General features: G+C 41.5%; 1 protein-coding gene across 1 annotated transcript; it reads left to right on the plus strand.

The window, feature by feature from the left end:
- The first annotated feature begins 45,032 nt into the window (after positions 1–45,032).
- On the plus strand, positions 45,033–115,085 carry ANXA10 (annexin A10). The gene is made up of 12 exons (XM_075258093.1): positions 45,033–45,147; positions 61,834–61,918; positions 70,824–70,918; positions 75,387–75,500; positions 79,593–79,683; positions 82,261–82,340; positions 84,022–84,075; positions 86,038–86,131; positions 95,661–95,756; positions 98,198–98,256; positions 110,456–110,578; positions 114,844–115,085. The coding sequence occupies exons 1-12, from the start codon at positions 45,130–45,132 to the stop codon at positions 114,910–114,912; spliced, it is 978 nt and encodes a 325-aa protein (XP_075114194.1). The 5' UTR covers positions 45,033–45,129; the 3' UTR covers positions 114,913–115,085.
- The last annotated feature ends 6,811 nt before the right edge of the window (positions 115,086–121,896 follow it).

The raw sequence follows: 121,896 nt of genomic DNA on the forward strand, positions 1-121,896 counted from the left end.
TGCCCACATGCTACCTCTACTTTCTTTCGTATCAGCCTTGGTGTGTGCCATGACTTCTGACTATACCTATGAGCAGCTGCAGGGTCTCCATCACACAAAAGTCCTTGCCCTCCAGATCGGACCATAATTCTACTATATCCAACACCTACCCTCAGACATTGTACCATGTTCAAGCGATGGCTTCAAGTCCAGCTGAGACCCGTGGAGTCCCATAATAGGTCTCCTTACGCTTGGTTTATCTCATATACGGTGACTGTGGCATATCTGATGCAGGATTCACCATCTTTCCCAAATATAAGACCATCTATAATAGAGCTCAATAAAAAAGTTATCAACAGATTCATATCAGCAAAGTTTTCTTAAGTTATCTTATGCTTCTTCACCCCCCCCCCCCCTTTGAAGATATTGATAACATCACGGTTCGGTTGTGTCAATGCCCAAACAACCATATACTGAATGCTGCATGCACCTCTATGGGAATGGGGTAGGAAAACTCTCCCTGGCGCTACTGGCTGACTAGGCCCTGCCTGCGGGTGTTGGTCAGCTGTTCCCAAGCTAAGCTTGGCCCCGACAACTTCTGGCTCTCTAAACACGAAGACCTAACAGACAGGTGGGGTGAGAGCTGAAAGAGGCTAGGGACTGGGATACTAAAGATGGTCACCCCTAATGAAAGAATAGGTGCAGCTGCCAACGGTAACAAATAGGATGGGGCGTGCTGGAAAACAAACAACAATTTCCCAAACAACTCAGATCCTGACAGTTAACCAGTTAAAAAGAACTTTTAGTGCAGAGTGGAAAGGCTACATTAGGAGACATAAACACGACACACTTCAACAAGACTCTTTCCCATCTTTACTTCCAATGTGAGATTTAATCAGTGTCTTCTTGTGCAAGCAGCTACACATCCCACACATGACTGTGCTGTCTTTCCCCCCTGGAAAAAAAACAAAAAACAAAAAACAAACAAAAACAAAACAAAAACCTTCTAATGCAGCAAGCAAATGTGACTTGTCAGAAAAATGAACTTTAACACAATCTTAATGTTACGTGGACTGGACCCTTTTTTTTTTTTTTTTTTTCCAAAAGTACTTCATGTTCTGTGAGAGAGATACATGTCTGACGGGGCGCAGGAGTCTCTACAAGGTCAAAGCTAGACAATACAAGAAGAGCCAGTACTATCTTATCATGCTGCAGCTCACATAGCTGCTCATCCCACTCATAGCTGCGGCTGGGTATCCCCCCCTGTATCTCATAGCTGTGTCTTGTGTAGGACTACAGACTTCAGCAATCTCTCTTAAAGAAACAGAAACACATTTGTACAATCTCATAATATCAATACAATAAGGTTAGGCACATATTCAGAACATATATAGAACATATATATATATATATATATATATATATATATATATATATATATATATCAGCAGAGAAAGCAGAAACATTAACTGAGGGATCAAATCAATCTCCTGGTCACACAACAAAATCATACACACAGAATACTATACAACAGGTATGAGAGTGACTTCTAATTCTTTTTTTTTTTTTTAGACACAAAGGAATTTTTCTCTCTCTTTCCTTTTTCCTAAAACCAAAACATCATTACAAAGATAATCTGTTCTACGTCTTTTTTTTATCAACATACACACACACGTTTTCAAATTCGGACACCTTACTGAGTTTCTAAGTTTCAATAACAGTTTTCCTACAATGGGGGACGATCCTGGTTTCAATCAGCTTACATCAACCTACGTTCACTTTCTTGCGCAATCTTTCCACTTGCTTCACCCTAAAATCTGATACCCATCCTATTATGTGCATATTGTCACATCACTTTATGGTTCAACATTCCAAGTTCCATCTCTTTGACATCCTAAACTTAGGCAACATACTTAAACCTCCTGTTTCATGCCACTTTCTGGCACCTCTGCATTACATCAACATTTTTCAACCATTCATTTCATGATTCACATAATCTAACACATTGTGACCGCTCATTGACTAAAATACATGTTTAACACAATTTCACACTATATTCCGGATTATTGGATGGACGTCTCAAAATTCCAGATTATCAGAATTTACCTAGAATTTTACTTTTAAGATCAAAATGTTGCTAACAACACAGTCCTAACAAGAAAAACCTTCTACCGTACCCCTCTTATAGCACTATATGTTTTTCCAACTATCTTAACTATCTTAAGGGGTCGGGTACGGCTTTAAAGAAGGCAACACCAAATGCTTTACTAAGACAATTCTGTATTGGATCAGTGACTACATAAAAAGAGAACGGAAGCTAGTGTGATATTGTGCACACTTCTGTATGATACAAATTATAAAGATTAATATACAAAGATTAAAATACGGCACAGACCAGATGAGTTACCTTCCCTCATAACCGTGATCTGAGTCAGCTCAGGAAAAGGATTCTGGTCTCTTATGGTAAATTTTTAGACAAGAAGAAGACACGTTAGAATAATTAGCATAACGGGATATAAAATTCCAACATAGGTTTCAACACAAAACTATGGGATAAGACACAAAGAAGAAGTTTCATCTCATTATTTCCCACTCCCATAAATAAAACATAAACACATAGATATATAACCAAACAAGTAAAAATCAGAATATTCTCTGTAATACATAGATGATACCACAAATTCAATCTCTGTATGCTGTGAACTTTTGCACAAAGATTTTAACTTGGGGTAAAACCCCAACTTGTAGGTTGGCGAGGCGACAGAGGGTGAGTGGCCGTCTCCCCCTCCGTGACCTCCCATACCCACGCTGTGAAGATTCAAAACTTTTCACTATCACCTTTTTGCTCTTTTGTGGATACAACAGTTTGAAAGACAATACCAGACAAACAATAATTCAAAACATAACCATTACATCATATGCTTGAATATCCCTATATACACATTGTCATTATACGTTACTCAGGTTAACCCTTTTTTTTTTTTTTTTGTACTAAATCACTCCTTTGGATATAATACATAGACTGTGGACTGTGGTGCTGGCACAAAGCCAAGTTTCATCTTCTCTGCGCGTCCTCCAGCATCTGGCAGTCTATGAGATAAAACGACCTTGAAGCTCTTGGCAGTCAATTGAAATGCTTTGATTGCCCTTTACAGAAATAAAATAGGAATAAAACTCAAACAGCAGTTAATATACTGACACCAAAATTACACATCAATATTTTTGCGCAATTTTTTTATTTTCATACCAAACCTCACTCTAGTAATTACCACAAGTGTTCAGAATCTCTTAAAGTATACTTGATGTTAAGGGAAATTTCCTTCCTTCCCAATTTTCCTTTTCTTTACTAGATCCCAACCAAAGTTTTGAACGTATAATCCTCTAAACATCATAATAGTGGTATACAGTGAGGTCTTTTATAGCTGAACTGGGCATAGACACTCGGAAAGGGGCTACCGGGGGTTTGACCTTCCGGGCTTGAGGGTTTGTGATAGGAACTGGATGTGGCTATCACTGGAATCACCGGATAAAGGGGGCGTGATCTGAGGGACGGTGGGGGCCGGAGATGTTGGTCTGGGTGTACTAACATGGCTGCCATTGGGAACAGCCATAACCTCACTTCCGCCATCCCTGGGCGTTGGTCCGGAAGATGAGACAACAGGGGCATGGGCGGGGAGATCCACAGGCTACACAGACATCTTGCAAATCAGGATTCAGCTGCCTACAGACGTCACAGATCCACCCATCTCCACTACTCTCGGCGCCATTTTAGGGCAGTGGCGCGCAAGCAATTATACTCGGCATATTCTTTTTATCATTAAGTTTCAGATAACCAAACAAAGAAACAAAGGTTCAGCATTTTCATATCCCTCACGTTCTAGAGTCCTTGCGACCCTGTAATGAGCTTGGGCAGCTTCCAGCAAACCTTTATCTTCTAACACTCCCCGTGACTCTTCTAACATTTTTCTCCACATACTAGGTTGCAATCGGTCCGTAGGAGGCACCTCAGCCAGTTTATACATTCTCAAAGCTTCTTTCACGTATTTCTTGCCCTCCCTGATTCGAACTAAATCAACAGCAGTCTGTGCCCCCTCAGGCAGAACATGTTCCCTCTTGAACAACCGCAACATTCTTACGGTCCCAATATTGCTTATCTGCGTGCGCACGGCAGATATGTGACCCCACAACCACCAACAAAAGTCACCTTTACCGGTCTCAGACTCTTGCTGACAGGTCCTCCGCTGACCAAAGGTTGCGGTCACTGGGCAATATCAGATAGGAAAGAATAAGCAGAAGCAATCCACCAGCTGACAGCCTTATGCTAGGGATCAATAAATAAGTAAATTACAGCACCCGTCCTCTTTACTGACGGCCCGTGCCCAGACCAAATGCTGCAATCGTCCAAAAGGTCACATGCACTACTCTACATCAAAGAGGGCAAGAAATTCACTTCCTGGAATCTGCAGCACCACAGGTGACTGAACACTCGGTGATATATATATATACCAGTGAGGAAAAACAAGTTCAGACTACGGCTCTAGGACCCACCTATCTGTATCACTCAGACCGGACAATCGATCCAACTGGATCACCTGTCAGCCAGACAACGACACACCGACAGTCACAGGCAAATGACACATATTCATATGAATATGCATACACTTACCGTGACTCTAATGAGGGTGATCAGGCCTCGGGTCGGTGAGACGTCATCCGGCATCCAGGGTCCTGCGCGGGTCGGTCATCCGCGGTGGTCCCATGGCCGTGATCCCGGGTTTCGGCACCACTTGTTGAGGGAGAACCCCCGTCAGAATACGGGTCACTTACAGTGGTCAGTCACCTGCTCCAAATTAATCATGCATGTGTGCGCTGACAAAGATAAACACTGACATTGATGCAGTTTCAATCTCAGTCCATGCAATGAGCGTGATGCCTGTTCACACAGAACTGAGGTTTATTGAGGAAGTTACAGTTTTTATACAGGAATGCAAGAAAGATAAGAAAAAGGCAGGCTGTAAGCATATACGTCTTGTATCCGAATACACTGGCGATCAGTCATTGGCTGTTAAATTTCAACATCTCTTAGCTTTCGAGTTCCCAGGAAATGATACTGTCTTTCTTGTAAACCACATGACGATCATGTGCGTCAGCATCTGGGTGCGGTACTGGATACAGGCGCCATCTTAATGTATAAACGTTGCACAAAGAAAAATATAATTTCTTAAGCAGTATAACGCATGTATAAAAATAAGAATAGACATGGTCTACCTTCACACTGCTATACAGTGCCATTGTCTGACTGGGAATTCAAAGATTATATTGGGGTTATGTGCACCCACAATTTTTGCTACTGCTATATAGTGCCAGTTTCTGACTGGTAATTCAAAGAATAAATTGGGGTTACGTGCACCCACAATTTTTGCTACTGCTATACAGTGCCATTGTCTCACTGGGAATTCAAAGAATATATTGGGGTTATGTGCACCCACAATTTTTACTACTGGTATATAGTGCCATTGTCTGACTGGGAATTCAAAGAATATATTGGGGTTATGTGCACCCACAATTTTTACTACTGCTATACAGTGCCATTGTCTCACTGGGAATTCAAAGAATATATGGGGGTTATGTGCACCCACAATTTTTGCTACTGCTATACAGTGCCATTGTCTCACTGGGAATTCAAAGAATATATTGGGGTTATGTGCACCCACAATTTTTACTACTGGTATACAGTGCCATTGTCTGACTGGGAATTCAAAGAATATATGGGGGTTACGTGCACCCACAATTTTTGCTACTGCTATACAGTGCCATTGTCTCACTGGGAATTCAAAGATTATATTGGGGTTATGTGCACCCACAATTTTTGCTACTGCTATATAGTGCCAGTTTCTGACTGGTAATTCAAAGATTATATTGGAGTTACGTGCACCCACAATTTTTGCTACTGGTATATAGTGCCATTGTCTGACTGGGAATTCAAAGAATATATGGGGGTTACGTGCACCCAAAATTTTTGCTACTGGTATATAGTGCCATTGTCTGACTGGGAATTCAAAGAATATATGGGGGTTACGTGCACCCACAATTTTTGCTACTGCTATACAGTGCCATTGTCTGACTGGAAATTCAAAGAATATATTGGGGTTATGTGCACCCACAATTTTTACTACTGGTATATAGTGCCATTGTCTGACTGGTAATTCAAAGAATATATGGGGGTTACGTGCACCCACAATTTTTGCTACTGCTATACAGTGCCATTGTCTCACTGGGAATTCAAAGAATATATGGGGGTTACGTGCACCCACAATTTTTACTACTGCTATACAGTGCCATTGTCTCACTGGGAATTCAAAGATTATATTGGGGTTATGTGCACCCACAATTTTTGCTACTGCTATATAGTGCCAGTTTCTGACTGGTAATTCAAAGAATATATTGGGGTTACGTGCACCCACAATTTTTGCTACTGGTATATAGTGCCATTGTCTGACTGGTAATTCAAAGAATATATGGGGGTTACGTGCACCCACAATTTTTACTACTGGTATACAGTGCCATTGTCTCACTGGGAATTCAAAGAATATATGGGGGTTATGTGCACCCACAATTTTTACTACTGGTATACAGTGCTATTGTCTGACTGGGAATTCAAACAATATATGGGGGTTACGTGCACCCACAATTTTTGTTACTGCTATACAGTGCCATTGTCTCACTGGGAATTCAAAGAATATATTGGGGTTATGTGCACCCACAATTTTTACTACTGGTATATAGTGCCATTGTCTGACTGGGAATTCAAAGAATATATGGGGGTTACGTGCACCCACAATTTTTACTACTGCTATACAGTGCCATTGTCTCACTGGGAATTCAAAGAATATATGGGGGTTATGTGCACCCACAATTTTTGCTACTGCTATACAGTGCCATTGTCTCACTGGGAATTCAAAGAATATATGGGGGTTATGTGCACCCACAATTTTTGCTACTGCTATACAGTGCCATTGTCTCACTGGGAATTCAAAGAATATATTGGGGTTATGTGCACCCACAATTTTTACTACTGGTATACAGTGCCATTGTCTCACTGGGAATTCAAAGAATATATGGGGGTTACGTGCACCCACAATTTTTGCTACTGCTATACAGTGCCATTGTCTCACTGGGAATTCAAAGAATATATGGGGGTTACGTGCACCCACAATTTTTGCTACTGCTATACAGTGCCATTGTCTGACTAGGAATTCAAAGAATATATTAGGGTTATGTGCACCCACAATTTTTGCTACTGCTATATAGTGCCAGTTTCTGACTGGGAATTCAAAGAATATATTGGGGTTACGTGCACCCACAATTTTTGCTACTGCTATATAGTGCCAGTTTCTGACTGGTAATTCAAAGAATATATTGGGGTTACGTGCACCCACAATTTTTGCTACTGGTATATAGTGCCATTGTCTGACTGGTAATTCAAAGAATATATGGGGGTTACGTGCACCCACAATTTTTACTACTGGTATACAGTGCTATTGTCTGACTGGGAATTCAAAGAATATATGGGGGTTACGTGCACCCACAATTTTTGTTACTGCTATACAGTGCCATTGTCTCACTGGGAATTCAAAGAATATATTGGGGTTATGTGCACCCACAATTTTTACTACTGGTATATAGTGCCATTGTCTGACTGGGAATTCAAAGAATATATGGGGGTTACGTGCACCCACAATTTTTACTACTGCTATACAGTGCCATTGTCTCACTGGGAATTCAAAGAATATATGGGGGTTATGTGCACCCACAATTTTTACTACTGGTATATAGTGCCATTGTCTGACTGGGAATTCAAAAAATATATTGGGGTTATGTGCACCCACAATTTTTGCTACTGCTATATAGTGCCAGTTTCTGACTGGTAATTCAAAGAATATATTGGGGTTACGTGCACCCACAATTTTTGCTACTGGTATATAGTGCCATTGTCTGACTGGTAATTCAAAGAATATATGGGGGTTACGTGCACCCACAATTTTTACTACTGGTATACAGTGCCATTGTCTCACTGGGAATTCAAAGAATATATGGGGGTTATGTGCACCCACAATTTTTACTACTGGTATACAGTGCTATTGTCTGACTGGGAATTCAAAGAATATATGGGGGTTACGTGCACCCACAATTTTTGTTACTGCTATACAGTGCCATTGTCTCACTGGGAATTCAAAGAATATATTGGGGTTATGTGCACCCACAATTTTTACTACTGGTATATAGTGCCATTGTCTGACTGGGAATTCAAAGAATATATGGGGGTTACGTGCACCCACAATTTTTACTACTGCTATACAGTGCCATTGTCTCACTGGGAATTCAAAGAATATATGGGGGTTATGTGCACCCACAATTTTTGCTACTGCTATACAGTGCCATTGTCTCACTGGGAATTCAAAGAATATATGGGGGTTATGTGCACCCACAATTTTTGCTACTGCTATACAGTGCCATTGTCTCACTGGGAATTCAAAGAATATATTGGGGTTATGTGCACCCACAATTTTTACTACTGGTATACAGTGCCATTGTCTCACTGGGAATTCAAAGAATATATGGGGGTTACGTGCACCCACAATTTTTGCTACTGCTATACAGTGCCATTGTCTCACTGGGAATTCAAAGAATATATGGGGGTTACGTGCACCCACAATTTTTGCTACTGCTATACAGTGCCATTGTCTGACTAGGAATTCAAAGAATATATTGGGGTTATGTGCACCCACAATTTTTGCTACTGCTATATAGTGCCAGTTTCTGACTGGGAATTCAAAGAATATATTGGGGTTACGTGCACCCACAATTTTTGCTACTGCTATATAGTGCCAGTTTCTGACTGGTATTTCAAAGAATATATTGGGGTTACGTGCACCCACAATTTTTGCTACTGGTATATAGTGCCATTGTCTGACTGGTAATTCAAAGAATATATGGGGGTTACGTGCACCCACAATTTTTACTACTGGTATACAGTGCTATTGTCTGACTGGGAATTCAAAGAATATATGGGGGTTACGTGCACCCACAATTTTTGTTACTGCTATACAGTGCCATGGTCTCACTGGGAATTCAAAGAATATATTGGGGTTATGTGCACCCACAATTTTTACTACTGGTATATAGTGCCATTGTCTGACTGGGAATTCAAAGAATATATGGGGGTTACGTGCACCCACAATTTTTACTACTGCTATACAGTGCCATTGTCTCACTGGGAATTCAAAGAATATATGGGGGTTATGTGCACCCACAATTTTTACTACTGGTATATAGTGCCATTGTCTGACTGGGAATTCAAAGAATATATTGGGGTTACGTGCACCCACAATTTTTGCTACTGCTATATAGTGCCAGTTTCTGACTGGTAATTCAAAGAATATATTGGGGTTACGTGCACCCACAATTTTTGCTACTGGTATACAGTGCCATTGTCTGACTGGTAATTCAAAGAATATATGGGGGTTACGTGCACCCACAATTTTTACTACTGGTATACAGTGCTATTGTCTGACTGGGAATTCAAAGAATATATGGGGGTTACGTGCACCCACAATTTTTGTTACTGCTATACAGTGCCATTGTCTCACTGGGAATTCAAAGAATATATGGGGGTTACGTGCACCCACAATTTTTGTTACTGCTATACAGTGCCATTGTCTTACTGGGAATTCAAAGAATATATTGGGGTTATGTGCACCCACAATTTTTACTACTGGTATATAGTGCCATTGTCTGACTGGGAATTCAAAGAATATATGGGGGTTACGTGCACCCACAATTTTTACTACTGCTATACAGTGCCATTGTCTCACTGGGAATTCAAAGAATATATGGGGGTTATGTGCACCCACAATTTTTGCTACTGCTATACAGTGCCATTGTCTCACTGGGAATTCAAAGAATATATGGGGGTTACGTGCACCCACAATTTTTGCTACTGCTATACAGTGCCATTGTCTCACTGGGAATTCAAAGAATATATTGGGGTTATGTGCACCCACAATTTTTACTACTGGTATACAGTGCCATTGTCTCACTGGGAATTCAAAGAATATATGGGGGTTACGTGCACCCACAATTTTTGCTACTGCTATACAGTGCCATTGTCTCACTGGGAATTCAAAGAATATATGGGGGTTACGTGCACCCACAATTTTTACTACTGGTATACAGTGCCATTGTCTGACTAGGAATTCAAAGAATATATTGGGGTTATGTGCACCCACAATTTTTGCTACTGCTATATAGTGCCAGTTTCTGACTGGGAATTCAAAGAATATATTGGGGTTACGTGCACCCACAATTTTTGCTACTGGTATATAGTGCCATTGTCTCACTGGGAATTCAAAGAATATATGGGGGTTACGTGCACCCACAATTTTTACTACTGCTATACAGTGCCATTGTCTCACTGGGAATTCAAAGATTATATTGGGGTTATGTGCACCCACAATTTTTGTTACTGCTATATAGTGCCAGTTTCTGACTGGTAATTCAAAGATTATATTGGGGTTACGTGCACCCACAATTTTTGCTACTGGTATATAGTGCCATTGTCTGACTGGGAATTCAAAGAATATATGGGGGTTACGTGCACCCACAATTTTTGCTACTGGTATATAGTGCCATTGTCTGACTGGGAATTCAGAGAATATATGGGGGTTACGTGCACCCACAATTTTTGCTACTGCTATACAGTGCCATTGTCTGACTGGAAATTCAAAGAATATATTGGGGTTATGTGCACCCACAATTTTTACTACTGGTATATAGTGCCATTGTCTGACTGGTAATTCAAAGAATATATGGGGGTTACGTGCACCCACAATTTTTGCTACTGCTACACAGTGCCATTGTCTCACTGGGAATTCAAAGAATATATGGGGGTTACGTGCACCCACAATTTTTACTACTGCTATACAGTGCCATTGTCTCACTGGGAATTCAAAGATTATATTGGGGTTATGTGCACCCACAATTTTTGCTACTGCTATATAGTGCCAGTTTCTGGCTGGTAATTCAAAGAATATATTGGGGTTACGTGCACCCACAATTTTTGCTACTGGTATATAGTGCCATTGTCTGACTGGTAATTCAAAGAATATATGGGGGTTACGTGCACCCACAATTTTTACTACTGGTATACAGTGCCATTGTCTCACTGGGAATTCAAAGAATATATGGGGGTTATGTGCACCCACAATTTTTACTACTGGTATACAGTGCTATTGTCTGACTGGGAATTCAAAGAATATATGGGGGTTACGTGCACCCACAATTTTTGTTACTGCTATACAGTGCCATTGTCTCACTGGGAATTCAAAGAATATATTGGGGTTATGTGCACCCACAATTCTTACTACTGGTATATAGTGCCATTGTCTGACTGGGAATTCAAAGAATATATGGGGGTTACGTGCACCCACAATTTTTACTACTGCTATACAGTGCCATTGTCTCACTGGGAATTCAAAGAATATATGGGGGTTATGTGCACCCACAATTTTTGCTACTGCTATACAGTGCCATTGTCTCACTGGGAATTCAAAGAATATATGGGGGTTACGTGCACCCACAATTTTTGCTACTGCTATACAGTGCCATTGTCTCACTGGGAATTCAAAGAATATATGGGGGTTACGTGCACCCACAATTTTTGCTACTGGTATACAGTGCCATTGTCTGACTGGGAATTCAAAAAATATATTGGGGTTATGTGCACCCACAATTTTTGCTACTGCTATATAGTGCCAGTTTCTGACTGGTAATTCAAAGAATATATTGGGGTTACGTGCACCCACAATTTTTGCTACTGGTATATAGTGCCATTGTCTGACTGGTAATTCAAAGAATATATGGGGGTTACGTGCACCCACAATTTTTACTACTGGTATACAGTGCCATTGTCTCACTGGGAATTCAAAGAATATATGGGGGTTATGTGCACCCACAATTTTTACTACTGGTATACAGTGCTATTGTCTGACTGGGAATTCAAAGAATATATGGGGGTTACGTGCACCCACAATTTTTGTTACTGCTATACAGTGCCATTGTCTCACTGGGAATTCAAAGAATATATTGGGGTTATGTGCACCCACAATTTTTACTACTGGTATATAGTGCCATTGTCTGACTGGGAATTCAAAGAATATATGGGGGTTACGTGCACCCACAATTTTTACTACTGCTATACAGTGCCATTGTCTCACTGGGAATTCAAAGAATATATGGGGGTTATGTGCACCCACAATTTTTGCTACTGCTATACAGTGCCATTGTCTCACTGGGAATTCAAAGAATATATGGGGGTTATGTGCACCCACAATTTTTGCTACTGCTATACAGTGCCATTGTCTCACTGGGAATTCAAAGAATATATTGGGGTTATGTGCACCCACAATTTTTACTACTGGTATACAGTGCCATTGTCTCACTGGGAATTCAAAGAATATATGGGGGTTACGTGCACCCACAATTTTTGCTACTGCTATACAGTGCCATTGTCTCACTGGGAATTCAAAGAATATATGGGGGTTACGTGCACCCACAATTTTTGCTACTGCTATACAGTGCCATTGTCTGACTAGGAATTCAAAGAATATATTGGGGTTATGTGCACCCACAATTTTTGCTACTGCTATATAGTGCCAGTTTCTGACTGGGAATTCAAAGAATATATTGGGGTTACGTGCACCCACAATTTTTGCTACTGCTATATAGTGCCAGTTTCTGACTGGTATTTCAAAGAATATATTGGGGTTACGTGCACCCACAATTTTTGCTACTGGTATATAGTGCCATTGTCTGACTGGTAATTCAAAGAATATATGGGGGTTACGTGCACCCACAATTTTTACTACTGGTATACAGTGCTATTGTCTGACTGGGAATTCAAAGAATATATGGGGGTTACGTGCACCCACAATTTTTGTTACTGCTATACAGTGCCATGGTCTCACTGGGAATTCAAAGAATATATTGGGGTTATGTGCACCCACAATTTTTACTACTGGTATATAGTGCCATTGTCTGACTGGGAATTCAAAGAATATATGGGGGTTACGTGCACCCACAATTTTTACTACTGCTATACAGTGCCATTGTCTCACTGGGAATTCAAAGAATATATGGGGGTTATGTGCACCCACAATTTTTACTACTGGTATATAGTGCCATTGTCTGACTGGGAATTCAAAGAATATATTGGGGTTACGTGCACCCACAATTTTTGCTACTGCTATATAGTGCCAGTTTCTGACTGGTAATTCAAAGAATATATTGGGGTTACGTGCACCCACAATTTTTGCTACTGGTATACAGTGCCATTGTCTGACTGGTAATTCAAAGAATATATGGGGGTTACGTGCACCCACAATTTTTACTACTGGTATACAGTGCTATTGTATGACTGGGAATTCAAAGAATATATGGGGGTTACGTGCACCCACAATTTTTGTTACTGCTATACAGTGCCATTGTCTCACTGGGAATTCAAAGAATATATGGGGGTTACGTGCACCCACAATTTTTGTTACTGCTATACAGTGCCATTGTCTCACTGGGAATTCAAAGAATATATTGGGGTTATGTGCACCCACAATTTTTACTACTGGTATATAGTGCCATTGTCTGACTGGGAATTCAAAGAATATATGGGGGTTACGTGCACCCACAATTTTTACTACTGCTATACAGTGCCATTGTCTCACTGGGAATTCAAAGAATATATGGGGGTTATGTGCACCCACAATTTTTGCTACTGCTATACAGTGCCATTGTCTCACTGGGAATTCAAAGAATATATGGGGGTTACGTGCACCCACAATTTTTGCTACTGCTATACAGTGCCATTGTCTCACTGGGAATTCAAAGAATATATGGGGGTTACGTGCACCCACAATTTTTGCTACTGCTATACAGTGCCATTGTCTGACTAGGAATTCAAAGAATATATTGGGGTTATGTGCACCCACAATTTTTGCTACTGCTATATAGTGCCAGTTTCTGAATGGGAATTCAAAGAATATATTGGGGTTACGTGCACCCACAATTTTTGCTACTGGTATATAGTGCCATTTTCTCACTGGGAATTCAAAGAATATATGGGGGTTACGTGCACCCACAATTTTTACTACTGCTATACAGTGCCATTGTCTCACTGGGAATTCAAAGAATATATGGGGGTTATGTGCACCCACAATTTTTGCTACTGCTATACAGTGCCATTGTCTCACTGGGAATTCAAAGAATATATTGGGGTTATGTGCACCCACAATTTTTACTACTGGTATACAGTGCCATTGTCTGACTGGGAATTCAAAGAATATATGGGGGTTACGTGCACCCACAATTTTTGCTACTGCTATACAGTGCCATTGTCTCACTGGGAATTCAAAGATTATATTGGGGTTATGTGCACCCACAATTTTTGCTACTGCTATATAGTGCCAGTTTCTGACTGGTAATTCAAAGATTATATTGGGGTTACGTGCACCCACAATTTTTGCTACTGGTATATAGTGCCATTGTCTGACTGGGAATTCAAAGAATATATGGGGGTTACGTGCACCCACAATTTTTGCTACTGGTATATAGTGCCATTGTCTGACTGGGAATTCAGAGAATATATGGGGGTTACGTGCACCCACAATTTTTGCTACTGCTATACAGTGCCATTGTCTGACTGGAAATTCAAAGAATATATTGGGGTTATGTGCACCCACAATTTTTACTACTGGTATATAGTGCCATTGTCTGACTGGTAATTCAAAGAATATATGGGGGTTACGTGCACCCACAATTTTTGCTACTGCTACACAGTGCCATTGTCTCACTGGGAATTCAAAGAATATATGGGGGTTACGTGCACCCACAATTTTTACTACTGCTATACAGTGCCATTGTCTCACTGGGAATTCAAAGATTATATTGGGGTTATGTGCACCCACAATTTTTGCTACTGATATATAGTGCCAGTTTCTGGCTGGTAATTCAAAGAATATATTGGGGTTACGTGCACCCACAATTTTTGCTACTGGTATATAGTGCCATTGTCTGACTGGTAATTCAAAGAATATATGGGGGTTACGTGCACCCACAATTTTTACTACTGGTATACAGTGCCATTGTCTCACTGGGAATTCAAAGAATATATGGGGGTTATGTGCACCCACAATTTTTACTACTGGTATACAGTGCTATTGTCTGACTGGGAATTCAAAGAATATATGGGGGTTACGTGCACCCACAATTTTTGTTACTGCTATACAGTGCCATTGTCTCACTGGGAATTCAAAGAATATATTGGGGTTATGTGCACCCACAATTCTTACTACTGGTATATAGTGCCATTGTCTGACTGGGAATTCAAAGAATATATGGGGGTTACGTGCACCCACAATTTTTACTACTGCTATACAGTGCCATTGTCTCACTGGGAATTCAAAGAATATATGGGGGTTATGTGCACCCACAATTTTTGCTACTGCTATACAGTGCCATTGTCTCACTGGGAATTCAAAGAATATATGGGGGTTACGTGCACCCACAATTTTTGCTACTGCTATACAGTGCCATTGTCTCACTGGGAATTCAAAGAATATATGGGGGTTACGTGCACCCACAATTTTTGCTACTGGTATATAGTGCCATTGTCTGACTGGGAATTCAAAGAATATATGGGGGTTACGTGCACCCACAATTTTTGCTACTGCTATACAGTGCCATTGTCTGACTGGAAATTCAAAGAATATATTGGGGTTATGTGCACCCACAATTTTTACTACTGGTATATAGTGCCATTGTCTGACTGGTAATTCAAAGAATATATGGGGGTTACGTGCACCCACAATTTTTGCTACTGCTATACAGTGCCATTGTCTCACTGGGAATTCAAAGAATATATGGGGGTTACGTGCACCCACAATTTTTACTACTGCTATACAGTGCCATTGTCTCACTGGGAATTCAAAGATTATATTGGGGTTATGTGCACCCACAATTTTTGCTACTACTATATAGTGCCAGTTTCTGGCTGGTAATTCAAAGAATATATTGGGGTTACGTGCACCCACAATTTTTGCTACTGGTATATAGTGCCATTGTCTGACTGGTAATTCAAAGAATATATGGGGGTTACGTGCACCCACAATTTTTACTACTGGTATACAGTGCCATTGTCTCACTGGGAATTCAAAGAATATATGGGGGTTATGTGCACCCACAATTTTTACTACTGGTATACAGTGCTATTGTCTGACTGGGAATTCAAAGAATATATGGGGGTTACGTGCACCCACAATTTTTGTTACTGCTATACAGTGCCATTGTCTCACTGGGAATTCAAAGAATATATTGGGGTTATGTGCACCCACAATTTTTACTACTGGTATATAGTGCCATTGTCTGACTGGGAATTCAAAGAATATATGGGGGTTACGTGCACCCACAATTTTTACTACTGCTATACAGTGCCATTGTCTCACTGGGAATTCAAAGAATATATGGGGGTTATGTGCACCCACAATTTTTGCTACTGCTATACAGTGCCATTGTCTCACTGGGAATTCAAAGAATATATGGGGGTTACGTGCACCCACAATTTTTGCTACTGCTATACAGTGCCATTGTCTCACTGGGAATTCAAAGAATATATGGGGGTTATGTGCACCCACAATTTTTACTACTGGTATACAGTGCCATTGTCTCACTGGGAATTCAAAGAATATATGGGGGTTACGTGCACCCACAATTTTTGCTACTGCTATACAGTGCCATTGTCTGACTAGGAATTCAAAGAATATATTGGGGTTATGTGCACCCACAATTTTTGCTACTGCTATATAGTGCCAGTTTCTGACTGGGAATTCAAAAAATATATTGGGGTTACGTGCACCCACAATTTTTGCTACTGATATATAGTGCCAGTTTCTGACTGGTAATTCAAAGAATATATTGGGGTTACGTGCACCCACAATTTTTGCTACTGGTATATAGTGCCATTGTCTGACTGGTAATTCAAAGAATATATGGGGGTTACGTGCACCCACAATTTTTACTACTGGTATACAGTGCTATTGTCTGACTGGGAATTCAAAGAATATATGGGGGTTACGTGCACCCACAATTTTTGTTACTGCTATACAGTGCCATTGTCTCACTGGGAATTCAAAGAATATATTGGGGTTATGTGCACCCACAATTTTTACTACTGGTATATAGTGCCATTGTCTGACTGGGAATTCAAAGAATATATGGGGGTTACGTGCACCCACAATTTTTACTACTGCTATACAGTGCCATTGTCTCACTGGGAATTCAAAGAATATATGGGGGTTATGTGCACCCACAATTTTTGCTACTGCTATACAGTGCCATTGTCTCACTGGAAATTCAAAGAATATATGGGGGTTACGTGCACCCACAATTTTTGCTACTGCTATACAGTGCCATTGTCTCACTGGGAATTCAAAGAATATATTGGGGTTATGTGCACCCACAATTTTTACTACTGGTATACAGTGCCATTGTCTCACTGGGAATTCAAAGAATATATGGGGGTTACGTGCACCCACAATTTTTGCTACTGCTATACAGTGCCATTGTCTCACTGGGAATTCAAAGAATATATGGGGGTTAGGTGCACCCACAATTTTTGCTACTGCTATATAGTGCCAGTTTCTGACTGGGAATTCAAAGAATATATTGGGGTTACGTGCACCCACAATTTTTGCTACTGGTATATAGTGCCATTGTCTGACTGGGAATTCAAAGAATATATGGGGGTTACGTGCACCCACAATTTTTGCTACTGCTATACAGTGCCATTGTCTCACTGGGAATTCAAAGAATATATGGGGGTTACGTGCACCCACAATTTTTGCTACTGCTATACAGTGCCATTGTCTGACTAGGAATTCAAAGAATATATTGGGGTTATGTGCACCCACAATTTTTGCTACTGCTATATAGTGCCAGTTTCTGACTGGGAATTCAAAGAATATATTGGGGTTACGTGCACCCACAATTTTTGCTACTGCTATATAGTGCCAGTTTCTGACTGGGAATTCAAAGAATATATTGGGGTTATGTGCACCCACAATTTTTACTACTGGTATACAGTGCTATTGTCTGACTGGGAATTCAAAGAATATATGGGGGTTACGTGCACCCACAATTTTTGTTACTGCTATACAGTGCCATTGTCTCACTGGGAATTCAAAGAATATATTGGGGTTATGTGCACCCACAATTTTTACTACTGGTATATAGTGCCATTGTCTGACTGGGAATTCAAAGAATATATGGGGGTTACGTGCACCCACAATTTTTACTACTGCTATACAGTGCCATTGTCTCACTGGGAATTCAAAGAATATATGGGGGTTATGTGCACCCACAATTTTTACTACTGGTATATAGTGCCATTGTCTGACTGGGAATTCAAAAAATATATTGGGGTTATGTGCACCCACAATTTTTGCTACTGCTATATAGTGCCAGTTTCTGACTGGTAATTCAAAGAATATATTGGGGTTACGTGCACCCACAATTTTTGCTACTGGTATATAGTGCCATTGTCTGACTGGTAATTCAAAGAATATATGGGGGTTACGTGCACCCACAATTTTTACTACTGGTATACAGTGCCATTGTCTCACTGGGAATTCAAAGAATATATGGGGGTTATGTGCACCCACAATTTTTACTACTGGTATACAGTGCTATTGTCTGACTGGGAATTCAAAGAATATATGGGGGTTACGTGCACCCACAATTTTTGTTACTGCTATACAGTGCCATTGTCTCACTGGGAATTCAAAGAATATATTGGGGTTATGTGCACCCACAATTTTTACTACTGGTATATAGTGCCATTGTCTGACTGGGAATTCAAAGAATATATGGGGGTTACGTGCACCCACAATTTTTACTACTGCTATACAGTGCCATTGTCTCACTGGGAATTCAAAGAATATATGGGGGTTATGTGCACCCACAATTTTTGCTACTGCTATACAGTGCCATTGTCTCACTGGGAATTCAAAGAATATATGGGGGTTATGTGCACCCACAATTTTTGCTACTGCTATACAGTGCCATTGTCTCACTGGGAATTCAAAGAATATATTGGGGTTATGTGCACCCACAATTTTTACTACTGGTATACAGTGCCATTGTCTCACTGGGAATTCAAAGAATATATGGGGGTTACGTGCACCCACAATTTTTGCTACTGCTATACAGTGCCATTGTCTCACTGGGAATTCAAAGAATATATGGGGGTTACGTGCACCCACAATTTTTGCTACTGCTATACAGTGCCATTGTCTGACTAGGAATTCAAAGAATATATTGGGGTTATGTGCACCCACAATTTTTGCTACTGCTATATAGTGCCAGTTTCTGACTGGGAATTCAAAGAATATATTGGGGTTACGTGCACCCACAATTTTTGCTACTGCTATATAGTGCCAGTTTCTGACTGGTATTTCAAAGAATATATTGGGGTTACGTGCACCCACAATTTTTGCTACTGGTATATAGTGCCATTGTCTGACTGGTAATTCAAAGAATATATGGGGGTTACGTGCACCCACAATTTTTACTACTGGTATACAGTGCTATTGTCTGACTGGGAATTCAAAGAATATATGGGGGTTACGTGCACCCACAATTTTTGTTACTGCTATACAGTGCCATGGTCTCACTGGGAATTCAAAGAATATATTGGGGTTATGTGCACCCACAATTTTTACTACTGGTATATAGTGCCATTGTCTGACTGGGAATTCAAAGAATATATGGGGGTTACGTGCACCCACAATTTTTACTACTGCTATACAGTGCCATTGTCTCACTGGGAATTCAAAGAATATATGGGGGTTATGTGCACCCACAATTTTTACTACTGGTATATAGTGCCATTGTCTGACTGGGAATTCAAAGAATATATTGGGGTTACGTGCACCCACAATTTTTGCTACTGCTATATAGTGCCAGTTTCTGACTGGTAATTCAAAGAATATATTGGGGTTACGTGCACCCACAATTTTTGCTACTGGTATACAGTGCCATTGTCTGACTGGTAATTCAAAGAATATATGGGGGTTACGTGCACCCACAATTTTTACTACTGGTATACAGTGCTATTGTCTGACTGGGAATTCAAAGAATATATGGGGGTTACGTGCACCCACAATTTTTGTTACTGCTATACAGTGCCATTGTCTCACTGGGAATTCAAAGAATATATGGGGGTTACGTGCACCCACAATTTTTGTTACTGCTATACAGTGCCATTGTCTTACTGGGAATTCAAAGAATATATTGGGGTTATGTGCACCCACAATTTTTACTACTGGTATATAGTGCCATTGTCTGACTGGGAATTCAAAGAATATATGGGGGTTACGTGCACCCACAATTTTTACTACTGCTATACAGTGCCATTGTCTCACTGGGAATTCAAAGAATATATGGGGGTTATGTGCACCCACAATTTTTGCTACTGCTATACAGTGCCATTGTCTCACTGGGAATTCAAAGAATATATGGGGGTTACGTGCACCCACAATTTTTGCTACTGCTATACAGTGCCATTGTCTCACTGGGAATTCAAAGAATATATTGGGGTTATGTGTACCCACAATTTTTACTACTGGTATACAGTGCCATTGTCTCACTGGGAATTCAAAGAATATATGGGGGTTACGTGCACCCACAATTTTTGCTACTGCTATACAGTGCCATTGTCTCACTGGGAATTCAAAGAATATATGGGGGTTACGTGCACCCACAATTTTTGCTACTGCTATACAGTGCCATTGTCTGACTAGGAATTCAAAGAATATATTGGGGTTATGTGCACCCACAATTTTTGCTACTGCTATATAGTGCCAGTTTCTGACTGGGAATTCAAAGAATATATTGGGGTTACGTGCACCCACAATTTTTGCTACTGGTATATAGTGCCATTGTCTCACTGGGAATTCAAAGAATATATGGGGGTTACGTGCACCCACAATTTTTACTACTGCTATACAGTGCCATTGTCTCACTGGGAATTCAAAGATTATATTGGGGTTATGTGCACCCACAATTTTTGTTACTGCTATATAGTGCCAGTTTCTGACTGGTAATTCAAAGATTATATTGGGGTTACGTGCACCCACAATTTTTGCTACTGGTATATAGTGCCATTGTCTGATTGGGAATTCAAAGAATATATGGGGGTTACGTGCACCCACAATTTTTGCTACTGGTATATAGTGCCATTGTCTGACTGGGAATTCAGAGAATATATGGGGGTTACGTGCACCCACAATTTTTGCTACTGCTATACAGTGCCATTGTCTGACTGGAAATTCAAAGAATATATTGGGGTTATGTGCACCCACAATTTTTACTACTGGTATATAGTGCCATTGTCTGACTGGTAATTCAAAGAATATATGGGGGTTACGTGCACCCACAATTTTTGCTACTGCTACACAGTGCCATTGTCTCACTGGGAATTCAAAGAATATATGGGGGTTACGTGCACCCACAATTTTTACTACTGCTATACAGTGCCATTGTCTCACTGGGAATTCAAAGATTATATTGGGGTTATGTGCACCCACAATTTTTGCTACTGCTATATAGTGCCAGTTTCTGGCTGGTAATTCAAAGAATATATTGGGGTTACGTGCACCCACAATTTTTGCTACTGGTATATAGTGCCATTGTCTGACTGGTAATTCAAAGAATATATGGGGGTTACGTGCACCCACAATTTTTACTACTGGTATACAGTGCCATTGTCTCACTGGGAATTCAAAGAATATATGGGGGTTATGTGCACCCACAATTTTTACTACTGGTATACAGTGCTATTGTCTGACTGGGAATTCAAAGAATATATGGGGGTTACGTGCACCCACAATTTTTGTTACTGCTATACAGTGCCATTGTCTCACTGGGAATTCAAAGAATATATTGGGGTTATGTGCACCCACAATTCTTACTACTGGTATATAGTGCCATTGTCTGACTGGGAATTCAAAGAATATATGGGGGTTACGTGCACCCACAATTTTTACTACTGCTATACAGTGCCATTGTCTCACTGGGAATTCAAAGAATATATGGGGGTTATGTGCACCCACAATTTTTGCTACTGCTATACAGTGCCATTGTCTCACTGGGAATTCAAAGAATATATGGGGGTTACGTGCACCCACAATTTTTGCTACTGCTATACAGTGCCATTGTCTCACTGGGAATTCAAAGAATATATGGGGGTTACGTGCACCCACAATTTTTGCTACTGGTATACAGTGCCATTGTCTGACTGGGAATTCAAAAAATATATTGGGGTTATGTGCACCCACAATTTTTGCTACTGCTATATAGTGCCAGTTTCTGACTGGTAATTCAAAGAATATATTGGGGTTACGTGCACCCACAATTTTTGCTACTGGTATATAGTGCCATTGTCTGACTGGTAATTCAAAGAATATATGGGGGTTACGTGCACCCACAATTTTTACTACTGGTATACAGTGCCATTGTCTCACTGGGAATTCAAAGAATATATGGGGGTTATGTGCACCCACAATTTTTACTACTGGTATACAGTGCTATTGTCTGACTGGGAATTCAAAGAATATATGGGGGTTACGTGCACCCACAATTTTTGTTACTGCTATACAGTGCCATTGTCTCACTGGGAATTCAAAGAATATATTGGGGTTATGTGCACCCACAATTTTTACTACTGGTATATAGTGCCATTGTCTGACTGGGAATTCAAAGAATATATGGGGGTTACGTGCACCCACAATTTTTACTACTGCTATACAGTGCCATTGTCTCACTGGGAATTCAAAGAATATATGGGGGTTATGTGCACCCACAATTTTTGCTACTGCTATACAGTGCCATTGTCTCACTGGGAATTCAAAGAATATATGGGGGTTATGTGCACCCACAATTTTTGCTACTGCTATACAGTGCCATTGTCTCACTGGGAATTCAAAGAATATATTGGGGTTATGTGCACCCACAATTTTTACTACTGGTATACAGTGCCATTGTCTCACTGGGAATTCAAAGAATATATGGGGGTTACGTGCACCCACAATTTTTGCTACTGCTATACAGTGCCATTGTCTCACTGGGAATTCAAAGAATATATGGGGGTTACGTGCACCCACAATTTTTGCTACTGCTATACAGTGCCATTGTCTGACTAGGAATTCAAAGAATATATTGGGGTTATGTGCACCCACAATTTTTGCTACTGCTATATAGTGCCAGTTTCTGACTGGGAATTCAAAGAATATATTGGGGTTACGTGCACCCACAATTTTTGCTACTGCTATATAGTGCCAGTTTCTGACTGGTATTTCAAAGAATATATTGGGGTTACGTGCACCCACAATTTTTGCTACTGGTATATAGTGCCATTGTCTGACTGGTAATTCAAAGAATATATGGGGGTTACGTGCACCCACAATTTTTACTACTGGTATACAGTGCTATTGTCTGACTGGGAATTCAAAGAATATATGGGGGTTACGTGCACCCACAATTTTTGTTACTGCTATACAGTGCCATGGTCTCACTGGGAATTCAAAGAATATATTGGGGTTATGTGCACCCACAATTTTTACTACTGGTATATAGTGCCATTGTCTGACTGGGAATTCAAAGAATATATGGGGGTTACGTGCACCCACAATTTTTACTACTGCTATACAGTGCCATTGTCTCACTGGGAATTCAAAGAATATATGGGGGTTATGTGCACCCACAATTTTTACTACTGGTATATAGTGCCATTGTCTGACTGGGAATTCAAAGAATATATTGGGGTTACGTGCACCCACAATTTTTGCTACTGCTATATAGTGCCAGTTTCTGACTGGTAATTCAAAGAATATATTGGGGTTACGTGCACCCACAATTTTTGCTACTGGTATACAGTGCCATTGTCTGACTGGTAATTCAAAGAATATATGGGGGTTACGTGCACCCACAATTTTTACTACTGGTATACAGTGCTATTGTATGACTGGGAATTCAAAGAATATATGGGGGTTACGTGCACCCACAATTTTTGTTACTGCTATACAGTGCCATTGTCTCACTGGGAATTCAAAGAATATATGGGGGTTACGTGCACCCACAATTTTTGTTACTGCTATACAGTGCCATTGTCTCACTGGGAATTCAAAGAATATATTGGGGTTATGTGCACCCACAATTTTTACTACTGGTATATAGTGCCATTGTCTGACTGGGAATTCAAAGAATATATGGGGGTTACGTGCACCCACAATTTTTACTACTGCTATACAGTGCCATTGTCTCACTGGGAATTCAAAGAATATATGGGGGTTATGTGCACCCACAATTTTTGCTACTGCTATACAGTGCCATTGTCTCACTGGGAATTCAAAGAATATATGGGGGTTACGTGCACCCACAATTTTTGCTACTGCTATACAGTGCCATTGTCTCACTGGGAATTCAAAGAATATATGGGGGTTACGTGCACCCACAATTTTTGCTACTGCTATACAGTGCCATTGTCTGACTAGGAATTCAAAGAATATATTGGGGTTATGTGCACCCACAATTTTTGCTACTGCTATATAGTGCCAGTTTCTGACTGGGAATTCAAAGAATATATTGGGGTTACGTGCACCCACAATTTTTGCTACTGGTATATAGTGCCATTGTCTCACTGGGAATTCAAAGAATATATGGGGGTTACGTGCACCCACAATTTTTACTACTGCTATACAGTGCCATTGTCTCACTGGGAATTCAAAGAATATATGGGGGTTATGTGCACCCACAATTTTTGCTACTGCTATACAGTGCCATTGTCTCACTGGGAATTCAAAGAATATATTGGGGTTATGTGCACCCACAATTTTTACTACTGGTATACAGTGCCATTGTCTGACTGGGAATTCAAAGAATATATGGGGGTTACGTGCACCCACAATTTTTGCTACTGCTATACAGTGCCATTGTCTCACTGGGAATTCAAAGATTATATTGGGGTTATGTGCACCCACAATTTTTGCTACTGCTATATAGTGCCAGTTTCTGACTGGTAATTCAAAGATTATATTGGGGTTACGTGCACCCACAATTTTTGCTACTGGTATATAGTGCCATTGTCTGACTGGGAATTCAAAGAATATATGGGGGTTACGTGCACCCACAATTTTTGCTACTGGTATATAGTGCCATTGTCTGACTGGGAATTCAGAGAATATATGGGGGTTACGTGCACCCACAATTTTTGCTACTGCTATACAGTGCCATTGTCTGACTGGAAATTCAAAGAATATATTGGGGTTATGTGCACCCACAATTTTTACTACTGGTATATAGTGCCATTGTCTGACTGGTAATTCAAAGAATATATGGGAGTTACGTGCACCCACAATTTTTGCTACTGCTACACAGTGCCATTGTCTCACTGGGAATTCAAAGAATATATGGGGGTTACGTGCACCCACAATTTTTACTACTGCTATACAGTGCCATTGTCTCACTGGGAATTCAAAGATTATATTGGGGTTATGTGCACCCACAATTTTTGCTACTGCTATATAGTGCCAGTTTCTGGCTGGTAATTCAAAGAATATATTGGGGTTACGTGCACCCACAATTTTTGCTACTGGTATATAGTGCCATTGTCTGACTGGTAATTCAAAGAATATATGGGGGTTACGTGCACCCACAATTTTTACTACTGGTATACAGTGCCATTGTCTCACTGGGAATTCAAAGAATATATGGGGGTTATGTGCACCCACAATTTTTACTACTGGTATACAGTGCTATTGTCTGACTGGGAATTCAAAGAATATATGGGGGTTACGTGCACCCACAATTTTTGTTACTGCTATACAGTGCCATTGTCTCACTGGGAATTCAAAGAATATATTGGGGTTATGTGCACCCACAATTCTTACTACTGGTATATAGTGCCATTGTCTGACTGGGAATTCAAAGAATATATGGGGGTTACGTGCACCCACAATTTTTACTACTGCTATACAGTGCCATTGTCTCACTGGGAATTCAAAGAATATATGGGGGTTATGTGCACCCACAATTTTTGCTACTGCTATACAGTGCCATTGTCTCACTGTGAATTCAAAGAATATATGGGGGTTACGTGCACCCACAATTTTTGCTACTGCTATACAGTGCCATTGTCTCACTGGGAATTCAAAGAATATATGGGGGTTACGTGCACCCACAATTTTTGCTACTGGTATATAGTGCCATTGTCTGACTGGGAATTCAAAGAATATATGGGGGTTACGTGCACCCACAATTTTTGCTACTGCTATACAGTGCCATTGTCTGACTGGAAATTCAAAGAATATATTGGGGTTATGTGCACCCACAATTTTTACTACTGGTATATAGTGCCATTGTCTGACTGGTAATTCAAAGAATATATGGGGGTTACGTGCACCCACAATTTTTGCTACTGCTATACAGTGCCATTGTCTCACTGGGAATTCAAAGAATATATGGGGGTTACGTGCACCCACAATTTTTACTACTGCTATACAGTGCCATTGTCTCACTGGGAATTCAAAGATTATATTGGGGTTATGTGCACCCACAATTTTTGCTACTACTATATAGTGCCAGTTTCTGGCTGGTAATTCAAAGAATATATTGGGGTTACGTGCACCCACAATTTTTGCTACTGGTATATAGTGCCATTGTCTGACTGGTAATTCAAAGAATATATGGGGGTTACGTGCACCCACAATTTTTACTACTGGTATACAGTGCCATTGTCTCACTGGGAATTCAAAGAATATATGGGGGTTATGTGCACCCACAATTTTTACTACTGGTATACAGTGCTATTGTCTGACTGGGAATTCAAAGAATATATGGGGGTTACGTGCACCCACAATTTTTGTTACTGCTATACAGTGCCATTGTCTCACTGGGAATTCAAAGAATATATTGGGGTTATGTGCACCCACAATTTTTACTACTGGTATATAGTGCCATTGTCTGACTGGGAATTCAAAGAATATATGGGGGTTACGTGCACCCACAATTTTTACTACTGCTATACAGTGCCATTGTCTCACTGGGAATTCAAAGAATATATGGGGGTTATGTGCACCCACAATTTTTGCTACTGCTATACAGTGCCATTGTCTCACTGGGAATTCAAAGAATATATGGGGGTTACGTGCACCCACAATTTTTGCTACTGCTATACAGTGCCATTGTCTCACTGGGAATTCAAAGAATATATGGGGGTTATGTGCACCCACAATTTTTACTACTGGTATACAGTGCCATTGTCTCACTGGGAATTCAAAGAATATATGGGGGTTACGTGCACCCACAATTTTTGCTACTGCTATACAGTGCCATTGTCTGACTAGGAATTCAAAGAATATATTGGGGTTATGTGCACCCACAATTTTTGCTACTGCTATATAGTGCCAGTTTCTGACTGGGAATTCAAAAAATATATTGGGGTTACGGGCACCCACAATTTTTGCTACTGATATATAGTGCCAGTTTCTGACTGGTAATTCAAAGAATATATTGGGGTTACGTGCACCCACAATTTTTGCTACTGGTATATAGTGCCATTGTCTGACTGGTAATTCAAAGAATATATGGGGGTTACGTGCACCCACAATTTTTACTACTGGTATACAGTGCTATTGTCTGACTGGGAATTCAAAGAATATATGGGGGTTACGTGCACCCACAATTTTTGTTACTGCTATACAGTGCCATTGTCTCACTGGGAATTCAAAGAATATATTGGGGTTATGTGCACCCACAATTTTTACTACTGGTATATAGTGCCATTGTCTGACTGGGAATTCAAAGAATATATGGGGGTTACGTGCACCCACAATTTTTACTACTGCTATACAGTGCCATTGTCTCACTGGGAATTCAAAGAATATATGGGGGTTATGTGCACCCACAATTTTTGCTACTGCTATACAGTGCCATTGTCTCACTGGAAATTCAAAGAATATATGGGGGTTACGTGCACCCACAATTTTTGCTACTGCTATACAGTGCCATTGTCTCACTGGGAATTCAAAGAATATATTGGGGTTATGTGCACCCACAATTTTTACTACTGGTATACAGTGCCATTGTCTCACTGGGAATTCAAAGAATATATGGGGGTTACGTGCACCCACAATTTTTGCTACTGCTATACAGTGCCATTGTCTCACTGGGAATTCAAAGAATATATGGGGGTTAGGTGCACCCACAATTTTTGCTACTGCTATATAGTGCCAGTTTCTGACTGGGAATTCAAAGAATATATTGGGGTTACGTGCACCCACAATTTTTGCTACTGGTATATAGTGCCATTGTCTGACTGGGAATTCAAAGAATATATGGGGGTTACGTGCACCCACAATTTTTGCTACTGCTATACAGTGCCATTGTCTCACTGGGAATTCAAAGAATATATGGGGGTTACGTGCACCCACAATTTTTGCTACTGCTATACAGTGCCATTGTCTGACTAGGAATTCAAAGAATATATTGGGGTTATGTGCACCCACAATTTTTGCTACTGCTATATAGTGCCAGTTTCTGACTGGGAATTCAAAGAATATATTGGGGTTACGTGCACCCACAATTTTTGCTACTGCTATATAGTGCCAGTTTCTGACTGGGAATTCAAAGAATATATTGGGGTTATGTGCACCCACAATTTTTACTACTGGTATACAGTGCTATTGTCTGACTGGGAATTCAAAGAATATATGGGGGTTACGTGCACCCACAATTTTTGTTACTGCTATACAGTGCCATTGTCTCACTGGGAATTCAAAGAATATATTGGGGTTATGTGCACCCACAATTTTTACTACTGGTATATAGTGCCATTGTCTGACTGGGAATTCAAAGAATATATGGGGGTTACGTGCACCCACAATTTTTACTACTGCTATACAGTGCCATTGTCTCACTGGGAATTCAAAGAATATATGGGGGTTATGTGCACCCACAATTTTTGCTACTGCTATACAGTGCCATTGTCTCACTGGAAATTCAAAGAATATATGGGGGTTACGTGCACCCACAATTTTTGCTACTGCTATACAGTGCCATTGTCTCACTGGGAATTCAAAGAATATATTGGGGTTATGTGCACCCACAATTTTTACTACTGGTATACAGTGCCATTGTCTCACTGGGAATTCAAAGAATATATGGGGGTTACGTGCACCCACAATTTTTGCTACTGCTATACAGTGCCATTGTCTCACTGGGAATTCAAAGAATATATGGGGGTTAGGTGCACCCACAATTTTTGCTACTGCTATATAGTGCCAGTTTCTGACTGGGAATTCAAAGAATATATTGGGGTTACGTGCACCCACAATTTTTGCTACTGGTATATAGTGCCATTGTCTGACTGGGAATTCAAAGAATATATGGGGGTTACGTGCACCCACAATTTTTGCTACTGCTATACAGTGCCATTGTCTCACTGGGAATTCAAAGAATATATGGGGGTTACGTGCACCCACAATTTTTGCTACTGCTATACAGTGCCATTGTCTGACTAGGAATTCAAAGAATATATTGGGGTTATGTGCACCCACAATTTTTGCTACTGCTATATAGTGCCAGTTTCTGACTGGGAATTCAAAGAATATATTGGGGTTACGTGCACCCACAATTTTTGCTACTGCTATATAGTGCCAGTTTCTGACTGGTAATTCAAAGAATATATTGGGGTTACGTGCACCCACAATTTTTGCTACTGGTATATAGTGCCATTGTCTGACTGGTAATTCAAAGAATATATGGGGGTTACGTGCACCCACAATTTTTACTACTGGTATACAGTGCTATTGTCTGACTGGGAATTCAAAGAATATATGGGGGTTACGTGCACCCACGATTTTTGTTACTGCTATACAGTGCCATTGTCTCACTGGGAATTCAAATAATATATTGGGGTTATGTGCACCCACAATTTTTACTACTGGTATATAGTGCCATTGTCTGACTGGGAATTCAAAGAATATATGGGGGTTACGTGCACCCACAATTTTTACTACTGCTATACAGTGCCATTGTCTCACTGGGAATTCAAAGAATATATGGGGGTTATGTGCACCCACAATTTTTGCTACTGCTATACAGTGCCATTGTCTCACTGGGAATTCAAAGAATATATGGGGGTTACGTGCACCCACAATTTTTGCTACTGCTATACAGTGCCATTGTCTCACTGGGAATTCAAAGAATATATTGGGGTTATGTGCACCCACAATTTTTACTACTGGTATACAGTGCCATTGTCTCACTGGGAATTCAAAGAATATATGGGGGTTACGTGCACCCACAATTTTTGCTACTGCTATACAGTGCCATTGTCTCACTGGGAATTCAAAGAATATATGGGGGTTACGTGCACCCACAATTTTTGCTACTGCTATACAGTGCCATTGTCTGACTAGGAATTCAAAGAATATATTGGGGTTATGTGCACCCACAATTTTTGCTACTGCTATATAGTGCCAGTTTCTGACTGGGAATTCAAAGAATATATTGGGGTTACGTGCACCCACAATTTTTGCTACTGGTATATAGTGCCATTGTCTGACTGGGAATTCAAAGAATATATGGGGGTTACGTGCACCCACAATTTTTGCTACTGCTATACAGTGCCATTGTCTCACTGGGAATTCAAAGAATATATTGGGGTTACGTGCACCCACAATTTTTGCTACTGGTATATAGTGCCATTGTCTGACTGGGAATTCAAAGAATATATTGGGGTTATGTGCACCCACAATTTTTACTACTGGTATACAGTGCCATTGTCTCACTGGGAATTCAAAGAATATATTGGGGTTATGTGCACCCACAATTTTTACTACTGCTATACAGTGCCATTGTCTCACTGGGAATTCAAAGAATATATTGGGGTTATGTGCACCCACAATTTTTACTACTGGTATATAGTGCCATTGTCTGACTGGGAATTCAAAGAATATATGGGGGTTACGTGCACCCACAATTTTTGCTACTGCTATACAGTGCCATTGTCTCACTGGGAATTCAAAGATTATATTGGGGTTATGTGCACCCACAATTTTTGCTACTGCTATATAGTGCCAGTTTCTGACTGGTAATTTAAAGAATATATTGGGGTTACGTGCACCCACAATTTTTGCTACTGGTATATAGTGCCATTGTCTGACTGGGAATTCAAAGAATATATGGGGGTTACGTGCACCCACAATTTTTGCTACTGCTATACAGTGCCATTGTCTCACTGGGAATTCAAAGAATATATTGGGGTTATGTGCACCCACAATTTTTACTACTGGTATATAGTGCCATTGTCTGACTGGTAATTCAAAGAATATATTGGGGTTACGTGCACCCACAATTTTTGCTACTGGTAGATAGTGCCATTGTCTCACTGGGAATTCCACAAATAATTTGGGGATTCATTCACCCTACATCTCAGGCTCTTGCCATATTCACCCAGGTTGTCAGTGCTGCACCAGCTCGTTCCCAGACAGCTCGGCCCGAAAAACACGTTACCTATATAGAGGATTCGGACAATGAAGACAACATGTTCTAAATCTAATGTCTGCACCTTCTCCAGAATTAAAATAAAGGCAGCGTTTAACTTTCAAATAGCACTGCACAAAGGAAGAGCTTATCAGCTTGTCTCATGACATGCTACTGAAAAGTGTCATTTGTGTATCTTAATGTAAATATAGTTGTATAAGCTTTTTGGGTTTTAGGCACTGCCAAGTTATTTACCACCCGCTCCCTTATAATGATGATGACGCCAAAGTCACTGCGGGTGTTCAGAGCTCAGAGCTTTGGTTGACATTTGTCTTGCTCTCTGTCGGTACCAGCTGTCTTTTTGGATACCGTAAAGTTATGTTGACTTTATTAACAGCTATAGAAGCTTTAGCCAGGTTGTGACGGTGTGTAACCCTAACAACACTAAGTGGGATACACATTAATAGTCAGTCTATGTACGCTAAACGTATCACTGAAGTAATTTTTTTTCCCTCTCCCCTAATATAAGAAAGGAACAGACATTAGACCTAGACCGGGGTTCGAGGCTTGTAAAAATCCAGTATTATTTGTTCTTCATGATGTGAAATATGTGTTGAAAAGCAACCCAAGATGAAGTCAGCCATGTGTGCCAGTGTGTTACTTGGCATGCCTTTGCTGGCCCCAACTGTAAGGGTCACTCTCCATTTCCTCCATTTTCCACTCCCCTTCACACCATTTGTGGTGAAGCAATGGGATGCACTGAAGTGCACCCTCTAGCCTCGTGTGGGACAGGGACATCAGATGCCACTCCAACCCCCTCGTCTTCCTCCGCCAGCCAACGGTGCGAAGATGAGAGGAGTGTGCTCTGAATGTTTTCTGCCTAGCAGAGGCTAGTTCTCACTTACGAAAATGGCCCCACTTTGACCTGTATATCAGGCACAATGGTGTAGGTTTCAAAGAAACATGGCACCAACAAGTTGGAAAACGTGGGCCATGCGTGGACCGTGTTTGAGTCTGGCAAGCTCCAGATCAGCTACCAGGTTCCAGCCATTATCAGAGGCACAAAAATGCCAGGCCCCAGGTGTAGCAGGGAAAAAAAAATGCCATCTCAGCCAGGATGGCATCCCTGACCTCGGAGGCACTGTGCTGTCTGTCCCCCAAGCTGATCAGTTTCAGCACGGCCTGCTGACATCTCCCCATGCCAGTGTTACAGTGTTTTCCGCTAGTAGCTGGGGTGGAGGTTGCAGCTTCGTAGGGTTTCAGTCTACTCCTGCCATGAATTTTGGCCTGGGAGAGGAGATAGGCCACCCCAGTTTGCACCCGGGGAACAGACTCCACCACATTCACCCTGCCTGTCATTAAAGATAAGCACTGCAGCATCCCTGACCACAGGCGCTTGTCCATGTGTCGGTGGTCAAGTGGACCTTGCAGCAAAGCGCAGAGCTCTGGGCCCGACTGATGTTATGGGACACATGCAGGCGCAAGGCAGGGACAGCACACCAAGAGAAGTAGTAACGGCTAGGCCCAGCATAGGGAGGTGCCCCAGCTGCCATCTGCTGACGGAAGGCCTGGGTCTCCAGAAGCATAAACAAACACCAACATCTCCAGGGCCAGCAGTTTATCGATGAGGCTGTTAAAGGCTTGGGCATGGGGGTGGGTTGTGTTGTACTTCTGCCTGCAATGAAAAGCTTGGGAAATGTGGAGTGGCTGGGAAGAGGCGCATGATGGTGCAGGCCAAAAGGGCGCATGAGGGTGAACTCCCCAATGTGTCAGAGATAGGTGTGTAGGTGTCCTTGCATCATATACTTGCACCATATTTGGCTTTGGAAGTTAATTTTGTGCCAAAAAGTGGTTAAGACAGCGATCCCTCAGCTACTCCCGTTACACTGTCTATTGAAGTTACCATCTGTGGAAGTGGACCACCATTTCTAAGATCCCAAAGGAAGCAGGCAAGAGATGTGCAGTTCAGAAAAAAAGATGAGAAAATAAGTGTAGGCTGTAGAGCACAGAGGGATCGGAGAGGACAGAGCTGGTGTCGGCCAGGTATTCCCACAACATGCGCCTATACTTGTCCCTCCTGGTGACACTAGGCCCCTGAGTGGCAGTAATTTGTCCAGGGGGGCCATTAACGTGTTCCAGACCTAGGAATAAGTCTTCCAACAGGGTAGAGTTTTGCATGCCTTTGCTTCTACCCACTGTTTTTGCTGCTTAGCTTCCCTCCACATCTACACTGCTTTCACCCCTAAACATCACCCCAGTTTATGCCTTTGTTTCTACCCTGTTTTTTTTGTTGAATTAGCTTCCCTCCACATCTACACTGCTTTAGCCCCTAAACATCACCCCAGTTTATGCCTTTGCTTCTACCCTTTTTTTTTGTTGAATTAGCTTCCCTCCACATCTACACTGCTTTAGCCCCTAAACATCACCCCAGTTTATGCCTTTGCTTCTACCCAGGTTTTTTGTTGATTTAGCTTCCCTCTACATCTACACTGCTTTAGCCCCTAGACATCACCCCTGTCCATGTGGGGTCGGTGGCCTCGTCATCCACCAACTCCTCTTCCAATTGCGCACTGCCCCCTTACTGCAAACCGCACATGACCACAGCTTGCCTTGATGGCAACTGTGTCTCATGATCCCCACTTAGGTCCAGACAAGTCGGTGGCGGGTCCAAAACCCCAAAATTGGAAGGAAATGGCAGATGCTGCAGTATTTCTAACACCTGTTCCTGGTGCTCGGGCCTGGTCTGTGTTGTACCGTGCACCCTGCTTAACGCAGCTGCCATATCCAAAGTTGTGCTGAGCGCATGCTAATGTTTCGTGTCCAGTGCAATGGATGGGATGGGATTTCACATAAGTCTGCCACCCATGGCCACTCATGGTTGAGCAACTGAGGGAGTTGACTTTGACGAACCCAAGGGTTTTGGAGTTGGAACTACATCAAAGGTCTGTGCTGCTCACACACTCTGCTCAACACATGATATGTTTAGTGCCAGCAGTGTGGAGACGTCGCACAACAGCCGTTGTTCCAGCAGGTACAGGCGTTGTAGGAGTGCATAGAGGCTAGCAGCGGCAACTATAGACTTTAAAAACTATCCGCACAAGCGCCACACTTTCACCAGTAGCTCAGGAACATTGGGGTACCTTTTTCAAAAGATTAGCAGCAATGAGTTAAAAACGTGGCCCAGGCATGGAATATGTTGCAGGCTGCCAAGCTACAGAGCCAATCCCAGGTTACGGCCATTATCACACATGACAACATGCCTGGGCCCAGGTGCAGTGGCAAAAACCACATTGCCGTCTCATCGAGGATGGCATGACTCACTTTGTAGGCAGTGTGCTGTCTGGCCCCCAAGCTGATGAGCTTCAGCACGGCCCGCTGACGTCTCCCCACACCAGTGTTGCAGCATTTTCAGCTCGTAGCTGGGGTCAATTTAACAGCGGAGGAGGGTGGTGTTTCAGCCCTCCTCCCAGGAATGTTGTGTGGGGAGACAAGTCAGGCCACCACATTTTGCGACCCGGTCCACGCCTCAACTACATTCAACCACTGTGCCCAAATTGAAAGGTAGCGTCCCTGTCCGCATGCGCTTGTCCATTCGTAACTGGTCACATGGAACTTTAGGGCTAAGCGCTGAATTTAGGGACCGCCTCATGTTTGGGGGAAAGTGCTGGTGTGGACGGCACAGTGCGGTGGCGCAGTAGACACTCTGCCCAAAAAGGGCAGAGTGTCCCCCAGCCGGGATTCCAACATCTCCTGGGCCAGATTTCTTGAGATGAGGCCGTTGAAGCCTTGGGCATGTGGGTGGGTTGCGCTGTACTTTAGCATGAAATGAAAGGCTTGGGAGATGGGGAGTTGCTGGGAAGAGGCGCATGATGGCGCGGGCAAAAGGAGAAATGGCAGGAAAAGGTGAGGATAAGGGTGAACTCCCCAAAGTGTCAGAGGCAGATGTGGAGGTGTCCTGGCTGCTGGTCTGGACTGCAGCGCCAGCCCTGTCAACAGTGGGAGAGGCAGTGGCCGCCAGGCCAAACGACAATTATCCTGCGCTTGCTCTCACCCACTGAGCCCAGGGCTTGCCTTCCAAATGATGGCACCCGCAAGAGGTGGTGAGATTCCTCTCCGCAGATCTCCAAACCATCTTGGACTTGCAAATTGCACTAAATTTGTCATGTAACTGACATGTATATGATGAGTCTATCCATTGTCTGTTCATTTTGGTGAAAGTCAGCCTGTCAGCTGACAGACAGCTGTGCTTGTCAGTGATGATGCCACCGGCTGCTTGTACCCCCAGTTTTTGCTGCTTAGCTTGCCTCCACATCCACACTGCTTTTGCCCCTACACATCACCCCTATCCATGCCTGTGCCTCTAGCCATAAGTCTGCCACCCATGGAAACTCATGGTGCAGAAAGTGAGGGAGCTGACTCTGAGGAACCTTTGGGTTTTGTAGCTGGTACTCCATCAAAGGTCTCTGCTGCTCACACACCCTGCTGAACATACGGTATCTAGGGTTAGAGCGTGTGGTGACCTCGCACAACAGTAGGTGCTTCAGGCAGATGTAGGCCTTGCTGGAGTGTATTGCGGCTAGCTCCAGGTACTGTAGACTTGGGAAAGTGGGTGTCCAAGTGCCGCACTTTCACCCTTAGCTCAGCTAATTTGGGGTATGTTTTTAAAAATCATTGCACCACTACATTGAACACGTGGGCCAGGCATGGAACGTGTTGGAGGCTGGCAAGCTCCAGAGCCCTCCAACAAGACAAAAAAGCCTGGCCCCAGGGGCAGCGGGGATAAACAAATTGCCATCTCATCCAGGATGGCATCCCTGACCTCAGAGGCAGTGTGCTGTCCGTCTCCCAAGCTGATGAGCTTCAGCCCAGCCTGCTGACGTCTCCCCACACCAGTGTTGCAGCGTTTTCAGCTCGTAGCTGGGGTCAATCTAACAGCGGAGGAGGAGGGTGGTGTTTCAGCCCTCCTCCCAGGAATGTTTTGTGGGGAGACAAGTCAGGAAAATTCTTGAAATGGGAGAGTTTTGCATCTTTGCCCTTGCTGCCTATGGACATCCCTTTGCCTCTAGCCACCATTTTCCCTGCTTTGCTTGCCTCCACATCCACACTGCTTTTGCCCCTAGACATCACCCCAGTCCATGCCTTAGCTTGTACCCCCAGTTTTTCCTGCTTAGCTTGCCTCCACATCCACACTGCTTTTGCCCCTAGACATCACCCCAGTCCATGCCTTAGCTTGTACCCCCAGTTTTTCCAGCTTAGCTTGCCTCCACATCCACACTGCTTTTGCCCCTAGACATCACCCCAGTCCATGCCTTAGCTTGTACCCCCAGTTTTTCCTGCTTAGCTTGCCTCCACATCCACACTGCTTTTGCCCCTAGACATCATCCCTATCCATGCCTCTGCCCCTAGCCATAACTCTGCCACCCCTGGAAACTCATGGTGCAGAAACTTTGGGAGCTGACTTTGAGGAACCCTTGGGTTTTGTAGATGGAACTCCATCAAAGGTCTGTGCAGCTCACACACCCTGCTCAAGATATGGTATTGTAGGGTTTCAGCGTGTGTGAATGACGGACAACAGCCTGTGTTTGGACAGATGTAGGCCTTGCTAGAGTGTTTTTAGGCTAGCAGCGACTCCTGTGCACTTGCAAAAGTGGGCGCACAAGCGCCGCATTTTCAACAGTAGCTTCGGTACATTTGGGTATGTTTTTAAAAAACTTTGCACCACTAGGTTAGACGTGGGCCAAACATGGAACGTGTTGGAGGCTGGCAAGCTCCAGAGCCGCTACCAGGTTCCAGCCATTATCACAGGCGTAAAAATGCCAGGCCCCAGGTGTAGCAGGGAAAAAAAAATGCCATCTCAGCCAGGATGGCATCCCTGACCTCGGAGGCACTGTGCTGTCTGTCCCCCAAGCTGATGAGCTTCAGCACCGCCTGCTGACGTCTCCCCACACCAGTGTTTTAGCGTTTGCCGCTAGTAGCTGTGGTGGAGGTTGCAGCGTCGTAGGGTTTCAGTCTACTCCTGCCATGAATTTTGGCCTGGGAGAGGAGATAGGCCACCCCAGTTTGCACCCGGGGAACAGACTCCACCACATTCACCCTGCCTGTTATTAAAGATGAGCACTGCAGCATCCCTGACCACAGGCGCTTGTCCAAGTGTCGGTGGTCAAGTGGACCTTGCAGCAAAGCGCGGAACTAAGGGCCCACCTGATGTTGAGTGACACGTGCTGGTGCAAGGCGGGGACGCCACACCGGGAGAAGTTGAGACGGCTAGCGACGGCATAGTGAGGTGCCACAGTTGCCATCAGGTCCGGGAAGGCGGGAGTTTCAACAAGCCGGAACGCCAACCTCTCCTGGGCCAGCAGTTTAGCGATGTTGGCGTTCTAGGCTTGCGTGGGTGGGTGGTTAGCGGTGTATTTCTGCCGGCGCTCCAATGTCTGAGAGATGGTGGGTTGTTGTAAAGAAGTGCCTGATGGTGCCTTTGATGGTGCAGGAGAAGGAGATAAGACAGAAACAGGGGAGGATGAGGGAGAAGTCAACAAAGTGGCAGAGGCAGATGAAGTGATGTCCTGGCTCGTCCTCTGGAGTGCATCGCCAGCACTGTGAGCAGAGGCAGTGGCATGAATGGCGGGCGACGTTTGTCCTGCCGTTGCTGCCTGCCACTGATTCCATTGCTTGGATTCCAAATGATGGTACATTGAAGTGGTGGACAGGTTGCTCTTCTCAGGGCCCCTACTCGATTTTGAGAAGCAAATTGTGTAGACGACACTATATCTGTCCTCGGCGCATTCCTTGAAAAAACTCTACACCTTCAAGAAACGTGCCCTCGATGGCGGAGTTTTTCTGGGCTGGGTACAAAAGGGAACATCTTCGGACATTCCGGGTCTGGCCTGGCTTCGGCAAAGCAGCTGACCTCTGCCTCTGGACATGTCTCTGCCTCTAGCTACCCTTTTTGGTGCTGCACCTGCCTCAACATCCACACTACTTTCCCAGCTTGACATCCGCCTTGTCCAGGTGGGGTCGGTGTCCTCGTCGTCCACCACCTCCTCTTCCAACTCCTGTCTCGCCTCCTCCTCCTGCACAATGCGCATGTCAACTGGCTGCCCTGACCGCAACTGCATCTCATCGTCGTCGATGAGGGTGGGTTGCTGGTCATCCGCCACCAAATCGACCGGAGATGGAATGGAGGAGACTCTAGTGTTTGAGCATCTGGACACAGATACTCGTCTGTTAGGTCCGTGGAATCGTGAAATGGAGGGGCAGGTTGCGGTACAGTCAAAGGAAGGGAGAACAGCTCTGGGGAGCAGGGACAGTTGGGGTTATTGTTCTGGGAAGATTGGGAATTTTGGGTGGAAGGAGGACAAGACTGTTGGGTAAGAGGAGGTAGAGGCTGACTGGCTGGTGGACAATGTGCTTTAAGCGTTATCCGACAGCCATTGCAAGACCTGTTCCTGGTTCTCGGGCCTACTAATCTTTGTACCATTCAGCCTAGTTAATGTGGAACTTTTGTGCAAAGCGCAGAACTTAGGGCCCGCCTGATGTTAAGGGACACACGCTGGTACAAGGCTCAACTCACCCTAAGTGCCAAAAACACTGCTGGTGCAAGGCTCTACTCATGCCAAGGGCCTCAATCTCTGCTGGTAGCTCAGCTTAAGGTCCTGTAACTTTGTTTGGAAGGGCTCATGTTAAGGGCTAGAAAAGTGAATTTTGGAAGGTCTTACCACATCACACACACACACACACACACACACACACAAAATGACAGTTAAGGGTGAGGTCTTTTGGAATTCCCATTGCCTATTTCATTTGTGGTTGTCATGGGGAACGTGATTTAAAGGGGTGGTTGTTACTGTTTGTTGAGCTTAAATTGGGGTTTGTGTCCATCCATTTGGGGAGTAAAGAAGGTTTCCAGGTATTTTCCCACTTTGATAGAGGTTTTTTTGAATGTATAAAGTGTGTAGTTGTTAGGCAGTGATGTTGGGGTAATAGAGGGTCTTTGGTGTGTTAGATGCCCCCAGACATGCTTCCCCTGCTGTCCCAGTGTCATTCCAGAGGTGTTGGCATCATTTCCTGGGGTGTCATAGTGGACTTGGTGACCCTCCAGACACGGATTTGGGTTTCCCCCTTAACGAGTATCTGTTCCCCATAGACTATAATGGGGTTCGAAGCCCGTTCGAACACACGAACATTGAGCGGCTGTTCGAATCGAATTTCGAACCTCGAACATTTTAGTGTTCGCTCATCTCTATTAATGATCCTAATACGTTTCTATTGCTGCTGAGTCTTACTGTTGGGGTTCCTCACTGCTACTATGTTTTGCAATATGAAATATTGTGTTATCATCATGGGCAGTATGTTTGATATTATTAAATTGGTATATAGGATTACTGCATGGTGTGATTTTTTTATGATATTGCTTATATTATCAGATATCGCCCATATATGTTCTATTCCTAGTAGTACATACAGGTCTATAGAATGTTGTTATTATTTATTCTACCTTATTAATTGCTATGTGCTAATATATGGTATGTGTAGCCCTTTTGTGTCCATGCAAAAAAAAAAAAAAAAAACGGTTTCCTCACGTAAAGGCTGCAAACGGACACCGGCGGTTTTCTTTAAAAACCCATTCAAATGAATGGGTTTTAAAACTGACTGCCGGGAAACCGTCCTCTATCTAGTTTCATCGGGAAATAGGAAAAAGACCTGACGAATGGACAGGGGCACAAGTGTGAATGCCCCCTAAAAGACTAGATATACTAGCAGTCACTTTCCCCGACAGACCTGAACAACAAAGAGTAAGTGCTAGTGTGAACCAAGCGTCATAAATAGAGATGAGCGAACACTGTTCGGATCGGCCGATCCGAACAGCACGCTCCCATAGAAATGAATGGAAGCACCTGGCATGCAGACTTTGCTGGCGGCTGGCTGCTTAACCCCCCCGGCGTGCCGGCCTCTTCCATTCATTTCTATGGGAGTGTGCTGTTCGGAACGGCTGTTCCGAACAGTGTTCGCTCATCTCTAGAAAGGTAAAACTTTTGAAATCAAAATGTGCATGACAGCCAAAAAAACAAGACCTTGACCAAAGGTCCACACTACAGTCATGGCCGTTAAGTGTTGGCACTCCTGACATTTTTCCAGAAAATGAAATATTTCTTCAAAAACATTATTGCATTTGCACATCTTTTCTTATATACATGTTTATTTTCTTTGTTAGAAAAAAAGACAAATTGGACATAATTTCACACAAAACTCCGAAAATTAGCTGGACTAAATTGTTGACATCTTTTCAAAACTGTCGGTAAATAACTTTTTTTCAAGAATGTGATGCTCATTCAAACTCACCTGTGGCAAGTAACAGGTGTGGGCAATATAAAAATTACACCTGAATCCAGATAAAAAAGAGAGAAGTTGACTCAATCTTTGCATCATGTGTCTGTATGTACCAGACTAAACATTGAGATCAGAAAGAGCAGAAGAGAACTGCATGAGGACTGTCTGAGAAATGTCTGAGGACTTGAGGAATCAAAATTGTGGAACTATATATATATATATAACAATATATATATATAACAATAAAAATCTTAAAGTTACAAGTCCATCTGCAGAGATCTTGATGTTTATTTGTCCACAGTGGGCAACATAATTAAGAAGTTTACAACCTATGGCACTATAGCTAATCTCCCTGGACATGGACAGAATAGAAAAATTGATGTTAGGGTGAATTCACACTGAGTAAACGCTAGCTTATTCTGAACGTAAAACACGTTCAGAATAAGCGGCGTCTAAAGCAGCTCCATTAATTTCTATGGGAGCGGGGATACGAGCGCTCCCCATAGAAATGAATGGGCTGCTTCTTTCACTCCGTGCAGTCCCATTGAAGTGAATGGGGAGTGCCGACGTATACGGCAAGCTCTGCTCATGCCGGAGCGTACACGCCGGCACTCCCCATTCACTTCAATGGGACTGCACGGAGTGAAAGAAGCAGCCCATTCATTTCTATGGGGAGCGCTCGTATTCCCGCTCCCATAGAAATGAATGGAGCTGCTTTAGACGCCGCTTATTCTGAACGTGTTTTACGTTCAGAATAAGCTAGCGTTTACTCAGTGTGAATGCACCCTAAGGTTGCAACACAGGATAGTCCGGATGGTAGACAATCAGCTCCAATCAAGTTCCAAAGAAATTCAAGCTGTTCTGCAGGCTCCGGGTGCATAAGTGTCAATGTAAACTATCTGTTGACATTTGAATGATATGAAACACTATGGCAGGAGACCCAGTAGGATCCCATAGTCACAGACATAAAAAAGCTAGACAGCTGTTTGCCAAAATGTATGTGAGTAAGCCAAAATCCTCCTGAGAAAATGTATTGTGGGCAGATGAGACCAATATAGAGCTATTCGGTAAAGCACATCATTCTACTGTTTACTGAAAACAAACTGAGACCTACAAGGAAAAGTACATACTAATAACAGTCAAATATGGTGGAGGTTCAAAGATGTTTTGGGGTAGTTTTGCTGACTCTGGCACTGGATGCGTGCAAGGCATTATGAAATCTGAAGATTGCCAAAGGAATTAGGGTCACAATGTAGGGCTCAGTGTCACAAAGCTGGGTTTGCATTCTAGGTCATGGGTCTTCCAGCAGGACAATGATCCCAAACATATTTCAAAAACCACCCAGAAATAGATGGAAAGAAAATGATGAAGAGTTCGGAAGTGGCCAGCAATGATTCCGGATCTAAATCCCATTGAGCACTTGTGGGGAGAAAACTGCTGTTGGGATAAGGCACCCTTCAAATATGAGAGACCTGGAGAAATTTGCAAAACAAGAGGGGTCCAAAATTCCAGAGAGTTATAAAAGGCTTGTTAATGGTTAAAGGAAGTGATTGATTTCAGTTATTTTTTCCAAAGGGTTTGCAACCAAATATTAATAACCTAATCCATCCCTACCTGTGGTACATATGGTACATTCTAGGGTGGGTGACAGATCTCCTTTCAATCAATCTTACAATGCCCTATAAAGATTAGAAGGAAATCAAGGAAATGCACACAAGCATGGTAAAAACAAACCTCAAACCTGAATTCAAATTTTCCTTTTCTGCCTTCCAAAATTCATAACTTTTTTTATTCTTCTGTCTACATAGTTATGTGATGGCTTATTCTTTACGCAGCGAGATGTACTTTAATTTAGCACCATTATTAGTTTTTTGAATTTTCTTTTTTTGGTGTTCCCTTCTTTAGGCAGCACGCTATTATTATTATTATTATTATTATTATTATTATTATTATTATTATTATGTTTTGTGTTTGTATGCTGCTGCTTATAGTAGGTGTGAAGCCGACCTAAGAAGTTAATTCTTTACTTGATTGTACAATATTATTTCTGCATGTATACTAGTGTGCGTTCAGCTACTATTTCCAATTTGTCCATAGCCATATTACAGATCCAGACAGTCAGCAACTGCTCTCTATATAGCTCATAATTAAAGATCAAAAGTTACAATTTAATTATCCCAGAGAATTAATAACTCATTCAATTCACCTTGTCATGTCCACATTACTCTATGAGCTGGTTATATTTATGTACTTGTGAACTTAGCTTCTGAATTACATTGGTTATACATCACCTTTCCCCAGCTATTTGTTTCTCCATTATCAAACTGATTTCTTTCGGCGTACTAATGATTGATGCCAGCGCCGCACACCGCACCTCTACATGCTATTCATTATTAGATTACTATGACTCACTTAATGGTGTATTACCCTAAGAGAACAATATTCTATGTACCTAATAGCAAAAATGGTTTGTGTTGTAAGAGCTTAGAGACGAGGTTTTAACATGTTACACTAATATTCACTAGTATTAATGGTGAAAGTTAATGTGCTGTCTCTATCAGAAAAACATGATCGGATATTGTAGTTTTCCTTCCATTAAAATTATGTAGTTTCAAATAGTTTTTTTTTTTTTTTTTGATACAGAGCAACAAATATACTGCATTGACAAAAAAAGGATGATAGAATTGTAGCTGCTGTTAGATACCAGTAAGGAAACTTAGGATTGTCCTGTATATGATTTGTAAATTGAATAATAATACTGTAAGTGGTAAGTGTTCCATTGTAGGCGCTGGTGGCAGTCAGGATATTATTCATTCTCACTAGTCTTCATGTACTTTACTAGAGAAGTCGCATGCTACATTTTGATATGACCACTGTAGTCAATCACTGGCCTCAGCAGTCTCATGTCAAACCTGGTGGTGTCAATGCTGTGACCAGTGGTCACATGAATATATAGTATGAGACCACAGCTGCAAAGTAAATAAAAAATAGCAGGAGCGGTGGAATTGGAGGAGCGGAGGGTTAACTTACATGACTGTGTCTCTATGTGATACTGTCATGCACTTATTACAGTTAACTGAAAAAACCTCAACAAAACAATTAAATAAAGGGCAGAGGAAGAAGAATATAGGAAGAATTTATTTTCCACATATGATGAGATGATGCTGTAGTAATACTACATACTGTAATACTGTATATGTGTTCTGTGTCTAAGTATATAACTATTAGGTTGGGGCCCATGGGACAGAAGCGCCTCGATTTTTCCTTGCCGGAAACACCGTGGGAAAAATTGTGGCATTTTAAAGAAAGGGTAAAGTGGATGGGATTCTAGCAAATCCCATGTCCACTTTGCAGTAAAAAACGCAATGCGGTTTTGGAAAGCGCAGCATATCAGTTATACCTATGGAACTGCCAGCGATTTTCCCGGGACGTCTTGTGGGGCCTTAGCTTTAAACTGTTTCCTGAACAACTGCCTGAATGCCATTGGCCATACGGCTTGTTTGAGGGTGACATATTGACCCTCTATTCAGTTTATCTACAGATGCATTCACAAGACTAAGAATGGACAATACTATTTCTTTCTTTAAGTACAGACTACTGCACTGATAAAATTAAGATGTGTGAACAAAATTTTACATGCGTATATATTAAAAAAGTGTATGTTATCCTGTTCTTTACACAAATAAAGTAATGAAAACTGGAAAACCACTTTAACTCATCAGTTTATAGAACTTTATTTCATACAAGTGAAACATATTTTATATTAATCAGAAATTGTCACATAAATTTTTATTACACTAACAATTTTTCGAGTCATAGTTATAGTGACAAAATAATGTGTCATACGATTAATCATTAACCTTCTCCTATTTAGTGAGCTCGAGCATGGATTGGTTGGTTTCATATCTGTCATAGGAAAAGCAAAGATTACGTTTTATTTGTATTGCACAATTAATTTGTTACTTGACTGTGATTGATAGTTGAGCACACATAGCTGGTACCAAGAAGTGCTTTCTTTTGTTTTAAGTAAACTGAAAATGATAGGTGTTGGTTACATTGTCAGATAATGAGGGTGGAGTTGGAACACTCCCTTCATAGGTTTCAGCTAAGCCTGCTTCATTGTGTAACCTATACCAGTATTCTTCTGTTCTCCGGCTGAACACGACAACCATCGCCACAATGTTTTGTGGGGGCTATGTAAGTTGCACTATGGGATTGATAATAACATGTTTGAGTCTGGATCATGTAAATTTTTAATAATCAAAGTGGGTGTCGTGTCAGAATAGGGTCACCTATAGCACACATCATTTGGAACATCTTATTAAATGTATCACCATATATCTGGTCTAACCGAGCTTAGATGGATGACAATCTTTTTGTTATTATGCTGTACCTGCCATGCTTTAATTATGTATATTCCACTAATTGTTGCTAATGAGTCACACCCCTCTATAAGCATATTACTGTAGTTCTTAGAATATGGGTTAAGAGTGCAAGTATTGCTCATGTTCTGACTGCCATTTGTTTTTAATCATTACATTATTATATATATATTTTTTTTTTTTTGGTAAATTATAATTATTTTTCTGATTTGTTACAAATGTTTTCCACTGTTTGTGTCAAAAGTAACTGTATGTTTTACTACTACTGACAATTATTTTGATACATAGTCTCTTATTTTTTTAGCAATCTTATGAACACAATTAGAGCTAAACGCAATTATTTCAATATATCAGTAAATAAACTCTAGATTCTGGTCTGGCATATCATGTTTTATGATATGACACCATTGGCTTTAGCCCATGTTGCAAAAATGCAGCTTTTTTCCGCTATGGAAACGCCACTGCAAAAAACTCTGCTCTTTACAGGACGTGCAGAATGAATGAGATTCTGTCGAATCACATCCACACATTGCAGAAAAAATTGCAGCAGAAAAGCTGTGAATTATGTCAATTATACCTATGGAAATGCTGTTATTTTCCATATAGGTATAAAAGGGGCACAGGACTGATATTGCCACATCTGAAATAATCTGCAGTAAAAAGCTAGCATGTTATTTAACCCGCACAGTGACCACTGTAATAAAAATAAATAAAAAAAACACAAAGTTGATATTTTTGTTAATCTGATCTTCCAAATACGGAAAAAAAGTGATCAAAAGAGTAGAAATGAACACTACAACATGGCCCTATACAGCTCGATCCATTGAAAAATTTAAAAGTTACAATCAATATAAAATAGTTATTTTATAAAAGTATCTTTATTGTGCAAAAGTAGTATAAAAAATACTAATTGTGCATTGTTGTAATTGTACCGACCCACAGAATAAAGCTAGCATGTTACTTATACTGTACAATGAGTGGCATAAAAACAAATCCCTAAAAATATCCCAAGAACTGAACAATTCCTCCCCCCCCCAAAAGACATTATATATATATATATATATATATATATATATATATATATATATATCTTATAAAAATAAGAGACTAATAATAAGTAATGGTTCCCAAAAGATGGTTATGACAGGGGCAACACGGTGGCTCGGTGGTTAACACTGCAGTCTTGCAGCGCTGGAGTCCTGGAATCAAATCCTGCCAGGAACAACATCTGCAAGGAGTTTGTATGTTCTCACTGTGTTTGCGTGGATTTCCTCCTGTATGCCAAAGACATACTGATAGGGAAAAATGTACATTGTGACCCCATATAGGACTCACAATCTACATTATTAAAAAAAAAAAAAAAAAAAAGACGGTTATGACAAAAAATGCAAAAGTAGGTTTTGTCCTGAAGGCCAAATTGAAGGGGTTAAGCTATATCTAATATGAACAGATGCCGGGGAGTGTTTAAGATTCTTTCAAAAAATAAAAGGTCAACAGCGCCCGTTCTTGTGTAAGGTAGTTTTCGTCCTTGAGGCCCAATTTAGTCCTGTTGCGAAGGACCAGACGCTCTCTGTAGATCCATCCTGCAATGTAAAGGAAAGTGCGTCCATCTTTTACCTCTTCTTAGCTATATGTCTTCTATCTTTATATAAAAGGCTGCAAATATTTAAAAGCCAATTCGACCTTACATATTATACGTCATAAATATTAGTAGTTAATTGTGTATACAGTATATAGGGATTTACTATAATAAGAAACAGTATTTTTTGTGTTGTGAACTTGTGTATTCTTTTGTATCGGAGAGAACATGGCTCAGTATTGCGATGAAAAGCGAAATGTAGAACAGACTACTAAATTTCAGGCTTCTGTGCACACAAATTGTATGTAGGTTTATCCAAAGACTGGGCTGTGTTGGAGGATTTTGGAGAATAAGTAAAAACTGTATTTTAAAATAATAGCAAAGTTTAAGGAAATATTTGGACATATTTGTTGTTGTCACCTTAGAAGTGCTGTATGTTCTGCAGATAGCATATTATAGAACCTGAGCAGCTTGATATATAGCTTTCCAGGAAGATATTCCGTATAATCTGCCATTGATTCATTTATTTCTTTGTTCTTTGAGTCCAGTGGGCGATCCTAACAGTGAGTAACACCTATCTCCATACGCACAATCACTGTTAGCACTGCCCACAGGACTCAATTTCTCAAAAAGAAGAGAAATAAATGTATAAACAATAAGTTATACTGGATCGTTTCCCACATATCAATCTGCTCAGCCCCCCGCTCTATGAAATGGGGCCTGCATATTAAACTTCATTTTCAGAGTCACAGGTTCCCTTTAAGTCCTTTAACAACGCACAGTCATATCAGCTATGTAGTGTTACTGATGGGTTTGGTCACTAGAAGAAGTTGACTTTGTGATAAACATCTTCTGCAAATACGAGTAAATCGTCACTTACCAGGTCACTCAGTATATAGCCATATTATACAAAGATTAGACAGAAACACTATTGAATGTCTTTCTAATGGTTATATTAATGGTTATATAATGGTAATATTGATAGGACTATATTAGTCTTCTGAAGATGAACATTGACACAGTACAGTTTCTTGCTATTCTTGCTTTAAGACTAAGCCTACATTCAGATTATTACAACAGAACATCAAAATATCGGTCATGTGAATAGCCCCTGTTCACAGACAATGAAATTATTATGGCCATGTGACCGGCTTAAAGAAAAGCATCCGTCATGTGGCGATATTCACATAATCTAATATGGAAATGTGAATACATGGACTAATAATGGAATGAGCAAGTTAGTAAAAAAACACTGCAGAAAAAAGTTCTTGTTGGCCTTTCCTCCATGTTTTTACTTGTAAGGAAGGCTAAATAACTGGTCTAGCTGTTTTATTACTGTACTAGAACCACCATGCTCTGATTATACATATATTATCTACTTCAGATACCCCATTATATATAACTATATTTTACTTTATTTTTATATTATTTATTACATTATTTTTTTTATTTATATGTATTTATATATTTTATATATATTTTAAATGTATTTATATTAGTTATTTTATTGTATTTTTCCCCTGGGATGCACCTCTGTGTCATGTGTTTCACTCCCTTTTTATTTTTAAAGCATACTAAATAAATATGTTTTAATTTTTTTGCTATCTAGTTAAAGTTGTGCTTTGTTAGGTTATTGTACTTTGAACTGAATGTCATGAATTTTAGAGTTTTAGATTTCTATGCTTTACCATTTTGGTTTTCTTCTATAAAAAGTGTAAACTGTGTTTTACTTCTGGCATCTATTTATATAGTGTTACACGAGATTATAGATGTTTGTGTGGCCCATCCTGATCATATTATGAGACAATTGTACATTTCTGAAGGAATGTGTTTGTATATGTCCAAATATAGTTGGAATCTGTCATCAACGTATTCTGACTTTTATGACTTTTCTTTAAGCTGCCACTTACAAGTCTGAGATTGTTTCTTGGGGTTTTATAGAAAGGAACTGGTTTTGTGGGTGATAATAATCAGCTCTCTGTGTTTTCCATTACACCTCCTGGCATATCCAACACTATGCCTAGGATACAAAACCATGCATATGAACATAGAAAGTTTCTACATTTATGGTTAAATCCATTGGCAATCAAGACAAGACTATCACCACTAAGATGGTTAGAGAAATTCTTTAAAACATTTTTAATTATTTATTTTTGTAAAAATGTTTAACTTTTAATTGTCTAGAAATTTAAGAATAGTTATGTTTATGAGAAAACCAGTTGAAGTGAAGGCCCCAAGTAGAAGGCCACAGCAGATAAGCGATGCGGGAAAACTGTGGAGGCAACCCATTGCGGTTTTTCCAACAGTGCATTTAACAAACTTCAGTCAAAGTGTGAGCACCGGGCGGGCGTCAGCTCACACTATTTAAAGGCTAGTCCCCGCCCAATAGGGGCAGTGGTCATTACCTCACCGCTCATGCTCAGTAGGGACAAAATGGCACTTAGCTTGCGAGCGGCTCCAATAGGTCTGAGCATGCTCAGTAGGCCGAAAGCTGGACTCACACTCCAGACACCTCACTATCCGAGGGCGAGAGTTAGATTGACCCGCAGGTGGTGCTGTGTGCTGAGCGAGAACCCTGCGGGACCCAATCCTAACAGATAGTTACTCCACCCATTACCAGACCTCCACTTCCTTTTAAAAAGGCAGTAGGGTTTGCATAGGGCATGGGGCCCACCGTGGGATTCATCAATTACAATTTGGGCCAGTCTGACCCTGCTAATTTTCCTCCTGGGCAAAAAACAGGAGTGCAACAGGAATGTACTAAGGTGTGGTGGAGATGCCAGTCCTATCCAGTGAGGTGAAAGTTGAGCACTGATAAGTCCAACTTGGTATGAACTTTTATAATTCATTGACGAAATTAATAAGCATTTATCTATTTGGCAACAATCTGTAACTTATTATTTACAGTCTTATGAACATGAATAGATCTAAATGAACTCTATTAAATATATTAATGTCCAGCATATTACAGTGGGTACGGAAAGTATTCAGACTCCTTTAAATTTTTCACACTTTGTTTCATTGCAACTATTTGCTAAAATCAAAAAAGTTAATTTTATTTCTAACTAGCTTTTACCCGCGACTTCGTCTGCGGTGATTTGAGAATTGGGCGGACACAGACGTGTGAAACTGTAAAAGTGCTTTAAAAAGTTTGGTGGGCTAGCAAATGTGATGTGATGTGTTATATTGTGTATGTCGTGATACAGACAATGTGATGTGTTGTACTGTGTATGTCGTGATACAGACAATGTGATGTGTTGTATTGTGTATGTCGTGATACAGACAATGTGATGTGTTGTATTGTGTATGTCGTGATACAGACAATTTGATGTGTTATATTGTGTATGTCGTGATACAGACAATGTGATGTGTTGTATTGTGTATGTCGTGATACAGACAATGTGATGTGTTGTATTGTGTATGTCGTGATACAGACAATGTGATGTGTTGTATTGTGCATGTCGTGATACAGACAATGTGATGTGTTGTATTGTGTATGTCGTGATACAGACAATGTGATGTGTTGTATTGTGTCAGACAATGTGATGTGTTGTATTGTGTCAGACAATGTGATGTGTTGTATTGTGTCAGACAATGTGATGTGTTGTATTGTGTCAGACAATGTGATGTGTTGTATTGTGTATGTCGTGATACAGACAATGTGATGTGTTGTATTGTGTCAGACAATGTGATGTGTTGTATTGTGTATGTCGTGATACAGACAATGTGATGTGTTGTATTGTGTATGTCGTGATACAGACAATGTGATGTGTTGTATTGTGTATGTCGTGATACAGACAATGTGATGTGTTGTATTGTGTATGTCGTGATACAGACAATGTGATGTGTTGTATTGTGTCAGACAATGTGATGTGTTGTATTGTGTCAGACAATGTGATGTGTTGTATTGTGTCAGACAATGTGATGTGTTGTATTGTGTCAGACAATGTGATGTGTTGTATTGTGTATGTCGTGATACAGACAATGTGATGTGTTGTATTGTGTCAGACAATGTGATGTGTTATATTGTGTCAGACAATGTGATGTGTTGTATTGTGTATGTCGTGATACAGACAATGTGATGTGTTGTATTGTGTCAGACAATGTGATGTGTTGTATTGTGTCAGACAATGTGATGTGTTGTATTGTGTATGTCGTGATACAAACAATGTGATGTGTTGTATTGTGTCAGACAATGTGATGTGTTGTATTGTGTCAGACAATGTGATGTGTTGTATTGTGTATGTTGTGATACAGACAATGTGATGTGTTATATAGTGGAAAGCTATATGTAAATGTGAGTGAGTAGAGTGAGGGCTACTCCTGAGGTGACAGTAAGGAGTGTGCAGGCAGGTTGAGGCAGGAAATGCCAGGTAGTGTGTGTGAGTCTATAGCTGGGGCTAGGAGTCCTGCTTTTGTGAGTCTCCTGCTAGGAAGCCATGTTGTTTAGTGGCACCAAAAGTAGCCTGTGACTCAATCCTAAGGGAAAACTATGTTTGTGGAAAATTGCACGCAAATCCGTCCAGGCGTTTTAGCGTGATTGAGGAACAAACATCCAAACTCACAAACATCCAAACATCCAAACACACAAACTTTCACACTTATAATATTAGTAGGATTAATGTACACTCAGCACGCCATCTTGACAGAGAAAAACAGAAATATAAATATTTTTGCAAATTTATAAAAAAGAAAAACAAATATCATATGGTCATAAGTATGCAGCCCCTTTGCTGTGACACTCATACTTAACACATGTTGTCCATTTCCTCCTTGAGATGGTTCCAGCTCTGTTTAAATAAACTGATTGGGCTTGATTAGGAAAGGCACACACCTGTCCTAAGACCTCACAGCTCACAGAGCATGTCAGAGCAAATGAGAATCATGAGGTCAAAGGAACTGCCCAAGGAGCTCAGAGACAGAATAGTGGCAAGGCAGAGATCTAGCCATGATTACAAAAGAATGTCTGCAGCATTCAAGGTTCCTAATAGAACAGTGGCTTTCATAATCCTTAAACGGAAGAAGTTTGGGACGACCAGAACTCTTCTTAGACCTGGCCGTCCAGCCAAACTGAGCAATGGGAGAAGAGCCTTGGTGAGAGACGTAAAGAAGAACCCAAAGATCACTGTGACTGAGCTCCAGAGATGCAGTAGGTCTCCATCAGCCCTCCATCAGTCAGGGCTTTATGGCAGAGTGGCTCAAAGGAAGCCTCTCTTCAGTGCAAGACATATGAAAGCTCGCATAGAGTTTGCCAAAATTACATGAAGAACTCCCAGACTATGAGAAATAAGATTCTCTGGTCTGATGAGATGAAGATTGAACTTTTGTAACCTGTATGTGTGGAAAAAACCAGGCACTGCTCATCACCTGCCCAATACAATCCCAACAGTGAAACAAGGTGGTAGCATCATGCTATGGGGGTGTTTTTCAGCTGCAGGGCTTTGGAACAACTCTGTGGCCATTCTTGACTGGACCAGCCAGAGCCCTGACCAATTGAGCATCTCTGGAGAGACCTGAAAATGGCTGTCCACCAATGTTCACCATCCAACCTGATGGAACTGGAAATGATCTGCAAGGAAGAATAGCAGAGGATCCCCAAATCCAGATGTGAAAAACTTGCTGCATCCTTCCCAAGACGACTCATCGCTGTACTAGCTCAAAAGGATGCAGACACTCGATACTGAGTATTTATGACAATGTGATATTTCAGTTTTTCTTTTTTAATAAATTTGCAAAAATATCTACATTTCTGTTTTTTGTCAAGATGGGGTGCTGAGTGTACATTATTGAGAAATAAAATTACCTTTTTTGATTTTAGCAAATGGCTGAATGAAACAAAGAGTGAAAAATTTAAAGGAGTCTGAATACTTTCTGTACCCACTGTAAATAATGGTATAAGCCATGTATACATATGATCACAACACTGTATCAGATAGACAACTAAATACCCCATAAGGGCTATCATCAGTACAACTATGGCTAGGTTCACCTGGGACTCGAAAAACAGAATCCCAATCCACTTTAAAAGCAGTTACCTGCATACCCCATAGACCTTAACGGAGTGCGGCCGGGATTCTGCCCAATTTCTGCCCGAAAAATGCAGAGCGAAAAGTCCTGCTTTCAGTTCTTTTCTCTCTGTATTTTTGAAGCAAAATGGGGAATAAAATCCCTGAGCGCTCACTGAGTGCAGATGTGAACTAGGGGTAAAGGAAAAAAGAGAGGGTATATCATTAGACATCGTATGACTGGTTGGATAGAACTGTATATAGAGTTCATATTCTGATATGTAATTACTGAAAAGATTACACACACCAAGGACTCAAAGTATAGGGAGAGTTGTGGAGTAGGGGAGTCGGAGGCTGCCATACAAGTGCTCATCCTTAACATCCTCTGGGGCCAATTGTTCATGGACAGCCAATTTACCCATCAGTATGTTTTTTGACATAGAGAATAGAAAATCCCGATCCAGGAGAAAAAAAATGCAGCTAATTTGTCCAAATGGGGGACCATTTGTTATAAAGATTTATCAGTTTCCGTCCATAAGAAATCTTGTTAGCACACAAATGTATGCACATTTGTGTGGTTTCTTTATTTATTACCACAAAAGTAATTTTAAATTGTCAAAATGTAGGAAATTCCAATTAACTAATGAATAATAATTATACAAATAGTGTACAACAAAACTTTAGGTAGAAAAACATATGATTGTGCATACCAGTATTATATATTGATATATGGCTAAAGGGGTTCTGGGCAAAAAAATTGTTAATAAGTGGACCCAAATACCTTTAGCAGTGCTTTGAGTGATTTCTGGCTTTCTCTGGGAGCTCCTGGTATCTCTGCATCTGTTTACATGGGTAGCTTCCTGCTCTCTTAGCCTACAACTATCATGAAGTATTGCAGTTCACTTAGATCACCATTCTCACTTTCTCCGTCACAACCCCGTTTCTCTAGCTAGCCTGCAGACTACTAGCCCTGCCTACCTAGCTACCTAACTAACTCAGTCCCCCAACACCTCTCCACTCCATCATACTTACCTGTCTTCTCGTCCTGGAGATGACTTTGAGGTGCCACTGTCCACTCTTCTGCTCACACCAGGGAACTGGAGTTGGCGGCTGCACAATAGAACGCCAGCAAAAGCGAAGAGAAGCAGTTGTTCATTAGCAATGAACACATTTCATTTGGTAATTTTCCAAGTATCTAGAGTAGTTGAATGCTTGTTGGTCTAATTCAAAGCCAAGAAAGATTAGATAATATATAGGAAGTACTTCTACTTCTACTTTCTGGCTTTGGCTCAAAAAACTGCAGAAAAATCTGCAATAAAAAAAAGATGTATTTCTGCAACCTGCAGCCTCAGCCCTGGAAGGTTTAGGATCATTCATGTGTTTTGGATAGTTGGCTGTTTGTACAATCAACATGTGTATGACCAGCTATAGGACTGAGAGCTAGTAGGTAGATCCTTTATGCCGTCTCCCAATAATTGAAAACTCCTGGGAGGAGCGCTGGTACCAAGGCAAAACATAACATTCGTAGGATAGAAATGCAGTACAACATTTTAGAAAAAAAATATAGGGACTGCATATCTCAATATTATACACTGATCTAACATGGAAAAATAGAAGAAAAAATCTAGTTGCCATAGTTTTTTATACATGGAGCCCAAGTGGGTTTTGTTGCAAAGGATCAGGCAATCTTTCTACATAGTGCCACCCATAACAAAGGAGCCTAATCGAAACTCTTTCCCTGTTTTTACCTATTGTTAGCTATCTGTCTTTTATTATTATATAAAAGATTGCAGAGATTTCAAAATCCAATTCAACCTTAAATTTTATATGTTCTAAACATTGCAAGAGAACTCAAGCTTACTAGCTAATCGTGTGCACATTCTATAGGGATTTACTATCAGGTGCGGCAGTATTTTCCGTGTTGTGAGTTTGTGTATTTTTTGTCATGGAAGAGATCATGCCTCAATATTACAATTAAAAGCTTCAGAGTAAAATGGGCGACTTAATTTCAGGCTTCTGTGCACACAAATTGTATGTAGGTTTATCCAAAGACTGGGCTGTGTTGGAGGATTTTGGAGAATAACAAGTGAAAAAAGTATTTTAGGGAAAGTCAGCAGCAAAGCTTAAGGTAGAAAGTATTTGATGTTAATAGCCATAGCCATATCAGCCGGTATTGTAAGGTAAATTCAGTTACTAATGGGTTTGGTCACCAGAAGAAGTTGACTTTGTGATAAGCATCTTCTGCAAATAAAAGTAAACTGGAACCTGGCGGAATATTCAGCATATAATAGAAATACTTGTCTATTAGAAATTCTTTCTAATGAGTATCATGATAAGACTATACTATACTATACAAGACTTGACACAATATAAGCACTAGAAACTGCTTTCTTGTAAAAATGTAACTATATAAACAATATTTTTGAATTATAAAACATGCCTGACTATAAGATACACCCACATTTGGTTAACAGAAAAAGGAAAAAAAAAATCATATTAATTAAAATGTCCTATAAGACCAAAGGAAGGGAAGGTCAAAATGTCACTAAATGGTGGTAAGGGGTAGTGCGTGTCACTTTCCTATGTTTATAGCTTTGTGTGTTATAATAGCTAATAATTTTATTTATATAGCACCAACATACTCCGCAGCACTTTACAAATGAGAGAGTCCATATCAAGGAGTGAGGACCCTATTCACAAGAGGTTACCATAACAGTAACTGTAAATATTCCAAAATTTGTACTTGAAAATTTAGAATGGAACTCTGCTGCATCAGTTGGGATGCTTAGGATTCCTGTGATTTTTATAAACTTTACCCCTTTAGTACAGGAATACTGCAGTATATTGAACGGTGATATCACTCTATAGATGCACACACCAGCTCTAAGTCACTTTCACTATGTAACCTATGTAACTCTGAGAGCCTGTATGCTCCATTCTCATAAACATACATATAAATGAGGGATACCCAGCTGTTCTGTGAACTAGAAGGTCAGTCTGCCGAGTGACTGCACTTAACAGTATACTGCAGTATGTCCTGTATTAAAGGGATCCTATCACTCAGACATGATTTTTTTCTAAGTACCACGTCAAAATAGCCTTAAGAAAGGCTATTCCTCTCCTAACTTTCATCATCTTCTCTGCGCAGTCATTCGCATACAATCCCGGTTCTTTTTGGTATGCTAATGAGCTCTCCCGCAGCACTGGGGGCGGGCCCCAGCGCTCAGACAGCACTGGGGGCGTCCCTAATGCTGCAAGTGAACTCTCTCCAGCACCACCTCCTCTTCTTCAGCAGGGTCATCTTCAGCCTCTTCCAATACTGTGCAAGTGGCCATTTTCTCGCGGCCTTTGAGCATGCACAGTCTGCTCTGCCCAAGGCCCGAGGTCTTAGAAGTTACAAGCCACCGCCGGAAGAAGAGGCTGAAGATGATGCTGCTGAAGAAGAGGAGGCGGCGCTGAAGAGAGTTCTCTCGCAGCATTGGGGATGCCCCCAGTGCTGTGTGAGCGCTGGGACCAGTCCCCAGTGCTGCGAGAGAGCTCATTAGCATACCAACAAGAACCGGGATTGTAGGTGAACGACTGCGCAGAGAAGATGATGAAAGGTTGGAGAGGAATAGCCTTTCTTAAGGCTATTCCGACATGGTACTTAGAAAAAATCATGTCTGAGTGATAGGATCCCATTAAAGGGCCGTCACGGTCCTTTTTATTTTGTATGGTGTTGGGGGTGGGGATAGAACCTGTAATAAAGGAGCTTTATTGACATGTTTTTAATGTATTCTTTTAATTATTTAATTCCATTTTAAATTTTTTGTTTACATTGTGTCCCTATAAAGTCATAATAGACCTTTGGGGACAACTGATTTTCCCTGTAACTGAGGCTGATAGATTTTGCCCCAGTTGCAGGAGGAATACAACCTCTTGCACGGTACTATAGAGCTGATCTGGGTCTGTAGGACCCAGCGGCTCTAATAGATCCCTGCAGATTACATGACCAAAGGGTCAAAGGGGAGGTACCTCATGGCAGCGCCCATAGCTGTGTATACAGTGCTCGTTGAGGAAAAGAGAATGTAAGTAATTGGCATTTTTCTCTTGTAAGATATATTACAAAGTTTCATCTATCTGCTTGTACTATTGATTTATGAAAAGTTAGTGACCATTTAACTCTCTATAGGTTTCTTTTCTTTTACAAGTAATCCTGTTTAGACAAGATTTTTGTAAAATTTTATTTCAGTTACTGCTTTGTTTTTCAGTTTCCTAAATACAGGCAGCAACAATAACATTAGAGGATTCCATCCTGGTTACCATGGTTATGTCATAGATATGTATAGCTCTCTACTATAATTGTGTTTTCTTATATAATATACAAGACAAATGTCCCTGGATGTAGCCAAAATGAAAACGTCCATTGCTTACAGTGCTGGTTACATTCAGAGAACTGGAAAATAATACACAATAGATGTAAGGTTAGCATTACATGGTGACATTTCATGACTAAACAGCTTCATTTATGTAACTACGGAGCCCCCTTAAAGAGCAATTCTGCCTGAAAATTTGTTTCAGACTGCACAATCCTCTTCATATTAATGGTCCACAGAGCTCTATTTATACAGCTGAACTAATCCCCATATAAACATGTTTTACAATAATGTTCTTATAGAAAATCTTCCTGAAAGCTGCCAAATACTATGCATAAAAAGTAGCTCACATTTAATGGGAAATTCTTATTGCAGCCTGTATTTATGTGGCCCTGCTGCAGATAAAGCATGGCCTATCTCGGGATGTTTGGAGTTGTGTTATTTTATATGCCACACAGCTAGAGTTAAGCAGGACGAAAGTTCAGTTTAAATGCAAACAGCACATGCAAAAATGGGAAACTTTTTTGGTAGATTGTGGTACTTTAAACCATTTAAAATAATCTTTAAAAAAATCTATAGATTTAGGTACAGGATTATCATGCAAAAAATGTTATATATGTTCACGTAGTTGTGTACCCGCGCTTTAGTGGTATGTGGCTGTTCCGCATTTCTTCTTTTATTTTCCAGACCTGCTTTCAATGACATGTCTGATAGCGAGTGTGCAAAACTGCCAACCATAATTATTATTAGGCCGGGGCCCCACAGACTGGAAATGCCATGATTTGCCAACGGCGGTATTTTACACTAACTGCAAAGTGGATGGGATTCTTGCGAATCCCATGGCCACTTTGCGATAAAAACCACAACGAGGACACACTGTGATTTCCAAAACCGGTGCGGTTTTGGAAATCACATGTCAATTATATCTAGGGAAATGCCAACGGCTTCCCTGTAGATATAATTATAACAGAAAGTCCATGGAGGAAAACTCTGCGAACTTTCTGTTTAAAGCACTGCGGGAAGAACCACGATTGCGTTCCTGCCACGATTTTTATCGCAGCGCTTTATAGCTGCAAGTTGTCCCATGAAAAGTTTATTTTGCTGAAGGATGCTACATGTGGCCTTAGCCTAAAAGCTGTTTATAAGGGCCCGTGCACACGGAGTTAATGCGAGCGCATTTTAGCATAATACACGTGTATAGAATACATGTGTTAAAATAAGATTCCCATTGACTTCAATAAAAAAATTTTACACGAGTAAAAAACACGTCACTTTTTTTGGCGCGTTTTTTGATACATTTTTTTACACGTGTAAAAAATTTAATTGAAGTCAATGGGAATGTTATTTTAACATGTGTATTCTATACACGTGTATTGTGATAAAATGCGCTCGCGTAAACTCCGTGTGCACGGGCCCTAACTGTGAGAGTCTCACTTGTATACTTGTATAAGTGATCACAATCATACAGAAATCCAGGATAGGTAATATTGATGCCTGAATACACATATGATTAACTTGCAGTTATTCTTTATTACAGTAACTTGTGCTCATATGATAGCTAATATGATCATCATCAAAAGTGCACAACTCTTTACATTATTTACCTAAAATTACAATCTTGTAATATAAAATTGGTGCAAAATGCTCTTGAGAATAGAAAGTATTGTCTATATGTTAACCCCATCCTATTCCTTTTATATTCCATTAGTGGTGGAATATATGTCAAACTGTATATTGCCCTCTGGGATCAGCATATTGTGTTGAATTTAATACATGGTGCAGGAGAATTCGTCATTCACACCTTGATACACTACATGTACAGTATTTATGTATTGCAACATTATTTGAGTCTATCACTAATATATATGTATAGTGGCTATATATTAAAACTTCCGGTTTTTTTTATTCATTAATTTATTTATTTCTCATTACCCATCTACTTGGGTGAATTAGTTTATACTGAGAATGGCCGTTTACCTTACTGTGAGTTCCCAGTGTAGCAAAGGTATATACATGACTGCTACTTTGTTTCACAGTCCCCTTATGTGATGTTATAGTAGTGCAGATTTAATAAATGCATTATGGATGTAGGTAAGGCCTCATTCACATCTGCGTTGGTAATCCATTCCGGCGAGTCTGCATGGAGATCCCCTGAATGGACTACCGAACGCATTTGCAAGCGGTGTGCAGTGAAAGCACACAGATCCCCATAGACTATAAAGAGATCTGTGTGCTTGCCAGGAGAACATGCGGACAGGAAAGTACTTCACAATCTACTGCTTGCGGCAAGCACACGGACCCCATTATAGTCTATGGGGTCCGTGTGCTTTCACTGCACACTGCTTCCAAATGCATTCGGTAGTCCGTTCGGGTGGTCCCCATGTGGACTTCCTAATGGATTACCAATGCAGATGTTAACCAAGAGTTAGTGAACATGTTAGTGAACAAAAAATATGAAGGATAATGCCTTTAACTCTAAGGCCCCACTTTGCAGAACGCAGCCAAAAAGCGATGTAGGATGACGTGGGTGTATATGACATTTTTATCCAAAATCTCTATATACTGTAAGCAGTGTATAGTCAGAACACGATGCAACAATATAACCTTTATATTTAATCTACCATTCATAGTAGTTACTATATGGATGACAAAATGCTAATGAGTTGACAGATTGCTTTAATTATTTCACTGTGTAGAACCAGAATCTAATAGAATAAGTGTTTCACGTTACGATGTGAGTTATTACTAATGCCGATGTAAATGTGACAATGCAGTTACCTTTCTCAGCATGTTAGGAATTAACTGGGATTGGTGTTATATAGTTAACTCAATGGAGGTAAATGTTGCATTAGTTGCGATGCTTCACTGCGCTTTTGTATTTGCACTTAGAAAATGCTTTCCATTATACTAGTAAATAGCATGCACACCTCCCCTCGGCTTTTATACTCCTGTGTGTTTTGTGTAAAGGTCAGTGATCAGTAAAATAATAGTAGTTGTTCATCTGTTATCCTACACATAATAATAAGCAGACACCATGATATAGTGCACAGCAAAGAATTTACACAGCGTATTTTATTAGGAATACAGTTCTACTAAAAAAGAAAAAATAATCATGTTGTAAAGTGGATTGATCAATGGTTTGGCCTTAATTTACTACATGTAGTGAAAGTTTTCTTAGTTAATTTTAAATATTTTATTTAAAAAATGTCCTTTTTTTTCAAAAAGCTGAACTGTACTACCCTTACTAGTATACAGAAACATTTATGAGACATGACATATTGACATGTTTCTAAGAAATTAATTAATTTCTACATGGAGACCGCCATCATATAGACTGACTTCAGTCCATGGTCAATGTATTTCCTAACCATTGTCACAGAAACAGTATCTAGTACATCATGTTATGTACTCAACTTGCTAGCCTTGTTGCATCACTCTGCACCTTTTATACATGTTCAGACAAATGCTGTTTGATCCATACTTATAGGAGTTATATTTCTCAAGTGCCGGCATAATTCACATGGGAAATAAAAGATGGTAGTGAGAAGAGTTTGATGGAAAGAACTACTACAGGTTGGATACATTGGAAACAATTCATTCAAATGCAGTGTGGTAAACAGCAATGCAATGATCGGGAAATGGACAGGGCTCTGCATGATAGCAGTGGGGGAAAACCTAGTCCCCAGACCCTGTTAATGGAAAAGGGGCCGGTGTTAAGTGATGTATATATATTTAGCTGAGCCACATTATAATAAAAGCCTGCCCAGGGAAGGTGATTGAAAATAACAAATACTTATACTCACCTCTCCTGACCTTCCAGCGTGCTCTTCGGGGCTCTTCTGGCCTGAACCTGAAACCACACATCCCAGGTGTCAATGCTGGGGCCCTGTGATTGATTGTTTGAGACCTAATCACAGGCTCTAGCAGTGACCCCTAGGGCACAAGACCTCAGTGGCAGGCAGGAGATGACCAAAGAGGATGCCAGTGAGAGCTGGATAGATTGAGGACCAAAGAGGAGAATAAAACAAACCAGAAGTCCAAACCTCACAAATATTCTTTGAAACAAATTTTGTGTGGTTTGTTTGAACCACTTAGAGGCTTCCAGAGCAAATGCTGGGCAGAGGGGGCTCTTGGTAGGATATTATACTGTGTGGGGCCAACTGTGCAACATATACTGTGTGGGGGGCCACTGTGGAGCATTATACTGTGTGGGAGCCATTATGAAGCATATTATACTGTGTAGGGCCATTGTGGAGCATATTATACTGTGTGGGGTCATTGGGGAGCATATTATAGTATGTGGGGCCACTGTGGAGCATTACACTGTATGGGGGCCATTATGAAGCATATTATATTGTGAGGAGCCATTGTGGAGCATATTATACTGTATGTGAGCCATTATGGAGCATATTATACTATACAATACATTATATTATATTTTAAAATGGCTGGTATGTGTTACCAATGTGCTAAAGAGATACAGAGCACCAAATATTGTCTAAAAATTTCCTTGATATTGTGATCCACAATGTTCACCTGTGTAATCATTCTTTATATTTCAGCAGGTCCAGGGGACAGTATTCCCAAACCCGAACTGTGATCCCATGATAGATGCACAACTAATTGGAGGGGCTCTACAAGGATTTGGTCTGTATTATATTATTATATTGTAATGTTCTAATATTGATAATCATGTGTTTGATGTACAGTATGGTAATAGTTTCTCTAACTGTCATTTATTGAAGGGGTTGACCAAGAATAGGACAAACCCCTATTGAGGCCAGGGGAGGAATAAAATTTAAAAAAAAACTTTGATGCCGGAAATTCTATGCCACATGACACATCACTGAGACCAATCAGTGGACTTTGTGGTCATTTGAGATGCACATATTGGTTCTTTACCAACAACCACTGATGAACTGATTAGTCTCAGTGGTCACTTCGGGCACAGGAGTTCCAGCATTCAGGTCCCAGCAAAACAGGGGTTGGTCCAATTCAAAGAGATTCTATTTAATACTTGACACATAACTTTTTTTTGTGCTATGTTTTTGTTTGTGTTTCATTTACAAATGGTTTTCAACCCAAAACTGTCATCAACATTTGGAAATTAAATTGGAACAATCCATCACCACAAAGATACATTCAAAATACCATTCCAATACAAATTCCAAGCTCAAATTCCTAGGGTGCTGATTACGACATGCCAAAAGGGAACCTTTGAAACTTATTTCAGCTCTACAGGCTGAGTAATTTAAGCACTATACTGGAGGATCTCAACAGGGAAGCCACTTTTAGAACTTTTTCCATTTACGCAACCATATACTGTATGTTTCAAATAAAGCTAGTCAACATTCAAATTTGCATTATGGTTGGGGCAACATGATGGCTCAGTGATTAGCACAGTAGTCTTGCAGCGCTAGAGTCCTAGGTTCGAATCCTACCAAGGACAACATCTGCAAGGAGTTTGTATGTTCTCCCCGTCTTTGCATGGATTTCCTCCCATATGCCAAAGACATACTGATAGGGAAAAAATGTACATTGTGACCCTATATAGGGCTCACAATCTACATTAAAAAAAAAAAAAAAAATTGCGTTACGCTCTACTGTCAGGGGTTCCGGTATTTGTGACAGAAAAATTAGCGCCGTCTCTAGTGTTATTCTTGCTATGAGAAATACTGAATCCCCGACAGAAACCTGACAGATCCAATTATAAGTCAAAGGGAATCGTCGGGATTATTTGGGAAACCAATCCATCATAGATGTCATGAACAGAAGCCTTGACGCCAATGTAACCTGGGCATAACAACTGCAAGATCCATCAAGAACATTTTTCACTACTGCAAAGACAGTGCTCAGATGCTTTAAGGTTAGATATTAAACTATAAATAATAGAAAAGTGTTTTTAAAGCTGTCATTTCAGCCCCACTTCATCAGCACAACTTGCCTCTCCGTAATGAGTCTGCAATGAGTCTTGATGTCATTGTTTCTCTTAGATAGTGTACTTTTTGATAACTGATCATTTTCAGCACTTTAACAACTGTTCCGCACAACGCTCCATCTACAAGGATTTAATAGAGTTTAATCACTAGGCACTGTATGCTAAAGGCAAAAATGTTGCTCATCTGAGATACATTCAGTTTATAGTTTAAATGATGCATCTACATTGAATTTTAATCGGGTATATAGGAATGCTAGGCAGAGTTATAGGCAATTATAAATTTAGACATCTCATTAGCAATTTATTCTGCGCACAGATCAAAAGTTGCAAGCTATAAATTAAGCAGCTATTCTTTTATGCAAAGATAAACGTGTACGTACTGTGTATAGTAAATTTACTGCAACACAATCTGATGTCTTTGCTACATAAACTATCCTGCATGCACAGAGTTCTCTATCATTATTGTAAATGGTACAAGAAGAGACATTTTGTTACTGACCTCCCTCCTTAAATTCTAGCAATTTAGTCAATGACTTTGCTCCGTACTATGTACCACTATATCATTTTGATCAAGTGAAAACTTTATAGGTTGCGCTATGAAAAATTAAAGTTTATGCACCTTTATGTCTCAATTATGTACTTAATCTTCCACAGGTAAGGAGATGTAAATTGTATTTTACTGTGCGGTGTAAACTAAGGTTCTATATTCTTCAACGCCTTCCTATTGCAGCCATTTTTTAATTTGTGATTTAAAGTTTTTATTCTGTTCCTTCCAAGAGCCAAAACTTTTTTTATTTCCTTATAAAGGCTTATCTTTTGCAATACACTTCACAGTAGGACCATTTCATTTGTACTGGGAAGATGTAGAAAAAGATTTAGAAAGAAACTTCATTTGTGCCATTTTCTTATGGGTTTGTTTTATGCCATTCACTATGCAGATAAAATGATATATACCTTTATTTTGTGGGTCTTTATAATTAAGGTAATCAATTTTAGATCTGCAAGAGTCTGAGACCCGGGACTCCTGTAAATCAGCGGATCCAGGACAGCATGGCTCCCACTAATATTTACATGTCGGGAGCCTCACTGCTCACTCACCTTGCTAACCATAGCACTTAAGGTTCTGCAGAATTATCCCGTAGACTTTAATGGGGTAGCACTGTAGTAACTAAAGTCACAATTTGGAGGGTGAATGAGCAGTATGGCTCCTGGCATATAAACTTTACCGGAAGCCACGCTGTCCTGGAACAACTGATCCTAAGGATAGACCGTCATTATTAAAGGGGTTGTCCAAAATAAATTAAAATTTTACCGCTAAGCTAAACTCCCTCCCCCTACCTAACTTCTAATTTACTCCCTTAAAAAAAAAAATGTATATTTACCCATATGCCTGGCGTAGTCATGCCAGGCACATTTCCAGAGATAGGAGGTCACCAGTACACCTTTCTCCCCCACCCCCCACCCCCACCTTCTCCCTCACACTCACCAACACTTAATTCCTCTTCTTCTTCTGGGCGTCGTTTCCTTCACAAGGATCTGTAGCCGGCGCCTGCATGATAGAATGCCGGCAGAAGAAAAAAGAAGCAGCGTTCTATGGCGCATACCTGGCTTCTGACGGCGTTCTATTGCACAGGCACCAGTTTTGGATCCAAGGTGCGAGCAAAAGAGGGGACAGCGGCACCTCAAAGTCATCTCCAGGACGAGAAGACAGGTAAGTATGATGGGGTGGGGAAGGGCTTGGGGGACTGAATTAGTTAGCTAGGTAGGTAGATAGGGCTAGTAGTCCGAGGGCTAGCTAGGGAAACGGGTGGGGGAAGGGGGTTGTAAGGTGGGATCTGAGTGAACTGCAATACATTATGTTAAGCTAACACAGCAGGAAGCTACCCATGTAAACAAATGCAGAGGATACCAGGAGCTCCCAGAGAAAGCCAAGAATCACTCAAAACACTGCAAGGTATTTGGGTGCACCTATTAACCCATTGATAGCACTAACAGACCTTTTTAAAAAATATTTGTTTTTGCCAGGAAAACCCCTTTAAGGAAGTGGATAACCCCTATAGAGCTATTTTCTTTATGTTCTGCTATATAAAGAACAGAGAGATTCACATTATTTTATAATGTAAATGGGGAACATAGTGGCTCACTGGTTAGCCCTGGCCTCCTTGGTTCAGATCCAAGCAGAGGCGACATCTGCAGGAAGGTTGTGTCGCTGTGTTCTTTGTGCTGGTGTGGTTTTCCTGTGCAGCTATAGGAACTCGTAACATACTTGCAGATTATAGTGTTAGCTAAATTTGTTCATCTCTGCAACCTTGAGAAAACAAACCTAATAGCATATATTGAGCACTAGGGTTATCAGTTCAGAAGCCGTTCTACAGCCTCCATATGAGCCAGAGTCGTGTCTATAAGAGGAAAGCATGCTGTAGAATAATTCTAGGAGATAAACTGCTAATATAAGAATTATATTTGTAAATCTGGATTAGAAATGAGAAAACTTCTCACAAATTGTCATAAAAAATACAGATTGAAAAAGTAAGTGAAGGGTTAATATGAAGTCTATTCTCTACGAATATGCCAGTATGTGCATACATATATTCTATTGCCTTTATGATCAATGCCTGTTGGATAGAACAGCATGTTTATTCCTCTTTGAACTAGCAGATTCAGACAAGTGAACCTCTCCCTATTATATTTCATTAACCATGCAATAAGTACTCACTCAAGGCCAAAGTCGCTATGACAATTGTATAATGTAGATGCAAACTTTAACATTCTTCATTCTAGTTAAACTTTTCTTTTCTGCTCTCCTGACATATCTTTATTAGTAAATAAAATGTATTCTCATGAAATATAATTCTATAGCTTATTTTCTAAAAACTCTGAACAGATTTACTATTGAAAATGTATCAACACTGTCATACATGCCTAATACCACATTTATTAGACGCTGACATTTTTTGTGCCTTGTAAGTAGATGGGATGTTGGGAAATAGGTGATTTCTCAAAGGTTAAATTTTTTAACTTCTGCAAAGACTCAAAATAACAAATTCTCCATACTTACTTCTCTGTTTAGCAGAAATCCAGTAGAAACTGCCCGTTTGGGTCCCTTGTCTCTATTCACATCCAACCCATATGTGAGCATGTCAATCAGTCAGTGGCTGAGCAATGCTCCATTTGAATGGAGCATCACTGCTCACCACTGCATCACTATCTCTCACATGTAGGCCAAAGGTCCTGAGTACATGGGAGCTGAATGTAGACTCTCTGCTGGATCCCTGGCCAAACAGAGAGGTATGGAGAGGTTATTTTCTGTTAGTACAATAAACCTCATTTCAATCCTGAAATATTACTGTGTCCATCAGTTATTAAATATATCAAACTGAAATAGCTGTTGCAAACACCAAAATATTTAGAACTAAAAATGATTAAGATTATCATTGTCATCTTCCTCTTATTTGGTGACAGCTGGACACGTATTGGGCAGCGATCTCCACAGTGGCCTCTTCTTCTCCCAGTAGGATGTAGAGTTTCCTCTTCTCGTCTGCAGATATGAAGTCTGGGATGACGGCAGAGAGTCTTTGGTAGTAGACGGCCCTCACAGCTGAGTATTTGGTGCAGTGTAGCAGGAAGTGGGTCTCGTCTTCTAGGGCCCCCTGGTCACAGTGCTGGCACAGTCTGTTCTCCCGTGGCTTGTACGTCTGCCTGTATCGCCCCGTCTCTATCTCTAGGTTGTGGGCGCTCAGTCTGTACCGGCTCAGGGTCTGTCTGTGTTTGGGGTGGCGTATTCTCTCCAGGTAGGTGGCCATGGTGTAGTCCCTTTGTAGGGATTGGTACACGGTGAGTTTCTTGGAGTTATTTATTTCGTTTCTCCATTCTTCAATGTACCGCTCTCTGTTTGCCTCTGTGGTCGCCTTTATTTCGGCCTTGGTTATCATCTGTTGGTGTTTTTGGTTTGGTGGTTGTCTGTTTGGTTGGTGGGTGTCTGGTTTGCTCAGGTGGCTTAGCCATGCTTGGTGGTGGTAGGAGTCAGGCTTGCTCCCCTGGATGTGTGCCTGGAAAGCTAGCGCCCTCTTCTGTATGGTGAGTCATAGGGGGAGTCTGCCTAGCTCTGCCCTGCAGGCCATGTTGGAGGTGTTGCGATGGACATGAGCAGGTATTTGCAGAACTCCAGGTGGAAGTTCTCTGTTGGGCTGGAATCCCACTTTGACTGGTCTGGGTAGGTGGCTGGGCCCCAAACCTCACTGCCATAGAGAAGGATCGGGGAGATGACTGCGTCAAATATCTTCAGCCAGACCCTCACCGGTGGTTTGAGGTGGTACAGTTGTCTTCTGATGGCGTAGAAGGTTCTGCAGGCCTTTGCTTTCAGGGTTTCTATTGCTGCTTTGAAGCTTCCTGATTGGCTGAGCTCCAGCCCCAGGTAGGTGTAGTTGTTGGTTTTCTCCAGTGTGGAGCTGTTCAGTGTGAATTGTGGGGTGGAGGCTTTATTGTGGCCCTTCTTCTGAAATACCATGACTTTGGTCTTCTTCTGGTTGATGGGTAGAGCCCATGTGGTGCTGAATTTTTCCAGCACTGACAGGCTTTCTTGGAGGTCTTTCTCAGTGGGGGCCAGGAGTAGGAGGTCATCGGCATATAGCAGGAACTTCACCTCCCGGTCGTTCAGGGTGAGGCCTGGGGTTGGTGAGGCCTCCAGGGCTGTAGCCAGTTCATTGATATAGATGTTGAAGAGCGTTGGGCTCAGGCTACAGCCTTGTCTGACCCCTCGGGCCTGTTGGAAGTATGCTGTCCTTTTCCCATTCACCTTCACACTGCACTGGTTTCCGGTGTAGGAGCTCTTGATGACGTCGTACGTTCTTCCTCCTATTCCACTCTCTAGGAGTTTTAGGAGTAGGCCTGGGTGCCATACTGAGTCGAACGCCTTCTTAAAGTCTACAAAGCAGGCGAATATCTTGCCTCTTCTGGTGTTGTGGACGTGCGTCTTGATGAGGCTGTTCAGGGTGTAGATATGGTCTGTGGTGCGGTGGTTTGGCATGAACCCTGCTTGGCTCTTGCTGAGGACCCCGTGTTTTGTGAGGAAGGTGAGGTTTCTGTTATTGATGATGCTGTTGAAGTTTCCCCAGCGTGCTGCTGACGCAGATCCCTCTGTAGTTGTTATTGGTCCCCATTCTTGTAGATGGGGGTTATGAGCCCTTTGTTCCAGTCTTCGGGGAAGTGTCCAGCATTGAGCACGAGGGTGAATAGCTTTGCCAGTGCCGCGTGTATTACCTTACTCCCCCAACAACCCCTCTACCCAACTACTCGCTGCTCCTCATCCTTGACCTGTTTCTCCACCATCACTGCCGAAAAACTCTCCTCCATAATCTCTAAATCCCACCTCACCTGCAGCGCACTTTACCCGATCCAGTCACATCTCATCCCGAAACTCACTGAAGTCATGGCAAACACACTGCAATTTACAAAACTCTTTGGGGTTTTTAGAAATGTCACTTATACCTACAGAAACACCTGCAGTTTCCCTGTAGGTATAAGGCTAAATTCACACGGGTTTTTTGGTCTGGAACCTGAGGCGGAGGCCGCCTCAGGTTCTGGACCAAAAATTGGGTAGCCACGACTGAATGCCGGTGCAGTGCACTAGCATCCAGTCACGCACTCCGCTCCAGATTAGGCCCAATGAATGGGCCTAGTCAGGAGGAGGGAATGTATTCAGGCCAAATTTCGAGGCAATACGACCTGAAAAATGAGTATCTCGCTTCTTTTTCCGGGAGCCGGAATTGCACATGGTATAGTGCACATGGTATAGTGGGTGAGCAGAATGGCTCCCGACATGTTATTACCTTTAGCTGTCATGTCTCGGTACCACTGATCTGCAGGGTCCTGACGGTGGGCCCCTAGAAACAATTCCACTGGTGGGCCCTAGACACCCCAGTCCGACCCTGTCCAGAGGGGAACCTAATGCAGTCAAATGGCATTCTCGGGAAGCTAGAACGTTTTCTCTGCTGGTCTGAGGAGTTGCTTAGAAAGAGATAAAATAGTGAGACAACATTACTGCAATTGCACTTTACTAGCAGCTTCTATAACAGACAAAGGACGCTGCAACCTCAGATCAGCTCACCACACCAGGAACTCCTCAGGATACTCAGTGGCAGAATAGCAAGCTTGAGGGGAACTTTGTCTATAACCTATTCAATGTCAGTCCTGTGTTATCTGTTGTTTCATAATACGGGTGTTAATTTTCATTTTAATTCTGTCCTCACTGATAATGAGAAGACTGCTGGGAAGTCATCTCCACAGAACAGGAAGTCAATCAGACCAAGGATAGTTGTGATAGAAGTATAGAGCAGTAACTTGTGCAGATCTTCCAGCTGCATGCTTCTATTGTCGCCAGGCTGTACTGTCCACCCACACGGGTCCCTCACAAAGTATATCAGTTTAAAGAACTATCTGATGTACTGGCATTAGGATTTCTTCCTCGCTGCGAACAAAACCTATGGATCTCCCAACTCGCCTGGAATCACTGGTCTCTGCCTCCTCCAAGAATCCCTCAGACAGCAAGTTGGCTTCCACTACCACTAATCTTTTCTTTGTTGTTCTTTACCGATACAGAGTATGGTAACTGCCCTTAAATAAGAAAACATTTCCCGCCCTGGATAGGTAGGTTAACGCCAGACGTCAAAAAGGCCGCACCACACATTTCTCCTGGGTGCAACTTTGGCTGTATTCACACTGAGTAACGCTGGCGTTTTTTGTGCTTATTTTTGCACATTGCGCCGCGTTAACGCCGCGTGTACGCCGCGTTAACACCGGGCAACGCCACCGCAAAATAGCGCGGTGTTAACGCGGCGTACACGCGGCGTTAACGCGGCGCTATGTGCAAAAATAAGCACAAAAAACGCCAGCGTTACTCAGTGTGAATACAGCCTTAGTTCTGCCTATGAAGAATCCTTGTACAATCTACTACTAGAAAGTTCCAGAACACTGACGGTGTGATGACTTGCATTTATTAGAGCAACACAAGCATATACACAGTGTATCATCCGACACAGTGCAAGTACAACGGTGCAAGTAGAGGGAAATGAACATGTTGTGTTTATTGGCTTTACCACAGTTGTTTTTTCTGCAATGTGTGGATGGCATTGACCAGAATATCATTCACTTTGCTGGTACTGTAAAACACAGCATTTTTTTTTCTGCTGCATTTTCACAATGTGGGGCCTTAGTCTAGCACTAGTCTATAGCACAGATGTCGCATTTAACTCTTTGTGGCTGTATCATATCATGATAACTTTTGTCTCATTGCAGTAAGTTTACTATACCTGTAGTCACATGAAAAACAACACATCCTAATTTCCAGAAATATTGTACCAAATGCCATGTGTAACTTATACCGTGACTAGAACAAAAAATAGAAGCCACAAAGGCTTGTGAGAAAATGAGAAATGATACCCAGTAATCATGGCCATTATCTATATGTAAAGCACAAATTTCCATGATAGCTGTTTCCATTACTCATTGTGTACCACTATGAATGAGAACAAGGACATATGGAGACATGTGCTCTGGCATAAAATTATATTTTTGACGAAACAAACAACTAATGTTAAATATGTTATTCCTCGCCAGGTTGTGACAAGGACGTCTTGATTGATATTCTTACGCAACGCAGCAGCGCACAAAGAATTATGATTGCCGAGGCCTATGGGAGTTTGTATGGCAGGGTATGGAATAGCTAAATATATCATATTTGCATAGAATTATGTGTTCCTTTATAAACGGTTGTTATTTATTGTGGATTTTTTTCTTTGTACGTTGCTTTTTTACACATGCCAAAGGGATTGTGTGCAGCTACTTGCATATAAAGGATACTATATCCTGCAAATAATTATTTAAATGTTCCCAATAAAACATGTAGGGGAAGATTTATGAAAATGTCTAAGAGATAAACTGTTTAAATATGTGTTTTTTGTTTTTTTAATTCCTTTTTTGTGTAAAGGGATGAATAAACAGCAACTATTCTGGCTGTGATTTTTATACTTTTCTTAACTGTGCTCGCTCTGCAACTTAAATAATGTTATAATATTATAGTTCTGTTTGGCTTGTTAACACATTGAAGCATTACATGGAGAAAAACTGTTTGGTTTTTTTCTTTTTTTAAAATATTTTGAAACATCATGTGGACATGATTTGTGCGCGGCAAGCACACGGACCCCATTATAGTCTATGGGGTCCGTATGCTTCCACAGCACAGCCCTTGCAATTTCGTTTGTATTCCATTCGGGGGGGTCTCCATGCAGACGCTCTCCTGGTGACTGTCTTCAGTCCAGGGGTCACCGATGAGGCCTGTGTTTGGGACACTGGCAGTCACATGGGTGGCTTAGTGTGTCCAGATCCCCACTAAACCCCAATCACAGGCCTCATTGCTTAGTCTGGGCTTATAACTTCATATAACAGAATCAACCGTTGCCACGAGGTCCAAAGGAAGTAATGGAAGGTAAAAAAAAATTTTTAGATTTTTTTCCACCTTCCCTGAGCCTCCATCTATTAAAATCTGGGATTTGAAAAGACCCATTTTAGTTTGTCCTAGATTAATCTCCATTTGTTTGGTTTCGTAAAAAAAAGTAATAATCTGGAATATTTGAGTCGACGTTGGTTCTCTATTTACAATCTTAATTGGTCCTAGGAGGACTATAGTAAGTTGAAACCAATGTAACTTGAGACCATTATAATATGAAAAACTAGGAATAGCTTCCGAAGTCCATAAAATTTTAAGAAATATAAAAAAAATCAGAAATAACTGCTGGAATCTGTAAATTGCTTTCCATGATGGTGACAGGAAGATTTTATGGTTCTAAAAAGTATATCCAGTGCACCCATAAAACAACATGAATCCGCTCTCACCTGAATGTAGTAGGTCATCCTGGCACAGTGTTAGGATAGCAGATGCAGTTCTGAGCCAATAGTGAGAACCAGTACTAGACACACTGATCAAAATGGTAAACACGGCACTGAGTGTCCAGCACCTACCGGCCCGAAACAACTTCAACCCCACAGTGGTGTTTACCAGAGCCCCAAATGATGGAGATGGACATGGCAGCACTGCGCAGGCAGAGAGGGACAGGTTGGGGTACGCCAAACACACTGTGCACCACAAATCACAGTAAAACCATACATTGGGAATTCTTACCACCAGTTCTTCAGAGTAGCGGTCCAGGTCAAAGAAATCAGAAGGCAGTGGCAGGCAGTAGTCAGCAGGTGGCATCAGAGAACCAAAGTGTAGTCGTCTAATCAGAGTCGTTATCATTAGGGTAGTGCAGTACAAAGGGTAATCCAAAGGGAAGGTCAGGCAGAGGCAGAGCAGTACAAAATCGGGTTCAGGGAGCATAGCACTAAAGAGAAGCAGGGGTCATAAACAGGAGCAGGCACAGTACACAATCAGGAGGCGAGAGACAGAGTCAGAGGTCAAGGCAAAGGGTCAGACATGAGGCAATCAGATAACAGAAGAGGAAACTCTTACTATCAGGAACATAGGAGGAACACTGAATTGCCAACGGCGGTCCAGTGCAAGAGCCCGTCTCTAAATAGGCTCCAGCCCTCCGCTAGGACAGAGAAACCGGAAGTCCCTGGTACGGCTCAGGAGGAGACTGGCAACCCCTGTACATCACTGCAGAGGTTCCGGCCTGCCTCCCGAGACCCATAAGCAGGGAACCCGGGAGCGCAGAGGAGAGGGCCGGCAACTTCCACACAGCGTTGCGGAGGCTCTGGCCTTACTCCTAACACATAGGAGTAAACACATAAAGTGAAGTACAGAACATGTAGTAGTGTACTACAGGGATTTTACCAGAGAAATGACCTTCAGTGGTCCCCGAAGTTACAAAGGCCTCATACAACATTTATAACCCTTAAGTACTATCATGGTGTCTGTCATACACCACTATCATACACATATCATTATGATAAACACCATGATAGTACTTAAGGATGTTGTATGAGGCCTTTGTAACTTCAGAGACCACTGAAGGTCAAGTACATTGTTCTTGTGACCACTGTAGCCGATCACTGGTCTCTGTGGTCATGTTCTGCAGATGTGCGGATGGCTACTGGGTCAGTAATAGGCTGCAGTGGTCATATGAATAACGTATGTGACAAAATTGCTGTACGACAACAGGCACTAAAGTGGTGGGAACTAGGACAATGTAGTGTTACTACTGCACGGGTTATTTTTACTGAACTGTTCATTTACACCATATCTATAATAACCCTAAGAAATAAAATTCCCCCTGCAGGGATATTTTTAGATCTCTCATAGAGGGAGTGTTTCCAATAATAACCTTGCATTAAGTAACCAGTATTATAAGGCGCTCCATAGATTGCCTTAATATTTGACTGCCAACATTAGTGGTAAAATTAATAATAGCTGGAGTCTAATATAAATTTCATTCTTAGCACAAAGCAACTATAGCTGTGCATAGACCGACAATTACATACACTTTGTAGGCAGTATAAAGGCTATAAACTGACACATTAGAGCACACCGCGCTCACAGAACATATCTTCTCTGTGTGATACACCTCTTAATATAGAAAACCTGAAGACAGCATTACCTCCATAGGATTCATTTGGAAATTTTACAATCTGGCTACACTCAGAGTTAAAGAGCTGACTGTAGAAGAAAATATATATTGCATAGCTGAATAGAGCAAAGTCAGAATAGAGCCTTACTATGTCTCCAAATGGTTCAGATTTTATATAGAGACATATAGAAAGTTTTTTGTCGCATTTCATATCAATCTGCAAAAACTACAGTGCCATCCTCAGCAGTGCATCATACCCATACCATCAGTGCATCAGTGCCCATGGAGCCCTAACAGCATACCATTCATCATTACAATATTATTAATGATACTTCTTGAATCTATGAGACTAAAATTAATAGTCGCTCGCTGAGGCTGGATACATACTTTTTCCGCTTTTTTGTGGTAGTCAATAGTAATTAATGAGAAAAAGCTTCCCATACACTGGTTTATTTATTTATTTATTTTTGTATGTTGGTGCTTTTTTATATATATATCCTATTTCTTTCTAGTGTTTTTTTTAGACATTTCCCTCTATAATTCTCTATAAGCAACAAAAAAACCTGTAAATTTTTTTCTGAAAAACATGCACAGAGAATGCCAAGGCAAAAAAAAAGCCAAAAACACTACAAGCAATCCTGGTACTTTTTACTTTTTAAAGCAAAAAATGCCAGGTTAAGAAGATTAAGGGTGTGTTCACACTGAGTTTTTTGGAGCGGATTTTGACGCAGAATCCGCTTCAAAATCCACCTCCAAAAAACGGCTTCCATTGATTTCAATGGAGGCCGCTCACTTCTTTTTTCTGCTAGCTAGTAGCGGAAAAAAGAAGCAAACTGCCCTATCTTGCCACAGTTTCTATGGATTATTCAGCCACGGCAATCCGTGGCATGAGGCTCCTTCCCAATTAGGCCCATTCTTTGGGCCTAATCCAGAGCAGAATGCCGTGATGGGATGCCACTCCACTGCACCGGCATCCCGTCGTGGCTAGCCACGCAGAATGTTCACACGGCGGAATGCAAATCCCACTGTGTGAACATACCCTAAGTTGAAGCCTGATGGAAATCTACCCGATATGTCAGCATGGGAATAATCTTCTTTATCATAGGAAGCATTGAGTACAGTTTACCCCTTTCCCTGTTGGTGCTAAGATAACAGAAAAAATTTCTCTGGAAAAATTTCTCTGAGGCTAAGGCCCCACATAGCGGGCCACAGCCATAAAGCTCTGCAGAAAACACTGCCGTGGAAACGCATTGCCATTTTTACTGCAGCACTTTTCACAGGAAGCCTGCAGAGTTTACCTCTGTGGACTTTCTGTACCTATTATACTTAAATGGAAAACACCAGCGATTCCATAGATATAAATGAAATGCTTTGATTTACAAAAACGCAATGATTTTTGAAATAGCAGAAATTCTGCTGCAAATATTTTTCTGCAATGTGTGGATGGGATTAGCCAGAATCCCATCCACTTTGCAGGTGCTGTAAAATGCTGTGGTTTTTGCCATGGGGTCTCTACCATGGCCAAATCGCGGCATTTTCGCAACCTGGGGATCTGGTCTAAATTGGGAAAACTGTTGACTCCTGCAGATTACAATTTTTTTTTTTTTTTTAATAGAATTTGCTTGAAGACTTAAGAGAAAATCTTGATGGTCATTTCAAGGAAGTTATGGTTGGATTGATGTATGCCCCACCAGCCTACGATGCTCATGAACTCTGGCATGCTATGAAGGTAATACTGATATTACAGAAGACTAAACATAACATATGGTTTACATCTTCATCTTATCCTGGAAGACATAGGCCCACATTTATTTACAGTTTACACCTTACAGGTTAAAAAGTCCCATACTGTACCGTATAACATTGTGGTAAATGCATGAAAAAAAAAATGGCATGGTCAATCTCTAAATGTACTTTAAGGCTGAGGCCCCACGTTGCGAAAAAGCAGCTTTTCTTGTTGCAGATTTTGTTGTGTTTTTTTGAGTCAAAGCCAAGAATGGCTACAAAAGGGATGGCAAATATATAGGAAGCTCTTATACTTCTCCCTTCTGCTCAATCCTCTCCTGGCCTTGGCTAAAAAAACTGAATCAAAATCTACAACAAACAATGCTGCATTTCTGCAGCGTGGGGCCTTAGCCTTAGGCTAAGGCCCTACATAGCGAACCGTAGCCAAAAACTGCAGCAGAAAATACCAGCATTGGAAACAAATCACATTTTTTGCAGAACATTTCACAAAAGTTTGCAGAGTTTCCATCTGTGACCTTTCTGTCCCTATTATACCTGTAGGGAAAACGCCACCCATGCAACATTTCTGCTGTAAACTTTCTGCTTCTATTATACAGTCCTATGAAAAAGTTTGGGCACCCCTATTAATCTTAATCATTTTTTGTTCTAAATATTTTGGTGTTTGCAACAGCCATTTCAGTTTGATATATCTAATAACTGATGGACACAGTAATATTTCAGGATTGAAATGAGGTTTATTGTACTAACAGAAAATGTGCAATATGCATTAAACCAAAATTTGACCGTTGCAAAAGTATGGGCACCCTTATCATTTTATTGATTTGAATTCCCCTAACTACTTTTTACTGACTTACTGAAGCACAAAATTGGTTTTGTAACCTCAGTGAGCTTTGAACTTCATAGCCAGATGTATCCAATCATAAGAAAAGGTATTTAAGGTGGCCAATTGCAAGTTGATCTCCTATTTGAATCTCCTCTGAAGAGTGGCATCATGGGCTACTCAAAACAACTCTCAAATGATCTGAAAACAAAGATTGTTCAACATAGTTGTTCAGGGGAAGGATACAAAAAGTTGTCTCAGAGATTTAACCTGTCAGTTTCCACTGTGAGGAACATAGTAAGGAAATGGAAGACCACAAGGACAGTTCTTGTTAAGCCCAGAAGTGGCAGGCCAAGAAAAATATCAGAAAGGCAGAGAAGAAGAATGGTGAGAACAGTCAAGGACAATCCACAGACCACCTCCAAAGAGCTGCAGCATCATCTTGCTGCAGATGGTGTCACTGTGCATCGGTAACAATACAGCGCACTTTGCACAAGGAGAAGCTGTATGGGAGAGTGATGAGAAAGAAGCCGTTTCTGCACGTACGCCACAAATAGAGTTGCCTGAGGTATGCAAAAGCACATTTGGAGAAGCCAACTTCATTTTGGAAACAAAGATTGAGTTGTTTGGTTGTAAAAAAAGGCGTTATGCATGGCGTCCAAAAAGAAACAGCATTCCAAGAAAAACACATGCTACCCACTGTAAAATTTGGTGGAGGTTCCATCATGCTTTGGGGCTGTGTGGCCAATGCCGGCACCGGGAATCTTGTTAAAGTTGAGAGTCGCATGGATTCCACTCAGTATCAGCAGATTCTTGAGAATAATGTTCAAGAATCAGTGACGAAGTTGAAGTTACGCCGGGGATGGATATTTCAGCAAGACAATGATCCAAAACACCGCTCCAAATCCTCAGGCATTCATGCAGAGGAACAATTACAATGTTCTGGAATGGCCATCCCAGTCCCCAGACCTGAATATCATTGAACATCTGTGGGATGATTTGAAGCGGGCTGTCCATGCTCGGCGACCATCTAACTTAACTGAACTTGAATTGTTTGTCCAAAATACCTTTATCCAGGATCCAGGAACTGATTAAAAGCTACAGGAAGCGACTAGAGGCTGTTATCTTTGCAAAAGGAGGATCTACTAAATATTAATGTCACTTTTCTGTTGAGGTGCCCATACTTTTGCACCGGTCAAATTTTGGTTTAATGCATATTGCGCATTTTCTGTTAGTACAATAAACCTCATTTCAATCCTGAAATATTACTGTGTCCATCAGTTATTAGATATATCAAACTGAAATGGCTGTTGCAAACACCAAAATATTTAGAACTAAAAATGATTAAGATTAATAGGGGTGCCCAAACTTTTTCATAGGACTGTACCTATTGGAAAATCACCAGCGTTTCCATAGGTATATTTGATATGTTGCGATTTCCAAAAATGTGGCATATTTTTCTGCAGTCCTTTGCAACGACTGGAAAAGTTTTTTCCTCGCAGTTTCCGCTACAGTCAAACCACAGGGTTTACAGCACATGGGGCCTGGCCTACAGCAGCAAAATAGCAATTTGTTCCTGAAATCAACTAGATTGAAGCAATGCACAGCCCTGTGCCTAGTGCAGCTGCTGGGATTAGGAAATATACTGATTTTAAGGCTGAGTTCACACAGGGGATTTTTATCAGGATTTTGAAGCCGTATTCGTCTCAAAATCCTGACCAAAAATATGAAGCCACTTCCTCCTCCCGACTAGGCCCATTCATTGGTCTTAATCCAGAACAGAGTGCGCGACTGGATGCCAGTGCACTGCTCTGACATCCAGTCACAGCTACCCGTTTTTCGGTCCGGAAAATGAGGCGTCCTCCACCTCAGTTTCCCAACCAAAAAGCAGCGTGTGCAGCCTAACAGTTAAGCCCCTTCATCATTGTAAGTAAACCTGATCAAAGCACACTATAAGGCCGGGTTCACACGATGTCTTTTGGCACGTAATGTGCCACGTAGACGCGGCGCTACGGTACTGGCTCCCATTGAAAACAATGGGAGCGTATACGGCCCGCAAAAGATCCCGTGGCGTCTACGTGGCACATTATGTGCCAAAAGACATCGTGTGAACCCGGCCTAAGGGTCCATTCACATGGAGGAAAATGTCACTTTATTTGGACTGAATTTTCAGCGCTGAAAAGAAAAGCCTCCTATTAACTTAAATGGGTGCCGCTAGCTTTTTTTTTCACTAGTGGAAAATTCCGCTAGTGGAAAAAAAGCTAGCAGAACCCATTGAAATCAATGGGAGGGTGCATTCACACTGAGTAAACGCTAGCTTATTTTGTAGAGTAAAATTACACTTGTAAATTTTGCTATCCCATTGACTTCAATGATATTTTTTTACAAGTGTAAAAATACGCCTGTAAAAAATACGCCTGTAAAAAATACGCCTGTAAAAATACGCCTGTAAAATGTCATTGAAGTCAATGGGATAGCAAAATTTACAAGTGTAATTTTACTCTACAAAATAAGCTAGCGTTTACTCAGTGTGAATGCACCCGGAGGCAGTTTTTTCAGCGCTGAAATTCCACACCAATTTTCCTCTGTGTAAATGGACCCTAAGGGGAGCCTCCTTGTGAAGGCGTTTGCCAAAGTTGTCATCACCATGTCATTTCCATTATACAATAAATGCAAGAAAGAAGCCTTAGTTACATATATACATACTTATTGTATAGCTTCATAAACGCTCCGCCCTCCTAAATTTTGTAAGTCTTCCCCATTATGTGTTGAAATCTGAACTGTATCATAGGAAAAATACAGATTTCTGAATCTCTATGGACTCACTGTTCATCAATAAACACAGTAGCAGCAGTCTAGGAAGTCAGATACATAATTCATTACTTTATTTTGATAAACTTTGTAAACTTTTTGATTTATTCCCGGAAATCAATCCAATTAATGAGTATAGGCCATCATTCATGCTAACAATTGCACACAACTCCCAGTTCTCGCAGGACACCAGAATAGCATATGAAAGACTATTAGCAATGATTGTGTCATGTTGTTGTGTCAATATGGAATCACATGCCTTCTTTTCTCAGAAAACTCGTCTCATTAAAATGTACATTTTAAGCCCATCTGAAAGCAAATGTCCCTTATTAGCCATGTGAATAGGTGGGCGTTGTATCCATGTCCACACTATATATCCCATGTTAAAGACATTTAATTTGTTTACTTTGTCACATCTTTCTCACACAATGCCCTTGCTTACAGGGAGCAGGCACAGATGAAAATTGCCTTATTGATATTTTAGCTTCAAGAACAACTTCAGATATATTTCAGCTGAAGGAAGCCTATTTAATGCGTGAGTATTCCTTTAGTCACCATATTCTAAACTAATTAAATGGCGGTGGCTTCGTCTACATTGTAGCCTTCACCGTAGAAACAAACTCATTATATGTGCACAATTTATCAAAGGATGAGCCGCAGCTGTGGATCCCTTTGTTAAATGTATATATAGAAAAAGTCAATTTCCTTATGTCTGTTGCTGAATAAATACAATTGTAAGAATAAAATAATGAACCCTTGGAAATAGACTAGATTTCTGCATTAATTACGAATAAAATGGTCTGATGGTTATCCAAGTCACAAATACAGACAAGGACAATGTGACTTAACAAGACACAAATAGCGGTATCATACAGATCTTTATTGAGCACAATGGGGCAGATTTAAGTTTTCATTTGTACCTGAATTGTGGAAGGGTTTAGTGATTTTTGGGACTTTTTTTTCCTTTTTGTGCCAAATTTGTTATGGCTTTGTGCTATTATTAGTGCTGTTTGCTAAACTGTATTGCAATGTGGGTGTCATTTACATGGTGCATAGGTTCTAGCCTAATTTATTTTTGCACCAGTACACTCCACTTCTAAAATACTTAACAAAAATTCACCAAAAACAATCCTTAGTCTTAATCTGATTTCCAATCATTTTCCATTCGAACCCGATCCTGATCCCAATTCCGACCCTAATGCAATTCAATGGGATTTTTTTTAATAATCGAAGATCGGATTTTAAAAATGATCCTATTCACTACACAGCATGGACTCCAAAAATTGAACACTTTAATTTTTAGACTCCACGCTGTGTAGTGATTAAAAAAAATCCTCTGGCTACTTAGTCCCCCCTGGTGTCCACTTACCTGCACAGATCACTGCCGCTGCCACTCCACGCTGTTCTTGCTCCTCTTCTAACCTGGAAGGCGGGGGCAGCAAGAAGAGGAGCGAGAACAGCGGGGAGCGGCAGCGATCTGTGCAGGTAAGTGTTAGCTACTAGAGATGTTAGCTTTTCCCACAATGCTTGGCCAGTAGTAAACCATTGTGGGAAATAACCTCCGACCTCGATCCCACCTAAAAAGATTGAGATCGGAATTCCGATCGCGATCGTGAAATTTACTTGATCGCCAATCGGAATCCAATCTTTTTTGATCCTGATCACTCAACCATACTAGTGATAATAGTTATTGCTATTATTTTAGAATAACAGATATCTCTAGAGAGACAGGCAGAGTATTTTACTCTATAAAGATCAATTATGAACAGGATAGGGACAGTCAAAAAATGTAAACTTTATTGATGACTTTGAGTATGTGTTGTGAAAGCTTTTGTTGCAACTCTTTCAGCACTGCAACCTAGACGATGGTAAAGGTCTGGGTCACAGTGCCAATAAGCTTGGTTATGTTGAGAGGGGTATTACATAAGAATATCCCTCTAATAAGGCTCAGAGGAATATTACTTTATCCCTCTATGTGAAAGGTATAGTCTTCTTTCTGATTGATAGGAGAGGGGATAACATGGTCAGGAGTCCATGCTACATGCTACCACCCCCCCTTCCCCGGTTCCCTGGAGTCATGTACAGGTTATGCGCAGATAATGATGATTTCTCATTGACTCTGCAGTCTGCAACTCTGCTCCTTTCCCCTTCTTCCTCCTTCCCACAGCTCTGCCTGAGGCAGGAGGGGGAGGACACTTAAGAGCCCCATAGTTCAGGATCTGTTATGGCTATAAAGATGACCTTGGATTCATTTTAAAGATTAAATAATACCAAAATCCTCATGATAGCCCTTTCAGATGTGGAGTGATACGCTGTTATAAAGGCTGTTGTGAACTGAGATTTGCAATGAGATCTCAATGCCAAACATCATTTGGTACAAGCCTGTCCATGAAGATGTATAGAAAACAAGACAATACAATATCACATCGCATCCGACTGTACTGTATAATAATTGAGAGATTCAGATGAAGTACAGAGACTGAAGATATACCTTACGTTACTTAAACTTTCTTCATGACGTATACACGACAGACTTAGATGATGAGGAAATGATTTGTATAGAACTAGAAAAAGTATAAGCACAAAATAGTATAAAACATGATAACACTATGAACCCCACCATACCATATGGTTAGTATAGAAAAGTCTTCCATAGTTTCATATGTTGCTGTTTCTTATAAGTCACATCATCATATGGTGTTTGTACTTTTCTGCTACTTTGATGCTTCTTTCATTTTGCATGTCTAAGGGGCCTCCGTGCAGTTAAACAAATGTGTATATGCACTACAAATGCTATTATATGTGGGCATCAAAGACATAAAAAGAGATAAAACAAAGATTAAAGCCAAGAAAGCATGATTATTCAGCATTGTAAATGCCCACACACTATAAAGGAAAGCTAATTCTACTGTGGGTGTCTGGTTTGTGTTGCTTTCAGTATAGTTTGATGAGTCTTAGATATTTCTTGAATATCTGCCTGTAACTGTTCTTCGTAGGAACATTTGTGGTGACGTACTCCGCACTTCAGATGTTTGATTAGACAGAATGGATATTTTCATAGAACACATGCATGACATTTAAAATAATATGCAAACATTTGTTTCCTTTATAGAATATGGCAATAATCTGGATCAAGACATTTATTCTGAAACCTCGGGGCATTTTAGAGATGCTTTAATAAACTTAGCTCAGGTACTGTATACTGTATTCTATCGTAGAGGGATAAACTAGAACATAAGCAACGTAATAAACTGAAATACAAAAAAAGGACACCCAACAATTATAATACAATATAATTAGTAAAATAATATATGTAATCTATATGTATATGTGTAGTATATCTCACACATTGTGAAAACTAGTCTGAGGGTGCATTCACACTTCGGATATGCTGACTGATTGTGAACGTTAAAACACGTTCAGAATCAGCGCGTATAAAGCAGATCCCATTCATTTCAATGGGAGCCGGCATACGAGCGCTCCCCATTGTAATGAATGGGCTGCTTTTTTCTCTATGGGCCCCTTCACACGGCGTAAGCATTTGGCTCATTCCGAGCCGTACACGTGAGCGCTTCTAAACACTTCCCATTCACTTCAATGGGAGCGCTCGTAGGGAAAAAAGCAGCCCATTTATTTCAATGGGGAGCGCTCATATGCTGGCTCCCATTGAAATGAATGGGATCTGCTTTATACGTGCTGATTCTGAACGTGTTTTAACGTTCAGAATCAGTCAGCGTATCCGAAGTTTGAATGCACCCTTAAGGGAGCCTTCACATGGAGTAACGCCGGGCTCAATGTGTGCTTATTTTTACTGGCGTAGAAATGCGAGGGTAGTGTTTATGCGGCGTTTTTTTACTATGAGCATATACGCTGTGTTTTTGGCCGCTTTCTTGCTCGTGTAAACGTTTACGCGAGAAAAAAATGCAGCCGTAAACACCGCGTATACGCTCATAGTAAAAAAACGCTGCGTAAACGTGACTTAAACGCTACCCTCGCATTTCTACGCCAGTAAAAATAAACACACATTGAGCCCGGTGTTACTCCGTGTGAAGGCTCCCTAAGGGGGAGTGCACACTAAGTAACGTGCCGCGTGATGTGGCACGTATACGGTGTGTGAGACTTTGAGCGCTGTTTACGCTCCATTGATTTCAATGGGAGCCTGGATCGTATACGCCGCGTTATTTTGAGGCCTTTACTCCATGTGAACTCCCCCTAAGATAAGATTGTCTATTAGGTTAATGCCCCACATAGTGAAACGCTCTTAGAAACCGCTGCCAAAAAAAAAAGGAGCTAAAATTAATTGAATTTTTTCAGCAGAATTTTTCATTGAGTTTTTGCTTAATGTTTTTATTTTCTCTATTTATTTTCTCTAATATTATTTTCTCTTTTATGAAAAGCAGCTTACGCTTCTATAGCAGACCAAAAGGCTGTATTTCCCCAACATGGGACCTTACCCTAGAAAGGAATAGTAAAACTAGTTTAAGCTTGCACTATCTATTAGAGTAAGATCCCACATGGCAGAAAAAAAAAAGCGCTGTGGAGAAATCGCAGCAGCAATGAATCACGGTTTTTCCCACAGTGCTTTTCACAGAAAGTTCGCAGAGGTTTCCTCTGTGGACCTGCTATTTCAATTATACCAAAACGTAAACCGACGGTGTTTCTGTAGGTGTAATTGACACGCTGCCATTTCCAAATCTGTGTCGGTTTTGGAAATCACACTGTAGGGATGGGATTTACTAGTGTCTGTAAAATTCTGTGTTTTTTTTCCCGTTGACTTTGCGCCACACGAGGCAAGTGAGAGTATCAGTAAATCTGTAACAGTATAAAAAAATTTGCTACACATTGATACATTTATCTTATCACTGTATTACAGGGAGTAAGAGAAGAAGGATATGTCGATCCTGGCATGGCAGCTCAGGACGCTATGGTATGTGATGAGCTACTTATATGATATTGATGATTTATTCAGTATTTTACCATTTAAAGACTTTTAGATATTCCTAATTACTTCTATATTTAGGGTATGTTTTCATATTAAGAATTTTGAGGCAGAGTTTGAAGCCAAATCCAGATGTGGACCATAGAGATAATGTACACTGATTGAAAATAATAACAGACCCAGCTAACAATGTTTAATTGCCGCAAAGCTATACATGCAGATATGTAAATTATTACAGGTACAATCTGACACTAATAATTTATATACACACGTGGACAAAATTGTTGGTACCCCTCGTATAATGAAAGAAAAAACCACAATGGTCACAGAAATAACTAGAATCTGACAAAAGTAATAATAAATAAAAATTCTATGAAAATGAACAAATCAAAGTCAGACATTGCTTTTCGCTTCAACAGAATTTTTTTTAGAAATAAAACTCATAACACAGGTCTGGACAGAAATGATGGCTCCCTTAACTTAATATTTTGTTGCACAACCTTTTGCGGCAATTGCTGCAATCACATGATTCCTGTAACTGTCAATGAGACTTCTGCCCCTCTCAGCAGGTATTTCAGGTTTGAAGGCTACTTTTTCCAGACAGCATGTTTCAGCTCCTTCCAAAGATGCTCAATAGGATTTAGGTCAGGGCTCATAGAAGGCCACTTCAGAATACTCCAATGTTTTCCTCTTAGCCATTCTTTGGTGTTTTTAGCTGTGTGTTTTGGGTCATTATCCTTTTGCAAGACCCATGACCTGCGACTGAGACCAAGCTTTCTCAAACTGGGCAGCACATTTCTCTCTAGAATCTTTTGATAGTCTTGAGATTTCATTGTACCCTGCACAGATTCAAGACACCCTGTGCCAGATGCAGCAAAGCAGCCCCAGAACATGAACCTCCTCCATGTTTCACAGTAGGGACAGTGTTCTTTGCAAGATATGCTTCATTTTTCCATCTGTGAACATAGAGCTGATGTGCCTTGCCAAAAAGTTGGATTTTTGTCTCATCTGTCCATAGGATATGCTCCCAGAAGCTTTGTGGCTTGTCAACAATTTTTATTTATTACTTTTGTCAGATTACAAGTTATTTCTGTGGCTATTTGTGGGGTTTTCTTTCATTAAACGAGGGGTACCAACAATTTTGTCCACGTGTATATCTGTAACCTTATAAAAAGCTTCTCAGAGGTGGGGTAGTATACCTCTTAGTAATAGAGACTGCAGGAAATGCCTTTAAGATGCACTAACAGACATTTTATCTAGTTGATAGACTTTGAAAGTTGGGACATCATTGGACTATGTGAAGCAGAATGGTCCTTTCGAGTTATTGCCAAAAACTAACTATACTTGCTGTTAGGAGATGTTGGGAGCAGTGGTTATGTGACAGTACGCATAGTATTTTCATTTGTAGGAGTGGTTTTACACATAATGTTCAGGTTTTTCAAAAAATACTACAAGGTTTTATTTTTTATGACGTTTCTACAGTCAAAGTCAGAAGTGGATCCAGCGGGGCAGAGAAGTATAAGTCCTTCCTTTATTGTTTCCATTCCTTTTGAAGCCAATCCTCACTTTGTCACAAAAAACTACATGAACAATGCCAAAAAACTGCTGAGGTTTTTTTTAGTAAAAAGAAAAAACCTTTGTGTATTAGATAACCTTAAGAAAAGCTCTATATATGTTGTGGAAAATCTATCGAAGATTTTGCTGCATTTTTTTTGGATTGAGTGGATTGAGAAGGAGGTAGACGTATAAGAGGTTCCCATATATTTCCCATTCCTCTTGTAGCCACTCTAGGCTTCGGCTAAGGAGGTGGGACCCACTATAAAGAGGTTGCCAGGAAGTGACTGATCCAATTTTATACTAAGAACCTCATGTTCATTTTTGCAGATTTTGGTGAGAAGCACAGATCAATGTAAAATACTAAAATATTAAATATTTCCTGCTATGTTGTAGGTTCTGTGGGAAGCATGTCAAAGAAGAACAGGAGAGCACAAAAACATGATGCAAATGATCTTATGTAATAAAAGCCACCAGCAGTTATGGATGGGTAACGTCTCGTTATTATTGTATATCTAGATAAGAAGCTTTTATTACTAACTACTATTTGATTAGATACATCATGCTGAAAGGATAGGAATATTCGTAAATGGATATTCTCTTTACTAAAATAGCAGTTTCTGGGAAGTAAAATCATTATACAATGTAGAATGTTCTCCACTGACTAAAAGGGAGTCTGCCACATGCATTATAGTTACTAAGATAATGCTAGATCGAGTCTGTCACATGAGTAAAACATATTCAGGCGCACCCGAATGCCTTTCTTTTTATGAGAATTTGTGTATCCAGATATCCATTTATTTCACAATATGCATCCTTCAGAAATTGTGTTTAAACTATGCCTGACAAAGGGACCTGAGAAGTCCTGAAAGCTTGCAATCTGTCATCAGATAAATGCAGCAGTTTTTCTGTGTAATAACTGATGTGTTTAACTGTAAAGTATCCATTAAATTACAAGACAATAGAGATCTATTGAAGGACTTGTAGGCCAAGTATTGTGCATCCATAGCACCTCTATGTACAAGCTATATTTATATGGCACCTGTATGTACCTTCTCATGTGCAGATAATAGATGCAACACGTGCTCGCATGTCCATGTCCATCAATACGCTGCTGTTGTGTACTTTTTTACATACACATCTGGGACATAACATTTCTACAGGTATCCTATGGGTAATTTATGTCACTTTTCACATTGGGGCATATATAGTAAGAAACATATTCTAAATGTGGTGAAGCTCTGCTATAACTATGGTTAGCATTAAGAATTACTTCTCAAACATAGCATCCAAGATTAAGGATAAACAACACTCTAACTCTTTCTACAGTGCAGAGTATTGTTAGGTAAAGAACCAACAGCATATAGAGCAATGAGCATTAAGACATTGACCCTAAAGCTTTTTCAACCAGGAGCCAGTGTACCGCTGAGGCTTAAACCAGCACAGCAGCAGATCCTGCTGAAAGCAGAAGGGATGAATGTATGTCTGAGACAGCCCTTCCTTCTTCTCTCTTCCTATTTCTCCCTTCTTAATGGACCAGCAACTCCAGAGTTCTCAGATAAGACATGTTCTATTACCAATAGAAGGACGTCACTTGCTGGCCACAATAATCATTTCCTTCTCAAACACAGGACATTTATCGGTTACTGATGTAGGGCCACTCTGGGCCCTCTGAGCACACAGTATATTCCCCCATCACAACCAAGGGAGAAGAGTTGGGTAGAGTTCACTCATGAGAACTGGCACTCCATGCTGTGTATGCAGAATCAGTGGCATAACTAAAGTCTTGTGGACCCTGAATATGTTGTCCGGGGCCACCTACCTCATCCCTACAGTAAATTCTTGATAGTGATGGTTATGAGTGCTAAGGAGTTTAACCAATCTTAGTCTGTGGGTCTCCTTGGTTTATGGGCCAGATGGGAGCTGCAATTTTAATACTGATGCCAGTGCTTATGGGCCTCCTAGGGCTCCTGGGCCCCGGTATAACTGCACCTTCTACACATCCTCAAGTTACACCCTTGTGCAAATGACTAACTTCTTATTTGATTCCTACACAGGCACATTTGCACCAAAAGTACTTACCACTGCATTGCCTAAATCAGGGTCTGTAATCTAGGTCTAGGAATATAATAGATTTTTATTTATATGGTGCCAAAATATTTTGCAGCACTTTACAAATCAGACATGTACACTATCCCTTTTCCTAATGTATTCTAACATTCTATATTAAAACCCTGGAAATGGGATGTGTGTAAATCAAGCCTAAGTTCCATTTTTCCAAGCATGTTTCTGTTATTCATCAGGCATAACAAAGGTGTGCTGTTTACCATTGTAATGTGCTCTGTAATGTGGTGTTCACATGTGAGTGTGTTTGGAGGATATGACAGACTACCTTTTATTTATAATCATCTATAAATCCTAATATGGTTATGTTTGTGGAAAAACCCCTTTAAATATTAAAATTTTGCCTTATAATGTACAAACTACCAAAAATTAAAATAAAGTGTATAGGTCAATGACAGGGACATTTGAGAAAGAAATCAGGTATTTGGGTTAAATGTAGGTGCTCTGAGGACACTTGAGATGTAGGAATCATGTCTGAGGCCGGGGCTCCACGGGGCGTAACCCCCGCGGTTTGCCAGCAGTGGAAATACAGTGGGAAAAAAACCACCAAATTTTACAGTTACTGCAAAGTGGATGGGATTCTAGCAAATCCCATCCTCACATTGCGGAGAAGTACGCACAGAAGACACGCTGCAATTTCTAAAACACTTACGGTTTTGGAAATCACATGTCACTTATGCAGTTGTTCCCTATAAGTATCATGGAAGCAGAAAGTCTGCAGAAACCTCTGCAGACTTACTGTGAAAAGCACTGTGGGAATAAGTGTGATGCATTGCCGCTGTGGGAATTTTTTGCTGCAGGACACTAAGGGCTTGTTCACATCTGCGCCCGGTCTCCGTTCTGCAGGTTTCCGTTTCCTGCACAAAACAGAGGCAGGAGACGGAAACCTGCAGGACTCTTTCATACCCATTCATTTGAATGGGTTTGAAAGATGTCCGGCCGTACACTCTGTGTCCGGTTTAAAAAAAACGGTTTCGCGGTGGAGAGCATAAAACGCTCACCGCCGCTCACGGCCGGACCCGCTCTGACAGGTTTCTGTCTTCTGCATGCAGAAGACGGAAACCACAGAACGGAGACCCGACCGCTAGTGTGAACCTAGCGTAAGTGGGGCCTTAGCCTTAAGCCTTTGAATACATTTTAACAATCTAGAGGTAGAGGGTTTACAGAGTAGAATCTCAATATCTGCAGATGATATGAAGCTGTTATGTCAGTCCAGGTAGCTGCAACGGGGCTAAGGGATAGCAGTAGGGAATCTCGCCCTGCACTACTCCCACTAGCTATCCCGGTCCCTGCCTCACGGGTGTGGGTCGGCTGTACTCAGGCTAAGCCTGACCCCGACAGCTCCTCTCTCACTGATTCCGTAGGCCTAGAGGGAAGTGGGAGAAGGAATGCCCTATAAGACCTCTAGGGACTGGAGACTAAAGGGGGTCACCCCTAACGAACAAGTGAAGCTGCTACTGACAGGGACTGACAAGGGTGTGCACTGACTAACAACACAAGCAGCACACAGGAAAAATGTGGGAAAGGATTCCCCCAAACCAATATGGGAAGGAACCATACACTAGGAAACAAACACAGGGAAACTGAGTAGAAATCAAAGGATAAGGCAATTCACTCACACAGTCAATTATACACAGAGGGAGGATTGGTGAACACAGAAGGGAAACACACAAACCAACTCGTTCACCCAAACCTCCCAAAAATCAACCACGGAACTTCCTCTATCCCAGAACACCACCTACTCCTCCTGCTAAGGCCTAGCTCTGTAAAAGCGACACTCAGCACAGAACCATGGGAGGCATGGGTTTAAATACAGAGTAGAGACCACTCCTCCCAGGTGCAAATGGGAGGACAGACTAATCAACCAGGAGATAAAGCTGCCTACCATCAGTGCGCACGTGCAAGTCAGAAGGTGTGCACCAATACCCACGACAGGACAACCCCGCAGCGCCAGGATGCCACCCCAGACACTGCGCAGCCAAAAACTCCCCAGGTAAGAAAAATAGAAATTAAAGAACCTAAATACTCCTAACAGAAGCTCTGTAAAGTAGCCAACACAGAGGAGGTTTGGGGAAAATTACATTGTGATGTGGGGAAGCTGGAAGCTTCGGCAGAGAAAAGGCAAATGAGTTTTATTGCGGATAAAGTTATGCACCTGGGCCCTGGAAATAAGTGTTACAATTATGTATTAAATAGTAAAACACTGGGTAAGAATACTGCTGAAAAAGACTTGGGGATATTGATGGAGAATAAACTTAATTTTACCAACCAGTGCCAGGCAGCTGCTGCCAAAGAAAATAAAATCATGGGCTCCATTAAGAGAGTAATAGATGTTCGTGACAAGGATATCATTTTGCCTCTATACAAGTCTCTGGTAAGGCCATATGCAGAATACTATACAATTTTGGCTTAGAGTATAAAGACATATCAAATTTGGGATTATGGAATTGGGATTTAAATTAAAATGTACAACATATGAATAGACAGTACAGAAATCTTTCCAATGATCTCCTTATACCATAGCCTAGAACTGTGACAAGGGGGCATCCCCTATTTCTATAGGTAACAAGATATTACCATAGCTGTAGATGGGGCTTCTTTACAGTAAGGGCAGTGAAACTGTAGAATTCACTGCCACAAGATATGGTAATGACTGAGGTGGAGAAGACATGCAGGATTTCACACAAAGGAGCCAAAATTCATTAATAGACAGTGGCATAACTATCGCAGAGGCAGCTGCCATAGGGCCCGGGCCATTAGGGGGCCCGGTGACAGCCGCTGCCACTGCATTTTTTTCTTTTTTTAATAGGCCGTTACGGGCCCTATTTACTTGCCAATCCTGGCTGGGTCGGGATCAATAAGTGACACTGCGGGCCACACAAATACTATCATAATTATACTTGGGGGTCTTTGCAGGGGACACTAAGGGGGATAATACTGTGTGCAGGGGCCACTAATGGACATAATGCTGTGTGCAGAGGCAGTGGCGGATGCAGGGTTTGCGGGGCCCTGGGCAATTGACTTTGGCAGGGCCCTACGCGCAGCGCAGTGCGCCGCAGCAAATTAGGCCCAGTCCACTTTTATGTTGACTCCGCCCATTCTCATTCATTTTTCATGTGATTCCACACAGTATAATCCTCCTACAGTCACCCGTAAATTATATGTCCCCCCTCCATCTCTCCATTTTCATATACACCCTTCATCTACCCCTAGTTTCATGTCCCCCCCCTCTATCTATGTCCCCAGTTTAATGCCATTCTACCCCTTTATCTGCCCACAGTTTCATGTCCCCCCTGTCTCTGCCCCAGTGTCATGCCGTTCTCCCCCCTTCATCTGTCCCAATGTCATGCCATTCTCCCCCCTTCATCTGCCCCAGTGTCATGCCATCCCCCCCTTCATCTGCCCCAGTATCATGCCATTCTCCCCCTTCATCTGCCTCAGTGTCATGCCGTTCTCCCCCCCTTCATTTGCCCCAGTGTCATGCCGTTCTCTCCCCCTTCATTTGCCCCAGTGTCATGCCGTTCTCTCCCCCTTCATTTGCCCCAGTGTCATGCCGTTCTCGCCCCTTCATCTGCCCCAGTGTCATGCTGTTCTCCCCCCTCCATCCACCCCAGTGTCATGCCGTTCTCCCCCTCCATCTGCCCCAGTGTCATGCCGTTCTCCCCCCTTCATCTGCCCCAGTGTCATGCTGTTCCCCCCTCCCCTTCATTTGGCCCCCAGTTTCATTGGGCCCCCTCCATCTCTGTCCCCAGTTTCATGTCGTTCTCTCCCCACCCCCTTCATCTTCCCCAGTGTCATGCCGTTCCCCCCCTCCCCTTCATTTGCCCCCCAGTTTCATGGGCCCCCTTCATTATGTTCCACCTTAATATTTAATGCAAAACAAACACTTACACTCACCTTCTATCACTCACCTTCCATCGTTCCCCCGGCGCTCCTCTCTCTCACTCCAGTCACATACGCGATTAAAGCAGGAGCTGTGACCTCAGCTCCTGCTTAGCTCCGGCCCGGCTTGCGTGTGTAGGCGCGATGTGATGACGTCATCGCGCCTACACACGCAAGCCGGGCCGGAGCTTTAAAGCAGGAGCTGATCTCACAGCTCCTGCTTTAATCGCGTATGTATTCAGCTCATCGGCGGATGGACACCGATGAGCTGAAATTGTGACAGGCAAGTACCGGGGGGCCCCCAGAAGCTCTGTGGGCCCCGGCACTTGCCCGACTATGCCGAGCTGACCAGGACCATTTTGTTAAGGCCGGGCCGCGGGGCCCCGCTAAGCGCGGGGCCCCGGGCGGTTGCCCGGCTCGCCCGGCCCTGGATCCGCCCCTGTGCAGAGGCTACTAAGGGACATAATACTGTGTGCAGGTTCCACTAAGGGACATAATACTGTGTGCAGGGGCCACTAAGGGACATAATACTGTGTGCAGGTTCCACTAAAGGACATAATATTGTGTGCAGGGGCCACTAATGGACAAAATACTGTGTGCAGGGCTTACTAAGGGACATAATAGAGTGTGGAGAAGGGGGTCGGTCGAGGTCTTCGGCGTCGGTGTCAGTTGGGGGTTCAAAAGTGTCAAAAGTTTGCCACGGGGCCCCACCATTCCTAGTTACGCCACTGTTAATACAGTATATTACAACATTTACTAGTAACACAATATGCTGTTAGAAAATCAAGAGTTGTTGGAAAGATTAGAAATACTTTAGGCACATTATACCATTGCTATGATAAATGTTATTTTGCATCAGATTACTGTGCAGAGCCTGGAGTAAAGAAGACTGATCCCAGAACGCAAAACAGTGAGGGGTCTCCTGCTGTCACCCATCAAGCAAATGGGAGTGAAGTGCAGCAACTTGCCATGGTCACTCCAATATGTTTGCAGCCATTTGCTTCTGACTCCGTACACAATGCAGTTTCTGATATCGGTTGGTAGAGATGGCATATTTTAGACCCCCGTTCACCAAGGGTAGTTCATTAATATCTTAAAAATGGATATTCAACATTTGTTATAGTATTTAATATTATATAGTATTTTGTTATAGCATTAACTTTATATTATATATCATATTTATGCATTGTAAACCTCAAAAATAGTGCATAAGACTAATATATACAAGGCAAGAAAAAACTTGGACCTCTCCAAATGCTTAGTACACAATCACATTTGAATTTTACTTCTTAATGTGAAAAATAATGAATCCAAGAACATCATATCTTCTCGATGACCTGAATGTTCCCACCACACATTATTAGATTTTATTTATTGATAAACCCGTCTTAGCCAATAACTATTTTCCCACTTTTGAGCTAAAGAAACCCTGGTCGCTGCCAGAAAACACTGGAGACATTTTGTGTAATTCACTTGAAGTGTTGCTTTTACTGTAAACTAAGGATGAGAATATATATAAAATCAGCTGATGAGGAAACAATATATAGGCTTTGGCACGTATTGAAGATATGGATTAGTCCATGTTTAAGTCAGCAAATCTACTACATAAACTAGAATATCATAAAGAATTTTCAGTTTCTGTCTGAAAAATGCACAAAAATACGGAGAGAAGTCATGCTTGCAGGAGTTTTCTCTTCACATTTTTAAAGCAGATTTGGGGACATAAACCCCGAACATAGAGCAGGTGCAGGTGTAAACCAAGCCTTAATTTGCCACAAAAGTGTGCCAAAATTATGCACATTTTCTCCCAAAACAGTAGGCACTAGGTTAGTCCACCCATACACTATAGAACGATACATTTTGTGGCTGCAGAAGATTATTTATTTTATTTATGACATGATCATGTTTCAGTCCAGAACTTTAATTTTAAGAGCCCGTTCATGTGGCGAAATTTCACTATAATTTTGAGATGGATTCTGCTTAAAAGTCCGCATCAATTTCCAACCTGATTCACTCTCCCATTGTTTTCAATGGGATGCAGAGATCAAAGCAGAACGCCAAAAAAAACAATCATGTTGTCCGATCTTGCCACGGATCCTGGGCTGCTTTAGCTACAGAAAGTGCAGTGTACCAAGTCTGCTGATTTAGACTCCTTCATCTGCAGAAACATGCAGATCTGCTTTGGCTTTATGCTGCGGGAAGCCAGAAAGGCAGAAATGGAAGAGGCATTTTCCCACCATGTGAACAGAAAAAAGCATGTGATCCAAGGAAGAATATACTATAGAGGCAGACAGTGTAGCTGCTATGGGGCCCTTAAAGATGGACAGTCTACATTGTGAAGGGGTTGAGGAAATGGTTCCTAGTTTCTAGTTAGATATTCTGTCCTCTGTAACAAAAATAGTGACTTATTTTAATCTTTACTCTCTCCTATATATTCACTAATGTGCCCCTTGTATTAGTGTCCACTGATGTACTTTACATCAGGAATGAATTGACCAGTGTTGATTGGCCAGTGTACAGCATTCGGCCAATCAACGCTGGTCCTGCCGGAGGCTTGTCTGTCAGGAGGCGGAGTCTAAAATCGGACCACAATGGACTTCTGTGGTCCGATCTTAGACTCCGCCTCCTTACAGACGAGCCTCCGGCAGAACCAGCGTTGATTGGCCGAATGCTGTACACTGGCCAATCAACGCTGGTCATTTCATTCCTATGAGAAAAAGTCAGCTCCCTCGTAACAGCAAGCTGCCAGCTCTCCTGACTAGCAAGGATGAGCCTGCTGCAGAACCAGCATTGTTTTGCCGAATGCTATACACTGTATAGCAGGCATGTCAAACATGCGGCCCGCGGGCCGCATGCGGCCCTTTACAGGCATATCTGCGGCCCGCACTAAAGTCTCAAACTTTCTCTCTACAAAACTCACGATCAGCACTTGGAAAGTGAGCGGTGGATTGGGGCGGCCCTGCTGGACGCAGCGCTGCTCCAGCGGCCGCCCCTCACCCATCGCAGAGGTCTCCCCGCCTGCTCTCTGCCTGTTCCGCTCCGCCCCCTCCTCCCTCCTCCCCACACGCCGGGTGACGTGGCCACGTAATCAGGCCCGCACTCGACGTGTGCCTGAGTCCTACGCAGTCTCACAAGACCGCTGCGCAGGCTGAAGAGCAGAAGCAGGTAAGCTGCAGAAGAAATTGATTTATGATGATGATGGGGGGGTGGAGTGCTGGGGAAGGGTTGGGGTGCTGGGGGAGGGGGGCTTTTTGATGTCTGTCTGGCCCTTCCTTGGGCTTGAGGACTTTTTTTTTTTTCCCCACCCACCTCGTAATACTTTCACTTGGGGGTTAATCGGAGCATTACAGTCTGTAATGCTCCTATTAACCCCCAAGTGCAAGAATTGCAAGTGGGTGGGAAAAAACAGTCCTCAGGCCCAAGGAAGGGCCAGACATCCAGAAGTCCCCCTCCCCCAGCACCCCCCCCCCCCAGCACTCCAACACAATAATGGTGTCTGCCAGCTTTAACTGAGGTGCCATCTTACCGGCAATCGCAGGCACCCGGAGCAAGATTTGGGGCCTGCGTGCATTTTTATGGTGGCTGGGAGCCTTGTGAGGCTCCAGCCTGTCATTCTATACTTTCTATTGTAGGCTACTCTATGTAGCCTGCAATAGAAATGCCGGATTTTTGCGATGCATGGTATTAGTGATCAGTCCCCTAGGCCCTAGCAATTAGCTGCTGTGTGCGGCCCTCGCAACAACTTCTTGTTACTCATGTGGCCCTCGGGGTACCCTGAGTTTGAAATGCCTGCTGTATAGCATTCGGCCAATCAACGCTGGTTCTGAATTGAATATTTACTGCAAATAGCTAGTAGTATTCGATCGAGTACGAATATTTCGAATACCGTAGTATTCGATCGAATACCTACTCGATCGAATACTACTCGCTCATCTCTATTTCTAAGTTACATTTAGTAAAATCTATACTGTATACATTAAACTGTACTGAATAAGTATCTTTTTTTTTTTAAGTTTTTCAGGAATTTCAAAATGTTTCTGGACAGGACATAGCAGCAGCCATTGAAGAATGCTACGATGGATACTTTCAGCAGCTGCTACTGGCAATAGGTAAGTAGCTCGAAATGAATCTTGAGTTTAGAACGCCCGTCTACAATTAGTGTGATTAAATCAATATTATGTTCAGTATCTGAATGGCAGAAGTGGCAATTTATACCATATAATAGCCAGGACTTGAACTGTGAATAGGAATTCATTTATACGGTATGCTAAAGCATTCACACTGCACTACAACTAATGCTCTCTATCCACACAGAGAAGATTCATTTATATAAATGCAATTTCCTCTTGGGATAATTCTCTCTTATTTTGCAAGTTGCTTGAGGCGGAATGCATTATTACGAAATGTCATCGTACATAAAGAGCTCCCGCTTCTGTTTCTACAAATCATATTTGTTGGGTCACTTGTTATCTTTATTGTTACCATGGAAAGAGATTCGTGTGAAAACTCAAATCCGTTCCATCTGCTTTTGTACAAAGTTACACAGTAACCTTAATATACCACAACTCGTGTATACAGAATGTAGTTCACAAGGTTTCACCACACTGAGGATATAAATGACCAAATCTCCCTTGGGTAAGATCCTGCATAAGGTACAAAGCAACACTTCTGCATCACTGCTGTATATGTAAGTAAGGAAATATATACACACATGGGACATGTCCCAGGAAGACCCTATACATTATATCAGACATATGGCTGAAGATGTGGGTCCAGCCTTAGGCCTCATTCACACAACAATGTGTGAACAACTGTTTATAATGGCTGTTTTGTGCCTGTTCTGTTTTTAATGGCCATGCGTATGAATTTAACTGGTCTGTCTTTTTTGACCTCATCCATTGATTTGTGTTTAAGGGGGCGTTCACACTTGCGACCCTGTGTGCCGTGTGTTTTTTGGCCAGACACAAAGTCAGACATGCAGGACTTTGTGTCCAGCTAAAAAAAAACAGTTTCCCTGCGAAGAGACTGCATACGGACACCAGCGGTTTGCTTTCAAAACCCATTCAAATGAATGGTTTTTAAAACTGACTGCGAGGAAGCCGTCCCCTATGCAGTTTCTCTGGGGAATTGGACGGAGACTCGGCGGACTGACACAACGTGCACAGGTGCATAAGTGTGAATACCACCTAACAGATGTAACTTGGATGTCAATCCATTTTACAGCCATTAAAAATTGATCCATTGAATTCTGTTGGGTCCATGTGCCTGTCAAACGGACAAAGATAGCGTGTCGTTTTTGTAACAAAGTGATTTTTCTGTCGCCATCAAAAAACCGACACAAGAATACACTCATTGCCATTTTTTTAAAGCGAATAGCTCACAGTAGTTTTTCACTGTCATGTGAATAAAATTTTAGACAGTTTTATAAATTTGCCCCTAAGGTCTTCCGGACTCCTTTATTCACTTTTTCTGTAAAGTAATACTTTATACACAGTCCAGTGATATTAATGTGACCACCGTCTACTTTTCACGTCAACGTTAAATAACCAATTGCAGAAGGCACGTGTCATCAGCCATCTGAGAGCACTCATCATTGTGGAAGGCACGATGTATCAACACAAGTATGCATCTATCCTTGCGGACCATGTTCACCCCTACATGCGAATTGTTTTTCTTCAGGATGATGGCATCTACCAGCAGGACAAAGCAATGTGTCATAAAGCTCACAGTGTACGTGCGTGGTTCGAGGGGCATCAGGATAGGTTTACCGTATTCCCTTGGACAGCAAATTCCCCAGACTTGAACCCAATTGAGAATCTGTGGGACCACCTCGATCGGGTTGTTCGCATCATGGATGCTCAACCACGTAACCTAGCACAGCTGGCCATGGCACTGGAGTCGGCATGGCTCAACATCCCAGTGAACATCATCACAACATCCACTCTCTTCCTACACGTCTCGAAGCGGTCCGCTCTGCCAAAGGTGGTTATTCTGGATATTGACAGGTGGTCACATTAATGTGACTGGACTGTGTATAATAGATTCTACTAAAGTAGGATTCCTGCCAAGACTATGGGAACTACAAACTGTATATTAGACTACAACTTTCCCTTATAGCCTTTGAAGAAAGGTAGTAGTCTAGAGTCAAGATGGCATTTCTTCCTAGGGTTGCTTTAACATCTGCTTCACTCATATGGTGGATGTATGCTATTTCAATATGGTGCATGCTTAATAGCTTAGGATAAATCGTCAAAATCAGATCAGTTTGGGACCAGCGATAGGTACTCCCACTGATGGGCTCTTCATGGTGTAATTCTAATGGAGATGGCTAATGCAAACAGCTGATCAGAAGGGGTGCTGAATGTCAGACCCCCACAATCTGATATCGATGACCTATTCTAAGGATAGGTTATCAATATATAAGGCTCAACTCCTTTAATGAGTGGAATATGTAATGCCATGACTATGGTTATTTTGTCATATTTTGTTAAGCACTCTAGTCTTGGTTATAAACCTAACCCTTTATCATATATTTCTGTATATTTCTTAGTGTCCTGTGTTCGAGACAAACCATCATATTTTGCATACAGGTTGTACTCTGCAATTCATGTAAGTGCTTATTATTTATTACACATTATCACAATCTATCCTGTTTATAAAGTATATAGTGTAGACCAACCGAAAAAAGGGTTTATGGCTTCTAGAATGACAAATGACAAAAATTGTTGCAAGTGGTGTTTTTACACTGCCCTCAGCTCTTTCCTGAAAGACAATGTGGTGAGAGTGAGGGTATGTTCACATGGAGATTTTTACAGGCGTATTTTGAGGCAGAATCTGAATGCCTCCAAACTCTCCCATTCATTTCAATGGGAGTCAGTAGCAGATTTTTTGTCTGCTAAAAACTGTGTGTAGACTTACCTAGACTGGGCTTATTGTAACCAAATTTGTGGCCTCCTTTTAAGTAAAATTTGAATTGTTACAGCATCTCTGCCTGCTTCTGCCCATCATCCCTGAGTAGGGAATAGAAATGGATGAACTCATTCATCACAAGCTGGGTTCGACCCAAATATTCCAAACTGTTTTCAAGGAAACTGAACAAATGCCAATAGGGGTGCCCAATATGTCGATCGCGATCTACCGGTCGATCGCAAAGGACGTATGGGTCGATCGTGGGATGCAGCCTGGGATCCCCGGTGTCTGCTTGTTCACAGTGCAGGCTGAGAGTCGACTCTCAGCCTGTGCTGTGAACAAGCACTCCGGACACTTGCAGGCCGGGCAGCAGCAGCTCCGGAGGATGACACGCTGCCCGCTCTTAGGGATGGAGGGAGCCGGGGTGCTGCTTCTTCACAGTGCAGGCTGAGAGTCATCTCTGGACATTGGCAGGCGGGGCTGCTGCAGCCTCAGCCTGCCAGTGTCCAGAGATAACTCTCAGCCTGCGCTGTGAACAAGCAGACACCGGGGATACCTGGGCAGCCACACAACGCCGCTGTCTCCTGCTCTCACGCTCCGTCCGACCCCGCCCACATGTCAGGCCCCGCCCACAGGCACGCCCCACCCACAAGAAGTGGGTAGTAGATCTTTTGCCTTGCCAGTTTATAAAGTAGCTCACATGCTGAAGAAGTGTGAGCACCCCTGGTTTACACACTATAGGAACTAGGGTTCCTAGACTAGAAAGAAGAGGAGTTAGATTCTCCCTTGGATATAGCAGGGGCTTTTGATATGACACAGGCCCAGCCTGGGAAGGAGGTTGACCCTTCTTTCTTTCAAGATAATGATAATGACAATTATCACAATGCTGGACAAGGATGGCAACCATGGCAGGTATTCCCTGGAAAGCATGGTAGGCTGTATGCTCCACTGCCTATACAGAGTCAAGCTTGATATTAGTACCAAAAAGAGGGAGGAATACTTGATGGAAGTGCTCTTAGACCCTCACTATAAAGCCAAAAGGGGAATTCTTCTGTCTCCCAAAAGGAAGTAAAATTGGAATATTATCAGGATAGGCTGTACTGTATACCCAGCTTAGTGCAGCATTTATTGAGACCACTGAAAATTCCAGTTTCATTCCTACTTAGGTGGCCTCTGCCCACTCCCAGTCCACCTCACTCAGCCAACGCTCCACCTCCTCTGCTTGTGCCACAGACATGATGTCAGACATGATGAACTAGAGATTTTTCACCTTGTGGTGCCACAACAGGCAACTGAAACCCACTGGCTGCAAAAGCAGGTACAGTTGTACCTAGAATGCGCCTATAACATTAGCCCATGTAGATAACTCTGACCCCATGTAATTCTGGGCTAACAAGGTTAGAGCAGTAAAAGATGCTGGTCCAGTTGTCATGTGAATTTTATTTTGTCAATCATCGAGTGTAATGGCCGAGATGGCGTTCAGTTCTGCCAGTGGCTAGAAGGATGAAACTTTTATCAAAATTAATCAGGCATGGATCTGTAAGGATTTTCACACGCCTCCGGCTGATGTCTCCATATAGTGGTGCCACTGTCTGCCTGTATCATGTTCCAGTTACTATAACACTGATGCTGCCTGTTACTCCTAAACAGCTGCCACCACTGCCATTGCTCAGCTAGACATGTCCAGTAGCTTGTTCCATCATAGCATTCCATGTCGGACTGCTACTTACTGTATATTGCCGTAGCGACAACCACTTCCAGCACTCAGCTAGTCATGTTCTGTGGCCAGGTCCATCACATTTCATCAGTGTTGGCATATAAAAAAAAAAAAAAAAAAAACATTTCATGTCTGCTCCCATAAAGGGATCATTTTGGTGGCTTTTTTTTTCTACAAAACTATTTCTTTTTGCAATATAACCATCATGTGTGTCTAAAAAACCAAAGATAAACACCTTTTCCCACAAAAAATTATATTTTAGAGCATTTTAAATATTAAAATGCATAAAAGTAAGTAGCAGCGCAGTTTATGTTACTAGGAGTTTGCAGCCACTGCTTACATAGTGGCTATGAATGCTTTTCATAGACATATAATGTAAGTCACAAACATGTCACATACATGTCACATAGACATACATGTCACTTATGCTTTGACAGAACTTTGGCTGTGTTCACCTTAGACAGCTAGAAATTAGATAGATAGGTTCCTAGAAGTCCTGACGGTGTTAAATGCTATGTTTTGTGCCAATTTAAGTTGTGGTTTGTACCAACCCACCCAAACCCTTTTGGTAGGGCTTAGTCTGATCCATGAATATTTGTATTGCATGACTATTATAATATTCAGACAGGGTCGGACTGGCCCGCCGGGGGACCGGGGAATCCCCCGGTAGGCCCCAGCCTGGACTATTAAGACCTCATTATGGGGCCCTACCGGACCTCCACTGCCTTTTTTTTAGTAGACAGTGGAGGTTCGGTAAGGCGTCTGCTCAGGGCTGGTGTCAGCACCTGGGCAAGTCACTGTGAGGTAGTGAAGGAAGAGAGACGTGCTGCAGAGCTTGGGCTGAAGGACCTGTGATGATGTCATATGTGGGCGGAGCTATACGGATCGTACAGAACAGTGTTACACAGGAAGATGAATCCGCCGGGAACAGTCTGATGGAAGGAGGAGAGAAGAGATAGCTTGTGTGAGTAATAGGGGAGACATGGGGGGCAGGCTGTGTGAGCAAGAGGGGAGACATGGGGGGCAGGCTGTGTGAGCAAGATGGGGGGTTCAGGCTCTGGGGGGATGGGCACTGTGAGCATATAATACTGTGGGGGGTGTCACTGGTGAGCACATAATTATGTTTGGGGGCCACTGTGGTGCACATAATAATGTTTGGGGGTCACTATGGAGTACCTAATTCTGTTTGGGGGCCTCTGTGGTGCACATAATACTGTATGGGGGTCATTATGGAGCACGTAACACTGTTTGGGGGCCACTGTGGTGCACATAATACTGTATGGGGGTCACTATGGAGCACGTAACACTGTTTGGGGGCCACTGTGGTGCACATAATACTGTTTTGGGGCCCCTGTGGAGCACGTTATGCTGTCCCAGTATTGCTTACATGCTGGGCGCTGCGCTGCTTGCTCACTGTATTCTTGATAACTGCAGTTGTGGCTACTAAAGCTGTATCTCTTTCAGGTATCTGAGATATTGCTTTAGCGCCCATAACCGCCACTATCAAGAATTCGCTCTAGTAAGGGGATAGGGGACCACGGACAAAAGTTTGTACCCAGGCCCACAAAACATTAGTTACACCAATGGCGGCTGCTCTGGGTCCAGGCACCGCCATTAATATACCTTATTTTTAACTAGATCGTCTGTGCTGATACACAGACGTCCTGCACTTCGATGTAAAGTGGGCGACTCCGTTCATCAGGATCGTAGGTAGGTGAGTATAACTCTTTTTTTTTAGCTTAGTCGTGGGTATTTTAATAGTACAAGGGGTTGTTTGGAGGGGGAAATTATAATTATAAGGAGGGGGCATTATGGATATAAGGGGGGTCACTTATATAAGGGTTATTACGGGACATTAGGAATACAAGGAGAGGTTATATTAGGAGGCATTATGAACATAAGGGGGTGGTCATTGATATTAGGGGTGCAGTATTTATGTCAGGGGAATTTAGGGCATACTATGAGGGGGCAATTAATTTAATGAAAGTGGCACTTGGGCTTTATTAAGACTAAGGCCTCACGTTGCAAACTGCAACAAAATAGCGCTGCAGGAAAAACCGCAGCAGCAACGCATTGTGTTTTTTTCCTGCAGCGCTTTTCACTTTCTGCTTCCATTACACCTATAGGGAAACCATCAGTGTTTTCATAGGTATAAGTGATATTCCAGCGATTTCCAAAACCCCAACGGTTTTGGAAATCGCAGCATGTTCACTGCACATAATTTTCCACAATATGTGGATGGGATTTGCTAGAATCCCATTCACATTGCAGGAACTGTCAGGTTTTCCCGTGGTGTTTTCGCCATATGAAGCCCCATCCACACTTTGCGGTAAAATAAGATACTTGCTGTAATTTCCAAGGCAGTCTTGGTTTTAGAGTTAGACATTGCAGCATACTTACGGAAATTCTGGCGGTTTCGATATAATTGAAGCAGAAAATACAGAGGAAAGCTCTGCAAACTTTCTGTGCAAAGGGCTGCAGGAAGAAATGTGATGTGTCATGGACGCAGTTTTTCCCGCAGCGCTTTTTTGCTGCAGGACACCACGTGGGGCCTTAGGCTTAAGGAGTTTTCCAGTTCGTTTATATTGATGATCTATCCTCAGAATAAATCATCAATAAGAGATAAGTGACCCCCTGATCAGCTGTATGAAGGGGCCATGGTGCCTGTGTATATCACACGCTGTCTGTTTATAGTGACCGTGTGGTGTAATTACAGCCTTGTCACATAGACGCTTATAGGACGAGGCTGTAGTTACATGACATGGCCACTATGAGATGTACGACACTGTGTAAACAGAGAAGGCGTCACGGCACTTGCACAGATGCCACGATTCACTCAAACAGCTGATTCATCCCTCATTATTACACCTCAGCCACGGAGGTGTAAAAACAAAAAAAAAAAAACACACTCACCTGTCCCCAGCACCCTGTTGTCCTCCGCCTCTGTCTGTTCGGTCTCATGGCAACACCTCATTTCTGGAAATTCTGTACCCAATTCCTCTTAGCGGTCACATGAGGTGCAGGACTCCCAGCAAGAAGGTGCCGGCACGAGACTGAATGGACACTGGTCGAGGACAATGGGTTGCTGAGGACAGGTGAGTATGCTTTTTTATTTTAAACCTCCAGCCCGGCACATGAGTTGCTCCAATTCCTGGACAATATCTTTAAAGGATTTATCCATGTTTCTAATATTTATGGCCTGTCCTTAGGATAAGCCATCAATATTACATCTGTGGGAATCTGACAGCCAGGACCTCTGCAGATGAGCTTTTTCATTACAGTGCGGCTACAGGTAATGGTGACAATTCTAGGAGCCACGCTGCCATACAGGATGTAGCAGTGGGTTTAGGTAGTGCAGTGGTACACATCGTATGGCAGGCGAGCAGCCGGCTCCTGATATTACCTTTAGCCATCCTGTCTCTGTACAACTCATCTACAGGGGTCCTGGCGGTGGGCCCCTAAAAACAATTCCACTGGTGGGCCCTAGACACCCCAATCCGACCCTGTATTCAGAAGACATTTTATGACACAAAGGTCCAGTGCATTAATATTTTAGCAAATGCCAACTTTACATGCCACTTGGCCCATCCATTCCATTAATACACCACATTAGCTGAAAAATTATATTCAACGATAATAATGACAATTCTGAGCAGACAGAAGACAATTTATATTACTTTTTATATGGACTTTGCTGCCATCTGGTGTTAAAAACTGTAAATGCATATACAACTCCAAAAACTGCAATTATACCATATACAAATATTGGATAAATGACAACTGAATGCTATTGACCCTAATGATCTGTATGCTTTTGAGATCCATCAATTAATGCTGCATATACATTACAGACAGTTATAGTGTTCTTTTATTACTGTATTTTATTACAGTTTTAATATCATCCAAAAAGAAATACAATGAAATATAAGGAAATTTCAACCATTGAAAGAGATAAAAATAAACTGTCAATGTATTGGAAGCTATAGCAAAGTGCATATAAGAGAAACAAAAACACAGAGTACAAACAGACAGAGACAGTAGGGGGGTGAGGCTGGATCGAGGCTATAGCAGGTGTCAATATCATCAGGTAAGGGACAAAGTGTATCAATATATACATCCGGTAAAGACAACCTATGGATACCATATGGCTTGAAAGGTCTTATAGTGTTCTTTATATTCTTACTGTTATTAATTGCTTGAAAAATCCATATATAAAATGGATATATAGAAGAATTTGGGATCCTAATATACTGCTGATGCCTCCAATATTAAATCCTGGCATACAGAGTTTATATTTGTATCCAGTAGTAAAAAGAAATAAATAGTGACATGTAAATGATAAGTGTATGGCACCCCAAAAAAAAAGAATTATATTTCCATAAAGGCAGAATATGCCTTAAAGGGGATGTGCCATTATGGACAATCATACCGAATCCACAGGAAGGACAGAGGATAGGTGTATGATCGCTGGGGGAACCTGATCCCTCGACCCCCTAGTAATCAGGAGGACCAAAAGTTCCCCCTTGTAAATGGAGCGCCAGCGTTCCATTTACAGCTATGGGGTTGCCAGGATTGTAATCTCTGACAGGACCCTGGTTATGGTTGAGCAAAAAACTTAATACATTTGTCCGGAGATATTATTTCATTTTTTCATGCCACCACTAGGGTTGAGCGATTGGGATCAGAAAGGATTGGATTTCGATCGGCGATCGAGTAAATTTCACGATCGCGATTGGAATTCCGATCCCAATCTTTTCCGGTGGGATTGAGGTCAGAGGTTATTTCCCACAATGCTTGGCTACTGGCCAATCATTGTGGGAAAAGCTATAGTATCAGATGAGCGAGTACTATTCGAAACTCCCGTTTCGAATAGCAGGCACCCATAGGAATGAATGGAAGTGGCCGGCACGCAGACTTGGCGTTTGGCCGCTTAACCCCGTGTGCCGACTGCGTCCATTCATTCCTATGGATTTACCGCAGCCTGCCACTCTTCTGCTTTGTCCCTGTTTTACCGTATACTCAACTCTGCTACATCTGAGATGTAGCAGAGCTGTATACTCAACTCTGCTACATCTGAGATGTAGCAGAGCTGTATACTCAACTCTGCTACATCTGAGATGTAGCAGAGCTGAGTATACAGTATAGCAGGGACAAAGCAGAAGAGTAGATAGTATCTATCTACTTGCGAACTTCGTTCAACTTACCTGCACAGAAGTGCTGCCGCTGCCCGTTCTTCTCGCTCCATTTCTGTTAGAGATGCTGGGAGAAGGTGGGGCTTGTGGCTTAGGAGAGTGTGGGCGGGTATTGGAAGGGGAGATGTGAGTGATGCACTCACGTCTCCCCGCCCACACTTTCCTAAGCCACAACAAGCCCTGCCTACTACCATCATCTCTAACACTAGCTTAGGGAGGTGGGAGCGTGCACGGCGCTCTGAAGGCATGTCAATGAGAGAGGACCGGACCGACAAGCGCGGGGAGCGGCAGCAGATCTGTGCAGGTAAGTGGACACCAGGGGGGCTAAGTAGATGGGGGATTTATTTTTTTTTAATCACTACACAGCGTAGAGTCCAAAAATGTAAACAATTTTTGGACTCCATGCTGTGTAGTGAATAGGATTGTTTTTAAAATCCGATTTTCGATTATTAAAAAAATTCCCATTGACTTGTATTGGGATCGGAATTGGGATCGGGTTCGAATGGAAAATGATCGGAAATTGGATTTTTAAAACGATCCTAAAATTTCAAGATCGTCTCAGCTCTAGCCACCACTTTACTAATGTGAGATTTTTTAAAAAAGTCATATTTGATCATTTTAGTTTATAATAGTTCAACAGCCTAGCCATGCCCACTTTGCCACCCAGTTTGGAAAAATAAGCTGTATAAAAATACAAAATTAAGCCCTAAAACTTCTAAAAAATCTATAGTATTTTCGAGTTAGAGGAGCCAAAATTTTGGAGTGCTTGATAAATTCCCCACATTACGTTTTTCTACCACAGAACTGAATGAAAAATCAATAGGATAGGTCATAAATTATAATCATGGAGACCCAACAAGTGTGATCCATGTCTGATCCCATATATGGGTCAATTTTGGTCACATTTGTAATGGGAAATGCCATTGGTGGATTCCAGGTTGTGTCCCATGGTCCAGGTCAGCAGGAGGTATGTTCCGGTTTCAACTCATCTGCGTCTGGAGGACACAGATGAGTTGAGTACACTGCTGAATGAAGCAGACAGCTCCTGCTTACCTGCTCTGGCCCCCAGAGCTGTAGGCACAATGTGATGTCGTCACTCACATCTTACTACAGCTCCAAGGCCACTTCGTGACTGAGACTGCAAACAGAGCGGTAGGAGAGCAAGGAAAGCTGAGTATCAGTGTTTTTTATTTTAAATTTTGAGGGCAAATTGAGAGGGATTATGATGAAGGGAGCAAATGACACTAGGGTGAGATGAATGGGGAAGCAGATGGAGCAGGACATTAAGTGATGGGAGTTGTCCCATCACAAGGATCCTATCTATACTGCTTGTTAATGTGAATGTAAGACTTTTCCTAAATACATTGCTTCAGCAAAACTGCTTTGTTTGTCCACTATCTCACTTTATTCATTTTTTTTTGGGACACATCCCTTGACTTATCTGGTCATAAGTCAAGTGATGTATCAGCCCGCTCTCAGGGGGGAGGGAGGAGGGGCTAAGTGTACGGGAGCGAGCCTGGATGGGGGGAGTAGTTTACCCTCAGGGGGGAAGGGGCCGCCAATACAGACCCGGCATCCGCTGTAATGGAGAGGCGGATGCCAGGGACGGTTAGACGCCAGCACAGATGCCAGCAACATCGCTATGCTTCTGCCCTGCATGAAGCCAGCAGCGGCAGGAGCAGAATAACAGCATAGCTTCTGCCGCTGCTGGCTTCATGCAGGGCAGAAGCATAGCGATGTTGCTGGCATCTGTGCTGGGGTCTAACCGTTCCCGGCATCCGCCTCTCTATTACAGCGGATGCCGGGTCACATATTCACATATGCATAAGACAAGCGGCGAGATGCCGCTGGCCCTGCGTGCACGCTCATAGACCAGTCTAGCCTTCACAAAGCGAATACAGACCGGCACCCGCTGTAATAGAGAGGCGCAGATGTCGGGTCTGTATGCATTGTGAAGGCTAGACTGGTTTATGAGCGTGCACGCAGGGCTGGCGGCATCTCGCCGCTTGGCTTTGCATATGTGACCCCGCCCACCAATGACGCAACAAAGCCGGAAGACAGAAGATTTTTCAACAATGAAGACTGGTGAGTATGCAACGTGGGACAACCCCTTTAAGCTAGTGGCAGATGTAGGGGAGACATGAAACTGGGGGCAGAAATGGAGGGGGAACATTAAACTGTGGCAGATAAAGGAGGGGCATGAAACTGGGGACTGAGATGGAGGGGGAACATTAAATCGGGCGCACATGAAGGGGGACATGAAACTGGGGGCAGATGGAGGGGGGAAATTAAATTGGGGCAGATGGCATTAAACTGGTGGCAAATGAAGGAGGGGCATGAAACTGGGGGAAGAGGTGGGGTGGACATGAAACTGGGGGGCAGAGATGGAGGAGACATTAAACTGGGGGCAGATGACGGAGAGACATTAAACTGGGGCAGATGAAAGGGGCAATTTAACTGGGGGCAGATGAACTGGGGGTATTAAGAGGGACATTAAACTGGGGACAAGTGGAGGGGACATTAAAAAATGGGTATCACTGGAGGAGGACATTAAACCATGGTAGTAGCCTACAGTTGCTCCCAGTTTAATGTCTTCCTCCAGCTACCCCTACGGTTTAATGTCCCCTCTCTAGTTGCCCCCAGTTTAATGTCCCCCTCCAACTATCACCATCCAGCTGCCCCAATTTCACGTCCCCCTATAATTTCCCACAATTTAAACTGGGGCACCAGGAGAGGGACTTAATACTGTGGGGCAGTTGGAAGGGAACATTATAATGTGGGGGCATATAATGTATGGATGACTGCAGGAGCATTATACTGTGTGGGGTCACAAGGAAAAATGTATGGGAATGGGCGGAGTCAAAATAGAAGTGGGTGTGGCTAAATTTGTCGTGGCACACATAGCGCGCCGCACATTTTGTCCCTCTTTCTGTTCTTTGAAATTTGTGAGGTATGTTAGACAGTTAGAAAGTTATGAAAATAATACAGTAAGTTGATATTAAACAACAATAAGACAGGCTTGTGTGCCCAATATTCAATGCAGAGCCAATTCTAAAGATTTTGCTAGAGTACAAAAGCTCCTCTGTTTACAGTACAGCCATAATCTATGGAAGGATATATAATATGGCAAGCATTTAAGCGACCAGCAATCCAGAGAGCATCTTCGTGACTGTTATACAATACATACAGAAGTTTTGCACTTCTATAGCAGGCAGAATGAATCACACTTGGTCACAGATGGCATTGTGTTTTTACAATGAGACTTTAAAAAAACAACAATGACAGAGAAAAGCAGCGCTGTGGAAAATTTACTGCAGATAAACATCCCAGATCTTAAAGAAAGACTATTTTCTTGCCAATAAGTAAATAGGTCTTTATAAAATAACTAATCATGCCGAACATCCAAACCACTTTTTTTCTGACATTTATAAATTTTGGTATGTGAAGGGAAAAAGGGGATCCAACTATTCAAGGGAACCTGTCAGATGTTTTTTCCACCTTTTCTATAAACCGGCCCCATCATTCGCAGCATGAAGTCATTCCCTTTCCATTGCTGCCCTCTGTAATCTTTCCGTTGAAGTAAATGCACCCATACTCTTATGGATTTGGTACAACAATGTTTAAAAGTATTGTCCTTTGCAGCTAGCATATGTTGCTATATAGTGCAAGCTGCTTTGTGCTGTTATCTGAAAAATCTGTCAGAGAAGCGCTGACGCAGATGGATTTTCCCCCTCCCCTTTCATAAACAAGTCTCTGCTAGCTATGCTGTGTCTAATGTGTGCACATGGTTATGCAGAGTGGCGTAACTAAAGTCTTTTGGGCCTTGTCCGAGCCCCCTACCCCCTTCCTAGGATGTCATTATACCAGCGTGCCCCATGTGACCACTTGCATGACCTCAATTACGGGCAGGAAAACCCATAAGCAGATGTTCAGTCCAGGACAGGTGAGTGTAAGTATTTTTTTTTTTTTTATACACCTCCCCTGGGCTGGCATTTAATGGAAAGAGGCCTGGTTGGGATATATGTATGGCGGTTGGGGAACAAGGCTTTCCATGACCACTATTAGGGTGGTCCGGGGCCCCGGCCTTTTCCAGCTGGCCACAGGCCCCGTACCCCTCCGGGCCCAGTCTCACCCCCTGCAACCATGATCATTATACCACTGGTTATGCAAACTGCACAGTGAAAGAGGAAAAGGGAGGGGAGCTGAGCTGAGCTGAAGATATACAGGTTAAAGCAAAATACAGAAGATATCATGTGACCAGCCCTAGGAAATGCAACCTGATCCAAAAGTCTGAATATGGAAGCGGTTGTAAATTGGAAATAAGGGTTGCTGAATGCATGAGAAGGAATGAACAAAGCAAAAACAAAACCTGATGAACCTTATATTTTTTTTAATTTGGTCCACCCAATTTCTGTCATAGTGTCTGTTATTGGGCACAGAATACTGCATTAATTTTTTTGACATTTGTGACAGAATCTGAGATGAAGAATCCTAACTCATCTTCTAATCTTAGGGAAGATAAACTTCAGTGACGCTAGGTTCACACCTGCGTTCTACTCTCCGTTCTGTGGTTTCCGTCTTCTGCATGCCAGAAGATGGAAAGCACAGACCGGGTCCAGCTGTGAGCGGCGGTGAGCGTTTTATGCTCTCCGCCACAAAACTGTTTTTTTAAATCCGGACACAGAGTACTGCATGTCCGACTCTGTGTCCGGATTATAAAACCCGGTTTCGCGGCGGAGAGCATAAAACGCTCACCGCTGCTCATGGCCGGACAGCTTTCTCACCCATTCAAATGAATGGGTGAGAAAGACTCCTGCAGGTTTCCGTCTCCTATTCTGTTTTATGCAGGAAACGGAAACCTGCAGAACGGACACCTGGGCGCAGATGTGAACAAGCCCTGACCACCTGGGGATAGTTCAGTTTTACTAGTGCTGTCTGTATTCTACAATGCTTTTCTATGTAACCTGTATTTGCCCTTTGTTTTCTTTAGGATTTTGGTTTCCACAATAAAACAATTATAAGGACCATTGTAGCCAGAAGTGAAATAGATCTCTTGACTATCAGGCAAAGATACAAGGAGAGATATGGAAAATCCCTCTTCCATGATATTAAGGTAAATCTAAAGATATTGGGGTGAGGATTTACCAGATTTGTGATGTAGAACGGTATAAGTAGGCACAGCTTTGGCATATGGCTTCTTTTTGTGGTTAAGATGCTTTATGGTGTTGGCTCTGTGCTCCACCCAACAATTTGTATGAAATTGGGCAGAGGTGGCTGCAGTAGGGAGGCCATGGCCTGACATATGTACTATACAGGAAACTGAGTTATACCTAAAATCTATACCAGTTTATATTTCAATTCGGGTGCACATGAGTGCACCTGAAATACTCAGAGGCTGGAACCTCTCAGAATTAAAAAAAAACAACAATACAGATTAACCCCAATGATGCCATTATCAGTACAGATCATGGCATCTAAGTGGTCACAGAAGCGCGCTCCCTCTTTCACCCCCTAGTCCCAAGTGACACAATTAGATCCAAGGGTCTGACATGGCAGCCAGATACCTAACTGCATCTACCAGGTTGTCATATATGGACTGAGCCCAGCCATAGCCTACTAGTTATGTGCTAATAAGTACTAGTTACAGAAGTATTGCAGTATATTGTACCAGTGATCAGGTGTTTGAATGTTTAAATCCTATTGTGGGGCTAAACATAAGCTTTTTAAAAATTGATTCAGTTTTAAAATCATTTTAAAAAAGTTAAACATTTTTTTTCTAATTTCCCATACTACAAAAATAAACAGAAAAAAAAATAACCATAATTGGCATTGCCACAAGATAGGACTGTTAAAATATAATGCTATTGATCCTGTATCTCCCAAAAAATGATTAGAAAATTAGATATACCACAAAATAGCTTTTTAATGCATTCAATAATTCGAAAAATATTACCCCTGAAAGGTTAAATGTAAATTATCTCTAATTCACCAAGTAGGCGGCAAACAAAGATGCCCATTTAGCATTTATCAATTCCCATTTATTTAGCATTTTGTAACTAGTAAAATACCATTTTACAAGACAGTGCACATCATGAAACCGAAAGCCAAAAAATGTAAATAAATAAATAAATAAATAAATAAAAATAATGCAAGATTATAGCGGAAGTAACCCAAAATAGCACCATCTAAACTCATCATGCAAAAAACAAGCCCTCGTATTGCCATATCCCTGATAAAACTTTAAAACGACTATCGCCACTTTTTGAACCTCTAATGCTTTCTTGTGTCTGCAAATAACAGTTAGGAATTACATTAAGATTTTATGTAGAGAAGATACAAAAACTAAAGAAAAGCATTCTCACCCAGATCTTTTAATTCTATGGCTTCCTGCGCTGTTTATTGTCAATACAACAAATGCCATATGGTGTTCTTCACATATTTAATTCCCAATAAAGATTTATAGGTCGCTTTTTTGTCATTCCCCAATATAAAACATCTCAGTTGCAGCATATTTTAGCCAGCAGGGGTAATAATCCTATTTGGCCATTTTGCTGATTTGCAGCACGTCGCATAATGCAAAATGTCAAACGCTATTAAAACAGCAAATTCAGTTTTTTTTCCATCTGATTTAGTAAGACTTTGCAGCAAACAGAGAAATCCAAATGCCTCTCATGACTTTTTTATTTGCAAAGAGAAGTTACACTGGATATTAAATCCACAATACAGATGCAAGAACTCTGCTAATTTAATCTGAACGCCAGCGCATTTTATGTAGCATTGCGATATTTGTCTTATTCATTTCTGCAGTTCAGTAAAAGGCTAGAAAATACTTTTAATTGTAGTGAAAAAATATTATGATAGATACATTATAAGAAAGTAAGCATAATTAAAGAGGTTTTAAAGGATGTGCTAATATATATATATATTAGATTATTAATAGTTGAATTATTTAATCATTTTCTTATTTAATTTCATATTTAATATTAGATTATATTTACATGTACCGTATTTTTCGGACTATAAGACGCACTGGACTATAAGAGGTTTTAGAGGAGGAAAATAGGGAAAAAAAATTTTGAAGCAAAAACTGGTAAAATATTTAATATATGGGAGTTGTAGTTTTGCAACAGCTGCAAGGCCACATTGACACGTGACCCTGCAGCTGTACGGGGATGCATAGAGTTTTTTTTTGCGGGGCCAGAAGTACTTTTTAGTTATACCATTTTGGGGAATATCTATTTCTTAGATCACCTTTTATTGAAAAAAAACCTGGTGGTTTATGATTTTCTACTTTTATATATATATTCTAGGGACAGGAGGTGATTTAGAACTTTTATTTATTTCATATTTTTATTATATATTTTTAAAGCTTTTTTTTTTTTTTTTTTTTTTTTTTACTATTTTACTATTCATAGAGACCAGCCGCAATACTAATATATAGCAGTGACAGGCCTGGGAGCCTCATTAGGCTCCCGGGTCTCACCCGAACAGGTCAGCTCCTGCGATATCGCCGCGCAGGAGCCGGCCTGCAACTTTACAGGTACGGGGCCGGTGGGGACCGGCCCCGGGGGAGAAGAGGCCGCTGATACAGACTGTAGACCCGGCATCCGCTGTACTAGAGAGGCGGATGCCGGGGAGGGATAGACGCCGGGGCCTGAGACATCGCTGCCCTGCCCTGCATGAAGCCAGCGGCAGGGGGACGGAGGAGCGGAATAGCATCACTCCTCCCGCTGCTGGCTTCATGCAGGGCAGGGCAGCGATGTCTCAGGCCCCGGCACCTGTAATGGCGTCTATCACTTGCCGGCTTCCGCCTCTCTATTACAGCGGATGCCGGGCGCCACATTCGGCCTGTAAGACGCACCCTTCTTTTCCCCCCAAATTTTGGGGAAAAAAAGTGCGTCTTATAGTCCGAAAAATACGGTATATATGTTTTGATTTTTTTTTTATTAGTGCTGCATTTTTCATACTGTACTCCAAATCCCCTGCATAGAAGCAGTGAAATAATGCATTTCTAATACTACCGTAGGAGCTTAGGTCTTTACTAAATACTGATTATACATTTGGTTGAGCGCCTAAGCTCCCCCTTGTGGTGAATAATTTCAGACTGATTATCATTATTTAAAACTTGCCTCCAGTTATAAAACAACAATATATAAATTCAAAGTTGAATCACCCCCTACCCTTGATCAGGTATGAAAATAAAGAAAGAAAAACAGACAATAGGTGTGAATAAAAATAAAAATATTATTCCTATAATATGAACACCACAGCGGGAAAAAAATCAAAAGAGCTGAACCACAGTTTTGCCTCCCATACAAATTGAATAAAAAGCATTTACAACACCACATATTTCCCAAAATGGTATACATAAAAATACATCATAATAACCCGCAGAATACAAATCACTTTTCATGTTGGCTACACACTGAAAACAAAGCCACCCAGAAGAAGTTTTTCTCTAATTCCACCTCATTCTTTTTTTCCATCTTCCCAGTTTATCGGAATATTAAACGGTTCCATTGCTAAGTACAATTTATTATGGCTTCTAGAAGGCAAGGCGTAAAAAACAAAAATTGACTGTGGTGGGAAGGGGTTAAAGAGTTATGTGGGGAGAGTAAATATTTCAGTGTATTCACAGCACTTGGAGGACCATTCTTGCTGATGAAGATGAGGGTTCCCCAGGGTCCTATTTATCACATTTGCACAGCACGGTAGAAATCTCTCTGCTCAGCCCCCTGCTGCATTGGCTTTCTGTGATGACACGGAGTCCGTTCTACCCCAGTTGCTTTTACATAGAGTAATATGGAGTCAGTCATTTGCCAGAGAGGCAGAGTGTCAGCAGAGGAGGCAAAGAAATAAGACTTTCGGGCCCCCTGTAAATCTAATTTTCCCTCATTGCTCCATATCTAAATAAGCCATAAAGAGAATTTCCCCCTAGAATAATTCTTACAGCATTGGCACCCACTAATTTACTCCTAAGATAAGTCTAAAAGGATTGGCACCCACTAATTCCTCATCTTTAATCATAACTTATATAAATTCTTTAGCTGCACATTACAGTAAGTAATAAAATAAAAGTAGGAAACAAAGCAGGTTCCTGGAACAGTTGCACGCGGGCCCGTAGCTCGAGGGCGCCTGAATTTACTTACTGTATATCCTGCAAAAAGACATCAGTATAATAGATGGTGCAATGAAAGTGTGTGTCATGTCAAAATCTTGCTTCGAGGCCCAGAAACTTCAGCTCATACCTCTGGATCTAACAAAGCCGGGTGACAACGCTTGGGATACCGTAAGAGTTGCCTGTGCAGTCTGTGCTAAAATGAGATTTAGAAGAATAATGTGGGAACAAAAATAACCTGATTATGATTTCCTTTGCAGCACTTTGCTTCAGGACACTATGAGAAGGCATTACTTGCAATTTGTGCCGGTGATGGACAAGACTTCTAAGAGACATCTCTGGAAAAACATTTAACAAAGAAGTTGAATGGATAATCTACATGATGAAAAATGAAAAACCTATTACAGCCTTGTCACAGAGTATAAATAGCTCAATCATAACATGTTCATAATCTTATTTGATGTGCTTAATAAAGAGTCATAGAAATTCCCACAAATATTAATTCATGTAAAGGATCTGTGCTTCCATAACCAACATTAGATGATGTTATTTTGTCATTATAATAATATCTATCTCCTATCTCTCTATCTCCTATCTATCTATCTATCTATCTATCTATCTATCTATCTATCTCCTATCTATCTATCTATCTCCTATCTATCTATCTATCTATCTATCTATCTATCTATCTGTCTGTCTGTCTGTCTATCTATCTATCTCCTGTCTGTCTGTCTGTCTGTCTATCTATCTTTCTATCCATCCATCCATCCATCCATCCATCCATCCATCCAATCTGACTTCCTTTAGCTTTTCTTTAAAATAGCATCTGTGTTACCATGTTGTTTGTTAGAATATTTAAAGTGTGTATCCACTCAGTTGTCCACAATTGTACCTTTCCAAATCCCAACACCCCCGCTGATCAGCTGTTTGCTGAAACTGCAGTGCATCAGAACTATACAGCTCTATACACTTCTAGTGGCTGACTAGTGGCATCTAAGGGGTTAACACCCGCTATCGGAGCTCTGCTGCATTTTTTTCCAACTACAGAAATGCACCAAAAGTGGATTCAAACTGATATATGGGCACATAGTAGGGTACAGAAAAGAAGGGGTGTTATTGCAATTTCGGAGGGCAGAATCTGTTTTAGGGACTATGTTGTATTTGCGCAACCCCTGAAGAGTTAGAACAATGGAATCCTCTCAAAGTGCCTCCATTCTGACAACTAGAACCCTCAAAGAATTTATCAAGGGGTATGCTGTAGTATGTAAAAATAAAAAAGTACTTTATTTTACAAAGAACAAGCACTGATACAACTAAAACATAACATTTAATGGATATACCTTAAAATCATGCTCTAGACATGAAATACATATATTAAAAAGTCACAATACCCTATATTCGGTATACTGTGAGCAACACCAAGCCCTTATCAAGGGCAAATATGAACTGTCTAATACCAATGTGTTTTACTTATAGTCTGCCAAGCAAAAAACAAGTAGTAATGTGTTTTACTTACAGTTTGCCTAGCAAAAGACAGGTAGTAAAGATAGAAGGTAAACAAAAACGGTCTTACCAAACACGATGGGTGGGAGACATTCAGCTGGTGCAGGGTGTACCACAGGAGGATAAGTAATCCCTGTTCTTAACCTGCCGATACAACCTCACACCCACAAAACTCCCGCCCTAACAAGGGCAGTCCCAAGCTGACCCTCAGATAACCCTAAGTATCCCTACGCGTTTCCTGGTACAGTTATGCACCATTCATCAGGGGACCTTATCTCCAATTAACTACAAATATATATAGACCGTCTTCCATCCAATATGGATGTGCCCACAGTGGTTGAGCATCATCTAGATGGAATGACCAACACCTATTGCTGACTACAGGTAGTGACACTGGCAGCAATGAGCCCCTTGCTTTCAGGGTTCTTTATACACATACAGCACTCTCCGCCCACAGACTCCAGTACCTCACTTCCAATCACCGGAGTCCGTCCGAATTTGGCGCCATTCTGCGCTTTCCGTCACGTCCCTTGCTTCCGGACGTCCTTCTGAAAAATCTTGCGGGATTCTAGATCCCGCGCATGCGCAGATGTCCATAGCACGGGCCGAGTGCGCGAGACTCCATCGGAAGTCCGCGCATGCGCAGTGCCATCTGGCGGCACTACGTTCGTACATTGACATGAAGGGGATGAGTACTAGGGAGCTCCGCCCTCTCATTCATGCCGAGCAACCAGCTAGTCTCCCTCTTTATTTAACCAATGTCACGCCCACCCTTTCTCATCAGCTGTCACTAGATGTCTCCTGGGTAGCTACAATAATCTATACTCCCCCATGTCAAGCTAACCTCACCCTTAAAAACATTTTGGCCACACTCCTATCAACTGTATTGACTTGAATAGTATATTTGGATTTCATTAATCATGTCTAAATGACTAAAGTCCTAGACGTCCAGAATCCCTAGCAATTATACCTTTTTGCCCCCAATAGTCAAATAAAACAGCAGAAATTCAGCTGTTCATTTAAACCTCCTGGGGCTTCTGTCTTTAATCTAAAGATCCACCTGCTTTCACACTGCAGTGTCCTTCTGAACCAGTCACCTCCCTTCGGTTTTACTACATCTATCCCCATAAATTTCAGGTACTTGGAGTCTCCTTCATGACAAGAATTTACATGTCTCGCTACCGGGGTGTCCCTGTGGTTACGTATGTCCCCCAGGTGTTCACCAATTCTTTTTCGCAGCTCCCTGTTTGTTTTACCGATATACTCCAATTTACATATACACGTGATCTTATAGATCACACCTTTTGATCTACATGAAATGAAATGTTTAATTTCAAAAAATTGTTTAAGATTTTCAGAGTAAAATCGCTTGCCAGTTGCAAGACTGGAGCAGGTCGAACAACCGCTACATTTGAAGCATCCATTTGGTGGGGTCAATCACATCTGGTCCCTTTGCATCTCAAAGTGACTATGCACCAAGCGGTCCCTTATGGACTTCCCCCGGCGAAATGTAATTTGAGGTTTATCACCCACTACAGCCTTTATATCGGGATCAAGGGTGAGAATGTCCCAATGTATGTATTTCATGTCTAGAGCATGATTTTAAGGTATATCCATTAAATGTTATGTTTTAGTTGTATCAGTGCTTGTTCTTTGCTGAATTTTCTGCTACAAAGAAACGCGGTCATATATTTTGAGTACGCGTGGACCCAATTACTTTGTTGTACTTTATTTTACAATAACAAATCATTTTAACCCTGAAATTTTCATCTCCACAAGTGCAACCCAAATTTTGAAAATTAAACTAGACCCCTAAAAGAGCTTATCAAGGGGTATAGTGAGTACTTTGACCTTTCATGTTTCACAGAATTGGGCCGTGAAAAGTAAAAACAACATTTTTTTGCTAAAATCTTATAGGTGACAATAACAACAGACACTACTGACGGTCACCAACGATGGTGTGAATGCCCCCTAAAAGTAGTTAGGAAAACTTTTAACAAGAAAAGCTGTGTTCCTTGCTGTAGGGTTTTACAAAACCCCTGGTAAAAGGTCTGGCTGCTGGAGTAGGGAGAGTTGGGTGTGTTTCTACTCCATTCAGCCACTTCAGGTATTTGGGATGAAAGGGATTAATTCCTTTTACGAAACATGTCAGAACTTTAAAGGGTTTGTCCAGCTTCCGATAAATATTGAGAGACAAATATTCTTTATATAATGAAAAATTTTCAAGTACACTTTCTGTATCAGTTCCTCGCAGTTTTCTAGATCTCTGCTTTCTGTCATATATTTTTCTTTCTTCTATTAGATAAAAATCAGTCCATGGTCATGTGATATACAGTCTATGGTCATGTGATGGACACACATGTGCACAGCTTGTTATAGCACAGTAACCTGCCTAGTAATGTGCTGTGAACCTTTGTGTCCATCACATGGCTATAGATCGTATATCACATGACCATGGCCTAAATTTTTATCCACTGAAATTATGAAGAAAGAATAACTGCAAGCAGCAATTTAGAAAACTGTTCGGAATTGATACAGAAAGTATATTGCAAAAATGTATAACTTGTATCAGGCTCGGGGGATGCTAGGTGGGGTGGCATAGACACACAAGTCCAGTTTCTTTAGTCCAAAATAAAGGTAGAGTTTATTTTCACTCAAAAAGGTAGAGCAGCAACAAAAGAAAATAATACAAAAATAAATCCCTGCCCGGCTAGGCTCTAACTAAACATAGAATAGGTTACCTCACCTAGAATAACAGAAATCCAAAAAAAAACAGTAGAATCATTCAGGATACAGCTCCAAAAATATGACCTCTCTGTCAGCTCTCCAGCCAAACTCTGCCCAAAATACAACGATACAATGCATATTATACAGCAGGGGTCCTCAAACTGCAGCCTGCGGGCCACATGCGGCCCACCTAGCACTTCTGTCTGGCCCCGCCGACAGGCGTACATTTATAATGAAGCTCCTGGGGAGCTTGGGCCAGGCCACGGAGCGCATTTCACTTTACCTATTGGAGGGCACCGCTCCCGATGTCTGTGCGACCTGCTCTGCCTCCGGCCCACTGTTTAAAAAGTTTGAGGACCCCTGTTATACAGTATGGGGGCCATTGTGCAGCATATTATACTGTGTGGGGGCCATTGTGCAGCATATTATACTGTGGATACATTTGCCAAAAAAGACAGGCAAGACTACCCAAACACAATTTATAAAAATTATAACAAAGTTTATAAATAATGAATGTATAAGAACACAAGTAAATCAAAAAATAGAAAAAAGGACAAAGGAGAACACATCCAAAATAAACCAGCATACAGGTAGGTGTGGTAAATGATATGAACAATCACTGAAAAAAAGGTGTGGTACTGAAGACATAGTGCCAGTAGTATATACAATCACCAATATCTTATGTACAATACATAATAGTGCACCAATGGCTAAACCATGGTAACCAGATTGAATGTAAGGCTACATAGAACACACCTTATAAGAATAGGAAATACAATAGTTAATACCAGAACCTTACCAAGTGATGCATGGACAACACCCCAATGTGCGTTTTCGCCTGATGTGGCTTCCTCAGGGGGGTACCCCCATGCTTCACCTGTGTACAAAGTCAGTATCACAGCTCTCTCATTATAATTTTGCATATACGTGTAGTGCTCCATGGACGCGTCATTCCCCATACAGTCCTGTGCATAAACCAGCCATGGTGATATTGGGGACTGCACAGTACTATATGGGATGGCAATACTGGGAAAATACCCGGGATAGTTGGCACATATGTAAGATTTCAGTGAAGGAGCTATGGTGTGGAGAGAGACATGTAGTTGTCAAAATATTCAAGTTTGTGTGTGTAGAAATATATATATACTGTATATGTCCTATCCTACTAATATTATAAATCCTACTAATATTATAAATGTGATGTGAAAGGTTTGTTACTCAATCACACAAAAACAGCTGAACGGATTTCGCTGAAATTTGGCACATAGATAGATAGAAACCTCAATTAAAATATAGGCTGCTTTTTAGCCCGGAAAATGACGTCACTACATGATCGTTAAGCACAAAAAGCATCAAGAATTCATTGCCGTCCTGAAGGGAGAGTGAGTGATATTTCTTGAAAATTAGTTTTTTGCCCAGAAAACTGCTTTAATACCTTGGAGCCTATTAATAATTATGCTTTAAAGGGGTTGAACAGGAATTATTTTTATGGCCTATCTTTAGGACAGAAACACTGGTAAAGTTGTATTTCACAGCCCCCGTTTTTCTAGTGGTTTCTATGTGTAACAGTCCATTCGATTCACTATCACTGGTGCACGAAAAAACTGTAACCCTGCCGGTACAGGTGCTAATAGACCATCCAGAAAAAGTAGTAGTTCAGCAACCAATACGAGAACAATAAAAATATAGCCAGCTGATCCAGATGTATGAAGAGTCCGCGATAAATAAAATATAACTTTTATTTAAATAAAATAAAACAAGTTACATAGTAACTCTGGTGTCATATCTCTGTACAAAAAAGCTACGCGTTTCGGGATGCTAGTCCCTTCCTCTTGGCTCCTTGAGGCAAGAGGAAGGGACTAGCGTCCCGAAACGCGTAGCTTTTTTGTACAGAGATATGAAACCAGAGTTACTATGTAACTTGTTTTATTTTATTTAAATAAAAGTTATATTTTATTTATCGCAGACTCTTCATACATCTGGATCAGCTGGCTATATTTTTATTGTTCTCGTATTTGTATCCAAACGGGTTGGGTCCTCCCGTGTGCCGTGCTTCCAGGACTATATCTGAGGAAAAAGAACTTTTATATGGTGAGCCGAATAATTTTTGCATTTTTTTAGTTCAGCAACCAGTCTAGTGTCGATTTAAAACATTTTTCTTTTATTCAAACATTTAAAATTCCCCAAAATGACAAGAAACCAGTGAAAAAATAAGAAAAAATTCCGAATAAGTAAATACATAATCCGGAACAACAAGGAATCCATAAAACAACAGAACACGTCAATTTTGTTTTTAAAGGTTCAAATTTTATTTTTACAGTGCATAGGGGTATTAAAGTTCTAAGGTGAATTGTATATGTCTGTGAGGTGTTTTTGTGTAGAATGACTAATGTGAATAGGCCATAATACGGCTGTGCCTAATACAGACTAATTAACATCTAGTCAAGGTAGGGTATATAGAGGCACATTGGTCATTCAGCCTTTACTTCGCCATGAGGAAGGGGCTCTGACCCTGAAACGCGTAGGCGGTTAAGGCTTTTTTCGTGTCATTTCATTGTTCCATGTAATCCAAAGAAACGTCTACATGTAAGTGCTGTGTCCGTTTTTTCTTATTATTTTTTCACTGGTTTCTTGTCATTTTGGGGAATTTTAAATGTTTGAATAAAAGAAAAATGTTTTAAATCAACACTAGACTGGTTGCTGAACTACTACTTTTTCTGGATTATCTTTAGGACAGGATTTAAATATATATGATCAGTGTGGGACGACAGCTGGCACCGACACCAATCAACTATATGGAGTGGCTTCTGATGCCCATATTTCCCCTTACTAGTAAGGACCATTTTGCCCCTTAGTGGTCAGGTCCTGAACTGGAGTAATATTTAGCCAGCTCACAGTGAATTGGCTACTTCTAGAGACGAGCAAGTAGTATTCAATTAAATAGTAGTATTCAGTCGAATAGTAATACTCAATCAATTACCTCCCTTTGCATAGTTATTGGTATACTTGGTGAATACCACGTGGTAAATATTCGATTCCCCTGCCACCTTCCCAGGCTCTATTTTTTTTAAACCAAAAACTAT

The sequence above is a fragment of the Leptodactylus fuscus genome, chromosome 1, assembly GCF_031893055.1.
Source record: "Leptodactylus fuscus isolate aLepFus1 chromosome 1, aLepFus1.hap2, whole genome shotgun sequence".
NCBI lineage: Eukaryota > Metazoa > Chordata > Amphibia > Anura > Leptodactylidae > Leptodactylus > Leptodactylus fuscus.

Excerpts from the sequence above, each read along its gene's own strand:
- ANXA10 (XM_075258093.1), top strand. Across the intron at positions 84,076-86,037 it reads TGGCAGCTCAGGACGCTATG|GTTCTGTGGGAAGCATGTCA; the intron begins GTATGTGATGAG and ends GCTATGTTGTAG. Across the intron at positions 86,132-95,660 it reads CCACCAGCAGTTATGGATGG|TTTTTCAGGAATTTCAAAAT; the intron begins GTAACGTCTCGT and ends TTTTTTTTTAAG.